This window comes from Primulina eburnea, chromosome 18 (assembly GCF_022965805.1).
Source record: "Primulina eburnea isolate SZY01 chromosome 18, ASM2296580v1, whole genome shotgun sequence".
NCBI classification, from domain to species: Eukaryota; Viridiplantae; Streptophyta; class Magnoliopsida; order Lamiales; family Gesneriaceae; genus Primulina; species Primulina eburnea.
The window spans coordinates 28532040-28676218 of record NC_133118.1 but is presented as its reverse complement, the minus strand read 5'-3'; the positions used below and the strand labels follow the sequence as shown (position 1 = coordinate 28676218).

General features: G+C 34.7%; 14 protein-coding genes and 2 pseudogenes across 19 annotated transcripts; 8 read left to right on the top strand and 8 right to left on the bottom strand.

Moving 5' to 3' along the window:
* Positions 1-6423: 6423 nt before the first annotated feature.
* LOC140819562 (transcription factor MYB53-like) lies at positions 6424-8103 on the top strand. The gene is made up of 3 exons (XM_073179701.1): positions 6424-6884; positions 7005-7134; positions 7262-8103. Exons 1-3 carry the CDS (start codon positions 6752-6754, stop codon positions 7968-7970), a joined length of 972 nt encoding a protein of 323 aa, XP_073035802.1. The 5' UTR covers positions 6424-6751; the 3' UTR covers positions 7971-8103.
* A 4909-nt stretch (positions 8104-13012) lies between these two features.
* LOC140819245 (uncharacterized) lies at positions 13013-14878 on the bottom strand. Its single transcript, XM_073179256.1, has one exon. The coding sequence runs from the start codon at positions 14876-14878 to the stop codon at positions 13013-13015; it is 1866 nt and encodes a 621-aa protein (XP_073035357.1).
* Positions 14879-18796: 3918 nt separating this feature from the next.
* On the bottom strand, positions 18797-30641 carry LOC140819026 (diamine oxidase [copper-containing] 1, peroxisomal-like). Its single transcript, XM_073179026.1, has 12 exons — positions 30182-30641; positions 28292-28401; positions 27867-28172; positions 26846-26958; positions 26425-26755; positions 26125-26340; positions 25804-26040; positions 25234-25419; positions 20771-20911; positions 20211-20479; positions 19798-19879; positions 18797-19072 (listed from the first exon to the last, which is right to left on the bottom strand). The coding sequence occupies exons 1-12, from the start codon at positions 30411-30413 to the stop codon at positions 18938-18940; spliced, it is 2358 nt and encodes a 785-aa protein (XP_073035127.1). The 5' UTR covers positions 30414-30641; the 3' UTR covers positions 18797-18937.
* Positions 30642-46838: 16197 nt separating this feature from the next.
* On the bottom strand, positions 46839-47493 carry LOC140819966 (large ribosomal subunit protein uL15x-like). The gene has a single exon (XM_073180250.1). It carries the CDS (start codon positions 47445-47447, stop codon positions 47007-47009), a length of 441 nt encoding a protein of 146 aa, XP_073036351.1. The 5' UTR covers positions 47448-47493; the 3' UTR covers positions 46839-47006.
* A 1870-nt stretch (positions 47494-49363) lies between these two features.
* Positions 49364-54010, bottom strand: LOC140819505 (DEAD-box ATP-dependent RNA helicase 20-like). Of its 2 annotated transcripts, none has more exons than XM_073179628.1 (10): positions 53866-54010; positions 52677-53344; positions 52306-52485; positions 52058-52219; positions 51808-51962; positions 51355-51447; positions 51118-51203; positions 50819-51045; positions 49750-49983; positions 49364-49639 (listed from the first exon to the last, which is right to left on the bottom strand). In XM_073179628.1, exons 1-10 carry the CDS (start codon positions 53922-53924, stop codon positions 49518-49520), a joined length of 1986 nt encoding a protein of 661 aa, XP_073035729.1. In that variant the 5' UTR covers positions 53925-54010; the 3' UTR covers positions 49364-49517. The 2 variants fall into 2 exon arrangements, 1 of the variants encoding a protein (XP_073035729.1); XR_012115230.1 differs by lacking the exon at positions 49364-49639 and adding an exon at positions 50109-50275 and having other exon boundaries at positions 49769-49983.
* A 1040-nt stretch (positions 54011-55050) lies between these two features.
* Positions 55051-59720, bottom strand: LOC140819699 (U-box domain-containing protein 52-like). The gene is made up of 4 exons (XM_073179876.1): positions 59360-59720; positions 58752-58870; positions 58448-58566; positions 55051-55406 (listed from the first exon to the last, which is right to left on the bottom strand). Exons 1-4 carry the CDS (start codon positions 59682-59684, stop codon positions 55211-55213), a joined length of 759 nt encoding a protein of 252 aa, XP_073035977.1. The 5' UTR covers positions 59685-59720; the 3' UTR covers positions 55051-55210.
* A 1758-nt stretch (positions 59721-61478) lies between these two features.
* On the top strand, positions 61479-65808 carry LOC140819244 (uncharacterized). Its single transcript, XM_073179254.1, has 2 exons — positions 61479-65618; positions 65788-65808. The coding sequence occupies exons 1-2, from the start codon at positions 61479-61481 to the stop codon at positions 65806-65808; spliced, it is 4161 nt and encodes a 1386-aa protein (XP_073035355.1).
* Positions 65809-81328: 15520 nt separating this feature from the next.
* LOC140819663 (protein PAL OF QUIRKY-like) lies at positions 81329-82374 on the top strand. The gene is made up of 2 exons (XM_073179838.1): positions 81329-81571; positions 81664-82374. The coding sequence occupies exons 1-2, from the start codon at positions 81412-81414 to the stop codon at positions 82098-82100; spliced, it is 597 nt and encodes a 198-aa protein (XP_073035939.1). The 5' UTR covers positions 81329-81411; the 3' UTR covers positions 82101-82374.
* Positions 82375-84720: 2346 nt separating this feature from the next.
* LOC140819243 (uncharacterized) lies at positions 84721-88389 on the top strand. The gene is made up of 2 exons (XM_073179253.1): positions 84721-86593; positions 88370-88389. Exons 1-2 carry the CDS (start codon positions 84721-84723, stop codon positions 88387-88389), a joined length of 1893 nt encoding a protein of 630 aa, XP_073035354.1.
* A 902-nt stretch (positions 88390-89291) lies between these two features.
* On the bottom strand, positions 89292-93703 carry LOC140820270 (2-isopropylmalate synthase A-like). The gene is given in 13 exon segments (XM_073180608.1): positions 89292-89485; positions 89487-89559; positions 89661-89806; positions 89940-90074; positions 90158-90241; positions 90729-90803; positions 90892-90925; positions 91102-91202; positions 91320-91406; positions 91507-91599; positions 91842-91922; positions 92004-92217; positions 93028-93703. Coding segments are annotated over 13 exon segments (1797 nt in total). The 5' UTR covers positions 93663-93703; the 3' UTR covers positions 89292-89446.
* A 9895-nt stretch (positions 93704-103598) lies between these two features.
* LOC140819350 (protein JOKA2-like) lies at positions 103599-108549 on the top strand. Of its 2 annotated transcripts, none has more exons than XM_073179395.1 (7): positions 103599-103993; positions 105198-106579; positions 106704-106815; positions 106916-107167; positions 107497-107646; positions 107771-108178; positions 108299-108549. In XM_073179395.1, the coding sequence occupies exons 1-7, from the start codon at positions 103967-103969 to the stop codon at positions 108395-108397; spliced, it is 2430 nt and encodes an 809-aa protein (XP_073035496.1). In that variant the 5' UTR covers positions 103599-103966; the 3' UTR covers positions 108398-108549. The 2 variants fall into 2 exon arrangements, with proteins under 2 accessions (XP_073035496.1, XP_073035495.1); XM_073179394.1 differs by having other exon boundaries at positions 103600-103993; positions 107747-108178.
* A 183-nt stretch (positions 108550-108732) lies between these two features.
* Positions 108733-109146, bottom strand: LOC140819241 (uncharacterized). The gene has a single exon (XM_073179252.1). The coding sequence runs from the start codon at positions 109144-109146 to the stop codon at positions 108733-108735; it is 414 nt and encodes a 137-aa protein (XP_073035353.1).
* A 2813-nt stretch (positions 109147-111959) lies between these two features.
* LOC140818994 (protein DEHYDRATION-INDUCED 19 homolog 5-like) lies at positions 111960-115407 on the top strand. Of its 4 annotated transcripts, none has more exons than XM_073178974.1 (5): positions 111960-112325; positions 112780-112916; positions 113004-113081; positions 113164-113399; positions 113689-113904. In XM_073178974.1, the coding sequence occupies exons 1-5, from the start codon at positions 112241-112243 to the stop codon at positions 113828-113830; spliced, it is 678 nt and encodes a 225-aa protein (XP_073035075.1). In that variant the 5' UTR covers positions 111960-112240; the 3' UTR covers positions 113831-113904. The 4 variants fall into 4 exon arrangements, with proteins under 4 accessions (XP_073035075.1, XP_073035074.1, XP_073035076.1 ...); XM_073178973.1 differs by having other exon boundaries at positions 111964-112325; positions 112780-112919; positions 113692-113904; XM_073178975.1 differs by lacking the exon at positions 113689-113904 and adding an exon at positions 114574-115407 and having other exon boundaries at positions 111965-112325; positions 112780-112919.
* A 264-nt stretch (positions 115408-115671) lies between these two features.
* On the bottom strand, positions 115672-118536 carry LOC140818993 (putative late blight resistance protein homolog R1A-10; annotated as a pseudogene).
* Positions 118537-123032: 4496 nt separating this feature from the next.
* LOC140819472 (high-affinity nitrate transporter 3.1-like) lies at positions 123033-124153 on the top strand. Its single transcript, XM_073179580.1, has 2 exons — positions 123033-123280; positions 123415-124153. Exons 1-2 carry the CDS (start codon positions 123154-123156, stop codon positions 123903-123905), a joined length of 618 nt encoding a protein of 205 aa, XP_073035681.1. The 5' UTR covers positions 123033-123153; the 3' UTR covers positions 123906-124153.
* A 7467-nt stretch (positions 124154-131620) lies between these two features.
* On the top strand, positions 131621-133684 carry LOC140819679 (cytochrome P450 71A8-like; annotated as a pseudogene).
* Positions 133685-144179: the final 10495 nt, after the last annotated feature.

Below are 144179 nucleotides of genomic sequence, written 5' to 3'. Positions count from 1 at the left end.
TTTCAGAATAATAAGTTTCAATGTAAAGCATGTTCTCTTGGAAAACTTATTATAAGACCATCACCAGTCAAAATCCAAAATGAATCACCAATGTTTCTTGAACGTATTCAGGGTGATATTTGTGGACCAATTCATCCACCATGTGGAACATTTAGATACTTTATGGTATTGATTGATGCCTCCAGCAGATGGTCACATGTATGTTTATTGTCAACTCGAAATGTTGCATTTGCAAGATTACTTGCTCAAATAATAAAATTGAGGAATCAGTTTCCCGATTATACAATCAAGAAAATTAGACTTGATAATGCTGGTGAATTTACTTCCCAGATTTTCAATGATTATTGTATGTCTATGGGAATCATTGTTGAGCATCCTGTTGCTCATGTACATACACAGAATGGATTGGCTGAATCATTGATTAAAAGTCTGCAAATGATTGTTAGACCAATGATTATGAAAACAAAGCTCCCTATTTCTATATGGGGACATACAATTTTACATGCTGCTTCATTAATTCGCATCAGACCAAGTGCATATCATAAATACTCCCCATTGCAGCTTGCATTTGGTAAAGAACCAGACATTTCTCATCTGAGAATTTTTGGATGTATGGTGTATGTGCCTATTGCACCACCACAACGAAAGAAAATGGGACCTCAAAGAAAGGTTGGAATTTATATCGGTTATGATAGTCCATCAATCATTCGATATCTTGAACCTCAGACAGGCGACGTGTTCACAACACGTTTTGCTGATTGTCATTTTAATGAGGAAATCTTCCCAATGTTAGGGGAAGAACAGAAACATACCGAAAAGGAAATTACATGGTATGTATCATCATTGTTACATCTGGATCCAAGAACAAAACAATGTGAAAAAGATGTACAACAAATTGTACACTTGCAAAGAATAGCAAATCAAATACCAGATGCATTTGCAGACACAAAAGGGGTAACTAAATCATATATACATGCTGCAAATGCCCCTGCTCGAATTGAAATTCCAAAAAAACAAATGGAAGATACTCATGATGTCATTAAACGCCTGAAGCGTGGAAGGCCAGTCGGTTCCAAGGATAAAAATCCTCGAAAAAGAAAATTCATAGAGAAACACGATGATCACAAAATAAAGAATGATGTTTCTAAAGAAACACATGATGATCACAAAATAGAGAATGGTGTTCCTGAAGAAACACATGATGATGAAAATGTTCTGTCAGAACCACAAACTGACGAGAATCATGAAATCTCTATCAATTACATTAATACTGGAAAAATATGGAACCGAAAAGATATAGAAGAAATTGATGATATATTTTCTTATAATGTGGCAATCGACATCATAAATGATAATGAAGATCATGAACCAAAATCTTTTGGTGAATGTAAAAATCGGCAGGATTGGATAAAATGGAAAGAAGCCATCCAGGTTGAATTGGATTCGCTAAATAAACGTAATGTTTTTGGACCTATAGTCCTTACACCTGAAGGTGTAAAACCTGTTGGATACAAATGGGTTTTTATTCGAAAGCGAAATGAGAAAAATGAAATAGTAAGATATAAAGCTCGACTTGTTGCACAAGGTTTTTCTCAAAGGCCTGGAATTGATTATGAAGAAACGTATTCTCCTGTGGTGGATGCAATTACGTTTCGGTATTTGATTAGCTTGGCGGTATCTGAAAATTTAGAAATGCGTCTTATGGATGTTGTTACAGCTTACTTATATGGATCACTTGATAGTAATATATATATGAAAATCCCTGAAGGATTTAAGATGCCTGAAGCACAAAGTTTAAAACCCAGGGAATGTTATTCTGTGAAATTACAAAGATCATTATATGGGTTAAAGCAATCAGGTCGAATGTGGTATAATCGACTAAGTGATCACTTGATGAAAAAGAGATATGTAAATAATTCAATATGCCCTTGTGTTTTCATTAAGAAAACAACATCCGGATGCGTAATTATTGCTGTATATGTTGATGATTTAAACATCATTGGAACGAATAAGGAAATTCAAGAAATTGTGTCATACTTGAAGGAAGAATTTGAAATGAATGATCTTGGAAAAACCAAGTATTGTCTGGGTTACAAATTGAACAAAAAGAATGTGGAATGTTTGTTCACCAGACAAATTATACAGAAAAAATCCTTAAACGTTTTAATATGGATAAATCAAATCCTTTAAGTACTCCAATGGTTGTTAGATAATTAAACATAGAAAAGGATCAATTCCGTCCATGTGAAGATGATGAAGATATTCTTGGTCCAGAAGTACCATATCTAAGTGCTATTGGTGCCCTTATGTACCTTACTAATTGTACAAGGCCTGATATATCTTTTGCCGTGAATCTGTTGGCAAGATTTAGCACATATCCAACAAAGAGACACTGGAACGGAATTAAACATATATTCCGTTATCTACGAGGAACGACAGACTTGATACTTTTGTATTCAAAAGATGCTAATCCAAGTATAATTGGTTATGCTGATGCTGGATACTTATCTGATTCACACAAGGCACGTTCCCAAACTGGATATGTATTTACTCGTGGAGGCTACTGCAATATCTTGGCGTTCACAGAAACAAACGCTCGTAACAACTTCATCAAATCATGCCGAGATTATTGCACTACATGAAGCAAGTCGTGAATGCGTGTGGTTAAAATCAATGACCCAACATATCCAAATTTCATGCGGATTATCATTCGATGATAAGCCTGTGATACTATATGAAGATAATGCTGCATGTGTTGCTCAAATGAAAGAAGGATACATAAAAAGCGACAGAACTAAACATATTCCTCCTAAGTTCTTCGCATTCACCAAAGAGCTTGAGAAGAATAAATGTATTGATGTTCGTCACATTCAATCAAGTGAAAACTCATCAGATCTCTTCACAAAGGCACTTCCTACGACAATATTCACAAAGCACATATATAATATTGGGATGCGCAATCTACGAAATTTGTGAAGAATTGTTCATATCAACATGAGGGGGAGTTTACGTGACTGCACTCTTTTTCCCTTACTATGGTTTTTATCCCAATGGGTTTTTCCAAGTAAGGTTTTTAACGAGGCAGTACAAAACACGTAATGAAGACATCATCGTACCATGATCATCATCACAAGGGGGAGTGTTGAAAATAATATATTTAAATATTGAAAAAATAATAGTTGAATATTTGAATGTTGAAAATAAAAGTTGTAAAGTTAGAAATTTGTGTGTGATGATGTAGGTAATGATGTATTTTATTTTTGGATTATGTGTAATGAAACTCTATAAATAGATCTCTCATTTGTGAAGAAAATCACAATTGAGTAGAGAGAAAAATATTATAAAGTGTGTAGTTTGGTAAATTTTGAGAGTTTGAGATTTTTACTTTTTACCATAAATTTTTATTTTTTCACAACAATTTTAACATATGTATGTTAATTTAAAACTTCAAGTTGTGAAAGAAATATTTAATTTTATGTGGGAAGGAAAAACGTAGAAGGAATATTAATGGGAAGGAAATTAAATTTTCAATAGTTGATTGATTTGAAGAAAATTAATTCCTATTTTTTTAGCTTGTTTTGGATTGGAGAGAGTTTATTATTGAATAAATGTATTTAATATTTATATATATATATATATATATATATATATATATATATATATATATATATATATATATATATTTATATATATATATTGTTAATAAATCAATTATTAATTTTTACAATTATCTCATTCTTTTAAAATGTATGCCATTATATACACACACACACTAAATGATAATAGTTTATTTTTATTTTTTAAAAAAGAAAATTTATAGTCTTTAGTTAGATGCTAAATAAAAATTAGTAAAATAAAAAAGAAAAAATACTTACAAAAAGTATTTAGATTTATGTCAATTATTCAAAAAAAATTAAATTTCTTGTCAACTATATGTTGTCTTTTGTGATGTATGTAATCAGTAATGTTAAATTTTATTTTTGTTCACTCTCTTTTTGTGTGTGGCAATTTTAACAATTTTTTCGACGTAACATCGTCAATGTCGAATTAATACAATGCTGATGTGTGTAACGACACATCAACATTATCGATTAAAAAAAACTAAAATTTTCAAAAATCAAAAGTTATATGACTAAAACTGAAATTGAAAACATATGTAATGATCCGACACCACTCTCTCTCAATTAGTACCAGAATCACTTTGCCAAGACCTATACAACAAGGAAGTCTTGGGTTCGAATCCTAAGAAAGTAAAATCTCAAGTGCCTGAGCTGGAGAAGTCGTATAAATGATGACCGCGAGAGAATTATGTCGGGTCATTACAACATAAAAGACTAAAATCATAAAAGATACAAAATCACAATAGCAAAAATACAGTTTTCTTTTCACAAAATTTCTTTTGAGGTCTCTAATAATAGAAATATTACCCAAATACGTGTTATCTAATCAAATTAAATACATTTAATTTTTTTAAAAAAAATTATAAAATAAAATAAATAGCAATTTAATTAATATATAATTGTCTCACCTATCTAATAATCTAGACTTGATTTGGATACTTCTCGAATTGCATGTACGTACGTCAATCAAATTACTTAATTAATTCCTAATAAACATTTCTAACTAAATTTTAATCGGACGTAGCTTTCGGTTTCACTTTTCCCTACCAAGAAAAATTGTCCACACACTCAACATCGTCTTAAAGCAAAAATTTGTGTGAGACGGTCTCACGAGTCATATTTGTGAGACGAATCTTTTATTCGGGTCATCCATGAAAAATTATTAATTTTTATTGTGAGTATCGGTAGAATTGACCCGTCTCACAGATTAAAATCTGCGAGACGGTCTCACATGAGACCCACTCCGCCTTAAAAGGCCTAATTACACAAAAATTAATTAATCAATTTTTTAATTATTACTAATTATAGTTTCCTTCAAAATCAATTTCTTTATGGTCCCTACACTTCTTTTTCCGCACACACTTGTGTCGGTAGAATTTGGCATTCAACATAAATATATAAAATAATATTTTTTTAAAAAGATTATGACATTTTTGTTTTTTTCTAATTTTTTTTGCTAACAACTAATTAATTATATGGTCCAATTACAATTTTTATATTGATTTAAAGATCCTTTTAAGCATGATTTAATAAGGGAAATATTAATTGTCAATTACATGAATATTATTGATTGGTATTTATATATTAATTTAAAAAATGGGAGGGTACAATTATTATTGTTATTATTATATTATGGATTAAACTTTTTAATATTTAATAGAAAATAACACGTAAACAAGTGGAAACTGTCCAATAATGTATATTAAACTTCCAACGTGTTTAATTTAAGGTTAATTTTCATGGTATTTAATCAAGGCATGTGAGGAGCGTTAAATGGTATTTAATTACCCCAACATAATTTGATGCCATATGATTAGACACCCTTGCATGGAATTAGTCAATAGGGGCACTTGTATTATATAAAATTTATTAAAATATCAAGTTTTTAAAAATATATATAACGCGCACAATAATTGTCTTGCTAAAAAACGATCGAATCGTGGTATTTGTAGTTATATCAAAAGTTATAACTGACAGTAACAATACAACACAAATCTTTTAAATAATACAACAGTCAAACATCCTCTCTCTTAGTAGGCAAAAACTTGTGTGAGACGATCTCACGGGTCGTATTTTGTGAGACATGTCTCTTATTTGGGTCATCCATGAAAAAATATTACTTTTTATGCTAAAAGTATTACTTTTGATTGTGAATATCGATAGGGTTGACATGTCTCACAGATAAAGATCCATGAGACCGTCTCACAAAAGACCTACTCTTTCTGCTAGAGGCAATTATTTATTTCGAACCATCATCCTCCTAATAATTGAACTCCTTACAACAAATGAGAATCAAACGCGTGACATTGATTATGATATGATACCAACTATATAATCAAGTTTTTTGAAGTTTAAATCGATATAGTTACATCGTTACTGTCAGTTATATATAGTTAACTTAACAATCAATCATACTCAGTTATTTCGGATTCATTATTTCAAAAAAAGCACTCAAAGCATCATATCATTATAATAATTTTCTAAAAAAAATATGAACAATTCCAAATGCAAGAATCATTGATCAAATTGCATTTTGATACCTCAAATCTTGATTTCGGAATCCAATCATAAACCTAGCTAACCATCTCCAACACGAATAAACCAGATCAAATTAATACAATAAGATTTCCAACAACATTGATTTAATTCACATTAAATATACAAATTGTCAATTTTCATGCATAATTACACTTAAATATGTATAGTTGCTCCTGTCACACAATTATTGTCATCTACAAATATTATTTACTTAAAAAGACATATCTTAAAATCCAATCAAATCCAATGCAAAAGGCAGCACCAAAATTTACTTAGAAACTACTTGATTGCTACCCCACCATCCCCCATCCTCACTCTCTTGTTTTTTCCCTTAAATTCTAAGTATGATTAATTCTTTCTCTGTTAAAAAACCATTAAATTTTCAGAGATTTATCTTTCAAGATTTTCACTCAAAAGGGTTGATCCACAGGTCTTTTTAATCACAGTTTTTCGGGGTTCCAAAGCACTAATCACACTGTGTTAACTAACACATTTAGGCCATAAAAACTTGCTGTCGTTTTTAAGGTTGTCATCGGAACAAAACCTCGTTTTCCACTACTATACATAACAGAAAAGTATAGAAAAACATAGAAATGGGACGTCATTCTTGCAGTGTGAAGCAGAAGTTGAGGAAGGGGCTGTGGTCACCCGAAGAAGATGAGAAATTGCACACTTTTATTACAAGATTCGGTGTCGGTTGCTGGAGTTCTGTACCTAAATTAGCTGGTTTATATTTGAATCCATTTACCTTTTTCTTGAAATCCCACTTCCATTTTGCTGTTTTTTTGTGTGTTGGATTGTTTATATATATATATTTTTTTGAGTGGATTTGTGGGATTAATGCAGGCTTACAGAGATGCGGGAAGAGTTGCAGATTGAGGTGGATTAATTACTTGAGGCCTGACCTTAAGAGGGGAATGTTCTCTCAAGAAGAGGAGGATTTGATCATTACTTTGCATAAAGCTCTTGGAAATAGGTATGAAAGTATGATTCAAGTTGGTTTTTCTTTTTTCCCGAAGATAAGATTGACAAAATCTTGATTGGTTTGCAAAGTTTGCAATCTCTTTGGACTTGTTTTCATAATTTGGAAACCAAAATTGCAGGTGGGCACAGATTGCTACACAGTTACCAGGAAGAACAGATAACGAGATCAAGAACTTTTGGAATTCTTGCCTCAAGAAAAAGCTCATCAAACAAGGCATTGATCCTAACACACACATGCCGGTACCCGAAATCGAAGTGAAAAAGGAGAAAGATTATGCAGATTCTGTTTCCCCACAGATTCTACAGACTAAAGGGCTTCCATATTTGTCGAATCCTGTCCAAATGGATCATCAAGACTATCATCTAATGCAAATCCCAATGCATTCTTTGAATGGCAATCTTGTGACTAAACAAATGTATGATCCTCTGTTCTTGACTGAATTCCAAACGAGCATCGATTCTAATGGATACAGTACTAGTTTTCTTTCTCAGAATTTGATTCAGGAAAATCCCATCATGAATCCTAACGGTTACGGATTCAACTCGATGCCGAATTTGACGAATTTCGATCGGCAAAACAATACAGATTTCTCTGAGTGTTCAGCTTCAAGAAACAACAGCATGGTTGAAAATGGAAGCACATTTTGTTGGGAAGCTGAAAATAAACTGGAATCGATGTTTCAGTTCCAGTTCAGTGGGATTCAGATTGAAGATGCAAAACCTGGTTTGATTCAGGATCAGAGCTCCGGTGATTTTGTTGGGTATCAAATGGGATCCTTTTCTCAAGAATTGATTGGGGGAAATCTTGATGTGTTCCATGAAATCTGAAAGTGTAAAACTTGCTTCTTCCTTTTTTTTTTTACAGTTTGAAATAAATAAATAAATATATATCTATATATATACACGGATGTCGATAATTGTAGGAAAAGATTTGAGGTGGAAATATTTTGTTAGTGTTTTACTTTGTTTTTCTTCTTCTTTTTCTTTTTTAATCAAATATTATTGTAAATTTATTCAATTCATTGTATTGGTTTGAGGGTTTGGTATATAATGTTTGTGAATTGATTTTTGTGTGGAACAAATCTATGCTGGTCTATTTTTCGATGAGTTATAGTTTTTCTGATATTAAAATTTCAAGTTTGACATCCTTTTAAATGTGTGATAGATTGACGTCGTGGTAAGACGTAAGTCATCCTTTCAAATCCGAGTATTGATTTTTCGTTAAAATACTAAACACATAGTTGTAATTCTATGACAATGTTAGATAACTGGTAGAGTAGGTCTCTTGTGAAACGGTCTTACAAATCTTTATCTGTTAGACGGGTCAATTCTATACAAGGACGGAGCCACCCCAAAGACTGGGGTGGGCTCCAGCCCAGTCTACATTTTTGGGCCTAGTGAGGAATATGGATTGAGTTTTCTATTTTTTAAAAAAAAATTAAGCCTTGCATTTTAAATTTTTAGCCCAGAGGTTTTCTTTCACAACCGTCTCCCCAAAATGGAAACAAGAGGATGAGAGCTGTTAGTCTTCTACTGGTTGGAAATTTCACGTGAAGCCTGTTGTTCCCCCCACAACCTTCGTTGGCTCAGATATTTGGTTTGTTCCCATCTCAATACTCTTCCAAAAAATATTCCCCCCACAGCCCAGGATCAAAATATTTTCTGGCTACGTCTTATCAATATTCACAATAAAAAGTAATACTCTTAGCATAAAAAGTAATACTTTTTCATAGATGACCCAAATAAGATATCTGTTTCACGAAATACGACACGTGAGACCGTCTCACACAAATTTTTGCTTAACTGGTAAGCCTATAAATCAAGTTCTTAATCTCCTTCAAAAAAATAAATTTCTAAATCAACAAAAAAAAAATTAAAAAAAAATATCTAAAAATTTGTATGCACTCATTATTGCTCGAGACAGAATCTTCATAATTTCGACGAGCCACTCATCTACCTCTTAGTCTTGTAGACCACCTGAAAAGATGTATATATAGACGATAAATTCATATACTTGTAATAATTCGTAAACTTGAGTCAAATGTTTCATGAAACAAAAAAAATGAATAAATTATTATCTTGTTATTCGCACTAAATGACGATATATAGTTTAATATAATATATCAAAATAATTGGTTAGTTAGATAACTTTAGTTTGGGTCATATTCCGTCGCTAAATAGACGACGGTTTAGTTTCTAAAAACCGTCGCTAATTAGCTAAGAGTTTTGAGAAACCGTCGCAATATTTAGCTACGATGATTTTAGCGACGGTTTTTAATTAGCGACGGTTTATTCCGTCGTAAAAACCGTCGCTAAACATAATTTTTTTTTGTCGTAAAGCTTGATCTAATAGCATCGATGCTCCTAAATATGAAACAACTCTCAAGCATGAAATCGTGAACTCTAAAATCTTCCTCGCGAAATTCAATCGAATGTCCCCCGTATTCTTGAATTAAGCCTACCCAAAAACCAAATTTCTTGCTTACAAATTGGTGTCCGATAATAGCATATATTAACTCCTCAAAACTTGAGTCAAGTTCCCACACTTCCTTTCTCTCAAAAAAATTCCAAAAGTGAGTCAATGATACACAGGGAGAGTTCTATTCCCGACGTGTTTGTATAAGACGAGCATCTAATTTTAAAACAAAAAATATGGGATGATCTTATACAAAAAAAAATCGAGAATAGATCTTGCGGTGTAGCATAGACTCGGCCTAACTCAAAACTATTTGTGTAATGTTATGCAACATTTTTAGCTGAAAAAAGGGGACAAGTGTCATTGCCCCTTCTAATTTTGTATGCCACCATCTTTGAATAGATAGAATTAGTAGTCCATTTTAGGAAATTCCCAAAGCCTACCTTCTTGTCCATTTTTGCTTGTATAAATCAACCTCATAAGAGAACCAACTCAAAAGCCATTCACTAGAAAAAGAATTTGGATTGAAAACTTTGTGCATCAATAGAAAAGAGAACTTGGAATTAAAATTTCTTTGTGATTGAGTGAATCATATGCTACAAGAGACTTGAAAGATTCTCTTTAGATTTTGTGTTACTATTTTGTGGTTTTTCTGATTTTAACATATGCTATCTGATTTGAGATTAATCGTATCGATTATACTATTTCAACTAGTCTTTTTATTGATTCATATTATAACTCGAAACTTCTAATTAGAATGTGAAGACAAAGCTTATTTCATTAAATTGTTGATGATGAAACTTACGAATGAGGTTCTTTTTCAACAAACTATTTTGTCTTGCCCACAAATACATATAGTTTTTCCCTAGGTTTATGTATGTATATGAATTACTCTATTGAATTATTGTGCAAGTGATTGAATCGATTTCAGTCTATTTTGATTAAAAAAATCATTGATATGTAGGAATACGGGCGGATAATAATATTCGTCTCTTAATTTTTTTTTGTAAACTTACATATTTTTTTATGCATAAGAAAATCTAATTTCACACATTGTACTTACAATCGAGAAGAAAAATTAATACATAGTGACCAATTATTTTAAAACCAAGACTTGAGTAGTAATGATAATGAGGAAGCAACAATGTAACCATTGGGCAACCTACCAATATTTGTAGTCTCCACAAGTTATGAAAGTGCCACTTCTATAAGATATATCATATATAGAAAAATTTATAAGTTTGCAATACAAAAATATATGATTCGCCCTCATGGTTCTATAAGATTAGTCGAACTGACTACATTCGAGTTCGATTGAGTTCAGTATTGTTTGAGCTCGAACTCGATCAAAAGCTAATGATATGAGCTTGCATGCTCAATAGTAATCAATACATTTAATATTACATAAAATATTAGCAAAATATATATATATATATATATATATATATATATATATATATATATATATATATATGTATATAATTTGTGGCCCAAGTTCATAATTATGATCTATTGTCACTCTCAAGTCTTTCCAGCAGTTATGGAGGCACTAATTAGCCTTATGGTGACTAGCCATAGGTCATCAACAAGTCAATTGCAACATGAAAGGGACATCATTCAGCACCAAACGAACCCAAATTGCATCAAGAATCAAACAAGGACTTCAAGAATATCATGTATGGAGAAAATGCTGAAAATCTCGGGATAAGGGCAAAATCATTCGCGAGATTTTCGGGGTGAGCGCTTGTGAGATGTTCGTCCGAAAATCTAGCAAGAATTTAAATCTGAAGTGAAGTTCCACGAGATGTTCCCATTATAGTTTCACAAACATATGAAAGGTATCTGCATCATTTCGCAATGGACAAATTTGGCACATATTGTATATGAGGGGAAAATTAGCAAACTCTTCCTATAGGCATTGCCCTATTTTGATTTTTAACCTCGTAAATTGTCGAAGTTAATTTGGTATTAGTACAAGAAAGTAGTTATTTTTTAAAAATAAAAATATGTCATTTTTCGACGGAATATTGACGTGGTGTTATATATTGTTAATGTGATGTCCATTCGTAGCCGAGATTACTTATGTGTCCAACGAACTTTCATGGCTATGTCGTAAAAAATTACTAACTTACCGCACTAAAATTATATTTTGACGACTTACATAATTAAAAGCCAAAACATTATAATATACTAGATGATTTTGCAATTTTCCATGCTATATGTCAAATATGTAAAGCATTCATGGTCGTACGGTTCTTATTTTGTCACTAATGTCCATTCGCACGCGATGCATGTTTACGTTTTAAAAAAAAATTATTGTTCAAAATATCGACAAAGATTTTTATTAAAATATGATATATAGATAAGACGTCAATTTACTAAAATCAATTTAATGACATTTTTATTAAACAAAAATAGAATGTTTTGTAATTTGGAAAAGTGGTATATTTTGTTTATCAAAAAATAGACCATGACACAAAATTAGTTACTGTTAATGTCTCAAACTATAGTATATATTCACTAATAATGGTTAATTAAAGCGATTGTTTTATCAACTCAAAAATAAAATAAAATCAAATCAAATTCAAAATTTTAAAAAATACCAACATAATTACATTTCGTATAAAAAAATTATTATTTTTACTTATATATTTATATATATACATATATAATAGGTCTTCTGTAAGACGATCTCACGAATCTTTATCTGTGAGACGGGTCAATCCTACCGATATTCACAATAAAAAGTAATACTCTTAGCATAAAAAACAATATTTTTTCATGGATGACCCAAATAAGATATACGTCTCACAAATACGATCCGTGAGACCGTCTCACACAAGTTTTTATCTTTATATATATATATATATACGCATGAATGTGGAAAAGGGTTGAAAGAAACAAAATATTTGAAGGGTGACATTATTTCACTATGAAAAAACTTTATCCATAGATTTTTCGGAGCATAGCGAATGGAGTCGGAAAATTCGACAAGAACAGTCGAACGATTTTTTTAGAGGTTGCAAACACTTGTTTAGTATAATAGGACTGATAATTAGAAACCAGTTCGTTTGTCAGTTGAGACAAGCTCCCTTGCAAGCATTGGCCGGAGAGCTCTCATATTCTGGATCCTTTGTTGCATTCAATCACTTGCAGAAATATATGAATACCACCACTATAGCAAACATATCTTGTTTGTGTATGTTTTGCACACAAAAATCCAGGAGAAACAACAGATAATAGCAACCAAAATTATCAGGCACAGGCATATGTTATATGTATACTCGACTACGACGAATATATCAAGTAATCCATTCACAAACTAAATCATTCAGATCATGAACTCCATTTTCATTGTCATCTGACTCAATTTATTTCACAGGTGAAAAATCTAGACAACTGAAGTATAATTCCAAGAATGTGTGTTCGTGAGAGGCGTAGAATTCTCAATTACCTAGGGATGTCTATGTATATGGTGAGCTGCAGGCTGATAGAGCATGAGCTGGTGTATGGCCTTGGCAAAGAGGTCCCTTAAATCGGGATTATGAGCAGCAGCTTGTCGAGCCATTCCCTCGAGGACGCTTAGAGCTCGAGCTTGTTCGAGAATTTTATTGTTACCAACGTTTATCGCGAGGTTACAAAGTAGAACAAGCTCAGGCAAATGTAAATTACCCCTATCATTTTTTCTAAGCAAATTCATCAGCATTGGCACGCCATTGGACTCTATGATCACCTTAGAATTCTCAACGCGGTTGAAATTGTCCTCGCATATGAACTTGCTCAAGGCTGTAGCTGCTTCGGCAGAGACATCAGGATTCCTATGACTAAGCTGAGTGACCAAAGGGGTAATTATTCGTGTCTCCTTCGCAGGAAACATTTTTGCCAAACACCCAATAGCCTTAATAGCCGGTATCAACAAGGGCACACCAGTTCCTTCGTTTATCACCATTAAAAGTTGGTCTAAAACGGCCTTTGCTGCCGGTGAAGTTGGCTTAAAAGCAGCACGCTTAAGATCGGAGTTATTTTCAGCCACGGATGCCAACTCCATCACAACTAACAAACTATTAATCTGCAAGTCCCCTCGCTCTTTCTCGATAATCTTGGCCAAAACAAGTAAAGCCTTGGTCTCGGTAATCCTGGTACTATTCGACAAACTCCCTCTAGCCAATTTCCACAATGCAGTTGCACAACTCACTTTAAGGCTCGATCTAACCTCCGGCAACTCCACATACCGTTCCTTCTCCTTCTTATTTTGATCAAGATGCCTGCTCCCATCAAAACTGCTACCACTGCCCTTTCCACCAACCCATTTTTTCTCCATCTCTTTATTGATCAGCACAAGAGAATGGATGCTATCAGCAGTCTTCTGCGAATTTGTATCCTTGAACTCTTCTATACTCACATCCATACCTAAAAGGGCAACCAGGGGCCTCGTCACATTCTCCTTCCCAAACTCCTCCTGTGCTTCACCATCCGTTTCCGACATCCTCGACACCAATTCCACCAATTCGACTTGGACACTCATTGGCGCCTCTGAGAGTGCTTTGGCAACGACCTGAACCCCAAGGGCACTCGAAATCAATCTTACACGATCCACATCATCGGCCAGATTACACAAAGCACGTGCCGCTGCTTTTTGTGCATCGAGATTCTTACTTTCTTTCAGCAACTTCAAAAGAGGAGGTATCCCCTTTTCGTCTACTACAATCTTTTTATTCCTATCATTATCCCGTGTCAAACTAGCTAGCTCCTTCGCACCCTCGGTTCGACCCATATGGACAGCAGCGATATAGGGCCATACCATAGCTAAAATGGGATCATTGGTAGCAATAGGAGGCAAAGTTAAATCAATAGTTCCGCTATCCGAATCTTGACTAAAAATAGAGAGAGCCCATTTAATATCAGCAAGAGAAGAATCAAGTAAACCTGAAACCTTTCTAAAATCCGCGGCGGTGGTGATGGAGAAAACTTGGCGAAGGACGTTGGTTTTCTTGTGGCGGCATTTGCGGGTCAGGGTCAAGGCGCGTTCGAGGGTTTTGTTCAGATCATCCATCACACGGCGGATGGGACGATCGTATGCACCGGCGGGGTTGGAGGTGAGGCGCGCGGCGGAGCGGAGAAGATGAGAGAGCTCGATCACTTGGCTGGCAAGTTCCGAGCTTTCGAGCTTGAATGACTCGGCCTCCTGAGCTGATTTTATGACTCTTTCTGCCAGAAAGATTCGAAGCGAGAGCTCGTCTTGGATTGGTTTTTCAGTTTCAGCCGCCATTGCCATTGGATTTTCAAGATTTTCTCGAAATCCCACAACTGCAACTCTCATTAAAGAGAAGCAAAGAACATGTAGTTTGGAGAAGAAATGGCTCAGAGCAGATAATTATTCATCCAAAAAAATCTGAACTTGGATAGAATTAAAAAATTGTGTGAATTTGATCCTTGTTTATGAGTTCGAACTGCATCCGCAAAAAAAGCAATCAAGGATCAAATGTGTGATAATTCAAAGAACCCAACGTTTGACTTTGTGTAGGAAGACTTCTTTTAATTCCTCCACAGAATATTTCAGTTACTGTAATATCAAAACTTTATAGTTCTGCATTCTCTCGGTCAAATTTTTTTTTATGAAATTAGGTACAAATCATTAAAATTCTATAACATTTATATAATATTGTAAAATTAATAATAGATATTTTTTTAAGATGATTTTACGGATTTATATTTGTGAGACGTGGCAAATTTACTCATATTTATAATAGTGAGTAATAATTTTGACATAAGAAGTAAAACTTTTCATAGATGATCCAAATAGGAGATCCGTCTCACAAATTGACTAATGAGATCGTCTCATAAAAGTCTTTGTGCAGAACAAATTGTTCTAAATTTGGTACAAAAACAATAAAATTTTGAGTATAAAATTGGAACGACTACATTAATATCAGTACTTTCTACACTTTTTTATGATTAAATATTATATATTAGTATCAGATATGAAAGAATTTATATTGAAATATCATATATTAGTACCACATTTTTTATGTTTTGTATCAATTTTCATCCAGGTAAAACACGTCATTAGTACCAAAATTTATTATACATGATTAAGTACTCAAAAATCATATGTTAATGTAAGATCCGAAACATTTAATACTCAAATATCATATATCAATATCATATTTTCAAAGTTTAGTACCGAATTTTCATCTGAAAAAGACGTGTCATTATACCAAAATTTGTTATACATATCTGAGTACTCAAATTCATATTTAGTATCAGATATGAAACATTTAGCACTCAAATATCATATATTAACAACAATTTTTCAAATATTTGTATCGAGTTTTCATCCGAAAAAAACGTGTCATTAATATCAAACTTCGTTATACATGTTTTTATACTCAAAAATCATATATAAATGTGAGATCTAAAACATTTAGCTCTGAAATACCATATATTTTTTTTCCACATTTTCAATATTTTGTACCAAGTTTTATTCGAAAAAACACACCGGCCCAAAGAATGCAGAAACATTTTTTGTGTTAGTTTCTATAGAAAAAAAAATCGATCCGATAAGACTGAACACACATTTAATATTTATTATTACACACACAAATTTGGTCAAATATCTTGTTTCACGAATAAACATATATGCATAATATAAATTAAAAAAGGTGACATGGGAAATTTGGAAATGTTTCAACTTTTTTCACATTTAATGCAATTTTAAATTTATAAATATAAGTAACCATGGAATTTTTTTTGCATATATATTATAGATGGAGAAAATAGATCGTTAGTAAATGGTTAGTAACAAAAGAAGGGAAATTTGTTTTTTGGTCTAGCCATTTTTTTTTTTTTTGCAATTTATCATCTATTTTGTCGAGTTTCAGATTTACTCCGATATCTTCGTTTTTTTTTTTGAAAATTTTAGTAATTTACAACATAACACTGTAACATATGTCATGTCACGTCAATATTATAGATGAAAAATACAATTTTCCCAAAAAAATAGCTTTAATATAATAAGACCTCAACTAGTCTTCCATGTAGCATTTAAAATTATTTTAGGAATGACAAAAACTTGTGTGAGACGGTCTCACGGGTCGTATTTGTGAGACGGATCTCTTATTTGGGTCATCCATGAAAAAATATTACTTTTTATGCTAAGAGTATTACTTTTTATTGTGAATATTGGTAGGATTGACACGTCTCACAAATTAAAATCCGTGAGACGGTCTCACATGAGACTCACTCCTTAGGAATATGTTTCCTTAGTACTGTCTTTTTTTTTTTTTTTGGAATATGTTAAGTTGGAAGTTGGGTGGAAAGTGAGAGGAAAAGGCAAGATTATCTCCGAGTCCTACTTTCTATGATAAGACTTTGAATGAAGATCAGTATTCGAATAATTCACGAGTGGGAAAATCGTGTGGAAGACTAGTTGAGGTCTTATTATATTACAACTGATTTTATTTATATGTAATCAATTTTTTTAAAAAATGATTTTTAATAAATATTTTTCAAAAATTATTCAAATTTAAAAACATTAAAATAAAGTAAATGTATAAAAAAAATAATTTTGGATTTAGAAAAATAAAAATCACAAAATTTTAGACAAGTGGAAATTAAATGTTGAATTTAGGAAATTACACTAGTTTCTTAATAAGAAACGGATATTTGAGGTATTCCAATACTTTATTCCCCTGATTTGATTCAATATTTATATTTTTTTAAAAAAATGGAAAAATAAAAGTATTTTATTCATTGATGAATAACGAATTTTTAATATAAAAATTTTTAAGGAAAAAAATTTAAAATCATGTTGTTAAAATCAAAATGATTAATATAATGACCCCTGACTACTCAATCATCCCTTTTTAATTAAGATTGAAATAATCTTTATAAAAAAAATGGAAAAAAATTAATCTTAAGTTACATTTGGATCGATTAATTTCAAATATATTCAAATTAATTTTTTTAGAGAAGTATGACAACAAACTTCAAATCAATCACATGCATATTATATAGTGTTTCATGAAGATAAATTTTAAATTCACCCAATAATAGAAATTTTTGAAAATAATTATATTTTGTGTAAGTAATATGTAAATAGATATGAATTTAAGATATGATATGTTATTTCATCATTAACAATAAAATTATAATCAAAATCAATGGATTTCAAATCCATCCATCCAAATACAACACAAATTTTTCTATATTCGTTCATCCAAAATCGATATTAAAATTCCATTTCATTTGACATTTCGGAGTGGTATGTGTAAATTTCCTGGACCTGATATTTATATATTTCATTACTTGAGTCATTAATATTAATATAATTATATATATTTATATTATAAATATAAATTTTTAATTTGTATGTATTTTATTTTAATTGGATCTCGAACTCAAAACTTCGTCTCAATTGTGAGAACTTATGATAAATAAAATACAAATATTCTGCAAATATACATATATTATAATCTGATAATTATTTAACAGCCACAGTAAGGCATAAAACCTTGAAAAGATTGGGAAAGTGCCCAATAGAATGAAATTGCGAGGGGAAATAATATTTTTAATTTTTCATTTTGATTTTTTTACACAGAACGTGGAGTTTTTGCAAATATGCAAACGACACATTTACTTTATAAGTTCGTATATTTCATCCTATCTAAGATTTTTTACGTTTTTAAGTGCGAAAATACATAAATTTTGCGCAAATATATAGTTCTTTATTAAATCCAATTAATATTAATAAATAAATAAAAAGAGAAATACCTTCTTCTTTTTTACATTAGAAATACCTAATTAATATCACACAAAAATTCTAGTGAGATTATTTTTTATATTAAAAAGTACTTTCCAATATGTATGGACCGAACCAACACGTCTCGAGTATATAACATGAGCCATAAAAGACCTATTATATCTCCTATTTTTAATAGAGTAGATCTTTTGTGAGAGACCCTACTAATATTCAAAATAAAAAGTAATATTCTTCCCATAAAAAATAATATATTTTCATGGATGACCCAAATAAGAGATATGTCTCACAAAAAACGACCCGTGAGACCGTCTCACAGAAATTTTTGTCTTCTTAATATTGTGATTAAATTAACTAATTGCATCATGTTTGAAATTTGAACTAGATCAACCTGAAATATTTATATATTATTAATTTCTATGTATAAGTGTATATAATTTGATAAAATATATTAAAAATTTAGTTTCAAACTAAAAAAACGGCCACAAAGTAGTATTTACGATTTAGTCAAACAAACTACTCCGAGTTTACACAACACATACTTCAACTAAAGAAGTTCAATCCACAAAGATTCATTATTAAACCACAAAGGGAAAAAAAGAACAGTATTTTTATACAAGTTCAGAGCTTTGCCATCAGGCTGGACGGAATTGACTTGGCTACACTGTTGTCTTTTGCGTCGCTCTCTTTCCCATCCATCTCGTAAGCACTAGGCGGGACGTCAACTGCAGGCGAGCAGTTGAAGAATCCATGTGGCTGTGCATCAACAAGCGACAATATTATTAGCTCGATATTAAAGAAATTGCCGGAATTGATGAATGATAGACAAATCAGCAACGGTTTAATTGCAGAACTCGGAGTATCGACCACTGAACAAGACTAGGGGAGAACAAATGCATCCATCACCACAAATGGAAAGATGCTCAAATTCATGAGTAATTTGGTTTTCGCTCCTAAATGTCTAAGCCGCCTACGTGTTTACTCAACATTTTCTGGATTTGTTCTTATCAAGATGTCTCAATAATATGAAAGCCACCTACAATTTAGGAGACGACACTCTTTGCATTATGTAGCTGAGGATAAGGGCAAATTTACAATTTGGGACCTTCTCTTCTCTGTTTGGTATTGATTAGGTAAGCCAAAAGAGCGCGCATTTTCATCCAGCACGAATTTGGTGCACGCACACACACGTATATATGGAATGTAACTGTGTGCTCTATCAAACTCACAATTTTTACTTATGTACAAAGCTTCAATGGAAAACTTAAAATGAAGCTCATTCAGGAAAAGTTGGTGAGGAATGAATAAGGAGAACGATCTTTTTGAACAAATTATTAGAAAATAGGTCGGTAAAACATTGTGGATTCCTCTGAAGATTGGATTGATTAATTTCTCTTGTGCTACAAGGTAGGGTCTGAGTAGTAAAACTATAAAAAGTCCATGCATGGCGACCAAGTCAAACATTCAATTGGACAACACACCTGAAGCACGAAACCAATGTGTTCCACTGGCATAACAGGCCAGTCTTCTAATCGAGGAACATGCGTGATTCCAAAAATATACCTGCATCAACAAAATAAAATGAAAAGGAGGAAATATCTAGTGTTTTGGATTTAATAGATTTTAGCATTAGGTTAAAAATCAATAACTATTACCTAAAATCAATAACTATTACCTATAAAGCCAAAATATATTGTGTCTACGACGGTTTAATGATAAATTAAAACAGGTTAGGCCTAAGCGAAGTCTAGCTTTAATACACACACACATGCTTAGCTTGCACTATGAGAAGGGAAGAATCGAAAAATGAAAGCGAACATATTGCATTTTGTTAGGGGACATTCTTACAAAGAAGCAAAAAGGTTATGCTTTATAACGTAAAATGAAAACTAACCACAGAACAATATCAGCTTCTTCCAGAGGCCGATTTTGCTTCACCCAAGAAGCCAGACCCTCCCCAACACGTGGATTTTGGTTAGGAAACTCCCCGCCAGGAAAATCCTCCCCACGTGCATATGGTGTAACCCACAAGTTATGCTTCAGAAATGCAGCTCTTCTCAAAAACTTCGCCTCAGGGCCAGCCAAAGGCAAACAATTTGAACCAGGTACCAATTTGTAGCCTGTCAGTTGTCCATTCCGATTGACAACTCTTGTGTTCCTCACCTGGCAGGTTAAACAGTTTGCAGGTCATTTCAATTTGTAATCATAAAAAGGAAAAATTTAATACGATAAGCAAAAGCATCCACCTAGCAATCAAGAAACATAAGGAAGAAAAAGAAGATCCTTCCAATCTGGCAGATAAGAACAAGTAAAAGATTTGAACAGAAAGCTCCGGCCAATGCATTTTAGATTGAGAGAACAGTAAAAAATCAGGCGATTTACTTTCCCTAAAACATGTCCCACTATAAAACTTTTAGATGAATTTGGTAAAAAGAGCATGATGAGAATGCTTACAATCCAATGACGGGCACACAGTGGATCACAGTCACGCATAGCTTCTAATTCAGATCTAAGTAAAGTTTCCTCAGCATAGAATGCATTATTGTGAACATTATCCTTTCCAGGTTCTTCAACTCTAACATTCACTTCAACAACCTAAAAGAAATGAGAAAGATTGCAGAAGAAAGAAATATAAAGATCAATCATATAATTTTGTCAAGAGAAAGTGTCGATCAAAATATTTATCATGGTACCGTCAAAAAAAAAATTCAGTAGGAATTATATACCAAGAATGTGTCAAGATTCAACTTAGCACCAAGACAACTGTAGATAAATATGGGATAATATTTGTTGTGTTTAAATTTTGTGGATTAAGTAGGATGATGTTTTTTTTCTGATTTTTTGGAGGTAGTTAAATTGTTGTAATCTATATAACATGGGATTAGTATGATGAAATAATATTCGAGATTTTCCTCTCAAATTTACATGGTATCAAAGCCACAAGGGTTCCTTTCCACTGTAAATTTTTTCCTTGCTCTCTCTGCGGCAGCAGCACCGCATCCTTCTACAGCCATGTCCACCGATTCTTCTCTGTCTGGTGACCCGCCACCAAAACTCCAGCTGTCACCTCTCTGTCTGGTGGTGACATCTCTTCACTACAGATCACTACTCATTGTCTCAATGGTCACAATTACCTCCACTGGGCACAATCCTTTAAGGTTGTGATTTGCACCCGGGGTAAACTAGGGCTCATCACTGGTGAACTATCTGCCCAGCCAAGATTGGCCCGTCTTACAATTCTTGGCTGACCGGAAACTCCATTGTTCTAGAGTGGCTGGTGAACTCGATGGACCTGCCATCAGTCATCGTTACTTGAAATGGACAACGGCAAAAGAAGTCTGGGATGCTGCTCGAAAGATGGATTCTAATCTTGGGAATGCACTTAGATGTTCGATATTAGATCTAAGCTTGAAAGGTATGAAACAAGGCTCTCGCTCTGTCACACAATACTTCACCAACCTCCAAGATTTATGGCAAGATCTGGACTTATTCTTCGAAGACACTGCCCCTTGTACTGCTTCTAGTGTCTAACTCCAACAGCACTTCGCAAAGGAAAGGGTGTACGATTTCCTTGCTGGACTCAACCGCGAACTTGATGATGTTCGTGGGAGAATTGTTGCCCGGAATCCTTCCCATCCCCGGATGATGCGCTTGCAGAGGTCCATCCCGAAGAAATGAAGCGCAAGATGATGCTACAGCATGATCTTCCTTTGGCTGTCTCGGTTCCTAAAGCATCTGTCTTGGCTTCGGGAAATCATTCCAGTCAGGGACAACGGCAAGGTAAAAGGCCTGGGTGTGATCTTTGACATCGTCCAGGCCATAAGAAAGACAAATGTTGGGAAATTGTTGTTTAACCAGCTAATTGGCAGCCGAGGAAGAAGCAAGATGGTTGAAGTTTCCGGGTTCAATCTGTTCAAGAGCAGCCCACCACCTCTAACACTTTGGCGCCCTTCACTAAGGACCAGATAGAGCAGACTGAGCATTACCGCAAGCTTCTGAGTGAAACATCTCTCAATATCTCACCCAGCCCTTCCATCGGTTCATGTTCCTTGACACAGTCTGGTATATTCCACTCAGTCTTTAAATCTTGCATTACACCATTTTGGATTATTGATTCTGGCGCTTCTGATCATATGACTGGCGATTCTAGACTTTTCTACTCCTACACTCCATGTACTAAACAGGTTACTGCCAACATTGCTGATGGCCCCCTCACTCGTGTTGCTAGATATGGCAATATTAAAGTTTCAGAGGGAATTATCTTAAAAACGTTTTCCATGTTCCTTCCCTGCATTGTAACCTAATCTCTGTTAGAAAACTCACTCATGACAATAAGTGTGTTGATAAATTTTTGTATGTTTTCTGTCAACTCCAGGACCCACCATCGGGGAAGATGATTGGATGAGCTAAGCTTCATGATGGCCTTTATCTCCTTGAGTATTCTTCGTCTACACATCGACAGTCTCTGGTTTCAAGTTCTAAGTCTTGTCATGTTTCAAACTTTCGATAAATAATGTTACGTCGCTTTAGATTAAGTCACCCCATTTTTCTTATTTTCCTCGGTTGTTATTTCAGAATAATAAAGATTTAAGTTTGTTTCAATGTGAATTTTGTGAACTTGCCAAGCATGCTCGTGTTTCCTTTTCCCCAAAGCCATACACAACATCTGGCCCCATTTTCACTCAATCATAGTGAATATGAGGGGATGCGGTTCTTACAGCTGCCTATTTAATCAATCGCCTGCCTAGTGGTCCATTAAATTTCTGCATAGCCATTTCCATGTTAACTTCCCTCTTTCCTCACATTTGTGCTTCCACAAATCTTCTGCTTACGACCTTTTCCGCTTTCATACATATTCGTGACCATCTCCGAAGTAAACTAGATCCTAGGGAGGTTCAGACAGTTTTTTGGGGTACTCTCCAACTCAGAAGAGGTATTATTGCTATTGTCCTCGTACAAAATATTCATTTGTCTCTCGTGATGTTACCTTCTTTTAGAATAATATCTATCTTTGCTCCGTCTAAGCTTCAGGGGGAGAACTTGGAAAGAGAAGCTTATTGGAATACAACACCAATTCTCGTCCTCAGCCCAAACACCACATCCTCTGTCTGTCCCACTCCTATCATTCCTCAAACAAATGAACCTACCTCTCCAGTATCAGAATCCACTTCTCCAGTATCTTGCACACATCTCATTTGCAATGTCTCATATTCAAATCTTTCTCATTCAATGCATACTTTTACTTCAAAAATGTGAAATTATTCCCAAGTCAGATCGTGAAGCTCTAGAAATTCTTGAGTGGAATGTTGCAGTGCTAGAGGAAATGCGTGCTTTGAAACAGAACAACACCTGTTATTCACTGTAAAATATAGGGCAGATGGCTCAATCGAACAACATAAAGCATGTTTGGTTGCCAGAGGCTTCACTCAGCCTCATGGTACTGACTATACTGAAACTTTTGCACTGGTTGCTAAGCTCAATGTTGTGATAATTCTTTTGTCACTAGCTGCTAAACTTGATTGACCTTTACAACAACCGGACATGAAAAATGCATTTCTTAATGGTGATATCAAGGAAGAAGTTAACATGAGCCAACCACCTGGTTTAGAAGACAAATTTGGAAAGCAGACGGCATGCAAACTCAACAAATCACTTTATGGACTGAAACTGCCTCCACGTGCATGGTTTGATAGATTTTCTAAAGTCATCAAGAAGTTTGGATATAGTAAGGGACAAGATGACCATACATTGTTTGTCAAACATTCTAAGAAAAGAAATATCACTGTTATAATTGTATATGTCGATCACATCATTTTAACTGGAGATGATAGTCAAGAGATGATAGAAATTAAGAGTACGATGGCAAGAGAGTTTGAAGTTAAAGACCTTGGAAGTTTGAGATATTTCTTGGGAATAGCGATTGCTACAGATTGCTAGGAGTAGAAAGAGCGTTTAAGTTTCCCAAAGAAAATACACATTGGACCTATTAGAAGAGACAAGCATGTTAAGGTGTAAGCCAAGTAAGACACCAAGCGAGTTGTGAAACAAACAAAAAATGTTTGAAGGTAAATCGGTGGATGTAGGGAAATATCAGCGCCTCGTTGGGAAACTTATCTAGCTCTCACATACTCGACCCAACATTGCACTTGCAGTAAGTCTAGTAAACGAATAATGCACTCATTGTGTCAAGGTCATTAGGATGCGCTATCTATAGAATTTTCAGATACTTGAAACAAACTCCAGGCAGAGGTTTGTTCTTCGCAAAGGATGATGATCGAAGAGTGATTACGTTTACAGATGCTTATTGGGCTAGTTCTATTTCTGATAGGAAGTCAACATCAAGATATTGTACAGTGGTATGGGGAAATCTAGTGCCATGGCGGAGCAAAAAACAGTCAGTTGTTGCTAGGATCAGTGCAGAAGCCGAATATAGAGCCATGACACATGGAGTCTGTGAGCTTGTCTAGATTAAGAAATTACTAAAGGAACCTAAATGCAAGGATCATATGCAGCTTTATTGCGACAACAATTCAACTATTAGTATAGCTCATAATCCAGTTCATCATGACAGACAAACACGTGGAAGTAGATCCGAGAACAAGTTAGATGAAGAGATTGAATACGTATCCACATCCAATCAACTTATTGATCTACTTTAAAAGGGATTGTCCGGACACAACCGTGAGTTTCTCGTCAAAAAGCTCGGCCTCATTAACATATACTATCAAGCTTGACGGAGAGTGTAGCTAAATATTTGTTGTGTTTAAACTTTGTAAATTAGGTAGGATGATATTTTTTCTGATTTTTTGGAGATAGTTAAATTATTGTATTCTATATAACATGAGATTAGCCTGATGAAATAATATTCGAGATTTTCCTCTCAAATGTATAACAACAATAAAGCAATTGCAACGTACCTGATTCTGCATTTCTCCAGGCTTACAATCGACTGCCATATCCATACGAGCAACAAAAAAGTGTTGATGAACTGGGGCATACAATCCTGGCGCAATTGATGTGCCATATTTTCTAGACTCTCCAGGTTGCAATGCTCCTAAACTGAGAATTCCAGTAAGTTTAACCTCTGCTTCAATTTTCCCATCCTGCACTCAAATAATACAACACATATCTTGAACGGGAAGGTAATAAAATAAAAGCCTATTTCTCGTGTCAAAGTATTTTAAATGGCCTCCTCATTTACTATATTGAAATAATGGATATTATGGTCTCTAACACACCATCCAATATTTATGAAGTATGACACATGAAAATCATTTCATAAATGTGCTGACACTTGAGACTTAAACAACGGCCCATTCCCTTGGTGTGTGTGATACCACATTAAGACAACCTTTCAACGCTCTTGGCATTTTTAGCAACCTTGACAACTATGCTCATGCAACATCATCTCATAAATTTAAAATCAACACATTGCACTTCCCTCTTTTGTGATACAAGCAACATCACGGAGAAATGTGACCACTTGCCTGATAAAAATGCCAGTAGAAACCATATTCATAATTAGCCACAGTGCAGATAAAAGAAACTGTAAGACGCCTTGATCTTCGAACCTCAGCAAGCCCAGTTCTCCAATCCTGATGCTTCCATAGGATTCCATGATCTTCTTCATGTAAACATACACAGTTTTCAATTGTTTCAACTCCTCCAGTAAAATTTGTGAAATGGGCATCAAAATATTTTATATATCCCAAACAATCACACCCCTGAAATGGTAGCATTTCATATGGAGAGTTAAATGACCAGTAAACTTAAAAAAGAGTAAACAATATTGGACAAAAAAGGGATACCTTCTTGAGGGAATGGGCATTCTTTCCAAGTCCATCTTCCCCAGCATCAAATGCATTCTTTCTGTAATGAGGATCATTGGGATCCCCATAAGGCACAACCATCTCCACAAAACTAAGCCGCTGGGCTATAAGTCTCCGGCCCCGACTACCATCAACATAGGCCAAAGAATGAATAACTAAGCCCTCCCTTGGTGTGAAACCAATCCGAAAGTTCCACTGCAACAAGCATTTAAACGATGAATACATCAAAACTATGAGAATGAAAAGAGTGAACTAGTAAAAAAAGAAGTACGTGAAAACCTTCTGCCACTCTACGTAATGTCCATTGATTCGAAAGCTTGGACCTTCAGGCTGAACAATTTGAAGGGGTTTGACATCACTTCTGTCCACTCCCCCTCTTGTTTCGCCAGCAGTGTAGTTCCTAAGTGGATCAGCGGGAGGTAAGGGAACAAGTTTACGATCTTCAAATTCTATCACAACCATATTTTGCATGTCAACGAGAACGTGAATTCCTTCAACTGGTCGAGCATAACCATTTTCCAGCGGGCAGTCACTCTCTGTACGACAAAATATAAGTGGTTTTGCAAGTCTACGACTAGGAGCATCAGCATCACTGTGGTAACCAACACACCTGTAGCCATATTTGGACATAAAGATTGTAATCATAGATGCTCTTGAGGTAGATAACTCCATAGTATATTTTTGTTTACAGTTCACTAACCACGGATCAACCATGACTAAATCCATATCATCGATACCCCTTTTCTTCATTGCCTCTATAAATGGAGGGTAATCTTTGACGACGGCTTCACATTCAGCATACTCTGTGGCATCCTACAATTGGGAGGGGGGAGAGGGAGTAGGTGTTGTATGCGTTAGTCTGTAGATCATGTACCAGAAGTTACTAAAAACAAGAAATGTTGTAAAAAAAATCATGCTAGATTCATGTATCAACCCAATTTTCATAAAATGAAAGGAAGGACACGTCAATACAATAAATGAGCCAATGCATCGGTTTATAACTTCAAATAAAAAGCATATTTGGAGAGCGTGTAAGTCAGCAACTGTAAGCACAGTTTTCCATCATATTTACAATTCACTGAGATAACTTCATGATCCAGAAAATTAGCACACTGAAGAATAACTGGCATAAAGCACTTATTTTCATATGAGCAATGCAACTCTTAACGATTACTATCTTTTGAGTAGATAAACTTTCAAATGCCAATTAATATAACGTATGAACCGGCCTGTTACTAAAATTAACAAGTCAATAGCTATATGCAAGATAGACCGATAACAAAAAAGTTTCCCAAACCCAAACAAAGGAAATTTGTGCACACATGCATGTGCTCTGACCCGAGTTGAATTTTTAAATGCCATTGGCATGGAATAGAGGAATTGAAGATGACTTGAGAAGTCGATATTGTGATAAGTGAGAGAAACATAAAAAATTAAGGATGTCTGTTATGCAAAAAGATAGGAATGATTTTGGGCAATAAACAGTTATGCATCAAAGAAAATGGCAAATGTAGTTGATCACTCATACTGCATTTCATATGACACTTCATCAAACAATTGAACAATATGTTTCTGTCAATTTGAACCAAGATGATTGTGATAGATTAATCAAATTCACCAATCATTCTAGTATGTATTCATAAATATGGGATGCACTCAAGGCCAACTCCAACAAAACAAAACAAAACAAACTAGCAAAATTTTCAATCTGGGTAACATACCATAGGAGGCTGAACATCAGGGACAACTGTAGACGAAACAACTTTTCCCCTATGATGTCCACCTCGAGTTGTTGCATGTACTTCAGTCATCTCAACAATCCATACACTAGTCTCATTAGACTTTTTGTTGTACACAATTAATCTGGCTCGTCTTGGAGGGAGCTTAACATGAATTGCTGGTCCTCCTTTGGATCTAGGCAACAATGAAGGTTGGAAAGGGGGGAAAAAGTAAGCATCTGCAAGTGCCACTACATATTTATCAGGTTCCACCAGAACCACTTCAACAAATCTCATGCCATCTCTGACCTGAAGAGATAGATAAACCCAATAATAAGGGAAATCAACTCCAACCATTATATCTACTTGTTGCACTAATAGCATCGCATTATAACATTGATCGTAGAAATAAAATGACGAATTTAAACCTCGGGGGTTGCTCCAGCTGCTCGGACAGTTGCCACTGCCACAGATATTTCAGCAGCGGATAAAGGATCCAATGGATGTTTGGTTTGAGCCTTTGTCATGATCTGAATCCCTGAATGGCCATTCACCAATCACAAAAAGGAATCAATCAACAACTTAATCTTCTTTGCAAATTTAACTTTGATAAGTATGAGAGAGAGAGAGAGAGAGAGAGAGAGAGAGAGAGAGAGAGAACATCTATCGATTGTTTAAGTCAGTCAATACAACAAAAGGTGTCACTTGAAACTTACTGAAGCATTCTCCGTGGATATATTAACCTCATACGATGTTAACACTGATTGGTTGAAAAATTATGACAAAACTATTGATTTAATATAACATGAGTTTCGTTTTGGTACTTGAGAAAATAAAAATTTAACATACTGAACATTACATAAAAATCCAATTAGTGAATGAATAACTAATGACCGTTTCAATTTGCTATTGAAAATCTTGGATGTGGATGTCCATTGGAAGACCATTACCGCAATGAGAAGTTATCGGTCTATGGACCTCCACAAGAGATAATCTTTGACTTCAGCTTCATAAACAATCAGTCCCTAACAAGGAATAAGGTACCTTGTGTAGCTCCTCCAACCCACACAGAAAAAATATATACAAAATAATGGTGATGAATGAATGATTCCACCAAGCGTATATTTGAAGCTAAAAAACAATTTCCCCCCTCCACTAAATCATAGAATGTACGAGCTTACAAAAATTTCTGAAACATTTACCCATACATGCACCCTTATGACTCAAATATGGTAGCTAACGTATGGAACACCAGTTGTTCTACCACCAGGTAAATTAATCGGCTACTATGAACTAAATTTCACATGAATTGCAACACAGACAGAACTATTTTGCCTGATTGTTATGGATGACAATAATTTAAATTAAATGATAAGCAGAAGAATGGAAGAAATGACACAATTTTAAACTCCTTTGACAACATAATAATAGAAAACTACAAGTCTGTCTTACGATATGCATGTTGTGTACAGAATTTTCAGTTCACCGATGATCAAAACTTAAACGCTTAGAAAAGCAAGCATCCGCATAATATGATGAAGTTAGACAATTAAAATGACACCAATAAGATGTTAGTACTTTGTGATGTACTGTCTACAAACACAAATAACTGTGTATCGACAGAGAAGAAAGACTAGAAAATTTGCACAAGAGTGGCCACACATACTTCAATTAACCATAATAACATAGGGATCTAATGCCAATCAAATGATTACCTCCCAATACATCATATTCCATTAAAAAGCTAAACATCGCTGCTACTATAAATCTATATTGCGTAATTTAAAAATTTTTAAAAAACTACTGAGAGCTCTCTCTATACTTCGTCTTTTTCCCCGATTCCACAAAACATATGAAAGAACGATCAGATTCAAAACGAAGACAAAAATTGAAAGAAAAACTAATTATCATTAAGATAAATCCAACAGAATTATTTATTATGCCTGCCAGATAACTGCAAAGAAAAGAATTGATCATATGTAACATCGAGAAGAGGGAAAAAAACAGGCGTAGTAAAATAGCAATGTTTGCTAAGGACAGCCCAGAAACACTCGCAAAGTATTTAAATTGAAGGACGATATAGACTTGAACTCCAAGATATGGGATTTTTACATGACCAAGATATGGGTTTAAGGTCTTAAACTAATGCATAACTCGTGCAGCCATTTCTGCCTGCCCATACCATAACAAATAAAATGCACGTATCCTCCATAATAAATGTCCTACACATATTCACGTTTTAAAACGAAAAAATCACGGAGTCCAAACACCGTCCTATCGATTCCATTTGGAAGAATGAAGAAAATAAAGAAAAGAACCTTTATTACTGGCCTTAGTAGACGGCTCAGCTCTGATCAAGGACGCTATTTTCTTCCTCTCCTCATCTCCCGCGGCATTAGAAACGCCCCAATCAGCGGCTGCCGGGACAGATGCCGCCTCACGTCGGACGAGAATACCGGCTGATCCCTCTGCGGCCGCCACCGCGGGTGGAGAACAACAAGAAGGCTCCTTCGAAGGAGCAAGCGTCGCCTTTTTCTGAGTTGTGGCCATTGTAACTGGTTCGCGAGCTCGGATCCACCGTAATGCGAGTCGCAATCTACTGACATACAGCAAATCACTCGAGCTCTTCTCCGCGCCACCAGAACCGCCGCCGACGAGATTAGATACAGATTCCTGTACGTATAGGCCTCGGGAATGGAATACGGAGAGCTAGGGCTCCTGCGGGATCAATCTATGCCCCGGTGTACAGTGTAACCTCCTACACAAGGGAGAAAGGGAAACAGTAGGAGAGATCGCAATGGGCAGCGGGAATTTATAGTGACACGTTGAGGGGTATTATCGTAATTTCGTATGACAATTATTTAGTTATTATTTATCGGATTAGTTTTTGTGGATTTATTATTTTTTATTTATTTATCTGTTTGATTGATAAGTGCTGGAAGCTGTGATAGGACCTTTTGCTTCTTTTCATCAAGAAAGACTTTATATATTAAAAAAAAATTGTTGTCTGAAGGGAAATGAAATTGTTAGTTTTATGTACAGTATTTGAAATATAAATATGAAAATAACGAATAAAATTGAATAACGATCTTTAGGTAGAAAATTTCTAAAAATTATTGTGATAAAAATCACGGACAAGATGAAAAGATTTTCACTATAATATTTTATGTTGTACCACCAGTCGTTGTGTTTTCAAAGAGAACACATGCTCTCTTAATGCAGGAGAACAAACATCTTATAAATATCATAGAACTAAGCACTCAAATGATATGAGATAAGAGAAACGAACTGATAATGAAATGAAATGAAATGAGAGGAGGAATAGAGCTCTCTTAACGCGTATTATGACAGCCACAACCTACCATATGCTAACTCACTTCCCCAATGCACTAATTGTTAAGTGCATTTTTCGGTTTTGCTCATTAATTTAGGAAATAAATATTATTTTTTAAGGATAAAAATGTAAAATTAAGTTGGTGTAATAAGGTTGAATGAAAAAGGTTTGTATACAGTGCTCAATTTTTATATAATAATAATAATAATATATATATATATAATTTATATGAAATATAATTATATTTATTCGAATTGAATGAAAATATTTGGGGAAGAATACGAAGAATCAATTTAGGAAATAAATCAAAGGCAAAAATGTGTGTGATATGGTCTCACGGGTCATATTTTGTGAGACGCATATCTTATTTGAGTCCTCCATGAAAAAATATTACTTTTTTATGATAAGATTATTACTTTTTATTGTGAATATCGATATATTTGACATATCTCGCATATAAACATTCGTGAGAGCGTCTCAAAACAAACTACTCTAAATCAAATCATTCCATCTGAGAATGCACGATCTAACTAAATATATTATGTTTAATATAAATCACAAAAATACTGTATTTCAGATTCATAGTAATTACCATTAAATATATATAAAAATTATTGAATTTGAAATTTATCCAACATAATTTCAATCAAACAATCAAATAGACTTGACATGCACGGATTCAAATCCTTTAATCTTAGCGCGCACTTATAGACACACTAGTAGGGATGGTAATTTTCTCCGAAATTGTTAGAGGATCCGATATCCGACCCGAATAGAAGAGGATATGGAGAGATTTTTAGACCCGATTAAATAATTGGGTAATCGGGTATGAGGATTTTCGGGTTCGGATATGGATGCGGGTTTGATATAATCCGACCCACGCCCGACCCGAATACTCGTTTAAATTAATATATAAATATATATATATATATATGTATATATATATAATAATTATATTAGTTTATATTAAAGATTTATTTTCTCAAATCTAAGTAAATCGATACTTTTTCTTTTTTTTTCTCTTCCCTTTCACTTTCACTTTTACGTTTCAAAGTTTTACCGTTCTTTTATTTTTCATTCAATTTCTCATCTTCTCCATTGGTAAGTTTATTCCATGTTTTACTTTAAAAGTCGAAAAATAATTTATTTTTGTTAAATTGTGTACTTTTATTCAACTAATATAAACTATTTTTAATATTTTGTTATTTTTTCTATAAAGTTTACTTTGCAAATTTTTATCAATAATAATTTTTGTTATTTTTCATTTAAATAATTTTTAAAATATTCATACCTTCATTGAAACAATTTAAATTTTAAAAAATTCAATTATATATGATAATATGGTATTTGAGTAGGGTATAGGTATCCTATAATCCGATGGGTATGGGGATGATAATGAAATTCAATACCCGATGGGTATGAGGATGAATTTAATAAATAGATATGATGATGAATGTATCAAATCCGACTCATACCCTACACATTGCCATCCCTACACACTAGGTTTTTTGACATGAGAATCTAGGTATTTTTGGTATCTATTAAACGGGAAATGAGACGATATCCTTAGGATATTGTCTGAACAATGTATTTAAAGTGGATATTTATCAATATATGTGATGTCTATAATTTTTTTAATGGATTCCACATGCGATAAACAACGAACCACATATGATTTTTCATGTAGAAGAACACGAAAATTTAGATATGATTGTATACCATTGGATCCTACCCTTAGGGGTCATATAAATCGCACTAATTGAATACGTAGTCCAATTCTTCTGAATTGAAAATTGTATTTATATTATTTTAAATATTATCGTACTTTATTTTAATGTATATTAAAATTAGAATATTTGTATGTGTTTCATGTTTGTATACTTAATTTTAAAAAATTATTTTCTTTTTAATTGTTTTGTCAACTCTCGTAATTAGTTTTGTGGAACATGGGTTACTTTCAAAAAACTGGATTGGACTGTCTGCTTTGACCATGAACCGATCACTTATTTGATCCGAACCACACTCAAAAACCGTTTTGCAAATCAAATTGATCAAGAACCGATCAGACAGGACGTGATGAGCGAATCAGTTATAAATCGATCAGACTGGTTCACTCTTTTTAAAAAATATATAATTTAATTATTTCTCGTATTTGCGATTTTTATTTTATTTTTTTGTCAGGCATATATATGATTATTTTGATTTTGAACTTTGTTAAAAATATTATTTTAGTAGCATTGGATTTTTTTTAATTTATTTTTAAACATATATATAATATTATATTTTGATTATATTTGTGTTGTTGTTGTTTAGATTTTAAATTTTGATATATATTTTTTATTTATTTATATGCATTTAGAATTTAAAAAATATTATTATATTGTTATTTTATATATTATTTCAGTGTTATGGTCCAACCAATTGAATCATTATTTTAAAATAGATCGGTTCAATCACGATGTGGTTATAAAAACTGAAAGAAATATATTTGTTTCTTATTTGAACTTTGTTTTTGACAATATTTTGTTTATTAAATTATAAAATTTTGTCATTTTAGATATTGGATAAATATGATAAGAAGAGTTTATTTCCTAAAAAAACTTTTCCATATTTTGTAATATTTTTTTTGGAATAAACTCTAAGACAAAATAAGTCTATAAAAAAAAAGAAAACAATTGCTGCAAAAGGACTTTTGATGACGAGAGAAAAAGAAAAAGAGACATAGAAACATAGAGAGAGTAATCAATTCACAGAGTTTCATTGTTTGAAGATCGTCGATGTTTTAACATGTTGTTGTTGAGTGTCGAAGATATCTAAAGACAACATTTGTGAAAGTGTTGATTAAATATTTTATTTAGTTACTCCAGTTTTCGGTATATCGTTTTGAAATCCTTTGTTTCGCTTTAATTCTGGTTATTTGTTTTAGGGTGCAATTAGTTTTCTCAACGTGTCGAGAAAATTAATTTTCATAGAATCACTACTATTAGTTTTGTAAACTCAAGTTGTTTTTCTAGTGATGTTTTGCCCTAAGACATTGCGGGAGTATTTTACTTTTGCATATTTATCTCTGAGTTATTTTATTAATTTAGTTATTATTCTGCTGCATGTTGTTATTGAGAGTTACGACGTCTGAGACAATATTTATATACGAGAGCTAGAGGGTTAAACGAAGGAGCAAATCTAGACAATGACAAAGATTTATGGTATATGGCATCGGTACTCGTTCAAATTTTTATTCCGAACATTTTCAATAACTTGGTTTATTGTTATATCATTTTTTTTCTCTCTTTTTTTTATTTGTAAATATCTGCAAATGCAAAATTAATTAACTTTCATCACAATTAACAAAATCAATAAAATGAAACAAAAAAATAATACGAGCCAAAATTAATTAAAGACTATCACTTAAAACTAAAAATATACGAAGTTGATAGTGAAATGCTAATTATATCCAAAAAGATAAGTTCGTTTACAAACTATAATTTCACTTTCTTTTATATATTGATATAATAGTTTTTTTTTCTTTTCAAAATCGTTAGTTTATTCTAATAAGCATTATCTTAATTTTTTGTATGTTATAATATTTTTTTATCCTAACTTGATAAATAAACCGTATCAGGCTGTTTCAAGATTCAATCTATTCTCTTATGTATTTTATAGGTTTTTCAACCGCTGGATCATGTCAGACCACTCAACTTTATATCAGAAGTATATATAGCTGCAAGAGATCATCTAACCAGACCTGGTCTTAAAGTGCATGAGTACAACCGTTAAACTCCGACCGCACTGCAATCGGTCAAACATGAGAAAATTTAAATGGATACATCGAACTCAAACTGATTCAGATAGAGTAATAACGCACAATATCCTAAAAAACTCCGATTGACATTATGTTTTCCAAAGTTTCTAAAGTAAAATAATCTTTTTAAGAAGCTGAAGGCTAGAAGTCGCAAAAGCTTATAAACACTAAATGAGAATTTAATGTCGGATTGAAAAATTCATTAAAAAAAGTGCATATTAAATTTGAGGTGGAGAAGATAGCATATTTATTCACGTTAAACTTCTAATTAACTTGTCTCAATATAAAATCACAAAGACAGATTTTCTATCCTATTCGACCCGTGAAAAATTATTACTTTTGAACCCAAAAATATTACTTTTCATTCAAAATATGGACCAGATCAACTTTTTTCATATATATAAATCCGTAAAACTCTCTGTTCAAAAACATGGCTAATAAATCAATACATAATTTAATTTAACACATGGCTAATAAATCAAGACATAATTTAAAGGTGAGCAAAACGAAAATGGTTTTGAGTTTCTGGATAATGATATATTAATTTCTATTCTAATCTAATCTATCTAATTAAATGTGCCACTTGCCCTAGAATGTTGGTAAAGTAAGATTAATAAATAATCAAAATAAAAATTACGAAACTATTAGGATAAATAAATAAATTGTCACATACCTAAACCTGCCACATTTTTATTTTATTACAAAATTATGAACCTGATGTCAAGTATTTGCTCGGCTGTCGTGCAAACTTTATATATTTATATTATTGTCAAAATGGGGATATATAAAAGTAAAAAATAAAATCAAAATCAAAAATATATATTTATTTATATTATTATCAAATGGGGATATATAAAAAAGTAGAAATAAAATCAAAATCAAAATCAGAATTATATATATATATATATTTATTTATTATATATATTATTTTGATTTTGATTTTATTTTTAATATATATAATATATATATTTTTTTGATTTTGATTTTGATTTTATTTTTTACTTTTTATATATCCCCATTTGACAATAATATAAATATATATGTGTTCCATATATATATATATATATATATATATATATATATATATATATATAAGGAACACATATATATTTATATTATTGTCAAATGGGGATGTATAAAAAAGTATTAAAAAAAATCAAAATCAAAATAATATATATGGGCAATTTTTTTGATTTATTGATATCTTTACTCAAATATGAAATGGGATTTTCATGATGATCCGTGCATGGTAACAAATGGCATCTACGTCGACTAAAGAAGCCATAACAACGTGGCCCAACATGAAAATAATATAATTAATTTTATAATAAAATAATCGAAAATAATTTTTTAATTTATTTTTTGAATTTAAAAAAAGAATTTTATATTATTTTATAGTACTGAGCTAGGCTGGCTGTCTCCTAGTCACTAAGGTTTACCAACGAAAAAAGTTGGATAAGACTTTAGGATAAGCTAATTGTGATTATCGTTTTAATCCCTATCTAAATTATGGTTAATGAGATCCTACCCATGTGGACATTGCTTCCATGAGAGGATGGATGGCCAAGATCTTGCCAAACATACAATTTCAAAAAAAAAAGTGGGTCCTACATATGCATGGACAAATCTTGGCATCCATCCTATCATGGGGGCAGTGCCCGCATAGGTAAGATGAAATAAACCCTAAATTATATATGTCTAATGGACCAATATTTATTCTTACATAAATACTGCTTTAATTATGTCAAGTGCTTGCTATATAGTCTTGCACACTTGTCACTCGTGACGATAACAAAGTATTCATATTTTTCGCGTTTTTTGTTGAGCAAAATTGTCAACTAAATCATTTAATCAAGCTTAGCTACTTTTTTTTTTTTCAACAGACAGTATGTCAAACCATTCAATTTATCATGTGATATAATTGATCGAAGATAATTTTTATCGATTTCAATTTTGATAAACTTCTTTCAGCATAAACTACCATAACCAATATGAGTAATAATATAAACTACCATAACCGGTATGAATAATAATCTATACTTCTATACTATTTTATTAAGTTTGAGACACTTAAAGTAACTAATTTTGATGTCATAGTCTGTTTTAATAATTATATATATTAATAAAATGTTAAAAATTTAATTCAAATTATATGTATTTCAGCGGATAGAGGTATTGTTTCTCGAGATTTAAGTTATATGTTCAATTCTCACTGAGATCAATTTTTTATTCTTTTATTTATTTAATTTATATATCAAAATTACAGTGTAGTCTCTCACTATTTCTTATAATTATATTTTGATTCTCATTTAAATATAAATCAAATGAATTATAAAAAATATTGTTACGTGCATCGGTAAACTAGTATTCTATAAGCTATCCAAGCATTTGGAAACCCATGGTGCATATTTTTGACATACTCCAAGACTTCAAGTAATTTGGCAATCTAATCTGTTAATGTCTTTCTTTCTTTCTTTTTCCTCTTTTAACTTCTAGATTCAAATTTTCTTTTACCCATCATAATTCACAATTCAAATCTAACAAAAAATATAAAATATAATTTAAAATACTAAAAAATATATTAATAATTTTGGATTAATCTACACATTTTTTAATAACCGACAATCACTAAACACACCAAAAATTAGTGAGATTTGGTAACCGTCATAAAAGTAGTCTATTAAAAAATATCACAGAAGAGGTTGGTTAGTGTACGAGACTAGCTTTTTTTCATCTGGAAGCTACACGTTTTTGTATATTAGTGAAATGGTGTTGTTGATCATAAACGAACGGGAAGTAAATCAAGATGTGTGTATCAGAAGTTAGTATTGTATTCGGGTGTTGTCAACACCAGCACATAACATACAGCGAAAATTAATAACTTTTACACACATAAACTTTAATAACCAGAATAAGACAGATTAAATCATGGACAAGTATGAATACTTGCACAATGTCTTATTTAAATCGTTTACACAAAAAAATACTAGTGTCATTAAGAGTGAGTTTCATGTCAGACCGTCTCACAGATCATAATCTGTGAGACGGGTTAACCCTACCTATATTCACAATAAAAAAATAATACTCTTAGCATAAAAAGTAATACATTTTCATGGGTGACCCAAATAAGAGATCTGTCTCACAAATACGACCCGTGAGACCGTCTCACACAAGTTTTTGCCTATATATAAACACACACATGTAGGATAAATACCAAAAATAAATTATGTAGGATAAATATCAAGATTAGATTAGGTCAAGTAAGTCTAAAAATACAAAACACTTATTTTTCATAATATATAAAAGATAAAATTAATTATGAATAAAATATTCTTTTTCATTAAGATTTAAAAAGACGGCTGTTTCAAGGAAAATCCTAAAAAAATAATTACTTTTCAAAATACATTTGCATTCCACGTGGAAAACACGATACAACCTTTAGAAAATTACGGAAAATTTCATAAGCAATCTACATGTAATGCTTCTTTTTTTTTCTTTTTTTTTTGGCAGAGTCTCACAATTTTAAAATCCTCCAATCTAATTTTTTTTGGACAAAAAAAAAATGGGTAGCTGAACTTATACAGCCATCAAACTTCTACAAGAAATTCCACTAACTTTGATTTCTTTATCAAAGTTTTAATCTTAACTCATCTCATCTTTCCAATCACGCATAACATAATCAATTAAATCGAGCAATTTTTCTTGTTTAGGTCTCTTATGAGACAGTCTCACGAATTTTTATCTTTGAGACGGGTCAACCTTACCGATATTCACAATAAAAAGTAATATTTTTAGCATAAAAAGTAATATTTTTTCATCGATGACCCAAATAAGAGATCTATATCACAAAATACGACCCGTGAGATCGTCTCATACAAGTTTTTGTCATTTTTCTTATGTATTTTGTATTCATTTTCGTAAATAAACTTATAAAGATCAGGGAAAAAAACGAGATCAAAATAGGAAAAAAAAAAAGATTTACTTCTCACAAGCATCGATTCTCGTCTAAAAGTATAGATTTTCCGTTTTCTTCGATTTAAAAGTTAGGGTTATGGAAATAGTGAAGAAAACAATCGAGATGATTTGATAAGCAAACGAAACATGATACTTATTTTGAATTATATTTTAAAACATTTCGAGTTAAATTAATGTGACTTTGTATAATATATAGTTGAACTATATATTAAAACAATTCCGGAGCGGTTGACTCAGACCCAATCTTGAAAAGGAGCCCAAAAAAATATTTTCAAACCAGTAATTGCTATAAAAATAAAATTAAAAAAAAAACTTACAAATAAAATAGAAAATAAAATCTTCTAAATTTAGTTTAACCATCTCAGTTAATCGAGAAATTTTATTTAAAAAAAATCTAGAAAATCCTTTTAAGCTTGAATAAAATTCTAAAAACCTGAGATTCACCCGAGTTTTCTTCTTTATTTCTAATTATCTACGAAATTTTAAATAAGAGTTACAGTAATTATCTACATTTCACACTTTATGTCGCATACACTATGTTTTATGTGTAAAACTTGTTAAAATAGTACAATGTAAACAACAATGAATGAAATGCAACTTATTGTTTCAAGGTCCGGTTTGTTCATTCGACCAGGGCCGAAAATTCTCAGGTCCGACCTTCCTCACACACGCATCTTTTCGTCAAGAAAATGTACACAAGTTATTGTTCGATAGTCCGGTTTTGTTATTCGACTCGGACCCAAAAATTATCAGATATCACGTTATGTGATGACACAAAGTGGTTCTGTTGGGTGCAATAATTGTCCCTGCTTGGTAGAGCGATCGAACCGTGGTGCTTGAGTTGTTGTACAGTTTAAAAGATTTGAGTTGCACCATTACCACTAGTTATAGCTATTGGTAAAGCGGTAAGCACTCGGTCCTACAGGTTCCATTGATTACACACACTTGAGAATACATGTCACATTGAATGAAGTCCTTATCCAATGTCCTTTGGGACTCAACTACATGTCATATTCAAGCTTTTACAGCTAGCGACCACTTAAAATGGTATGAATCTTTATCATCCACATGTGGCCTTCTTGATTATCAATCTTATTTTATTTCATCTATTGTCTTTTTTCAATATTTCCACCAAAATATTTTTTTTTTCCTTTGCCCTCAATATATATCTAGACATACGGATGTACTTGTAGTTTGCCATGCTCCACCATTTAGATATTTGTTTGGAATTTGGATCCATATTTTATGAATGAATTGGTGAAGTAAAGACAATTCTTTTTAGATGTCATTGATTAAAGCAATCATAAATAATGCAATACTATATCACAAGACATGCATATCATGTTAAGCTATAAGGTTGAGTTCTTGCTACTTTACCGGAATATATAGTTGCGATAATATTGTAATTCAGATATTTTAACATCTTTAGATTATTCTCCGACCTGGAGCAAGTTTTGCTCCCTATAATCCCCAACCAAGTTAACTTCATCATCACCTTGCAATTGATGAAAATCAAAAATTAATGTCAGTTCGATATCAATTTGAGGAGAAAACGTCTGTCGTTTCACCAAAAGTTATATCCAATAATAACGATGCGTCATTAATCCAACAAATGGCACCACATTCAAAATACTTTTTTCAGGCAAAGACGATTAATTATCATTTTGTGACGTGTGATTGAGATAACTCAAAAAGTAAATATTAATGTAGATTTTTCTTTTTCTTTTTCTTGAAAAATTTCACTACAATAAAGATGCAAGATACATCCACAAGTTATTTCAAATGATTCTACTTGAAATTATAGTTAAAACTATTCCATCAAATAATATATACCCTTTAAATAATGATCATAACTTCAACCAAATTCTTATAAGATATCTCATTTTAAACAAAGTATCAATATGTCAATATTCTTATCATAAGTTGGCAATCCACTTATGATAACACCACCAAAGCTCAACAATGAAAGGAATCATCATTTTCTAATAATAATAAAATAATAATAATAATAATAATAATAATAATAATATATTATAGAAAGCTTGAAAAGAAACCATATCAGAGTGGACAAATATTGGAATCTACCAAAATGTAGACTAGTTACACTCCATTATTAGCTATAATTAATTGGCTCACATTAGTATTTTATTTGCAACTTTATTAATGGCTTTTTTTTATTATTAATATTGTGAAAGCCCTAGCACAAAGACAAAAGGATGTCTCTGCATGAGATGTCTATATCGACAACCAACCTCCAGCAGGTACTAAATAGATTTATATACTTCAGTAGGTATCTTGTGAGACGGTTTCACGGACACAGATTTTTATCGTGAGACATGTCAAAACTGCTCATATTTACAATAATAAGTCATAATACTTTTGGCATAAAAAGTAATATTTTTTCATTTGTGACACAAGTAGAATACTCGCCTTCACAAAATTAACTCGTGAGACCGTCTCACAGAAGTCTGTGACCGACGTTCACCTACCCTCCCAATATGTGTATGATATAGCATTTGGTTAACACTGAACTGTTATTACATCCGACAGAACATCTTGTGAAAAGAACTATAAATTAAAAGATAAACAAAACTACATGGTTAACATAACATAATTTGATTGTTGAAAAAGTTTTCTTAGGATTAAAATTAATAATCATACCGAAAATGACAAATCGTCCACGCAACAAACGACGCTTTTCCTATGTTGTTTATAAATTACTTTCCATAAAGATCTCCCATTTCATGGTGATACATAGAAAAATAAAATATTAAATATAATTTTCTGTTTCTTATATTATATATTCTCGCCATTTAAGATGATACCCATTTTTTAAAATTAAGTCTAATTTGAGACGGTCTAACAGATTTATATCTGTGAGATGGATTGATACGAATGTGAATGAAATATTGACCACATTTACAATTCATCACAATTTACTAAAATATATTTGGAAAACTTTGGATCTTTCTCGGAATTTGAGCTTGCAAAATCGTCTAGAGATCAGTCGGTACTATTCTTTATTTTTTTTCCTGGCGCAAACTAAACTTGTAGACATATTAGTATGTAAAGCATTTTCGACTTTAAATAAGTTTTTGTTAGTTAATAATTCGGCCGTATATTGAAAATGCTGATTCGGAAGCCACGTTTGAACATTGAACTACTAGGACATCTCTTACAATTGTCCCTAAGATTGGATAAAGTTGCGAATTTATTTTCAACATTCTAGAACATCGAAATTTTCCAGTGTCTGAAAATACTGGCTTAAATAGATATGTATATCATTGAACTTTATTGTTGTAACCAATTTTCCTTTAAATTTTGTTGTTTCCAACTTTGAAAAAAGTTGATTGCTCCCATTTTGCTTTTTCTTTCAGTTCTTCCTTCGGCTCCGACTGGTTACTTGCTCCACCCTTGTTAGTTAGCGAACAAATTGAACAATTTTGAAGAGAATGCATGATTGATTTCATTTGATCGTAATCATTCTTTTTAAGAAAGTTAGCGTAATATTCAAAAAATCTAATCAACCTTGACCTTGACTAGAGTCAAATAAGGTTGCTTAACCATAGACAATTGGGGTAATCTCTCAATATTTTAAAAATTTGTCTTCTATACTTGAAACAAAATCACTTGTAACAACATTGGATACGATATTTAATAAATTTAAAAAATATATCGAAAAGTAGAGGTAAAAATATGGTTGCAGTATGGTAGGTAACACCAAAAAATTTGTGGTTGCCTCTTCAAAAATTTCCAACAAAAAAACATAGTTACTCAAAATATCCAAATCATAGTCTGTCAAAATTAAAGCTTTTGTCGTTATATTGTTGTAATATGGTGTAAGTAAATATTTAAAATATAACAAAATAATAACCAAGTGATACAAAAAGTCCAATCAAGTTTCAACATGAATACGGAATTTCTTATATCTAATTTTGTTAACAATGAATAGTGCTTCCAATCATGACCATATCTCATCTCACGTAATAATTTTTCACATACTTTGAATTTTTCTATCGTAGTATCCATGCATTAATCAAAGACACATTTAATACATAAGTTGATAATATGACATGCACATCTAACATGAAAATTACCTTCTAAAATTGGTCTTAATGAATCTTTAAAATATTTAATCACAACATTATTGACACTCGCATTCTCTGAAATGATGTATATTGTTTTCTTTTGTATGTCATAAACCTTAACAATATTTAAAGCATATCGAGCTATAGTACATTCAGTGTGTGACGATTCTAATTTATCTAAAGATAATTTCTTTTTGCGTGGGTAGTCTAAGTTTCATTAATCCAACAGTACGTAACAACAAGATAATATTCTAATTTTATATTAGTCTGAATATCAGTTATTAAACTAACTCTACAATTAATATTCGAAAGATGCAAAATTAATGATTCTTTATATTCCTTGTATATATCAAAAAAATCTTTCTTAAGTGTGCGCTTAGAAATATTATGAAAATCGGATTGAATAGTACAAGTTAATTCAACATAATCTTCTTTGTTCAGCTACTAGAAAATGTTGTCAACATTTTGTAACAAAATAATAATGATTTTTCGATAATTTTTTTTGTAATTGTAAAACATATAGCAGTTAAATGATTAATTTGTTGTTCGATTAATTCTCTATCTAGTGACGGTAAGTTATCGAGGTCAAGTTTACGCACCTTTATCAAATGTTTTTCCAAAGTTCCAGTAACATCAATATTACCACATGTTTTGTAAGAATATATGGTTTTTCAAATCTTACACACGGCGAAAGAGTCTGTCGCACTTTTTTTAAAAAAATTTCGAAGTTATCCCAAATTTTGTTTCGCTTTGCACGGCTCGTCATCATCCTCATTATGAAGTTGCTTGCTCCGACAGACGACGATGTCTGAAATGCCCATCAACTTCGTTTGGCATTTTCACATCCTCTTCCTCATCATGGCCGGGTTCGACTTCGTTGAATTCAACAATGCATCCAAATATTTCACCAAATTCCAGATTCATTGTAGGCACTAGGCACACCCCGCTCCGCACCTCCACCATGGCCACCAACATTACTATTTGAAGACGACACCGTTGAAATAAATTTATTAAATGTAACGTAAAATGTAGATTAAATATTAAATAATAGCAAATAAGAGATTGAGTATAGAGAAATTTTGAGTTAGAAAGATGAAATTGTTGTGTGAAAAATGAACTTATATTTATAACTAAATTTAAGATGGTCAGAAAAAATTGCATAAAATGCAATTATAAAAAGGTGTAGCCCAACAGCCATAAAAGCATTTTTTATTTTATTTATTTATTTTACAGTTCCTAGTTTATTTTAAAAAAAAATAAATAAAACCACCCCAAATAATTTATGAATGGATATGGGGCGACTCCGAAACCGGTATGACAGAACCGATTTCAGTTCTGGTTTCGAGTTTAACGAATTATTTCTGATTCAATTCCGGACCGAACCGAACCGATCCGGTAAGTTACCTATCATTGTCTCCAATATATTTCACCATAACCTTCCACAATGTTCTGTGTCCCCACCAATATATTTATGTACATATAAATTATGTAACTTTTTTTGTCACTAAGTAGATATTTATAATAATTTTTTAATAATTATTTTGGCCTCAACTGGTTCATACATTTTCGGGTGCGATTCGAGACTTTTTGGGCTTTGTTTGGGCTTCTCATATTGGGAGTTTTAGGCAAAAATATTGAAGATAGAGAGCATTTTTCAATTTGTTTCGAGAAATAAATCTATTATTTTTGCAAATCAAAGCTCGAGAAACATTTCACTAAGAAATTAAGAGAGAAATATTATTGATGCAAAAAATATTATTATTATTATTATTATTATTATTATTATTATTATTATTCCATTTAACAAGATTTTATTAGGATTAATGACTTTACTTTTGAGGAAGGACCTCGATTAGAGAAAATATTTTAAGAATAAATTTGAAATGATATCGAAGAATCGCTCACTCGATGAAAGATTAAATCAAGAATTCGATTGAATTAAGTTGGCTTGTTTACAAGTCGAGAGATTTTAATCATCAATTCAAGAACCTAATTGACAAGATTATCCCACGTAAATTCAACGACTTTTCCAAACCCTACTATAAAACATCTTCCACAATAATTTATATAAAATTTTAGGTAAAAATTTGTGTGAAACGATTTCACGAATCGTATTTTATGAGACAGAGCTTTTATTTAGGTCATTCATGAAAAAATATTATTTTTTATATTAAAAATGTTATTTTTTATTGTGAATATCGGTACAGTTGAGCCGTCTCACAGATAAAGATTCGTGAGATTGTCTCACAAAAAACCTACTCATAATTTTATTATAAATTCATTCATAATTTTTCTTTATAAATATATATTCAAATAAATCTCACATTTTTAGGAGGAATAGATTCAGCTAAGTTCATAGAAATCGATCGAGCCAAATCCAATGCCCCATTGTAAGCAATTTCATTTGCTCCTGGATAAATCGACTACTAATTTTTAAAAATTTCGACCAATTTCTCACCATTATTCCATTTTTTCCCTTTAAAACTGAACATTCTAAATAAATCAAAATTTTGAGAAAATAATTTTATTTTACATATTTATTTCGTTAGTTTAGTTATTATAATTTATTTTTTTGTATAAAAACAAACAACCAAATTTACAAGTTTAATTAATAATTTGATTGTGTACAACACCACCTTATTACAATACATTACTACAAAGAAAAGTAAACACTGTTTCTATTTGAAAATAAGATTAATTAAGATATACAATATTTGATGTAATAAACTATTTTTTAAATCAAATCTTTTGAAAAGTATTAGCAAATATCTTTGCATATGAAACTCGAAGTCCTTCAAGAACTACCAATGAGACCTACCAATTGGCATTACACACAGAAGATGCGAAACCCAAGCGCTAAACAAGTCAAGATCAACTCCAATACTTTCGTGCTACTAAAAGGGCACAATCATAGTAGAGAGAGTAACCGTGAATTTCATCGTCGAACTCGAAACTCGGAACTTGATGTAGTTTACACCTTAGTTAATAAAAAACCATAACATACAGGCCTGTGCTCAATGAATAATACGACTCAGCCTTACACTTTGAAGGCAAGTCCAGGTGAAGCCCTTTTATAAAGGGCACGCCTTGTCGACGAAGCAGTGCAGTGCGCATTGATACAAGGAGGATGAATCCGGTAAGAAATGCAAGAAAACAGTCACTCATCTTCATTTACTAACAAATTATCATTTCTTTTATTTTTGATCGATAGGTTTTCCAATCCACGTTAGATGCGACATAAAACTAGTTCAAACAGAGTAAAGTGCTCTTATGCCAATCGCCACCCGACTTCGAATGAGTTGCATTCGCACACCTATACTAACCATGACCGAGGTTTTCACAATTTCATTCAAATATGATTTTCGTAGACTAGAATACCGGTGCGTTTACTCGACTTGTCCTGTGATGAGTGCAAAGGATAAAAGCAGGCCAAGCATCAAAGATGGCGGCCTCTATACCAAGAATTGCAGCTATTGTTTTGAATAAACCATGGAATGGAAGTTCAATGCTACGGATCGAGGTAGCAAAAAACTCGAAAATCATCTATTTAGTATGTCCCAAGTAATCTGCTATGTGGCCTATTCTAAGGAGCTACAGAGATGTATGAGCACAAACATTCATGCAAAGCAAGTAATTTACAATAACCTTCAACTATGGAAGCAAATTTCAAATTCCACGAGAAATATTTTTCCAAAAAGCATAATTTTCCCCCAAAATAGCACTGTTGATATCCCATTAATCAATTCACACATCAAAGAGATCTAATCTAAAACAAGAAATGACTGTAAATCAAAACATTCATGTTAATATAACAGTTCAATTTCAAATTCTTCAAAACATTCATACTAATATAGCAGTTCAATTCAAAATCTTCAAGAAACAAAACCCCAAAAGTAATCTTTCGAATTAATCAAAATGCATAAAAACAGTAATTCACCAAACCCTAATCAAGCAGTGAGCACGACGGCGCCACCAGCCTCCTTAATCTTCTTCTCCGCATGCTTCGACACGAGCTTCGCCTTCACCACTACGGGCTTATCAGCGGGCAACAAACCCTTCCCCAAAACCTTGAAGTAACCGAACTGTGTCACATCAATCAATGGCACCTTGTCCTTCGACGCCTTGTCCTTCACTTCCTGGGGGACCATCGACCAGAGCCGGTCGACGTTCACCGTGGGACAGAAGAATTTGTTGCGGAGCTTGTGGAAGTAACGCATACCCACCTTCCCGAAGTACCCAGGGTGATACTTGTCGAAGAGGATCCGGTGGTGGTGCATGCCTCCGGCGTTTCCCCGACCTCCGGGATGTTTCCGGTGCTTCCCGATACGACCGTGACCGGCGCTCACGTGGCCGCGCTTCTTGCGGTTCTTCTTGAATCTGGTGGTCATTTTGCGGCGACGCTGGAGGAAGAGGATTTCGGCGGAAAGGAAATGGTCGAGGAGATTATATAGACCGGACTCAGCTGCGTTAGGGCTTCACAAAAGGTTTGATATTACGATGTTACCCTTGTCAACCGTAAAAAATTAACTGTAAACCCACAATTTTTTTAAAAAAATAAAAATAAAAAATTGTGATTTTTCAAGTTATTTTGGTTCAATTACTTTATTTATTATCACTACTTTACATTTAACCTTTTTCCATATCAAGCAAAATTTAAGTTTCACCATAAATATGAAGGCATCAAGCTAAATATCTTTAAATTAAAACTTTTTTCCGAATAAAACTCAAACCTAAATTATTTTGTTCGATAAATCGATGTTTTAATTATTTTACAAATAAGAGTAGGTCTCTTGTGAGACGGTCTCATGAATCTTTATCTGTGAGACGAGTCAAACTTACTGATATTTACAATAAAAAGTAATACTTTTAGTATAAAAAAATAATATTTTTTCATGGATTACCCAAATAAGAGATCTGTCTCACAAACTACGACCCGTGAAACTGTCTCACACAAGTTTTTTCCTACAAATAAATTATAATTATATATTAAATAAATAAAATTCGAGCATTTCATATATTTATTTTCGAATAATAGCTCATGAATATGCCCGAATTTTTTTTATCCAAACTCGAGATCAAATTCAAATTGAATTTGAGAAATATAAATAAACTTTCATCATATTCGAATAGAATACGTACACATCAAAATTCCAACTATATTTATTTCTTTTTTAAAAAAATTAATAATCAGAAAAATGTCTCGAGAAATTATTCTCTACCTCGATTGTTTTAAAATTTGTTTGGGAGAGCTGCTATTGTATCTTTATTGTTATTTTTTTTTATAACCATGTGAAGCAGAAAGCTACATAATTTTTCAATATACAAAAAATTTAGATCTCTCCACTGCTCAATGAGCATAATATCTTCGAATTTTTCATGTTGTCCCAAAGGATGTCAGAGCAGCATTTAAAAAATTACAAATTGCATATAAAGCTTATCATATTTGACACAATAAGAGTACGTCTCTCGTGAGACGATCTCACAAATCTTTATCTATGAGACGAATCAATCTTACCGATATTCATAATAAAAAAAAATAATACTTCTAACATAAAAAATAATATTTTTTCATGAATGCCTCAAATAAAAGATCTGTTTCACAAAATACGACTCGTGAGACCATCTCACACAAATTTATGCCACACAATAAAGTCAAGGGTTTTTATCAGGTTGGATACTCATATAATTAATACACAAAAATCAACAAAATTGATTCGTGAGATGACAAAATTTATCAATCAGATTGATCCGTCTCACAAATATAAACTCGTAAAACACCCCTCGATTTCTTAAAATTTTTATAATATACAAGCCCGTCAAAATATTTAATATTTAAAATCATATCAAGTATTCAAAACTCGTTTAAAATTTTTATCCTAATAAATCAAGTGACTACGAATAATTACGTATAAACTACAACTGAAACATATTTGAGTAGTTTATTACTTATGCGTATGGGAAAAACATATGGTTATTGAATTGTTGGGAGTTTTAACACACACCACACAAACAAGACTTGAAATACTTATATTTATGTCCTTTCTAACCTAAATTCATAAATTGGAAACAAGGTATTCGGCACTCGTGCTAATACATGGAGTCCATACAATACAATCCAGGAACTTTCATAACGTTGGCGTGATTCGGTTTGAGCAACGGATCCTGACGTGAGACATTTTCGTAATGAAAATAGAGTAAAAACATGAGTTGGCTTTGAAAGAGATTCGCGGAGTAGCATAAACTAACCGTGTAATAGGCGACAGGAGCGAGATGACTACACCAATCATCTCGACAAACACGCGGATTATTGCACAAACTATAATAATCTTAAAGTGTATTCTTCCAATCTTCATAGCAACACAAACACATTTTTAACCCGGCACACTTTCAGCACTCCGCAAATTAAAACAAGTCTTTTTTTCCCCGGTTAATGCAAGCAAATAATAATTTAGTAAAATCTACCATGGCCTCTTGCCACCAAGAGGAATAGTGTTGGTTCCAGAAACCGCACCACGGTTGCCAAAAGCTCCTCCTCCTCGACCACGTCCCCATCCGCGTCCTCGGATGTTGCTTCCAGAAGCTGCCAAGAAAGTTAATGAGTGTGTGTAACCAAACCCTTGAAGGATATTGAAAATTTCCAAGTGAAGTGAAGAAAGGCTATTTTGACAAATGAAACTCTAGAATGCTTACCCCCCATGTTAGAGCCACCGGTTCGTGCCATAGCAGAGAGTTGAGGAGGAACAACTTGCCCTGCTTGCTGCAGGATTTTTATAAGTTCTCTTGCATGCTTGGCATTTCCATGAGTGAAAAATGTAAAAGCCATGCCCCTAGCTCCTGCACGACCGGTTCGACCGATCCTGTGGACATAATCCTCTAGAGATGTTGGGAAATCATAATTTATGACACATTTTATGTCCTTCACATCTACAAGCAGCACAGAGAAAAATTGCATCAGATGTAGACATTATTGGACAATCCCCTTATCCCTGCACTCCTAAGATCCAAGCTGTTCGAACAAAAGATTGAACACATTCTTTAAAGGTGCCTACCTAGCTTTACAGGGATAAGGAGCGGTTCCTCCACTACAATTCAAAATCGAATTCCAATGATGTACAATCTCGCAAGAGTCAACCGGCTTTCAAGACTACCAGCTTCCCGAGTGTGGATTGATGGGTGCATGAAATTCAACTATTTTACTCAGACACGCAGGAGCACACTGCATGCAGAAAATGTCCAATAAATAAAAATTAGGTTTCTTAAGTTAAGAGTCGAAATGATCACTGCATACCAAAGACAGCACAAATCAAAAAATTCACTAAGCTATGATTTCCTAGCCTAAAACAGAGGAATAGTACATTGGTAAACCTCGTCCCTCGCGTCTGTCTAAAGAAGCTGATATCTTAAGGCATGTATACCATGAAGAGGAATCGTTTCGAACAGTCAAATCGCTATTCTCCTTGCTATTCAACCAAATTCTAAAATAATCCTAAACTAATTCTGGGCAATTGGACCTATTCAAGGGATACAATAAACTCAAATCCTGAATCCAACCAGTGATTCCTCCTCTGACATTAAAGGCACCACTCAAGAACAACAGCGAAGTTCTATAGGTAGCAGCCAGTACGCACGATAGCACCATCTTATGCACCCAAACCACATTATTCTCAGGAACATGGAGGACAGCCGGGAGACGTGCCCATATATTTGGAAAACCAAAACGTGAGACTAAAAATTTCCTAAGCTATGAGATTAATCCTACCAAGACCACGAGCTGCCACATCAGTGGCAACCATTATCGGATTTCTGCCACTTTTAAACTCAGCCAGGACCCAATCCCTTTCATCCTGGGTCTTGTCACCATGGATAGATAAAGCTGGCCATCCATCCATTCTCATCTGTTTTGTGACTTGATCACAACCTTTCTTTGTCTCTACAAAAATTAATATCTTACTTCCATCCATCAAGTCTTTTAGCAATTTGATCAGCCTGCAGAAAGATTATGAAGTAAGCAACAAAAGAAGTACCGAGAGAAGAGCAGAGTGTAGCAACAAAAATCACCTGTTATACTTTTCCAAATCACTCATAACTTCAACAACTTGGTGTATAGATTGGTTCGCTTTCAGATGCAGAGACCCGATGATAACCTGTTACACATCAACGTTATAAGATAAGATGTCATGTATTGAACTAGAAGTACATACAATCTAGCAATCTTTCTAAGGAGAAGCAGTCAAGCTGATCACTCTGACCTTGTACAACAGATAAAATGATTACTATGAAAAATTCAAGACAAACCTTGTATGCATTGCGCAGGAACTGTCTTGCCAAAGTCTCTACCTCCCTTGGCCATGTGGCACTCCAGTACAATGTTTGCCTGTCAGGACGTATCTGCATTGAGTGAAAATGATTAAACCTCTGAACTTTCAGTAAGGTGATAAAAGTAGTTCAATAACATATCATGTTTTTATCATCTTTCTTTTGACTGCTACTATTTCTATATTACAGTTTTCCAACATATTATAAAGTATAGTATGCAAAAATTGGAGGATCGAATTCATACAATAAGATCATAAAGGAGAACCAATACATGAGCTACATCTAGATTTTTAAAATGAAGACATAGAACTGCCATGCATTATTTCTCATGTCATTGAGGCCCTTTTCAAAAATCCAGCCACAAGGTCATAAATGTCAAACTAGACACAAATTTATTACACTTGTAAATGAAACAGAAACCTGTCTCCATACCTGAGAAACAATTTTTCTGATTTGAGGTTCAAATCCCATATCTAGCATACGATCAGCCTCGTCCAGTACGAGGTATGTCACTCTTTTCAAGTTAGTATGTTGCGCTTCTAGCATATCTATCAATCTGCCCGGCGTAGCAACGACAATTTCAACTCCTGATATTTTCAAGCAATTTCCAAAAATTAAAAAATAGAAATCATCATTCCGACGTCTTAACTAATATTGAAAACAAATGAAAAAGGTGAGATACCTCTTTTAAGGTCACGAACTTGTGGACCTTTTGGGGCACCACCATAGATGCAAGTACTCCTTATGTTTGCATATGAAGTAAATTTTACAGCTTCTTCTTGAATCTGAACAGCCAATTCTCTAGTCGGTGCTAGTACTAGTACAACTGGACCCTCACCTTGTCCTGTTATTCTAGTTAGCTTTATCACAAGATTGATATGCACACAGATAAAAGGAATGCAACAGAATAAAAGTCGCACAAGGACTTACTCAGCCTGGGTTGAGCACTAACATGAACAAAAGCAGGAAGCAAATATGCCAAAGTCTTTCCAGAACCAGTCTCAGCGATACCTATTAGATCTCGACCCCTTAAAGCCATCGGCCATCCTTGGGATTGAATAGGAGTTGGCTCAACAAAGCCCAATCTAGCGATGACCTCCAGGTAATAATCTGAAAAATAAATAAATTCATAAGCTTAATTAAAGCAACTAAAAAGTTAATAATCAAAAAGTAAAATAAAATAAAGGAACATGCAAAATGGTTAAACTAACACAGACACAATAATTTATGTGCGACTTAAACTGGTCATCATGAAATATTTAGTGCAGAAAAGTTGGCTTGATATAATAAATAATATATACCAGGAAAATTTGCTTCTTGAAAAATTCTAATTGGCCTGGGAACATCATGACCTTCAACAGTAATCTCCCGCCTTGCACGATACATCGAAACTTCTAGCTCGGTCATTGCCCTGACAGATGGGTTTTCCATATAAAAATCCTTTTTAAACCCAACTAAACCTCTAAAGTCTTGCTCTGGAAGATTAACATAATCTAAGTCATCACCCCTGGGCCTACCCCCTCTTGCACCACGGCCTCCATCAAAACCACCCCTGATAGCACCACGCCCACTGCCAAATTCATCAACATTCCTACCCCTACTATGACTTGGATTAAAACCCCTTCCAGAGACACTGGCTCCCCTCCCACTGTCATGGCTTCTTCCGCCACCTCTCCTATCTCCAAATCCACTGTTGTTGAATCCTCGACCTCCAACTCCGCCCCTGCCCCTGTCAGAAAAATCACCACCATAGCTCACATTATACCCTCTCCCAACACCGTGATCAACAGAAGGATACCCACTAAAACCAACACTACCTCCTCCAGCTCTTACACCAACCGCTGTATGTGGTGGTACCATGGGAATGGCTCCATAAGAAGCGTGACCTCTGCCACGATCATAGCTGGGTGGGGGCCCAACACTTGGCACTGGAGGCGGAATCTCTATCGGCGGCTGTCCCATGAAACCGCTGCAGTACAAAATGAAATAATAGCACCATCAGGAAGGCCATCAATCACTGAACCCGCTCACTTTAATGTAAATAAAAACATCAATTTGATCGATTGCTCAAATATCACAAATTTAAAGGAAAAGAAAAGGAAAACCCTAGGAAAATGGAGTACCTTCTCCCAAATAAACTTATGTCATCAGTAAAATATATGGATATCAATTTGCCCAATTGCCCAAACGTTCCAAATTGAAAGGAAATAAAACGAAATCACAATAAAAGGGATGACCCGAATACAATAAACGCACAAGCAAAATATACAAAAAAAGGCACAAAATTTGCAAAACTATTAACAACACATAACCAATTAAAGGTACACAAACATAATATACTTAAAGTCACAAAATCACAAAGCAATTAACAATAAATACGACAAAATTGTGCTAAATCGATACAATATACCTGGAACTAACGACAAAATTCACAGAGAAATACATATACGCCGTAGAACAAATATATAGACACAAAATACAAGCAAATACCTTCGGCGCTGGCGATAGGATGCTGCATCCTGGAGCCTGGGATCGTAGTTGTTGTACATTAGGGTTATGGAAGGCAGATTGAGAGGGAATCAGGAATAAAATTAGAAAACAAAGAATTTGAACGTGTCATTCATTTTCGATTTCTCGATTTCTCAAATTACATAATACTCCCCGTAGTATTGCCAAATTACGAAACATCGTATCCGAAACTCGTAATTACAATTGCATCCTTGAGCTAAAGTATTCATACTTTGCTCCCCTAATTTTTTGAAAATTCGACTTCCCCTCATTATTTTATTAAAACATACTATTGAAGTTATTTAATTTAATTTACTTACTTAATTTAAATTTCCTTTCTACTTTGAAAAAATCATATTAATATTAAATTATTTTGTTAGAAATAATTATATTTCTTCTAGGTACCACTTAAATTTTTCTCCAACTATATCATGTATGGTAGTAATTTTTAGTCATTTAAAAATTTTAACTAAAAAAAATTATAAGCTTAAATCACAAACTCTTAAAAAAACAAATTAAAAATTAGGAGCAGGTCTCTTGTGAGACGGTCTCACGAATCTTTATCTGTGAGACGGGTCAACCCTACCGATATTCACAATAAAAATAATATTTTTAATGGATGACCTAAATAAGATATATGTCTCACAAAATACGACCCATGAGACCGTCTCACACAAGTTTTTATCAAAAACTAGAATATTTCATTGTCATAATAATAATAATAATAATAATAATAATAATAAACTAAGAGAGTGTTTATATCCCTCAGAAAAAAATAATTCTTGACTTTTTCGTCAAAAATCAGTCTTGAGCATTTCTTGAACCTAAATTTTAGGTTAGTTTCTGTTTAATTTAATTGAAATCCAGAAGCTGATAGGATGATAATTTTGTTTGTATAAAAATGATTCTGGTAAAAGCTAGTATTAAAATAACTTGTTAGACACTACTCAATTCTGGTTTTCAGTTTTCAATCTTGTTTTCAAACACTACTCACTTTTGATTTTTGCTCACTTTTTCATTATCTATAAATTTAATCGCTTCTTTACGAGCATAAATTGTTGCAAACATCTGGTTATAAATACCTCACAATTTCAAGTGTTTAATTTACCGTCAGGAATAAATTAAGTATTAATTTACGAAAAACCTAAACCAATCTAATTACAATTTTTTTATATATTATACAACCAAAATAAACTAGGATTTTTACCCATAATTTATAGCTAAAGTTCGAAAAGATAATCTCGTGTTCGAGATCTAATTATAATAAATCTTTACACCAACTCGAAACTTATATAAACTAATTAACCACAAGAGTAGACAAAAATAGTCATTCAAATTTGCCCGAAAAACACACACACTCGAAGAAGTTCCTTTCAGAATGTCGAGTGATCTGTGGCCGTCGAGCCTCGTGCACCTTGCGATGACCGTCCATCTTCTTCCCATCGTATACCACTGTGACTTCACAGAATTCTGGTGCTTTCTTCTGTATGTATTCTCCTTTTCCTAGCCCCTTTCTTGCTAGCCTGACATCAATTCACTAAATAATTTGTATACTATGTTTTTATAATGTCAAAATGTAACGTATACGATCACCGAGCTACTCGATGACACATATCTTTCGGGTCGAGCAATATTGGCTTGTTTCGACATATGTCAATTTAGATCTTTAGTCGTGAGACGTGTCAATTATGCTCATATTTACAATAATAAGTAGTACTTTTGGCATAAAAATGATATTTTTTTCGTGGATTGCTTAAATAGGAGACTCGTTTCACAAAATTAACTCGTGAGATCGAGTTACAAAAGTTTTTGTGATAAACGTGATATGTCTACATTCGCGTAACTAAATAATAATTATTTCAAAGAAGAAAAATAATCGTTTAATGATTAATAGAGATTTTAATATTTTTAGATAGAGTAGGTCTCTTGTGAGATTGTCTCACGAATATTTATCTGTGAGACGTGTCAACCCTATCGATATTCATAATAAAAAAATAATACTTTTAACATAAAAAATAAATTTTTTTCATGGATGACTCACATAAGAAATCCGTCTCACAAAATACGATATGTGAGACCGTCTTACACAAGTTTTTACCTTTTAGATAAATGGCAGTGTAATGCCCGAGAAATTATCACGGTTAATCAAGGATTATTGATTTATAATTTAACGTGATTACGAAAGGGCCAACTGAGACACGATTTAAGATAATGTGTGGCCATTTATTTTGAATTTCAGAGTGTGTTGCCGAAGCAACACCGCACCTGCGGCCTTGCATGTACCGCACCCGCGGTGCATGGACAGAAACTTGGACAGTTTTAGCGAAGGGTGACCGCACCCGCGGTGCAAGCGTTACCGCACCCGCGGTGACATGACCGCACCCGCGGTCTTGACATGTACCGCACCCGCGGTCGTGCAATTTCAGAATAGATAAGATTGTCGAAGCATGAGCGCACCCGCGGTGTTACACCTACCGCACCCGCGGTGATACGTGTTTTGCGGAAATTGTGACACCTCTTCGAATTCATGCATGGTATATATATGTGTGATAGCCATTCGTTCCTTCAGAATTTAACGCAAGAAATCGAGAAAAGGTCCGAGGAGGAAGAAAGAAAATCCTTATGCTTTTTGCGAGAAATCCGTCCGTTTGATTTTGAATCCGACTTCGGTATCGAGTTCCTATCGACGTAGGCTACAACTGGACGTAAGTTTTACTACGTTTTGACATGTTTTAGAATTATGGTATTGTCAGAATTGAATGGAACTTATATATGTTGTTCTTGACATAGTAAACAGCATAGAATCGAAGTCAGATTAAGAAACGGACTGAATATGAACTTGTTATGATTTTCAGAATGAGATTGAATAAGAATTGATATCCAGATTGAGTGATTATCGATTATGAGATATTAGAATTGATATCTGAGTGATATGATAGGGCTGGATATATTGAGATTACGCCGTTATGTTGTTGAAACAGAATTTGATTGAATTCTGTTTATATCCAGTATTAATTGAGTGGTGTATTGATACGGTACTCTCGATATCATTATTGTCAGACTGAGTATTGACAGGCTTGGAGTTCAAGACTGCGACCGAGTCAGAGTAACAGAAAGAAAGGTATAAATTAATGTTGAGTTGGGATTGCACAACTCGAGGAAGGTTTGACTCGAGTTTCCCTAAATCACATACTTAGTTTATTATATTAATTCTTGTAATTGATGAGATTGATGATTATAGTATATTGATTTATAGCCACTGCATGTAATGACTGCTGATTCGCTAGTCATTGATTGAGTTGCTTAGATACTGACTGTATGTATTGATTACTGAGTCGTTGAGTCATAGGCTGATTCGCCTAGTCACCGGCTGATTCGTCAGGTTATTGACTGATTCGTCTTATTATAGGCCGATTCGCCTAGTCACCGGCTGATTCGTCTGGTGATTGACTGATTCGTCTAAACTTAAGCTGATTCGCTTAAATACAGGCTGAGTTGTCTGATTATTGGCTGATTCGCCTAATTACCGGCTGATTCGTCGGGTTATTGACTGAGTCGTCAATTCTGCGGCTGATTCGCCCAGACACTGGAAATATTAATTATATCAATGCCGTTTAGGAATTGATTCATTCCTATCGACTGAGATTCGATATAATTACCTATATCCAGATATCGGTATCCCTAGGATAGAGTTGAGTCGTGTCTGAGACGACGCGTCGGTTGAGTTGAGTCTGATATGACATGTTGATTTACATTGTTTATGTCATTCATAATTATTGAATGTTTGATATGAATTTATGTTTCTGATTTGAGACATGTTATGAATAATTCTTATATGCTTTCGTATATGCTTTTATATGACTGCATGTTTACATTGTTTATACTGGGATATTTATATCTCACCGGAGTTATCCGGCTGTTGTCTTGTTTTGTATGTGTGCATGACAACAGGTGGGGCTGGATCAGGGTCAAGAAGAGGATGAGAGAAGATTAGATAGCGTGGAGATCCGGGCTTCGAAGCAACATAGGATTCAGTACTGATATGTAGTTGAACCTAGTTGAATTCTTGTAGATAACGCAAGATTTGTATTCAGTTTAATGGCCTCTTTGTATTTTAAAAAATTTAACCCTTTTATATTGATTAATTAGTCCCAAACATCGTAACACTGATTAGCGTCGGGTCCCCACAGGGCTATCCTATCTGCTCAACCCAAAACTCGAACAGTTAGTTTGGCTCACTTTCAAATAAGTGGTTAAACCGTAACTCATCTTTTTTTTAAGGTAGGTTGGATCTGTCCGATGGACTGAACCCAAATGGGCATAACTCGTATTTGTAATATTTTTCACTCTTTGAATTATACAGTTTATTTCTACTTATAAAAAGAACACAAAAGTCTCATAGGTTAATTTTATGACACGGATTTTCGATCTGACTCAACTCGTGAAAAATATTACTTTTTTATGTGAAAATATTATTTTTCTTTATATATATAAATCAGATTGTCCGTCTTATAGTACAAATAAGAGATCTACTCAAAAAAAAAAAAAGGAAAATAAGGGTTACCTTGTAAAGGGTGATTGCTTGGTACCTACAACAAGATGGGTGATATTAGCAACTGAAATGAGATCTAATATTGCTTTGGCCGATGCACTGCTTTCCACAAGCATTGTGTCCACCGGAATCTGCATCATAAACACAATATATAAACAACGATTTTCCGAGAAAAACGACGAATAAATCTCAAGAACGATCCAACAAGATGATTCCGGGACGGTCCTAATTTTTCAAACTGTAAGTTTTGGCTAACTGGAGAAAAATATTCTGTGTCTCCCATTTAATCGAAATACCCGAGTCAGCCAGCACATACTTTGGATTCATTGCATATGTTGATGTATTTTTGCAAGAGATGCTTTCTCCTGTTGCTTTCTTCCTTGATGTAAACCTGCACCTGATCTTTGCTCAACTGGCTTCTTGATAGCCTCCCCACTGCCACACAAAATTGCAGGCGACGTTTAGATCATCTTTTAGGGACGATTTTCGGGTTCGAATGTAAGTAGTTCCTAGCTAAAATGGGATGCCAAAACATTTAGGCAACTCTTGATTCAGCAAATGTTGTGTGGTTCATGATCCTATATTTAGTTTAGCCAACTTGTTAATCCACTCGAGAGACCCCCATTGCACCTTAAGTACTCCGTCGCGACATATGGCGAATCGGGGTGGTTCTTTTCGAAACACAGACACAATCTTGGGGTATGAATCTAGCTAGAACTCCAAATTTATAACTCGTGACTCATGATCCAAATATCCATATGATCATGTTAGAGATTTGTATCTCAAATTGGTATACAATCCTTACATCAGAATTCGAAACAAACTAGCTACAACACCAAAAATAGTCATCAGAAAGAGTGCAAAAATGGAAACCTAGCTACGACACCATCGAGCAAAGATAGAAAGGAACTGTAAGAACCGCACCTGGAGTGGGGATGTAGGTGAGGGGTGCGAAAACGTGCACGAGAACGACGCGACTTCCGGGAGATATAGCATGATCAAGTGCCCATTTGACTAAATGCAAGTCATTTTTGCCAACGGCAACATATACATCATTGGCACCTACATCTCGGCTCGTGACTATGCTCTTGCTTTCTTCTCCGATCTCTACGATTTCCGGCGACGGTGCCGGCCAATTACGATGCTGCCCCTCATCTGTTGACATAGATTTCTCTCCTTCCATATATGTTAAGGGTCTTCCTGTTCTCCCCTTTACTCTTTTTTTTTTAAAAAAAAAAGAGAGATTCATGCAACAAGAAGAAAAGTACAAATTGGATGAAAAGATGAAAAAGGGTCGTTGCTTTCTAAGCTACTAGAGGTTAAAAAAGACTTTAAAAAGTTTTGGTTATGTGTATAGAATATATTGAAGACTCTAGACATAAGGTGAGGAAAAAATCTTGACTTGAGAACATATTTCGTGTATTTTAAAGATTTAAACTATACAAATTATATTTTAGCGACTTGTAATATAACATAGTTTACGATCAGACAATTTCCGTTTTACCAAAAGTTATAGTTGATGGTAATAATGCAACTCAAATCTTTTAAAATGTATAGCAACTCAAGAGTCACGTTTGGATCGATGTGAACCTCAATATATTATAATCATTAATTTTAAAAAATTAATGAAATATTTGTTGGATAAATGGTGAGTAATGAATGAAAGGAAGTGAGAGTTATCCCACATTGGAAAAGGAGTCAAGTATAGTATGTCTTATTATCTCCAAATTTGAGCTAAGAGTTTGGGCCCAAGGGACACCAGAAGTTTTTGGAAGGGGGAAGATGGTGATAGGCTCGGTCACAGTGAAACACACGCACATGGCAGGTCGGCCCGGTGAGATGATGTCTCTTAACCGTAGTATAAGTTTTTTTGGACAAAATTTGTTTGGAAAATAATTTTTAAATTTTCAAATAAAGATTGCACTCATTCGGAAATTTTGTCTCCCTTAGTCTATCACATGCACTTGAACCAAACAGTGCGTCCTTAGCCTTCACAGCAGCCAGGCTGCATTCGGATCAAACAGTGCGTCCCTTGGCCTTTTACAGAAAGTTCCGTTTGAATCCAGAAGGTTGTGCTCCTTCTACGCAACTGATGAGTAGGCTACAAATAATCCTTCTATCTGCATTGCTCATACTTTTTCGCATTTTTGATGCATTCTCATCTCGTTCACTCTGTGCTTGAAAGTTCTGCATATTGCGTTTACTGTTATCAAGAGTTGTAGTACAATATTCTCTTGATTAGAAGTCGTTATATCTTAGAGCCGATTATCGTCAACCTAGAACACTGTTATACGGGCAATTACGTTTTGCGGATAAAAGATTTATCATTGCCTCAACTTGCTGCTTTTATTTGCTTCACATTATTCCAGTGTCAAAGATTCAGACTAATCGCAATATTTACCATAAATTAAGGTTTATGTGGAAAGAAATAACACGATAAAAATATATTTTATGAATAAACATGTAATATATGTGACGAACCAAATCCTAAAATACTGGTAATTTAATATTTGCGGCAAAATTTAAAACTTCCTTATTAAATAATTTTTTATAAATATAACTCGTAAAATAAATCATGGTTACTGATGGGTATTAGTCTAAGAGGTGATTTAATTTTGTGAGTTAGGTAATTAGTGTGGTAAAGATTAGATTGGGCCATTAATTAAAGATTGGGCCCAATAGAGAGCCCAAGATGATTGAGGGCCCATGACCCATCTAGAAAGCTTATATATAGGAGCTATCACACCATTTGGAGGAGGATTTTTTTATCTCATTATATGCTCCAAAAAGTCTCTAGCTTTTGAGAGTACATATCTTGGGGTGTTTGCTAACTCGAGTACCGGAGGACCTTTTACTGAGAATCTCGCAATACCTCTAATCTCGTTTCGTGACACAGGTGGCGACCCTGATATTAACTGCTGTGGACACTGAAGTACGGGTTATTCTCTCATAACAACGTGTCCACCCGGATAGATTGATCACCTAAATTTTGTACAGCATCAGCTTGGCGCCGTCTGTGGGAACTGCCACCTGATCACTGAGAATGCAAACACGATCGCGTACGACCCATGATGCTCAGGAAGAGCATGGACGCCCTCCTCCAGCTCGACCGCAGCAGGAGGAGTTCCTGATCACGTCCGAGGTTCTGAAGGCATTGATGGAGGAAGCAGCTTCTAAGGCTGCCGCCGAAGCCGTGGAGCGGTACCTCGCAGCTCGGCAGCAGCACAGCGAGAACAGGGGAGCACACGGCGAAGGAGCCCGTTCACATCATTCAGAAAGAGTCTTACCAGAGAGAGAGGTAGTCGGGACCAACAACGTGCCACCGACAAACCTGAAGAAGGGGACTGCACTACAAGATGACGAGGCTCATAGCCAGGCACCTCCATCCTGTCAGAAACTCCACGCCAAGAGAGGAGAAGAGGGTGCAATGGCATTTTCACTTGCGCGATGCAGCCCTTTCACCACAACTGTACTAGCGGAAATGCTGCCGCTTGGACTAAAGATAGCAAACCTACCTGAGTATAAAGGAGAAGGGGATCCACAAGATCACCTCGACAAATTTTATGCAAAGGCAGACCTTTATGACATCAGCGACGCTGCTTACTGTAAAATCTTTCGAACTACCCTATCAGGACAGGCCCTTACTTGGTTCAACAAGCTACCCCCGGGGACAATAGGCAGCCTGGATGAACTCATCAGACGTTTTCTTCAACAATTCTCCATTAATAGGAAGTATCCCAAGACAGCGTCTTATTTGTTCACCATAGTCCAAAGGGAGGGAGAAAGCCTGAGAGAGTTCGTACAGCGATTCACTCAGGCTGTTCATGAGGTCCCGTACGTCAATCACGATTTACTGGCAGGAATCATGCAGCAAAACCTTCGTCACCGGAGATTCAAAGAATCAATAGCGGGAAAACCCCCTAGCACTTTGGAAGAATTACTTGAAAGAGCAGAAAAGTACATACGCATCGAAGAAGCAGTAGAACCTCGTTATCTTGTAAAAAGAAAGAGAGAAGATGAGAAATTCGGGGTCAAGAAGGAAGAAAGGCAGGTAACTCAGAGCCCTCATCTCCAGCACATCCCGCTGAACTCACGCTTGACAGACATACTAGTTGTAGCCGAAAAGCAAGGTCTTTTGCAGCCCCCTCGCCCTATGAAAGAGAACTCGAAAAGACAACAATCTGACAAGTATTGTCGTTTTCACAAAGACAAAGGTCATACCACAGAAGATTGTTTTGTCCTGCGAGCAGAAATAGAGAAACTCATCAAGCGAGGATACTTGGGCGGTTTCGTGGATAAGTCACGAAATCAGCAGGACAGTAAGCGCCCGGAATTCCAGCGCAAGCCCAGCCCTCTGAGAGGGAACAATGACCAAGGGAAACGGCCCGAAAGGATAGAGGAGAACCTCCCTACTGGAGGAATCATCGCAGTAATTTCTGGAGGCCCAGCATGTGGGGATTCGAATAGGACGAGAAAAACTTTGATTCGCGCAGCATTGCAAGAACTTCCATCTACAACTAGTAACAAATCACACACCGTACTCGAGATAGTCCAGTCGAAGGGAGGTATGGTTTTCGGTGACAGTGACCTGGAGTTCCCTCGTGGGGAACACAATGACACCCTAGTCATCTCCGCCACCATTTCCAATTTCTGGGTGAAAAAGATACTAGTGGATTCAGGAAGTTCTGCAGATATCATTTTTTATAGCGCTTTTGTGAAACTAGGAATCGACAATGCCCTAATAGCCCCAGTAAACACGCCTCTGGTTGGATTTGCGGGGGAGGTGGTTGAGGCATTAGGGGAGGTTGTGCTTCCCATTTCCTTGGGATCTTACCCGCTAAGGACCACTAAGATGGTGAAATTTCTCGTAGTGAAGTCTCCGTCAGCATACAACATTATTTTGGGGCGTCCTAGCTTAAATTTGTTTCAGGCGATAGGCTCTACGTACCACATGAAACTTAAGTTCCCCACACCCGAAGGAATAGGGGAGGCCACCGGTGATAGTCGATTGGCAAGAGAATGTCATGCCATCACCTTGCAGGGGACAGCAAGTCATCGAAAGAGGCAAGCTGCCCCAAAGGACTCATCACCCAGAAGTAAGCAGAAGTTGGAGCATCATCCAGGGAACAACGAGATTCATATTGTAGAAAACGAATCAGGAAGAGACGAGAGACTTAAAGCCGCAGAAGTACTGAAAAGTATAGAAGTAATACCAGGAAAGTCCGAGAGCAAAGTCAAGGTTGGCACAGGTTTACCAACTAATTTGGAAGAAGCCCTGACAGCCTTTCTGAGAAATAATGCAGACGTATTTGCCTGGAAGGATGAAGCATTGCCAGGAATACCCCAGGAGTATGCGCTCCACAATCTCAGAGCAGATCCAAAGATAAAACCAATCAAGCAAAAGAAAAGGACGTTCGGTCTCGAGAAGAGCAGACGTATCAGTGAAGAAGTAGAGAAGCTATTAACAGCCAAGTACATCCACCCCGTCATGTACCCAGAGTGGTTGTCGAATGTCGTACTCGTACCGAAGCCGGGCAACAAGTGGCGGTTGTGCATAGATTTCACTGATCTGAATAAAGCCTGCCCTAAGGATCCTTTCCCGCTGCCAAGGATTGATTCATTGGTAGACTCCACCGCCGGGTGCGAAATGCTTAGCTTCTTGGATGCATATCAAGGCTACAATCAAATTCGGCTAGCACCTGAAGATCAGGAAAAGACAAGCTTTGTAACTGATCGAGGAATTTACTGTTTCGAGGTGATGCCGTTTGGATTAAAGAACGCCGGGGCAACTTACCAGCGGTTGGTAAACAAGATGTTTGAAAAAACAATCGGGCGCAACATGGAAGTGTATATAGACGACATGCTTGTCAAGAGCATGCTGGCTTCAACCCACACTGAAGATCTCAGAGAATGCTTTGACATTCTGAGAAAGTATAAAATGAAGTTAAACCCTGAAAAGTGCACATTCGGGGTCGGAGGAGGGAAATTCCTAGGTTATATGGTCTCAGTGAGAGGGATAGAAGCTAATCCTGAGAAGATCAGTGCTGTTTTGAACATGTCTCCTCCGAAGACATTAAAGGGAATACAAGAGTTGACAGGACGAATCGCCGCCCTTAACAGATTCATCTCTCGGTCGGCAGATAAAGGCCTGCCATTCTTTAAAGTGCTTAGACAAGGAAGTAGATTCAAATGGACGGACGAGTGTCAACAAGCCTTCAGCAGCTTGAAGAAATACTTGACCACATCACCCTTACTTGTGAAACCGTGCGAAGGAGATACGTTGTTCCTTTATCTAGCAGTCTCGGCCGAAGCAATCAGCGCAGTGCTAACCTTAGAGGAGGGGCGCGAGCATAAGCCAGTATATTACGTGAGCAAAACATTGCAGGGTGCAGAATTTCGATACACCAATATCGAAAAACTAGCCCTGGCGCTGGTCACTGCTGGAAGGAAACTACGTCCTTACCTCCAGTCACATCAGGTGGTAGTATTGACCAACCATCCCTTGAAAAAGGTACTCTCCAGCCCCGAGGCATCTGGTCGGATGGTCAAATGGGCGGTGGAGTTGAGCGAGTACGGCTTGGAGTATCAACCGCGCCCAGCGGTCAAAGCCCAGGTTCTGGCAGATTTCATAGTAGAGATGGAGATAGTGGAGGCAGAATGTTCCAGCCCCACTTGGACACTGTTTGTTGATGGATCTTCCACTGCATCAGGAAGTGGAGCCGGGATATTGTTAGAAAATCCTCAAGGAGACAAGTTTCAGTATTCCATAAGGCTTCAGTTTTCGGCATCAAATAACGAAGCAGAGTACGAGGCTATTATATTAGGATTAAAGCTAGCCTTAGCCGCAGGATCAAAGAGGTTGGTGGCGCACAGTGACTCCCAGCTTGTGGTTAACCAACTTCAAGGGACTTATGAGGCTAAGGAGGAGAAGATGGCCAGGTATGTGCTCCGGGTTAATGAGCTGCTCTCGCGTCTAGAGAACTATGAGATAAAGCGTATACCCAGGGCCCAGAATGAACTAGCAGATAGGTTAGCCAAGATGGCAAGTTCAATGACAAATATTGACAGTAGAAGGGTCACTTTTCTAGCCGTTACTAAGGAAGAAGCGGAGGGATCAACTCTTGACATTCTGTGCGCGGGAGAGGGTGAACCAAGCTGGAAAGATGAAATCATCAATTTCCTGGTACAAGAAAACCTACCACAAGATCCGTCCACAGCCCGAAAGCTTCGGATCAGAGCCGCCCGATTTACAATGATAGATAATGAGTTGTACAAAAGGGGCTACTCCTTACCGTACTTAAAGTGTCTTGCTCCCAGTAATGCTAACTACGTACTTCGAGAGATTCACGAAGGAATTTGTGGGAATCATTTAGGAGGAAGGGCATTGGCCTGTAAAGTTCTGCGGGTCGTCGGTATCCCAGAATGACCCCACTCTCTCCTTAGCATTAACTCCTTCCAAGAATAGAGAGTTCTTCCGAGGGCCTCGAGAAGACGATATCGGATCTCCGCGACCTTTCTTAAAATTTGGCGGGGTCGCCACTTCGCTTTTCCTCTTGCCATCATCATGTCCTCTAGTACACTGGTCCTTTCTTTTATCCACAACAGCTCCAGAAGCATGGCTGTCAGTAGATGTAGGATGAGGCCCCTGACGACCTTGAGAACTAGACCCTCCTCCACGGCCAGCCGGGGGATGCGACCCCGAAGTAGGGATAGAAGATCGAGGAGCGGAAGGGTAACGCCGATCATCAGCTCTTTTCTTCTCTCCGGTAGGAAGATCTTCGCGAGCCTGAAGGGTGGCCAAGTTCACGCGCAACCCTAGAAGGACAATAGAGGGCAATGAAGCATCAAAAAATCATAATTCAAGCGTAAAAGTTAAAAATAACAAATATCAACGATGTGCAAAAAGATAATTAGAGCAACAAAAGAGGTACCGCAGGCCAACAAACTCTTAGGATCGAATAAATCATCAAAAAACCCCAGGGTTTGACACTGAACTTGCAAATGTCGATGAATCATTCTCATTTTCACAACACTACAACTAGAGCTCCAAGTTGAGGGTACGCCCCATCCACTATCCTTTACAAAAAGAAAATGGGACCGCCAATCCCCTCGAGTCGAGCGTAATCTGACCATAAACTTACAACCGGCACGAGGTTGAAAGTAGACGGAGTAGTCAGGCTTAAGGCATCGTACTGAGAAAAGAGAATGGAACAGAGAAGTAGTAGCCGGAATTTGAAACTCGTTGGCTCGATGACAGAATCCCAGGAAATAAGTAAGTGAATTTGGGGACAGTTGACTGAAGCTTACACCTAAGGTACGAATCACCTCAACTAGTAAGGAATGAGGAGGAATGGAAAACCCGCTATTAAAATGGGCCAGGGTCACGGTAAAATATCCTGCGGGTGGGTTGTGATAAGAATCCCCCAGGCCAGGAGCCTTAAACTCATAGTCAGAGGAGATTTCCAGTTTACCACTCAAGCACTTCACATCCTGAGGAGTCAGAAGGCTCCGATCTAGATCCCCGGGAATAACTTCTTGATCAAGATTCTCACCAAACGAGGAACCACGAAGGCAAGGTAATGGCACTTGAGGGATGGGAGGGAAAGAACTCTCGAGATCATCCATTAAAACATCATCTCCCAAAGAGCCCAGGTCACCAAGGAGGGTCAAATCACCCAGAGAACCCAAATCGCTCAAGAGGGACGGAGTGTCAGAGTGATGCGAGTAAGTATCTGAAGCCTCACCCCTACTAAAATCACTCGAAAGGGGAGATTTGTTCGTACGACTAGCCATTAGTAAAGAGTACTCCTTACCACGAGGCGCGCACCCTGCAAAACGTTTTAAAATTTATCAGATAACCCGAAAGAAGTAGCGTTAGGCGCACAACCTGTATCGTGTTGTAGAGATTAACCCAAATCCAATCAACCCAACCCAACCCAACCCAATCCATAACCCATATCCACCCAACCCAAACCCAATCCCAAGCCCAATTAACCCCAACCCAAATCAAACCCACAAGACAACCCAACCCAATTAACCCCAACCCAAATCTAATCCACAAATCAACCCAACCCAAATCCATTAAACAAATTATTCCAACCCAAATCCAATCAACCCAACCCAACCCAATCCATAACCCATATCCACCCAACCCAATCCCAAAGCCAAGCCCAAATTACCCCAACCCAAATCCAATCCACAAATCAACCCAACCCAACCCAATCCCAAAGCCTAGCCCAAATTACCCCAACCCAAATACAATTCACAAATTAAACCAACACAAGACCTGGCCCTTTCATCTATACGTAAAGTGTCCAGAATTGCATTTGAATGTCTCGCTTAGCATTGCATGAGGCCTTCCACGATGAAGGTGGCAGATAAGCTAGAGCAGATTCAAAGAATAGTGAGGCGCTGTGGGATGAAGAATACACGCATGGGATCATCAGTCGCCTCGTCATATCTCCTAGATCGACGACGTGCCTGAACATACATAACCCGTATTCAACGCCATTTCCGAGCTACGGGCTGCAGTCAATCTCCGACGCGACCCCTTTCAACGGCACCACCCGCTCCGCCGGTTCCAGGATAGGCATCGTGAGTTCCTTGCAAACGATCGGTGGGAAGGGAACAGAGCATATTCGAAACCGATTGTTTCATGGAGTACAAGGTTGCCACGGTAAAGCAAATAAAAGCAAGAACAGAACCGATTGTTTCATGGAGTACGCCACGGTAAAGCAAATAAAGGCAAGAATAAAACCGATTGTTTCATGGAGTACAGAGTAAAGGAATAACATTTGATATATTATATAATAATATAGTACAAAAACAACAATAATGATCGTAAGCAAAAAAGGTAAAACAAAGAGAATACCTGACATGGTGGCGGCGGAGTGGGTGAAGGATAAAGCATGGGGGCCCCTTTTTATAGAGAGGTGGGGTTTTGACCTACTTGCAGAATTAAATTGGAGAATAGAGTAGGTTTTGCGTTCCGTTGTAGTATTTTATTTTGTTAAGGGCGTAGGAGAAAACTTTTTCTTCTGCTAAATTATTACTCTCGATCACCTTCAATACAGTGTAGGTGTTCGAGAGTGGGGGGCTTATGATGGGTATTAGTCTAAGAGGTGATTTAATTTTGTGAGTTAGGTAATTAGTGTGGTAAAGATTAGATTGGGCCATTAATTAAAGATTGGGCCCAATAGAGAGCCCAAGATGATTGAGGGCCCATGGCCCATCTAGAAAGCTTATATATAGGAGCTATCACACCATTTGGAGGAGGATTTTTTTATCTCATTATATGCTCCAAAAAGTCTCTAGCTTTTGAGAGTACATATCTTGGGGTGTTTGCTAACTCGAGTACCGGAGGACCTTTTACTGAGAATCTCGCAATACCTCTGATCTCGTTTCGTGACACAGGTGGCGACCCTGATATTAACTGCTGTGGACACTGAAGTACGGGTTATTCTCTCATAACAACGTGTCCACCCGGATAGATTGATCACCTAAATTTTGTACAGCATCAGTTACTACTCGTACTAAAAATAATTTAGTATTAAACTTCAGCGTTTGTAAACCATAACCATAAAAATCCAAGTTTAAAAACAATCACCATAAATAGTATAAAAATTTCCACATACTAGTCACCAAAATTTGCTAATTAAAATGCTTAGCGTTTCTATTTCACCCGATAAAATAATTTTAGCCCTTAAAATGTTAAAATTTAAAAATCTTTTAAAATACTTAATTTCTAGACTTAAAATAAAAATATAACTTTAAATTTTTAACATATTAATCGTCTCTGGTCTCCTTTCCCCGTTCGACATCGAACATTCTTTTGAAAAACTAAACTCGAGAAAACATTATAAATAGCATAATAAATAAATAAATAAATAAATAAATATATATATATATATATATATATATATATATATATATATATATATATATATATGTGTGTGTGCGCTTTTAAAGTAATTTAAGACATAGCATGCTTTACTTAATCATTATTTCAATAATGCATGAGGTTTACGTGTATTAGTTTTGGTAAAGATCTGTGTGAGATGGTCTCACAGGTTGTATTTTGTGAGACAGAACTCTTATTTGGGTCATCCATGAAAAATATTACTTTTTAGACTAAGAGTATTACTTTTTATTGTGAATATCGGTAGAGTTGATCCGTCTCACATATAAAGATTCGTGAGACCGTCTCACAAGAGACCTACTCATTAGTTTTTGTGCACTACGATATAACCTTTTATTTTTATTCTGGCTAAACGAAGAAGAAATATAAAAAAGGCAAAAACTTGTGTGAGACGGTCTCACGGGTCGTATTTGTGAGACGGATCTCTTATTTGAGTTATCCATGAAAAAGTATTACTTTTTATGCTAAGAGTATTACTTTTTATTGTAAATATTGGTAGGGTTGACTCGTCTCACAGATTAAGATCCGTGAGACGGTCTCACATTGTGGCGCCCAATTTAGGAATTCATAATTATTCCCTTACTAAGTGCCACATTATTTTTCAATCTTTCTTTATTGAACTTCTATTTTTATTTTTAGCATTGTTATTATTAGAAAGATATTGTAGATAAAAATTTCAATATTTTCTACAATAATTTAAAGATTATCTATAAATATTTACATTCTTATTTCAAACATGTACAATTATTTTGCAGCGGAAGTCTAACATTCATATGTACAATTATATTACAACGGAAGTTTAACATTCATTTATAAACAGATCATCCCAACTTTCAAATGCTCTTATTTCAGCTTCAGTTATTTTCCTCTTGTTCCAATTCGGGGGTTCATGTGTTTGGAAATTACAATAGACGAAAAGAAACAGATGATTAAGTCTTTGAGGACTTAGTGAGTTTAAATTAGTATATGGCTTTTAAATAACACTTCATCATAATTATGCATGAAATAAAAGGCATAACAATTTAGATATTATGAATGATATGTATTGAAATAATAGATAAATGAAAATTCCATAAATTAATATTGGTGGCTCTAATTGAGCACTTTTTACGAGCCGAGTGAACTATTCTCCGGACCGAAATATTCGGTGCGCATTGTTCAGATGAACCATATACCCGGGACTTTTGACCCGTTGTTCATTGGACTCGTTTTCCGGGCCGAAGCCACGTTGTCCAGTGGACTCAATTTCCGGACCAAAATCCGTTGTTCATGATTCCATTCATTAATGATATATCAATCCATTCATAAATATGCAAGAAAATATATCAGTAATTGAAATGAACTGTGGATGATATTTGAACATTAAATAAATGCTATTGAAATTTCCAAGCCAAATGTCAAAGGCTTTAATAGAAGAATGAATAGTAATTTCATCACCTGTTAACTTACAGTTTAGGCTTGATTAATACTCCGAGTTCCTGGAGCAAGTCCTAAAAATATATTATGAATGATATTTATATGTTAGAGTTTTTAAGTAACTAGCTGATCATTTCCAAATTAATTTTTTGTTCAAAATTTAATCCGGTTGATTTTAATTAAGTTTCAAAAATTCATATTAATTAGAAAGTATATCCAAACATTACGAAAGTTGGCCAAAAAGTCGGAAATAACCTCAGGAACGTTCGGCCGACGGAAAATCGCCGTTCCGGCGGCGCGTGAGTTACACGCGCCGACTGCTCCGGCGCGTGGCTGGCCGTCCGGTGGCCAGGCGCGGCCCGTTTTTTTTCCTGCATGTGTAACTTTTTGTGATCTTGGATTCTTTTATTGAAAGTTTTGTCAAATTCCTAACCGAACGATACCAGATTTAAATATCGTCCTATGGTGAACTAGGGTACTCCGGCATTCCGAAAATGTTAGTTCCGGCAATATTTTGGGATGACAGGCGGTATGTGCCTCATCTATGCAACAAGAGGTACAACTTTGTTATTCAAGCCGACCTCTAGTTTGGTGTGTAGCTATAAGAGAAATTAGCGAAAAGTACCTAACTTGAATACGGGATACCGTTGTCGATTTGCGGAATATCTTTGTTGGATTTCTTTGTTTTCGGTCGATCCTCTTACGTCACCTCCAGCGCTATATTGTTTTATGATATGAGGTGAATAGTTGGTGATTTATTGGAATTTTTCGAAAAAAGTATAGCTTTTCCTTCTATTTTTTCTTCCTTTTTCCCTTTTCTTTTTCTTCTTCCCTTTCCGTTTCTTCTCTCCGTTGGTTTCAACATTTGAGTGAAGAGTTCAGATATATATATATACGAAATTTCATGCTTATCCTTATTTCATTATTATTTTTATTTATTATTATTATTTTATTATTATAATTATTAATTATTTATTAAATAGAAAAAATTTCATGTTTATTCAAATTTAATATTATTATATTCGTGTATAAATTATTGAACCTAATTATCTTATATTGAACTTAATAATTATTGTAATTAATTACTTAACATATATGTTGAGTTTAATTATAATATTTTATTATATTTTGGGTATTTGATTTTGAAATGAGAACCTTATAGTGCTTGATTAATTTTTAAGTGTATTGTGATGTATTTTAATGTATTTCTAGATACTTTGGACAAATAAAATTTGTACCGAAAAATAATGTGATAAAATTTTAAAAGTGAAAATTATAAATTTATACTAATAAAAATGCATTTATGCACCTTTGTTTTTAGGGTGTCACACATATGAGATCCAGTCTATAAAAAAATATCTCAATGGGCAGAAACAATCCTTATCATTCAAATATTAGGCACCATTTCATGTGATTATATGATAAAGAACTTCATAGTTGTTTCCACATTCTTATTTTATCCACCGTTTTAACTTGAATTTTACAAAATTTGGAGCTATGTATCTTTTGTTATCCACATACTTCAGATTGTCATTCTCGTATTATACATATTTTAATATTACATGCATTACATCTCACGAACCAATATGTGCTAGGGCCTAGGGGTGTTATATCGTTTTGTACTGTAAATTTCGGTACATATAACTAGCATATTGATTATACTGAAATTGTACGATATGTCGAAAATTTCGGTACGGTATCGGTATATATCGTTTTAAATCGAAAAGACCTTATATTTTTAAAATTTTATAAATTTATTGTTTTAAAATATTATATATTTTAAAATTTTATATAGTTTTTCGGTATTTCGATATTCCGGTATATACCGAATTTTTCGGTAACGAAAATTCGATATTTTTTTGATACGGTAATCTCGGTATACCGAAAAGTCGATATTTTTTCACACTCCTAATATGTGCCGTAATATATACATGGATTGAGACATCTTACAACCCACAAATTTCACATAAAGAGCTAACAGCTTAGTCTCGTTGGTGATATATATATATATATATTTTATATAGAAATGTGTAAGCAATGAGATCTTGTTTGGGTTTCAATAGTAGTGAAGCTCAATTCGCAGGAAAATGACAACCCAAGATTTATGCATACAATGACAGAGCCCAATTGCAAATTTTTGCGATCACTTTAATTGGGCCGAATAAAATGTATAAAAATATTACCTAAAAAAAACCTAGCAATTAGTTTTCATACCAAAAAAAATCCAAGTACTTTAATTTTCTATCAGAACTAGAGATGTCAAAATGAGCTAACCTCGCCAATTCGGCCCATCTCACCATATAAAATAGTTGAGTTCGTGCCGACTTCATTAGCTACCGCGAGGGAGCAGCGGAGGTAAATCTTGTTGGAAATTTGAATAAAAATTATATGTCATGAATGTGGGAGTGCTTTTTGGTTCTCCACATTCTTGAGTTGGTTGTGGCTCATTATTGTGGAGTGTCTTTTGACTTTCCACATTCTTGAGTTACTTGAAAACTTGTGGCTCTTCATATTCTTGAGTTAATGGGAAGATTAATTGAGTTAATTAATCTTGCATGACTCTTGGTATGCTTTTTGGGGGCTTATAAATAGTGTGCTCATTTCCCCATTTCAAAGTGCATGAAAATCTTTTCTCTCAAGTATTCTCTTGCATTTCATCTTGTTAGCTTTTCATTTGCCTCCGTTAAATCTCGGTGATAAAGTAAAGGTACGCTTTCAGTTCGTCGTAGTAGTGTCTCGTGCTAAGTCACTGCTGGTTGTTCCGTTGTATCCTGGGAAACAGACGTCCAAGTTCATCCTCGAAGCACATCCCGGAGGGGACGAATCTGTTTTAAGGACACTGTATTTTCATACAGGCCTCAGTTTGCTTTATTTTAAGCATTGTGCTACTGTTTTGTTCATACTACTAGTTCGTTGGTTTTAGTATACCTTTCTGTTTATTCCATACATTTTGTATAACAATCTTAAAACAGATTACTTATAACGAGTTTTGTTTCAGATATGGCTACTGAAACTAACGTGCAAAGGGAAACTGTTCATGTTGTCCCTCCTCAAGTTGTCCCTCATGGTACCCCACGTGCTGCTGCGGTTGCTGTTCCAGCAAGTCACGGTGAAAAACTTGAGAAGTTTACTGGTGTGGACTTCAAAAGGTGGCAGCAGAAGATGCTGTTTTACTTGACGATGCTGAACCTGGCTAGATTCCTCACGGAGGATGCTCCTAAACTCAACGAGGGTGAGGGAGATGTTGAATCTGTTAGTGCGGTTGAGGCATGGAATCATTCTGATTTCTTGTGCCGAAACTATGTACTAAACGGATTGGCAGATTCTCTCTACAACGTGTTTTGCGAAAAGAAAACGGCTAAAGAGCTGTGGGAATCCCTTGACAGAAAGTACAAAACCGAGGATGCCGGGGCCAAGAAGTTTCTTGTTGGTCGCTTTCTGGACTTTAAAATTGTGGATTCAAAGCCGGTTATAAGCCAAGTTCAAGAACTCCAAGTGATTCTTCACGAGATTCACGGTGAGGGGATGACTTTGAGCGAATCATTCCAAGTGGCTGCTATTGTTGAGAAGCTACCACCAGCTTGGAAGGATTTCAAGAACTACTTGAAGCACAAGCGAAAGGAGATGAATGTTGAAGAGCTCATTGTTCGACTTCGCATCGAGGAAGACAATAAGAGTTCGGAAAGACGATTATTTTCTCCTGTTGCCGCTAAGGCAAATGTTGTCGAGCATGGCCAAAGCTCGAAAAAGAGAACATTTTCCTCCTCCAGCAAAAGGTTGAACATGGGACCCAAAGGAGGCGTGTCAAAGAAAAGGTTCTCTGGAAAATGCTACAACTGTGATGGTATGGGTCACAAGGCATCTGAATGTAAGAAGCCGAAGAGAAACCGAGAGGCGAATGTGGTAGAGAACATTGCTCATGAGGTTTCGAACATGAATCTCTGTGCTGTAATATCAGAGGTTAATCTGGTGGGTTCGAACACCAGGGAGTGGTGGATCGACACTGGTGCCACTCGCCATGTTTGCTCCGACAAGGAGATGTTTGCTACTCTTGAGGAATCTGAGAATGGTGAAAAACTATTCATGGGAAATTCCGCCACTTCTGAAATCAAGGGTCAAGGGAAAGTTGTTCTGAAGATGACATCTGGAAAAGAACTGACTCTAAACAATGTGTTGTATGTACCGGACATTCGCAAGAACTTGGTGCTAGGGTCGCTTCTTAACAAGCACGGTTTCCGCATTGTCTTCGAGTCAGATAAGGTGGTTTTGTCAAAGAGTGGAATGTTTGTTGGCAAATGTTATGTTTGTAATGGTTTATTCAAACTAAATGTAATGGCTATTAAGCCCGTGATGAATAAAGTTAACACTTTTGCTTACTTGCTTGAGTCTTCTTGTTTATGGCATGGTAGACTTGGACACGTTAATTATGATACAATTCGTAGATTAATTAACATGAAAAGCATTCCTGCATTCCAAATTGACAAACAACACAAATGTGAAACTTGTGTTGAGGCAAAACTAACGAGATCATCTTTTCGAACTATTGAAAGAAATAGTGAACCACTTGATCTAATTCACAGTGATGTATGTGATTTAAAAAGTGTACAAACTCGTGGTGGAAATAAATACTTCATTACTTTTGTTGACGATAGCACAAAATTTTGTTATGTGTATCTCCTTAAAAGTAAGGATGAAGCTATTGACAAATTTGTCCAATATAAGAGTGAAATTGAAAACCAACTTAGCAAGAAAATTAAGGTGCTAAGAAGTGATCGTGAAGGTGAATATGAATCACCATTTGCTGAGTTTTGTGCTCAACATGGTATTAAACACCAAAGAACTGCACCTTATTCTCCTCAGCAAAATGGCATTGTAGAGAGAAAGAATCGCACATTGAAAGAAATGATGAATGCGTTGCTATTAAGTTCTGGTTTACCACAGAACATGTGGGGGGAAGCTGTTCTAACAGCAAATTACCTTTTAAATAAGGTGCCCCGGAAGAAGCTAGATAAAAGCCCATACGAGTTATGGAAAGGTAGAAGTCCTTCTTACCAATACGTGTGGGGGTGTCTTGCCAAGGTAGCAGTACCCACTCCAAAGAAAGTAAAGATAGGACCAAAAACTGTGGATTGCATTTTCATTGGATATGCTCAAAACAGTAGCGCTTATCGTTTTCTTGTACACGAATCTCAAATACCTGATATTCACAAGAATACGATAATGGAATCAAGAAATGCTTCGTTCTTTGAACACATGTTTCCATGCAAATCTAAGGAAGAACCAAGTTCATCCAAAAGATTATATGAAACAATTGATAAAGAACAAGAGCTTCATCAAGACATTGAACCTAGACGTAGCAAGAGAGCTAGGACTGAGAAATCCTTTGGTCCGGATTTCATCACTTTCATGATGGAAAGTGAACCTCAAAGCTTCAAGGAAGCAATTAGTTCATCTGAGGGACCTCTATGAAAAGAGGCTATCAATTCCGAAATGGAATCTATTTTACAAAACCATACGTGGGAATTAGTAAATCTTCCTCCGGGAAGCAAACCACTAGGCTGTAAATGGGTTTTCAAAAGGAAAAAGAAATCAGATGGAACAATAGACAAGTATAAAGTCAGATTGGTAATTAAAGGTTACCATCAACGTGAGGGGTTTGATTACTTTGACACATATTCTCCTGTATCGAGAATAACCTCTATCCGTGTGATACTTGCGATTGCCGCCTTGCGGAATCTTGAAGTACACCAAATGGACGTAAAGACTGCTTTTCTAAATGGAGATTTAGAAGAGGAAATTTACATGGAACAACCTGAGGGATTTTCTGCGACCGGGCAAGAAAATAAGGTATGTAAACTGGTGAAGTCTCTGTATGGCTTAAAACAAGCACCAAAGCAATGGCACGAAAAATTTGATAAAGCCATGATGGAAAGTGGATTTAAATTCAGTGAATGTGACAAATGTGTATACATAAAAAACACTGAAAATGGATATGTCATTTTATGTCTTTACGTAGATGACATACTTATTATGGTAGTAATGATAAGATGATTAAATCCACAAAGAAATTATTGAACTCAAGATTTGACATGAAAGATTTGGGCTTAGCCGATGTAATCCTTGGAATTAAAATCCATAGAACATCAGAAGGGCTAGTTCTAAGTCAGTCACATTATGTTGACAAAATACTTGAGAAGTTCAATAATGATGACTCTGCATTGGCTAGAACACCGATAGATACCAGTCAACATCTATCAAAGAATAGAGGTGAAAGTATGTCTCAATTAGAATACTCTCGAGTCATTGGAAGTCTGATGTACTTGATGAGTTGTACAAGACCAGACATAGCCTATGCAGTGAGCAAATTGAGTAGATTCACGAGTAATCCAGGAGTTGAACACTAGAAAGCAATTATCAGATTGCTAAGATACTTAAGGTACACTCGTGATCATGGGCTGCACTATACCAGATATCCTGCTGTTATCGAAGGATACAGTGATGCAAATTGGATATCTGATATGAAAGACTCAAAATCTACAAGTGGATTTGTATTCACTTTAGAAGGTGCAGCAATTGCGTGGAAATCTTCTAAACAAACTGTAATAGCCAGATCCACAATGGAATCTGAGTTTATAGCTCTTGACAAGTGTGGTGAAGAGGCTGAATGGCTGCGTCACTTCTTAGAAGATGTTCCAGGATGGGAAAACCTGTGCCGGCTATATGCATATATTGTGATAGCCAATCTGCGATTGGAAGGGCACAAAATAATATGTATAATGGTAAGTCTAGGCATATACGTCGTAGACATAATACCATTAGACAACTACTATCAACTGGAGTTATCTCTGTGGACTATGTAAAGTCAAAGGATAATATAGCGGATCCGCTAACCAAAGGGTTAAACAGAGAGTTAGTTGCGAAAATGTCAAGGGGAATGGGGCTCAAGCCTATAGAATAAATTGGTGCGAAGGAAAACCCAACCTACGCTGACTGGAGATCCCAAGAACTAGGTTCAATAGGACAACCTAATCGCATTAATTTGGAGAATCACTGTGGGGGTTATCCCTAGTCCATTCCTATTATGAAACAGTGAATGTTGAGGATAAGCTTACGGCTTTTAATGATTCTGATGAGAAGAATATAGAATCACCTATGTGAGAGAGAAGTGGGGCCGCTTCGAAGGAATTGCAAGGCTCAATTCTAGACCCTCTCGCAGAACCAGGCGTGTGTTCATGGCCAAAACGAACACAATCATGAGAACTGAATAGTATCAGGGAGAGTCTTGTGTGAAATATATCTTAATTTACATAAATGGCATAACAGTTCAAGGACATCATGTCTACTGGTCAGCTAGTAAAGCAAATATATTTCATGAGAGAAGGTTCAAAGGATAACACCTACCTATCCTATGCAGGATTCAACTGTAGAACTTTGTCACCGAGATTTATATCAATTTTCATTCATGTGGGGGATTGTTGGAAATTTGAATAAAAATTATATGTCATGAATGTGGGAGTGCCTTTTGGTTCTCCACATTCTTGAGTTGGTTGTGGCTCATTATTGTGGAGTGTCTTTTGACTTTCCACATTCTTGAGTTACTTGAAAACTTGTGGCTCTTCATATTCTTGAGTTAATGGGAAGATTAATTGAGTTAATTAATCTTGCATGACTCTTGGTATGCTTTTTGGGGGCTTATAAATAGTGTGCTCATTTCCCCATTTCAAAGTGCATGAAAATCTTTTCTCTCAAGTATTCTCTTGCATTTCATCTTGTTAGCTTTTCATTTGCCTCCGTTAAATCTCGGTGATAAAGTAAAGGTACGCTTTCAGTTCGTCGTAGTAGTGTCTCGTGCTAAGTCACTGCTGGTTGTTCCGTTGTATCCTGGGAAACAGACGTCCAAGTTCATCCTCGAAGCACATTCCGGAGGAGACGAATCTGTTTTAAGGACACTGTATTTCATACAGGCCTCGGTTTGCTTTATTTTAAGCATTGTGCTACTGTTTTGTTCATACTACTAGTTCGTTGGTTTTAGTATACCTTTCTGTTTATTCCATACATTTTGTATAACAAATCTCTAAATATTTATTGAAGATTTATAGTCCTAGTCAATGCAAAGTTACTTTGTGTTGGAATTATTTTGTGGGCTCACTTAATTTAATTAATTGTACATGGACAAGCTATATAATAAAGGACTCAATAAAGTGATCTAATTATTTATGAGTTTCCAAATTATTAAATAAATTTGTATGGTCCACCATATGTGTAGAAACCCAGCCCAATTAGGTCTTCAACCATCATTGAAGACCGCTAAGGTTATATAAGGTTATGGTCCCCATGTCATATAGAACACAACACAGAATCTCATCAAAGACAAGAATAAGGCGGTCGATTCTCTGTTGTCGTGGAAGATCCAAAACTCTGACGCTAGATCAATCAATGGATTCTGGTACGTGTTTACTGTTATTCATATTTTCTGATAATTCGATATGAATTCCTGGTATATTGTGATAGATAGATTTAATCACATGATTTATAGATTTATTTTATTAAATCTCCAACACTTTGGACAAGAATATTAGGTCAAAAATTAGTTTGGTCAAAAACTTGTGTGAGACGGTCTGTCTTACGGTCGTATTTTGTGAGACAGATATCTTATTTGAGTCATCCATAAAAAAATATTAATTTTTATGCTTGTGAATATCGGTATGATTGACTCGTCTCACAAATAAAGATTCGTAAAATCGTCTCATAAAATACCCGCTCTTTAAGATTTTGATGTACGTAAATATCTGAGAAAATAATTGAAATCTTTTTTGTATCCTTGTCTCATTAAATTTGGACACAATTTCTCTTTATTAATTAAGTAATATGACAACCTTCATGATTTATTTATTTGTTTATTTTCCTAAAATGGACTCCAAAGTCGACAAAATTGAAATGGTCGTTGAAATGTCGAAACGAAAGAGAGAGGTTCGTTGTGTCAGGAAATGGCGGGTTTTCGGTGGGCTGCGGGCCCAGTTTTTGAACTCGGCCCGATATCAGCATCAGCTGCTTCCACGTGCCACTTTAGTCAAGGTGGCCACACTAACGGCTAACACCTCACGACTGCCACGAATCTCAATTCCATTGGACCGGGTCATATTTTCAAGGCTCCGTTTGGGGAATTGTTAAATGAGCATCCTTGGCCGAATTTGGAATTAGGATGTAAATGATGTAAATCAAGTCAAACAATATTAGATTTGAGTTTAATTCGTTTAAAATTTATAGAATCTTGAGCTGACTCGAGCTCGATTCGAGCTTTTATAATCAGTTTCGAATTTGACTTATCTTGTAATTTTTAAACTCGCGAAAAGCTCTAGTTCGTTTATCTGGATCGAGCTTAGTTCAATAATAATTCGTTTATGTTAAACATGAGTCAAGCTCGTAAATCATATAATTGAACTCGAGTTTGTGCTGTTTGATTCGAACTTGTTAAAAATTAAATATATATGCGAATTAATTTTAAATCAGACATAAAAGTGTAAATTCATTCGTAAATAACAAAAACTACAAACATAACAGCTAAAAAAACATAAAAGAGTCGAGTTCGAGCTTACGAGCCACCTAAACAAGCCGAGCTCGAACTCGCGAGCCTACTAATGAACATGTCTGCGAGCTCACGAGCCGAAGATCCTTAGGCTTGAGCTTGATTTGATTACATTTTGAGCTCTAAATCGAGCTCGAACTTGGCTCGATATGATTAATAGATGAACTCAAACAAGCTTTTTATCATACAAAGCTCCAAATAATTCATGAACGATTTAGTTCATGTACATCCTTATTTATAATGTTTGATAGAGGATGGGTGATGAAGAAAATCATGAACCCATTCATTTCATGTTTCAACCACAACTTAAAATGTTTGATTATATAATAATTCTCTTGTTAATGTATACAAAGTAAAAAATAGCTCTCAACAATATCCAAGTTATTTGAGTAGATGAGCATTTAATCTAGTGTTATGTGTTCGATTTTTCCTATCAACATTTTTTCAAAAGATCATGTCGTACATGGTTTTTCCAATGTGATTTTTACCCGACTAACATAATTTGCAGATTATCGTTTTAGTTCAATGATTTATCCAAAGATGGCTACTGTGATTCCTTGTTCATAAAAAAAGATTTAAATAACTAAGTTACGCATTACAATGTAGTTTTAAAAAACAAATTCATTGAATTAATAGTATATATTACAACTGAATCTAAAATTAAAGATGCAAAAAATAAAAATAAAAATTAAAAAAAATAACTCTTTTTCGTAATATATTTGATATTAAAGTTTCAAGTTTGAGACGAATCTCGATTATTACAATCAATTCAAAAAAAAGGAAAAAAACCTGAAAGAAGATATGTTTCGTGGAGGCCAAACACTCCCCAAGCCTGATTTGCGAAGCGCTGAGAAACTCCCAAAAACCAACGAATATCCTTTTTAAGGAAATATTATTTTATTAATTTACGCCAAAATTTGATTTTCGAGATCTCAAAGCCAAACAGACTATAAATACTCCTCCGAGACTCCACTTTCCAACACAAAGCAAATCTCAAAGTCTTCGGCATCTTCTGGTTTTTTCCTCATTCTTCTTCAACAAAAATTGCTCTGCAAAATGACTCGAACATCGAATTCGATCTCCGGTGGGGAGGAGTCGGTGAAGTTCCTCTACAGTTACGGCGGTAGAATCATCCCCCGGCCAATGGACGGCGAGCTCCGTTACATCGGCGGCCACACTCGAATCCTCTCCGTTGCTCGATCCCTTACCTTTTCAGGTATTTGATGTTTCCGTGTTTTTCCTTGATTTTTTTTCCTGTTTGGCGCAATTTTTGGGGAGTTTTTGAGTTTTTTTCTGGATTTGTTTCAGAGTTGATGGTGAAATTCGTGGAATCGTGCGGAATTTCCGTTGATTTGAGGTGTAAGCTACCGAGTGAAGATATGGACGTGTTGATCTCAATCAAGTCAGACGAAGACCTCGAAAATGTGATCGCCGAGTACGATAGAGTCTCGCCGGGGGCGAAAATCAGGGCGGTGCTTTTCCCAGTCAAATCAGCGAAGAAAATCTCTCCTCCGTCCTCTCCTGTCTCGTGTTTCGATTTCCCTTCGCCGAAGCCACAGCAGCGCCTAACAGAAGTCCCGGCGGTCACTCCTCATCACGGAGCTCCACCGAGCGCGGCGGTGCATCGGTGCCGATCTCCTGCGGTGAAATATCAAAACGGCGTCGGGAGATACCGTTACGGCGGCGGAAATAGTCCGATGAATTTGCAGAGCGTACGGTACCGGAATTGTTCTCATTCTCACTAGTATGGGAGTAAACCAAAAGGGAAGCAATTTTAGAACGCTTCTTTTGTTGGGAAACGAACTCAGTTACTATTTATAAATTTGTGGAATTAAAAATTGCATTATTTTTTACGAGATTTGGGATTTGTGTTCATCCAAATCCAAAAAATTGGAAGAATCGGTTAAATTTCGAATTGTGAAGCTCCTTCTTTTTGAATATGTAAAGATCGAATAAATATTTCAAAAAAAAAAGATGATAAATCACAATTCCCGTGCAATAAATATTAGGTTTAAAATCTTTCCAATCTCGGGAAAGAGCGCATCGAAATTGCATAAATCTCGGGTGAAATAATTAATCGAGTTGTTTGTATGGTTTGTTTGGGTGATTGTGAATTCTTATATTGAAAAGGTATTTTGTGAGATATTTTCTTGAATTTTTATTTATAAAACGAGTCAATTCAAAATAAATAATAATATTCTGTATAAAAAATAATATTTTTTTTGTAGATGACGTAAATAAGAACTACATCTTATATTCTCACACACGTGTTTGTTTCAATATATTATATAATTCATTGTATTATAAAATATAAATATAATTGCTCAAAAAAAAATATAAATATAATTGCATTATTTTAAAAAATTAACAATAATATATCTTGTAGGTCATAAAATATAATATATAATCTTCAATTTAAATATCAAAGATTATACATTTCTAGAATTATTGTTAATAAAATTATTAATTCTTGTTATTTAGTTGTTATTAAGCACCATTGTATATTGCTAACATTATTAAAATTGCTAACTTTTGTTCTCTCTTCTTCTTGTTCATCAATTGTGTGTGTGTGTGTTTTTCTTATGTCGGATTTAAACATATTTATTTAATGACGCTTAGTATGATCAATACATTTTAAGAACATATGCTTTAAGAATAAATTACGTGTTTTGACAACTATTTTATAAAAAAAGATTTTAGAGTTGAAAAGATTTTTGGAAAAATATTTTAAAATTATATTTGATAGCTAAAAATAATTAAGAAAATATTTGGACAGTTATTCTATAAAACCTTTTAATTATTTTTTAAACGGTGTTTTTTATTCTTAAAACATAAAAAATCATATCTCAATTGTTTCTAAAAAAACTATAAATAAATAACGTTTTTTTTTTAAAAAAAATTAAAACATTTAAAAAAATCTTTATCCAAATACATTTTTTTAAAGTTTTTTTACTTATAAAAAAATATTTTAAAATATTTGATCATACAAACTCTATATGACAGAATGTTTTCCGATTTACTAAAAGTTATAGTGAGTGGTAATGATACAACTTAAATATTTTAAATTGTACAGCAATTCAAACTTCTCAATTCATCGGTCTTTCAGTAGAGACAATTATTACACCCCAACAATCTCTTTTTCAATAATTACACTCTTTGTATTAAACGAGAATCAAACATTTGATATTGATTCAGATACCAACTGTAAAACCGAATGTTTACCATTTTATCAAAAATTATAGCTGATGGTAATCATGTCACGCAACTCTTTTAGACTACACAACAACCCCGTCAATACAATTCGATCGCTCTTTCAGCACGAACAACTATTTCATAGCAACATAACCATGTCTTCCAATTGTTTGAAACTAATCTTTCACGTCGGTATTAATAATCAATTAACTACAATAACGTAAAAATAATTTCGAAAACTATTTATAAATAATATTAAAATAGTATGTCCTAGCAACAAAAGAACAGATGAGATTTCCCCAAAAAAAAAGTGAAATTTTGGTGAACCATATGTTGAAAAAGAATAGGTGTATTGTGAGACGGTCTCACAAATCTTTTATATGTGAGACGATCAATCTTACCTATATTCACAATAAAAAGTAATATTCTGAGCATAAAAAAATATTTTTTATAGATGATCTAAATAAGAAATCTGTCTCGTAAAATACGATTTGTGATACCGTCTCACACAAATTTTTATTATCGAAAACAAAAAAAGATCCTGGTTGTCATTTCCAATTTTTTAGGTTGGAAATCCGAATCAAAATCCTTTAATTGGGACCACCGTATTTGGGGAATCAAAATCTCAATTCTCAATTACCCTATACGTCCACTTGCCTATTCCTAGCATCGACCATGTGGACACTTATCTATAATCTAAAATAAAATTTTATATTTTACAAAAAAAATATATTATTTTTTCCTATGTACATTGTCTTGTCACCCAGCCGAACAACCTCGAAAACTTGTAAAATAAACATAACGTTAATATGTCACACGTGCATTAGATAACCATAAGTCTTAGCAGAGACGGATTGATATAAGGGCTGTACTGGGCTGCAGCCCACCCCATTTTCAAAAATGAAAAACCGTCGCTAATATTTGCGACGGTTTATACAACCGTCGCCGATGGGGATCGGCGACTGTTTTAATTATACCGTCGCTACTAGCGACGGTATATTCAAATGTGAATAAAAACAGTCGCTATTAGCGACGGTTTAAAAAACAGTCGCTAATGGCGACGGTTGTTCCAAAAACCGTCGTACATCCGTCCAATCAAGTCCGGACCATTTATAAGGATGAGACCAAATACATTTTATTCTTGTTTAAGATTATAACTTGAACTATTTGAAAATGGAACATCAATCTGCTGCAAAGAAAGGAAAAACATTGATATCTTCTTTCTTTAAGAAGAGAGATCGTCAAGCTAGTGAAGATACTTCAATTCCTACGGTCCTTACAATGCAACATCAATCCAGTAAAAGTCTTCTATTTCCCAATATCCAAATTCCTTCATGTTCCTCTCCTAGAGACGATCATCAGTCTTCGTCTACTTTTATTGAACGAGATCCGGGAAAAAGAAAACAGATATGTGAATATCATGTTAATGTACGAGATGAGATAAGACGTTCATATCTAAATATGGGGCCTTATCAACCAGATATGTTGGAGTATTCAGGTACGAAATTTGGAAGCCAGAATCGTCGTTTTCAGAAAAAATGGTTTCAGAAATTTTATTGGTTGGAGTATTCGCCTTCAACAAATAAGGCATATTGTTTCTATTGCTTTCTTTTCCTGAATGATGTTAATTCATCTAATATCTCGGCATTGGTCAATGAAGGATTTGACAATTGGAAAAGGGTAAACCAAGGAAAAACATGTGCTTTTCTTTCCCATATTGGTTCTGCAGCTTCTTCACCTCATACTATGTGTGAGAGAAGGGCTGAAAATTTGATGAGGCCCTCACAACATATTGATAAAGTGATGCATGCACAATCTAAAAAGGAAAAAGAGAAAAATCGTCTGCGTTTGAGCACCTCAATTGTAGCTGTTCGTTGGCTAGAACTTCAAGGTTGTGCTTTTAGAGGTAACGATGAATCTCTATCTTCATCTAATCGTGGAAATTTTCTTGAATTGGTGAAGGCTTTTGCAAAAATGAATATAGAAATTGATGTAGTTGTGCTTGAGAATGCTCCAAAAAATGCCCAATATATCGCTCCAGAAATTCAGAAAGAGATTTTACATATTATGGCCAATAGAGTACGAAAGATGGTTCGTGAAGAAGTTGGAGATAAATACTTTTGTATTCTTGTTGATGAAGCCCGAGATATATCTAAACGAGAGCAAATGGCCATTATATTGAGGTTTGTGAACAATCATGGGATTTTGACAGAAAGATTTTTTGCCATCAAAAGTGTTAGTGACACTACCTCAATGAATTTGAAAAATGAGATATCAAATGTTCTTGTTCATCATGATCTCCATGTTAAGAAAATCAGAGGCCAAGGATATGATGGTGCTAGCAATATGCGTGGAGCCTGGAATGGACTTCAAGCATTATTTCTCAAAGATTGTCCCTATGCATACTATGTCCACTGTTTTGCACATCGTTTACAACTGACATTGGTTTCTGCAGCTAAGGATGTTCGTGTTATTTGGGAATTCTTTTCTCATTTGGACAATATTGTTAATATTGTCACTTCTTCTACTAAGCGCATTGCTGAATTACATACTGCACAAAGAAATGAAATTGAGTATATGTTGTCAATTGGAGAACGTGATTCTGGAAGTGGTGCAAACCAGATTGGTAATTTGCAACGAGCAGGAGCTACTCGTTGGAGTTCTCACTATGATTCGGTAAAAAGCTTGATAGGTATGTACACTGCAACTTGCAAAGTTTTTGAAGTTCTCAGTGATCATTCTCCAAATGGAAGAGCTAAGGCTGAAGTTCGGGGGATTTACAGAAACATGGCAAGCTTTGAATTTGTGTTTATTTTGCACTTAATGCATAAAATTATGAGAACAACAGATACTCTTTGTCAAATTCTTCAAAAAAAATCTCAAGACATTTTGACTGCTATCACATTTGTCACTACTACCAAAACTTGCCTTCAAGAATTTAGAGAATGTGGGTGGAATGAATTTCTTCAGGAAGTTAAAGTTTTTTGCTCAAGAAATGAAATTGATGTGCCTGATCTTGATTGTCTATATAAGATTGGACGTTCCTGTCGGCAAACTACAATAGAACATCATTACCACTTTGATGTTTTTAATGCAGCAATAGATTTCATTTTGATGAAGTTAAATACTCGGTTCAATGAGTCATCGGTGGAAATTCTTTCTCTTAGTACAGCTTTAGATCCTAAAAATTCATTTGACTCATTTAACAGTGATGATATTTGCAAGCTTGCGAAGAAGTTTTATCCTGGAGATTTCACAGATCAAGAAATTGTTACTTTGGAGTATGAATTGATACATTATAAACTTGATGTGATGCAGAATTTAAAGGTTTCTACACTTGTTGAGTTGTGTCAGCAATTGACCGAGAGTGGACGGTCAAGTGTTTATGTTATGTTGACTAGATTGATTCATCTTGTTTTGACATTACCTGTGTCTACTGCCACTACTGAGCGAGCTTTTTCAGCAATGAAGCATGTGAAGACGGCACTTCGCAATAAAATGGAGGATGACTTTCTTGCCGATTGTTTGATACTCTATATTGAACGAGATTTAGCTAAACATATTGATGTAAATTCTATTATTGATGAATTTTATGTTTTAAAATCTCGTAGGGCACAACTTTGTTGAACGATATAATGTATTTTTTTTAATAATATATAACTTATCATATTGAGTTCAAGCCCCCCTCAACTTTTATTCCTGGATCCGTCCCTGAGTCTTAGGATGAATTATTTTTTTACAAGTTTTTATGTGTCAAAAGATGTTGATTTTATTATTTGCATAATATTTTGATTTGTGGACGTGTCAGGTGTAAATATACACCATTTTGTGTAAAAATGATAGAAATCTTACTTCTAAAGACACAACGATTGTAGATACTAAATTTGACCGTTCATTATAACGCAAAAACTTGTATGAGACGGTCTCATGGGTCGAATTTGTGAGACGGATCTCTTATTTGGATTATCCATGAAAAAGTATAATTTTTATACTAAGAGTATTACTTTTTATTGTGAATATGGGTAGGGTTGACCCGTCTCACAGATTAGTATCCGTGAGACGGTCTCACATAAGACCTACTCTCATTATAATATGACGCCGTAAACAAAAAAAACTAGAGAGACATTAATGGAAATTGAGAGATAAATTCCTAACATTATCTATATGTTCCAAGAGAGAATTTGTACACCTCCACCCATTTTTTTTTTAATATAAAAACATAAATAAATTTGACGGATGAGTTGTCGGTTCCCCAACTTGGCCAACTAAGGTGTCCGAATATAAGCCAAGATTATACGAAGGCAAGTGTTTCCTCGATTCCATGGAAGAAGAATATATGTCTTTAAAAATATTTTTTGTACAATATTTTATATTTAGACAAGATATATTGTATTTTCATAAAATGAAAATCTAAATCGTCTTAGGCCGATCGGGAGATGTATGTAACATGAATTCTGCCGGCTCGATTCGAGTTCAATCGATCGAGTTAAAGAACTTTCGATAGCTTGAGCTCGAGTTCGATGGTCTCATAACTTTGTCGTGGGACGAGTTGGTTTGAAAAATCAAGCATATAGGAAACTCACATTTTATCGGATAATAAAATACAAATTTGAAATTATCATAAATTTTGTTATCAAATAATAATGAACCCATAAATTATATCTCAATTGTGTATATATAAGCATATGATCACTTAATCCACTCAAAGTACTAGTAAGTTAGAAAGCGCTTGGATTACAAAGTTTCATACCGTATCACATATCTATATTCGTGAAATGGATTAACCTGGTCTATATCTAGGTTGATTTCATCCTATATGTAGGGGCACTGGCTCCATTATAGAATCAAGATCCCAAATTTAGCCACACATACATGAGGTACACTAATTTTTTTAAAATCACATATGTGTGTGAATCTTGTCCATCCAAACTGCCCCCACATGTAGCATCGAAGCAACCTATATCTAGAAGAAAAAAAATAATATTTTGCATCAGTCGGGTCAAGTAAGAGATCCGTCTAACAAGATTGAGCCGTGAGACGATATTACAGGAGTTTTTATGTACAGAATTTGCCCTTTTAAGTTCTCCAATTCTCTTCAAATCTCAAAATGTACAAAACTTTTCTTCTATTTGACAAAAGATACGAGCCAACGTAAAACCGTGGATCGTGCAAAATGGCCTTGCAAGTTGACACCAAGGCATGTTAAAAGGAGAGACGGCAAAACCATTGAGAGCCAATAACATGATTTTGCAAAAATCTACAAAGAACATGGAAAGGAGATTGGGATGATCAAATTGACATGATTTCAAATTTTTATATGCCATATCTTTTTGGTAAATAAGATTTATCGGACCTTATCCCGAGACACTGCTCACAATAATCATTCAATAATTGTAAATGAGTCGTGTATATTTTCTCACGATTCTCGATATATTGCATCACATGAAAAAATGACGTGACTCTCTTGTAGTTATTGGATTATTCAAAGGATAGAGTGAAACTAACCTGTAAGTAATTATCATTTCAGGATCACATGACTCAGATGTTTCATGTGAGGCATAATTAACATATTATTCGATTCGAACTGGTCACAAAATATTCGACATATATACAAAAGAAAGGAGTTTCTCCATTTTAAAGTTAATCAAGACTTTTATCCGAATAAACTATGGTAGAAATTTTATATCTTTTATTCCGTCTCAGCAAATTGTTTTTTCCACAGAGGCTCGTGATATCTTTCCTAGGGATCGTTGGTTTCTTTTATCAAGTCATAAGAAATATCGAATGGAATAAATATGTTATCAATTGAGAAATAATAGTCTGACATCTAGATTTGAGGATGTTCTTGAAGAACAATTGTGATCACCTCATCATTTCATGTGGCATGAAACACTTTTCTTTAGTTAGGTTTGTCGGTTTCGAAGCGATTCTTGAACCCCCAGCATCTTGTTCAGCGCGCCAACGTAGGCTCGAACACTGGAGATGACAACGTCGATTGCTGCTCCGGTTCCACTGGATTAGATTAGATATTGTGTTTTCAGACTCTGCGTTAGCATGGAAGTAACAGGCATGTTTTACTGCATTCTCAACTGAAATTTTTAATTCGCGAAAACCTGAACGCGCGGTTAATAGTTTGTCCTGTCATAGCATGGGTGGCTGTGACACTATCCTCTGCGCGAATCAGTACCCTTGTCGTGGCTATAGCATCTATTCCTTCGGTAACAGCATTCATGGAATACTCAACGAGCGTAACGGGAACCTAATGGACGTGTAAACTTTAGTAAATCTAACTCCAGGCATGTGTGCAAGTTTCCCTGTTTCCCAGCTGTTAATGTTCAAAATAGCATGGCTAAACGATGTATAGGAAATCTTAAATTCTTGAAGTTTCAGACCTTCACAATAGTATCAACTGCCTTGTAAGCTGCATCAACTGGTCCTGTTCCAACCGAACAAGCAATATGCTCGTCGCCATTCGCATCAGTGAGTTTAACTGTTGCGGTCGAAAGGCCAAGTGTTCCACAAGTTACCTATTCACGAATTGGCCAGAGCGATCAAATGATAACCAACTAGAATCGACAATCGAGCTGAAAAATGTAGTTTGAAAAATTGCCTGTAGTTCCTCAAATTTCCAAACAACTTGTGGCTGGAACACTTCATCACAGAGTAGTGCAATAAGGTCATCATCAGAGATAATCTAGAAAATCAACACATTATAACTAGGTTTGAAAAATGTATCTCCATATTATTGGGATATTCATTGCTCCTGTAGCTACCAAACCAAATTCTAAACTAGTGTAAAAGCAAAGTAGGACATGCGTAGCACCGAAAAATGATTTAAATGCGAAAATAAAATTTCAACAGTTCAACAACTGATTATCATGATGCACATGGTGGATTTGAAGCAATCTCCAAATCCATCAAAGAAAGAATGTTTTTAGATCGACTAATGACCATATACAGCAATCTGGCAGGTTAAATCAATATAATAAGATCTGTTTCCATTGATTGTTGATGCCCATCTTCAAAAATTTTTTAGTGCGGTAATCGGATTGTTGACAACTTGACATTTGTCTCGAACAATTTTTCATATTGTATCTGAGCAAACTATGATAGGAACTTTCTCTTCAATTTCATTCCAGGAAGAATTGAGTTGAAAGGTAAGTACTAGCATATTCAATTACCTTTTTATTTGCAGCGACATCTTTGAAACGTGCAAAAAGATCATCGAGTTCCTTGCCATTAATATTGAATCCAAGCTGCAACAACAAACACAAAGTTAATTCTTAGAAGAGACAATTGTATAAACTATTAATCGCTCATAATGGGATTGAATCCACGATTTACCTCCAACATTTTGGCTTTCAAAGCATGGCGTCCACTGAATCAAGATCATCAAGAGAACTATATTAACTTATGATATTGATAAATGGTCCTTGAATCACAGAAACAAGGTCTGAGAATCACAAAAGGCGGTTGCTTCCGAGAAAAAACAGAAGAAGAAGAAGTTTGTATGGCCCTTCACAGAGATGATAACAAGTCACTTCCATATTATACCTGAGTTTTCCGAGCACTATACCGGATTCATTAGATCGAAAAAGTCCAACATCTTCAGGTGAAATAATTTCATATGTATTTTTATGTTTAAGCATTCCATCCTACAAAGGAGTTGAAAGAAGAGGCATAAAAAAGGATTGTAGACACCATAGTACTCAATCTGTACAAGATTCAACAAACATTAAAGGCTCAAAATATTGATTGCTTTCAACACCGACCTGATGGATGCCACTTTCATGAGCAAAAGCATTAGCTCCTACAATTGCTTTATGCGGCTGCACTCGAAGTCCACTGTATTCGTCTACCTGAAAATAAAAGTATAATCACATAAAACAAAATAACCAAAGAAATAACTCAAAATCTGAAGAAGTAGTTCCACTGATTAAGAAGCTGAGAATATAATACCATCTTGCTTGCCATGGTAATGTGTTGCGTATTGATCCCTGTATAGAGGCCGCCTAATGCTTCCACTCCACGGCATTTCAGGGCCATTACAACCTGCAGGGAACCATTAGAAACCTTCAAGGGCATGACAATGGCTTCAAGAAAACTGATGAGCCTTTAGAATCAAAATATGTTGTGGACCGGATTACCAATAACAATATTTATTACAGTGCTGACAAGTTAAGATATATTACATAGAAAATCACTTATTATATTCGTCCAGTTTTCTTTTTTTCACCTTTCTAAAAGACTAATGTAATTAAATGATATTGGCTTATAGAGTGAAGAGAACACACCTCCTCTAAGGAGGCATTACCGGCCCTTTCACCTATTCCATTAATGCTCACCTCCACTTGCCTAGCGCCAGCATGTGCACCCTGAACCCAAATAAGCTCCAACTTGAATACAGTCTCACTTGGTTATATAATCATATAATACTCAGGAAAGAAAATACATACTTCTAAAGAATTTGCAGTAGAGAGTCCAAGGTCATTGTGACAATGAGTCGAAATAATCACATTTTCAATTCCAGGGGTGTTTGCTTTTATGTCAGCTATCAATTTCCTAAATTCAGAGGGTAAAGTGAAGCCAACTGTATCAGGGATGTTAACAGTTGTTGCCCCCGACTTTATAACTTCTCCCAGAATTCGGTAAAGAAACTCCCTGTCTGATCTGCAAGAAACAAAAAGAAAGAGATGAAAAGTGTTTGCAGAACTGTGAAACAATAATACGAGTTCATTTCTCCCTATGTCAAGCAAAATGACCAAGAAGAAGAAAACTAGTTGACTGCAAGGAAAAATGTGTTGCTGAAAGTTTGAGAAACACTTCAACACATCTGTACTTCCTAGTTCACTGGATTAGATTATTCCGATGCCTAATGTTCTTGAGCGACGCAAAATTGCAACATAACACTTTTTTAAGGATTCCTTGAGCTTCTTTTGTATCAAATTCAAACTTCTATCTGAATCCAAACCAGAGTAGTTTACACTTGAGTGGCATTGACACATTCGACTCTTTTGCTTCTTCACGTGTACCTTTTCATTGAAATTAGCTTCAAGTATTTAACTTTTCACAGTTGAAGCTATCTGAAACAGCAAAATAGAAGCCACCACAAAACAATAACAATTTCTTTCGGTACTACTGATATACCAAGATGATCTACAAACAACATGATTATACAGATTAAAGACATGGTTATCGAATATATAAACATTTTAAATGTAAACCCTCTAATTTTCAGTTTATCCTAATGTCTAGCAGGATATTGCAGGGCCAATTTTAAGATTATCACCTTGATCCACCACATGCTCTAAGTGTAGCAGTAACACACCTTAAATCAATACATTGTAAAACTAAATCATAGCAGACAAACTAAGAAGAGTACTAATTAGAGGCTACCCACCAACAATGGAAGATGAAATCTTGGGAAGAAAACCTGAGCAAGCTTAAAGCATTTTCGAAAGAAAGTATAGAAAAGAAAACCTTCCAGCATCTTCGGGGCTGAATTCAACATCCTCACACCCCAAACTCCTTGCGTAAGCCACCATGCTCGTGGCCTTCTGAATCACCTGCTCCCGCGTCATCTTCAGCTTTTTCTTCAAGTGAATCTCACTCGTCGCAATGAAAGTGTGAATCCTCGGCTTCTTCGCGTGCTTCACAGCTTCCCACGCCTTCAAAATATCCCTCTCATCACACCTCGCCAAGCCGCAGATAACCGGCAAGTGGACCGAATCATTAGCATTCCCGATTTCAAGCGCGATCGACTTCACGGCCTCAAAATCAGCCTCTGAAGACGCCGGGAACCCAGCCTCGATCACATCGACTCTGAGCCTGGCCAGCTGGCGCGCGATGTCCAGCTTCTCTTTAATGGTCATCGTGGCTCCGGGGGACTGTTCACCGTCACGGAGGGTGGTGTCGAATATGCGCACGTACTTGCTGTCCGGGATGTGGTTTGGGGTGTACTCCGGGAGGCGGAGGGAGCAAGAGACGGCGGAGACAGGTGCATCCCGGTCTTTACACAAATGGGATAATCCCAAAGGCACTATCTTGGAAGGAAATGCATTGGAAGGCGGAGTCATGGGTGCGAGCCACTGCATGGAAATTGAAGAAGACGCCATTGTTATCAAATTAAGGATTTTTTAGAAGGTTAATTAAGGTTTAACGAGGCTCTTAATTGTGATTATTCGATTAAAAACAGATTACAAGAGTTGTACTTTCGAGAAAAAAATCCGTTAAATTGTAATTTGATCGACTTTTAATTAAATATTTAAAGATAATTAATTGTATTTATTTATTTTTAAATTTTATTATTTTGAATGTAGTTCTTTTATTTTAAAATAATAAATCAAATTTATAATTTAGATGTTTATTTTTTAATTATAATTAAGCAAGTTCGATAATAATTTGATAAAAATATTTAGTATGTTTTTATTGTTATCTAGATGCAAAAATAAATAAAGATTGTAATTTTGACATTTTTCTTCTTTTATAAATATGAGAATTGATGTATCAGACTTAAATTTATCATATTTATGTATATTTTATATATTTATTAGTTTGAGATAATTACAATTATATTAAAGATAAAAAAAATTTCACTCTTAAGCATGTGCTAATCTCTAGAGATGTCAATAGGGCGGGTATGGGGCGAGTTTGACTAAACTCAAGACCCTCTCCATGAAAAAAACTTTGACCCATTACCCGCCCCACCCCGATCAAATATTCTTCGGATCCACCCCACCTCGAATACGAAACTGGAGCCGGGTAGACCCGTGAGACCCTTGATATCCGAATTTTTTTTAAATAAAAAAGTAATATTTCTTCTCACATGACTAAATTATGAAATAGACAAGCCTCTAATACAACATTGTAGAAAATTAATTCATGTTTTCGACCACACTTAATAATAACAAACAAACTATTTTCACGACATAAAAAATTACATAAAAAAAGAGTTAATAGCTCTCCAAAAAAATCTTGACATCTCCAAAAATAAGTCAGTAACATAATTTAAACAGATCAATATAAAATCAGCGAGTATGCAATATTTAAGTCTACTAAAATGAGAACCAACTATTCTTCCACTATTGCTAAAAGCAGATTCAAATGCAACCGTTGACATATGAATAGCTAATATCGTTATTGTTGAGATGATCTTCTAAAAAAATGAAAATTAATAAAACTAAAACTCTAGAATATTTATATCTACATATATGAGGCGGGTATTATAGAACTCATGACCTGCCCCATATCCGGACGGGTCTGAAAAATTGGACCTGAGACCCACCACATGACCCATTTAGTATGCCCAAATCCACTCTATACACGTGGTTCCATTGCGGGTCTAGGTAAAACCCGGAGCCATTAACATCTCTATTAATCTCGCTTAAATTTAAAAGTTTGGAGCTCGACATCCACGTTTCGAAATGCTTCACGCTTTTTAGAGCGTTGATATTTGTCGCAAAGATTTATTGATTTTTTTTTTAAAATAACATACTAATGCAGATGAAATACGGTTTGTTCCAAATTTATTGCTAGTTAATGGGCCGATACGCCTTCTGTGACTGGATAAATTGAATGGGCCAGTCGGATTAACTCGAGTCATACTCCAATTGGTGTATAGATAATTTTATTTTCAAAATTGAAAAGATTTTTGAAAATGAATAAGACATGTTAGTTATAGCTAAGCTATACATTTATTAAAATAGGTTTTATAATAATATTTTATTTAATAAAGATTGAGTATTTTTGTAATTTGATATGATTTTTTTTAGAGGATATGAGTATTTTTGGTACCTAAAAAATGCGACATCAAGTTTCGTTTGAACAAATACTTTAAAAATGTTTTTAGTGTTTCTAAGCAAGAAAAATTTAAAAGTGTGTTTGGATAGTTTTTGTAAAACATTATCGAAAAATATTTTTTTAAAAATAATTGAGATATTTTTTTAATGTTTTTTGAAATGAAATAATGATGAAAATCAGAACATTTTATTTTAACTATAAAAATATTTTTACAGAATAATTATAAAAAAACTGGATATTTGTTAGTAAAACAACTCTTAAATAATTTATAAATAATTGTAAAAAATACTTTATAAAAACTTTTTATAAGTATTTGTCCAAACGAATACCGATATATCAAAAATATTTGAGTAGGTCTCTTGTGAGACGGTCTCACGAATCTTTATCTATGAGACGAGTCAACCCTACCAATATTCACATAAAAAAGTAATACTCTTTGCATAAAAAGAAATATTTTTTCATGAATTACCCAAATAAGAGATTCGTCTTGCAAAATATGATCCGTGAGACCGTACAAATGTTTGCCAAAATATTTACTCTAAAAACTCAAACTTGATAATATAGTAAGTACAAATACATGAGTAGCGTAAAATGACCCATCACGATATGATTACAAAATAATAGATTATTAGTCTTAAAAATGCAAAAGTATTTTATTTTTTTATAAAATCTTTCAATTTCAGTTCGACCCACATTTTTTTAATATAAAAACATTAAAAAAAAACATTTCAATGTTCTTTAAAAAATATTTTTGTAGAACAAACTTTTTTAAAAAAATGTCGTCCAAAGTCCAAACAAATATTTAAAATTTTTTAACTTATAAAATATTAAAAATGTTTTTAAAATACTTGTTCGAACGGACAATATTAATCCAATAAAATAACATCATACACAACCTTTACAATATATACAAGGTTACAATCAGTATTACAATCGAACGTGTATATTTATCACTTACCAAAATATATTAGACAAAAACGTGTGAGACGGTTTCACGGGTCGTATTTTGTGAGACTGATCTCTTATTTGGGTTATCAATGAAAAATATTACTTTTTATGCTAAGAGAATTACTTTTTATTGTGAATATCAGTAGAGTTAACCCATCTCACAGATAAAGATTCGTGAGACCGTCTCACAAAAGACCTACTCAATATATTAACATCTATAGTTGACAGATTGTTGTTTTTTTCTTTTTATTTTTTTGTGTGACGATGAGTTTGCTACAATCGAGTCGAGTATCAAATCTATCACTTCGTCTCAAATTTGGGATATTGATGTCAGATGTCGTGCATAAATGATTAGTAAAAATTAAAAAAAATATAATTTTATTTTATTAAAATTGCCCTCGACGTATTAAAAAATTCCAAGAACATGAATCATGGCGACTTATTGCTACTGTCTTCCTTGATTCTAACATTGCAAGACCAGGAATCAATTCAATGTACGTAATGCTGTTCTCCTTTAATGTTCTTTAAATTCAACAACCTTTTACTTATTTTATTATACAATATTCATAAGCCAACATAAATACGTGTATATACGTTGTCTGAATTTTTAAAAAAACCCACAAACTTATTATTATTATTTTTTAAAAAAAATTCTATTTTAAAAATTATATATGAAATTCTCTTATTAATGCAAAACCAGGTTTTTCGTGAGACAGTGTCACAGATCTAGTTCACACAGGGTCGACAAAATCCATATTTAAAATAAAAAATAATATCTTTGACATAAGAAATAACACTTTTGTATGTTTCGGATCGGATAAGAGATCTGTTCTACGAAATTGACTTATAATGATACTCTTGGCAAAAACTTGTGTGAGACGGTCTCACAGGTCGTATTTTGTGAGACAAATCTTATTGGGTCATCCATAAAAAAATATTACTTTTTACGCTAAGAGTAATAATTTTTTTTGTGAATATCGATAAAGTTGACCCGTCTCACATATAAATATTCATGAGATCGTCTCACACGATTTTCTCTTTTCCGAAGAAATACACTCGCAGTGACGCCAAAGTCTATATATATATATATATATATATATATATATATATATATATACACACACATATATAAAGTTGAGTAATGAATAAAATTAGTGCAACTTTATGTATTCAATGTATCACCAAGAAGAATACATCTAATATTAAATAATTATTCAACCATAATTTTCAAAAGTAGGTGATTAAATAATTAAGTTTGGCAACCCTTTCTGCCAACCTTGCCATGTGCACAACATACTTTCCAATCTCACCTTTAAACTTTACAACCAATAATTCCCATATCAAAACAACTACATATACCAATCATCCCCTCCTCCATTTCTTTCATTCCATTTATCATCATATTTTTAAATGAAACAAATCACCAAGAACACCAAGACTACATCATGCTTCCTCTTCTTCCTAATATCTTTCTCCATTTTCCTCTCATCGCTCGACAAGACGATCCATTCTTCGAGCTATTACGCTTCTGTCCTACCCATTCTCGTACTCTTTTTGTTCATCGTTCTGATAGTTTTCGCCGTACGGACTACCGTCGTCACTTGCATAACCGTGGTGGTGCTCTTGGCTTTCGCGGGAAAACGTCGCCGGGTTTTGGTTAAGGAGGGGAGGAAGATCACCTCAGATGTTGCTATGTACTTAGTCAAGGTTTTGGTTAAGGAAAGGAGCCTTGTTGCTTTTGCTTGTGCCACTCTTCTTAGCATGGTGACAATGACTTGTTTGATATAGTTGACTTTTTTTGTAGTGTACAATTATAAATTGTAGAATTTGTGGTGAATATTTATGAGCAATGGGACTTTTATTTTGGTCCAATTTTGAATATATTTCTCTTTGTTTTTTTTTTATATTTATGCTTCAAGTAGATTTGACTATATTGGATAATTAAGTTAACATGTTTTTTTTATTATTTAATGTAATATATATGTCAACTTAAGTCCTCATCCATTCATCATTTGCCACCATCTGAAATTTATATCATAAGATTAATATAAAATGAATAATTTTGGAACAGTTTCCAAATCGAATGAATAGTATCCGCAAAGTTGATTGATGGTAACGTTGTTTTTCAAATATTTTAAATCGTACAATCGTCCAAACGCTACATAATCATCGTTTTTCAATAATGACAATTGGTACTTATGTATTAGTGTTCTAATCTTGCTAATTTGCATTTGGGAGGAAAAGCTTAAATGGATTTGCGATTAAACTCTTACCGTAAATTTACTCAAATAGTTTGGATGATCTCCATATCCATTGATTTCAAACCTCTTTTTCAATCTTAACTCGTGATTTATATAAATGCAACACGAAAACTATTATGCGACCGTTTCATGAATCAATTTTGTGAGACAGATATCTTATTCGACCTATGAAAAGTTTGATTTTTTTATGTCAAAAGTATTATTTTTCACTCTAGATATGGATCGGATCGATTAATCTCATTGATATAGATATGTGAAATCGTCTTACATAAGATGTAATCTTAACGCAATTGTTGAGGAACAATGTTAAATTACTTCGAATTCGTCAATCATTAAAATTTAAAATCCACTAGAATAATTGGCTAACAAATCCCCTCACATTGTATATAGTCCAGTTTCATTTAAGATTTGAGACCACATGAATATCCGGATCAATTTGGCTTAGCAACACAATTAAAATTGAAGTCAAGATCGAAATGTTTTATAATTCGATTCCAAGTTTGAAACGTGAACTAATTTAGGCTCGATTTTGGCTCAAGTTAGGAATTTGAAGTCGGGCTCGATTCATTTTCTTGGACTTAACTATCAAACTCTATTAAACAAATGTTCAAGCTAAAAAATAAATAATAAATATTTGGGAAAATGTTTTTTTCGGTCCAGCAATTTTATCATTTTTTTATTTTGGTCTACTAAATTTTTTATTTTTGATCTCGATACACTATCTTTTTTCTTTCGCTATTTTGGTCCATTTTCTATTTACGTGGCCAATTTCTGCTGAAAAAAAGCTGATTAGGCGGTGGCTGGAGCTTATGTTGCTTGAAAATTGGGGATCTCTTGATTATTTTGCCACTTAATACCCAAGTCATTTTCCCATAATTTTTATTGTAATTACATGTCCAATTAATTATAAAAAATGAGGGAAAAAGGACAAGTCATTTCCTTCTAAATCTCTCCGTACCCAATAATTCATGTAATTGCATGCCCCATATAACCCAAATTAAATACGAGAGAAACCAGACAACATAGAAAAGAAGAAAGTTCAATTGCAGGTCGGAGAAAAATGTACTTTGATTTCTGGTACTAGTTCAATTCATTGTAATTGTGGGAAACGAGCTCATTTGGGTACCTCGTGGACAAATGACAATCCCAGAAGAAGGTTTCATGGATGACAAAATTGGAAGTTAAATTTTTCTTCATTCAAGCATTTCTTCATGGATGCATGCGCAGTTCGTGGTGAACGAGCTCATTTTTCTGCACGGTTTCTTTTGACTCAAACTCCTTTCTAAGTAACTCAGTTTTTCCATATTCTGTTCGAAAAATTTATCATCTTTTTCTGAATCATCACCATAAATACTCTTACTAAAATCCCTGTCTTCATCACTGTATTCATAATATGTCATCACTGTCATCTTCTTTTGTACCTTCCGTCACACCCTCATTAACTACCCCATCACTTTCACCATCTACTGTCCAATCATGCTAAGTTTCATCCTTATTTTTCTCCGCTAAATAATCAAAAGGTACATATGGACAAAATCTGCTCACTTCCTCAATGTATATGTGAATTCTCTAGTAAATTTTATCTTTTCCTCGTAAGTTTTAACCAAATCAGCGTCATTCTTGATCCATCTAAAACCATCATGTTCAACATTCGTGAAATCCCTCATAGGTTTTGTTGTTTGTGGTATTCAAATATGAAAGGAAAAGCAAGAAGAAATCAAAAGAATGACTTTGTAGAGGCAAGTGTTGAACACTTTCTCCTTAAGAAAAATTTGCCCCTCACAATGTGCTAGAAGTTTGTGACAATCTTCTCCCAAAATAGAACTACAACTCTTGAATAATGAGCACTCAAATATTCAAGTTCTATCACAAGGAAATGAAAAAACTCTCTTGTTAAAGAAGGAAGAAGAAGTAGATACAAAAAGATGTTATGTTGTGTATGTAATGTTTGATTTTCAAAATATCAAGCATTTAATGTTTTTCATGCAAAAGACATGATCTTTCATTCATAGGGAGTGTCCATTGGTCATTGTAACTGATCACAATCATCAAACAATGCCAAGGAAATGAAAAAACATCAGAAAATTCGAAGGGACACGAAAACCTGCAGGCACCCGCTCGCGCCTGCATGCGCGCGCGCTCCCGAGAGCGCTCGGCAGCGCCGAGAGCTCTCGGCAGGCGCACGCACATGCGCGCTGCTCCGTGCGCATGTGCGCGAGCCTGCACGCATGCCACTGCCATGCGCGCGCTGCGCAGACCCGCGCCGGCTACTGTACAGACAATTTTTTTTTCGTCCCTTACGTGTTCCGACTACTCGTTTAAGTTTCTTTCAACATTTGATAAACTCTTTTCGAGTTTTATTCAGAACCACCGAACTTAATATTCGTTCAGTTAAGTTTCGTTCTTCGTTTCGAATTTTTTCAATCAAACACATTGATTTATTTGCTTAATTTTCATTCATTAAGCATCAAATTTCAACAAGTTTTTTTAACACCTTCATGTTCAGCTACCTTCTTAAACTGATCTAAAGCAAGCATAACAAATTCAACAAAATCAAATTTAAGTACAACACCACCTACATAGGCGTGTGTTCGTCACCGGGTGTGAAACTTTCCTCCATAGTGAAGACTCAATGTAAATTCCTTGCTATTAACATCTGGATTACAAAAAAAGTACACATGCTTAGAAAAACCCATTAAATAAAAAAAGTCTAGCAAAAGTGGAGCATCTTATATAATTTTAGCAGAAGTCCAGCAACATGTTTTGAAAATTACACTTCACGGGACCATCCAATATTTTTTAAATGAAAAAACCCATTAAATCTCATTCATTATGGACCACAATGACGGAAATAAAACAAATTGAGGCTCGAATTTTTGTAAAAGCGTATTACAAAGAAAACCCGAAAAACATTGTTTCAAACACATAATAACAAAAAAATTACTGCGTTATTGTGAGGCAAGAATCCGTGCAAAAACATACCGTAATATGGTGGAGGAAACTTAAAATCTTGTGAGTCTCGAATCTTTATTTCAGCCGTAGGATGACATACTAGTGTTGTGGCTTACATTTCTAGGGTTGAAAAGAATTACGAGAAAGAAAGTAGGGATCGTGGGTGGAGAAATGTAAACAAAATAAAAATATTTGAAAATTGAGTAGGATGTTAAGTGGTAAAAAATTATACAGATAATCAATTTTCAAGCCATATCAGCTCCGACCACCGCCTAGTCAGCTTTTTGGTTTAAAATTGGTCACCCAAATAGAATATCGACCAAAATAGCGAAAAAAAAAGATAGTATATCAAGATCAAAAATTAAAAAGTTAGTGGACCGAAACCCAAAAATAATCAAGTTGCTGGACTGAAAAAAATATTTTCCCTAAATATTTTCGATCGCATGATGCGTTACTTGAACATGTTTCAGCTCGACCCGAGTTTGATAACTCTGAGTCTAAAGAGAATAATATTTATTCACTATAACATGATTTGTTTAGACTCTCAATTGTTTATGCCCTTAAAAATTACACAAAAATTAATGTGAGATAGTTTTATGAATTAATTTTGTGAAACAAATATTTTATTCGAGTCACTCATACTTTTTCTACCAAAATCATTATTTTTTAAATTGTAAATATGAATAATTTTGACATGTCTCACGAATAAAAATACATGAGATAATATTAAAATATCAAAGTTCAGAATATCAAATTACAACCATTTTATTTTATATAAAAGTATTATGATGATAACAATTATGTTAATTATCTTTGAAAACCCTTATCAACAATTTTTTTTTTTTGAAATCAAAACACATATAAACTTTGACCTTATCAACTCTAAAATTAATTTTGTGAAACAAATATTTTATTTGAGTCACTCATATTTTTTCTACCAAAATCATTATTTTTTAAATTGTAAATATGAATAATTTTGACATGTCTTACGAATAAAAATACATGAGATAATATTAAAATATCAAAGTTCTGAATATCAAATTACAACCATTTTATTTTATATAGAAGTATCATGATAATAACAATCATGTTATCTTTGAAAACCCTTATCAACAAATTTTTTTTTTTTGAAATCAAAACACATATAAACTTTGACCTTATCAACTCCAAAATTAAATCCATGCTCCAATTTAAAAAGGAAAATTTAACATTAGATGGAAAGAAAAAGTGCAAAATTAAATAATCACAATAATATTTAATTTATTGAATTTTCCTTTTTCAATATTTTACTAGTTTACGTAATTTATACAGTTTATTATGGCTTTTAAATCGCAGTAACCTACTTTATATCATCAAAGAAATCCCAAATAATATTTCGTTTTTTAAATAAAAGGAAGAAAACAATTAAAACATAAAATAATATAAATATGGCTTTTAAACAAGACAAAAACTTATGTGAGACGATTTCACAAGTCGTATTTTATGAGACGTGTCTCTTATTTGGGTCATCCATGAAAAATTATTACTTTTTATGCTAATAGCATTACTTTTTATCGTGAATATCGACATGGTTGACCCGTCTCACTAGATAAAGATTTGTGAAGCCGTCTCACAAGAGACATACTCTTTAAACCATAGTAACCTACTTTATTATATCATTATATTTCCGTTCCTACATTTGAATTTTAAAAAAATCGATAAAAACAAATTTCTAACATGTTTTTTCACGAAACAAACTCTATACGTGTTTCACGACCCGTTATAAAATATAAGTATGACGTTTTACGAAACACACGCGGTACGCATGCCACGACACGTTATAAAAGTATAAAATACATCGTGATATGAAGCACATTGTGTAACGCATGTGTCTCGACGCGTCACGGGACACACACAATACACATATCATGTTACATTATAAAAATATAAAATATGACCGTAATACTGAATACGACGTGTCACGAGATACACGTAATATTCATACCACGACACGTTATAAAAATATAATCGTAATACAGAACACACGTAACGCATGCGCCTCGACGTCAGAAAAGGGCTATAAAAATATAAAATATTTGCTTCAGACTCAACAACACTCATTTTCTTCATTGAAGGACGCACGACTTCTCGCCAATAAGTATGTATGTATAAATAACGAGGCTCTTTATACATATCCTCTAATTACTCAGAGATAGCACTTCGGAGTGAAACGCGGCTCGCAGATACGCATGGATTGCATAAAATCTTTTTAAGATTTCCGATTATTTATTTAGTCGAAGTTGTTTCTCTATCGTTTGTTGTTCACATGGGTTTTTAGATTTTTTTAAAATATTTTTTTGCCATTTAATGGAAAATTCTGCTTTGAATAGGAATTGGGTTTTCCTCTAATTTTATGGCGAAGATGAATTAGAGGTGAATAAGGGTTTCTGACTTGTGGGTTTTTTGGTAGAGCAGGGGCTATGGAAGTTCCAACTATGGTGATCAAGGTGGATTTCCCTCCTTTATCCTATGATTACTTGTTATTTTTTGCATGATTGTTGTTTAACTGTTAATTGTTGCTTTTGATGACGAGTTATTGAAGTTTTTGTGTGCTTTTTTTTTTTTTTTTTTCCTTTTTCTCTTTTTCGAGTATTTTTTTTGAAATATTAGTTTATTGGTGACATGGTTCGCGGCCGCAGAACGTTGAGACCGGTCGTTTTCAGAATGACGCTATTTTTTTTTTAATGGAATATCGCCGGTTTCTCGGCCGTAGCAGAACGGAACGACCTTGCTGACGGTTTTTGAATTTTTTTTCCTCAAAATTTTACAATTTTTTTTTGAATTTTTACCCGTGAAATATTCTTATGATCCTGTTCAGAAACTGAAAATTTCCTTTAATTTTCCAAAAATTTTAGTTTTTAAAATTCTTATCGGACAATTCATGGTTATACTCCACTGAATTTTACAGTTTTAAAGGTTTTAGTAATTTTTTACATAAGTTAGTGGAGTGAGACCATGAATTGGAATTGCTTGATAATAAGATCAAAAATGAAAAACTTGAAAGTTTATTTTCTTTAGGATTATTAATTATATACACCACCATTCTTAAATAACAAAATTACTAAAAGCCACTTGTGAAAAAAATGATTTATTAATTCCTCGTGTTTTCAAATCTTGAACACACTCATCTTTATGTTTTATAATCTAAGAGAGCACGCACCCTTGTTGGAAAGTGTGTGTAATTAATCTTTTTCCCTTTTTATTATGTCAATCTGTGTGCTACGTTTTTTTCCTCCTGAATTCCAGGTAGCTTGGGTTGTCACGTGTTACTTTTTTTCAATATTTTTTTGTGGTTTTGTGACACTAGTTGTGGTGAAATTTCGTAAACTTTTATAAGTGCTAGATGATAGTTTTATCTTTTGCATAATTTTGTGCCTTTGGATTTTTGTTACAATAGAGGTATGATCTTAAAAAAGGTTTTAAGACGGATTCAATTTATGCAAAGACCTGAGTTTTTGGTCTTCGAGATTTATGGTGTGTGTAGCAATGGATCAGTGTATCACCTTCAGGATGGAGATTGCTAGGGCTAATTTTGTGTAAAAGTATGTTTTATTGTATATCCTAGATGAATACATTTGATTATACTTCTCAGACGTATGCTTAGGCTTAGCATGTATTTTTGTTGATCTAGTTTTTGCAACGTTTTTACAGGTCAAATATCAAGAAACACATAGGCGTATCAATGTTCGGGTTACTGATTATGAAATTGATCTCAACATGGATCGTTTAAGGGAGAAGCTTCTTACCCTCTTCAACTTAACTTCAAATACTGAACTAATGCTCACTTATATTGACGAAGATGGTGATGAGGTGGCTCTTGTTGATGATGATGATCTTTGTGATGCGAAGAAGCAGGCGCTGGACCCCTTGAGAATCACGGTCAAGCTGAAGTCTGAAAAAAATGGCATACGACACGGTCCAAGTGGAAATTCTACTTCCTTGAAATCTCAATCCGTGCAACAACCATTGCAAAATTGCCCTAAAATTCTGAAAACTGTTCCAGAGCCACTCTATGAAACCGTCGTGAAGTTATCCAGTGATTTGGCATCCAAAGCTTCGTCCTCTGCTTCAGGTGTTTCTGACCTTGTTGAGTACTTCTCAAAAGTGGGCCTGTCCTACTTGGCCCATCATTCAGATTCCCAACATGCAGCAAGAACCAGGACCCAGAGTGATGTTACTGAAAGCAGTGCAGCTGCCACAACAACCAAAAACTTGGAACCATCCAAGGTTGATGGAGCCACACCGAAGGTTCCATCAAATGGTGGATCTGATAAGCGATCTCTTAGACACAATGAGAGCTTAGAAAATCAAAAGGAACAATGGTTTAACTCGTTAAATGATGAGAAACTTGGAATTGCTTCTGGAGTAATCATGAAGGCTACATCTTTAACAGTGCCTGGCTTTCATGAAGTGGCACTTGAGTCGCAGAATATCAGTGTTGGCCAGCCTGTGATTGCTGAATCTAAGGTTGTGCCCGATAGAGTCGATAAAAAAGAAACTGCCATGAAAGAAAGGATCGAAAAAATTGGGGAATTTCATGCAAAGGACAAGCCTTTTGTGACAACATCTCATCCCCCCCCTCTTCTAAACACAGATTGGTTTATCGGGAAGATTGGCAGCGGATGTAATTTTCCTACTGAAAAGCCTACCAATATACGAGGTCCTAGCCTTCAACCATATCCTTTCAATTCCAGTGCTTCCAATCCTATTAAGGTAGACCATGTTGGTGGCAGGACTAAATCTTTATTCCTCGGAAGTTTTGGGAACTCTACAAGCTCAATTTGGGCTCCTTATCGCGGTATTTTAAATAGTCCGGACCTGTTTTCAAGTCCTAGTCCCACAGATGACTGCCCGATTTCCAGAATACCTGTAGAAAATGCCAAAGCTTTTCAATCTCATCCTGCTTCAAGGCTGGTTACGTCTAGCGGGTGCGGTAGTCAAATTGTTGACACTTTCCATGTCTTTCACTGCGGCATCTTCTGTGATGGTTGTGGGGTCCATCCTATTACTGGCCCTAGGTTCAAGTCAAAAGTGTAAGAATTAGTCGAGTGAACTTAAAATCTTAGGATAAGCTTATCCTAAAAAACTAAATCTTCTGATGAGTATAGCTATGCCTCGGTGTTAACACTAAACTGACCGTTTAAGTTTCTCGTGCAGAAAGGAGAACTACGATCTGTGCATGATCTGTTTTGCGGAAATGGGAAATGCATGTGACTATATCAGAATTGATCGCCCTGTGGTTTATCCACACCATGTGTTGTATGATTCTGTATGTATATATCATCATCACTATTTTTGTTATTTCATTGACTCTCTTTTAGCTTTTATTTCTTCTTATGCTAATATTTGCTTTTCATGCTAACTTTCAGCATGCCAAGGATCGGGATCCGGTTTCATCACAGGATTGCAGGGGTTTTAAGGTTAAATCATGTCTGTCCAAGATGGATAGTTGCTTCATTACAGATGTGAATATACCCGATAATACTGTTATGGCACCTTTAACTCCATTTACCAAGGTTTGGCGACTGAAGAACAATGGTATAATTGTGTGGCCCAAGAAAACAATCATTTTCTGGATGGGAGGAGATAAATTGAGCAATGAACTTTCTGTTGAGTTAAAGGTGAGTTGTCCTGTTTTTATGTAATTTTTATGCCCCTTATATACACAATCGCTGTTTCTGTTTGCCTGGAATTTTTCGCCCTCTTGGCTTTTTCCAAAATCACTGTATCTCGACTAATCATCAATAAACTCTTGTATGTACATTGTGAAGTTAACCAATGTCTTTTTTGAAATTCTAATCACATTGATTCTTTCCCTTCTTGTTTTTCTTTATTGATTGAGTAATCATGGTGTCCTTGTCTTGTTGTGCACGCCTTAGTTAAGTAAAATGTTTGAATATCCTTTTCAATTAAAGGAATATTTAAATAAATGGTTTTCTCGTTTGGCCAGATTCCTGCAACTGGTTTGGCCATTAACCAGGAGCTTGATGTTGCTGTTGATTGCATTGCTCCTGAGCTTCCAAGAAAGTATGAATCTTGCTGGGGATTGGCTTCCCCCTCCGGACAAAGGTTTGGGCAACTCATTTGGATTCGGATCAAGGTTGTTACTGTTATGTAGTCGTTGCTGTTTATTTTTTCTGAATTTATTTTATGATTTCTAACGGCATGCTTGGATTGGCTATTTTACGGTTCTGCTGTAGGTTGTTACTTCTGTTGCAGTGAAGCCACTGGAAAATATTAGGAGCTTTAACCTGAACTTACCTTCTCTGAGCAGTTGTTTAAATGATCCTGAAACTATTAATGTGGTTCCAGAATCAATTGTTGAAAATTGTCAAATTGATCCTGAGAATAACTATAATAGTTTTGTTCCTTCTTATACTGCACCTGTTTCACATCCTATTTTTGATCTCTCAAATATGGCACCGGATTTCCCTTCCATAAGATCTGATGTGCTTCATCCTTTTCTACCATTGCCTGATATAAACTTACCTGCATCTGAAGACGAGGGAATGAGCTTCAAATCTGTTAATTTAAACAATGATGTATCGACAATGAGCGAGGATGATCTGGACCTGGACGATGTTTCAGAGATTTCTGAGTGGGATAGTATCCTAGATGAGCTTTTGGATATGGTGAGTTTCTCCAAGTCATAACACCTCAATCATGCCTTGTTATTCGGTTAATCTCTTTGCTGTGGTTTCACAATCTGCACATAATTCTTAAAATGTTGTCTAATTGTATGACCAATGCAGGGCTTCTATGATACAGAAATGAACAAGAAGCTACTTGAGAAGAACAATGGAAGCATCAAGCATGTCGTCATGGAGCTTATTGCTGCAGAAAGTAAATGATCCTCTTTTTATATTGAAAGACTAGAAATAAATGCGGCTACATAAACTAGCTGCTTTTTTCGGTAGATTATCTGTCGGAGTTTTATTTTTAAGATGTTAAATTTGTTCAGATTGATCTTGGTAAGTTTTCAACTTTTTAAACTGATTCTGAATATCCTTTCTTCTTGTGTCTATGTTGAATGCATATTCTAACCAATGAAAGTTGTGGTGGTATCAATCAAGCACTCAAAATATACTGTTGATCCCATTATTCATATTGAAAAATTGAGTTATAAAAACAGAAGATCAGCTACAGCTACTAAAAACCTTTACAAAAAGGACTACTTTCTTGAAATTTATCCATCATCCTGCAATCTCTTGGATGACATCTTATTGAACAAATTCCTCAAACTATTCTTACTCTCCTGCCGCCTCTTGATACATCCATCTTGGCTATGTGTTCCTATAAACGAGTCGTCGTTCACTACTAGCCCCATCTCCAACTTCTTCGAGACCGTCACAATCTCATACGAATCCCAAAGGGACTGCCTGAAATCCCAACTAGCGTTGCATCGGTCTCTTTTGATAGTCATTCTTATCGCTTCGATTTTGAATCTGCTCGGCTTGCTCTTGAAATATTGCCTGCAAGCATCAGATTCTAAGGTGGTGGTGGTTGTCTTCGAGTTGCTCGAATGGCCATGCCATGCTTGCGCCACGGCCTTGAGGATTTCGACATCTGGTCCTTGTTCTTCTTGCTTTGAGTCCTTCATGGTTTTGAGCCTGAGTTTTTGGTGACACAATGAGGTTTAAGATTTGTGATTCATTGGATAGAACGGAATATAGAGATATGGATGGCTCTATATTTGTCTCTTTTTGGATTGTATGGACAGAAAAAAAGAATAAATTCAACATCAGGGGAAAAGAGATTTGAGGATCTATATGAATATAAATTGAGTGGGTCTCATGTGAGACCCACTCACGGATTTTAATCTGTGAGACGGGTCAACCCTACCCATATTTACAATAAAAAGTAATATTCTTAGCATAAAAAGTAATACTTTTTAATGGATGACCCAAATAAGAGATCCGTCTCACAAATACAAACCGTGAGACAGTCTCACATAAGTTTTTGGTGATAATATATAATTTATTAAATCAAGTTTAAGCCTTTAAATCTAATTCCTAGACCCTTCCTTAATGCTTATATATATATGTGCATTGCCTCCTACGAAAAATATTTAAATTTGTCAAGAATTGGTAAGTTTATTATTCTTTCGTTACATATGCGCACAACCTCGCAAAAAATTGTCATAATTTTCACAACTAATTTTGAGGACGTGAACAGATTTTTTTCAACAAATAATTTCGGTTGAGTTAGCAACATTGAAATTTGATTCTTGTCAGTTTGGTTCTCAGTAAGTCAATCAATATGAACTATACGGAAGTAGAGTGACTGAGACCATTCGAATAAATGACTTATCAAGAAAATCAGTTGGGTTTTACTGAATAATATTTAACGTAGGTAAATTGAGAAGTAAATAGGTACAAAATTTGTTTCTAGATGTTCGAAAACTTCAATATTCCTACGTCATCATTTATTCTTTACGGAAGGATTGCACTAAAAGAATTTGAAAATTACAAACAATTTGAAATCACCAACTTCAGTAAAACTTAACATTCCCTAACTGAAACTCTTATTAAACTCCAATATAACATTATTAGAGCAGTAAGACTTCTTACTCTCAAATACACATAATCACAAGGAAATTTTAATCACAAATTAGATTTTCAAAATGATCAAATAATAACTTATCAACATGTGCTGACTTTTCAGTTTGGCTCTCGGAAATCTTTTCAGAGAAGATCAGTGAATTTTTAAAAGTTAAAAGATAGATCGTGTAATCGTGTAACTTTTAGAGCTTGTTCAACTAATCTATTTTTAGATTAATTTGCATTGGTAATATTTTTAAAATAATATATCCGTTTCCAAATACAGATGTCGTTGTTGTCATGTCATCGTCCTTTCTGACATGTCTTGGTAGTGAGCAAAAACATGACATTTGGTTAAGATTCAGTGAATATTGGTACGAAAAGCTTTATCCTCTGTTTGAGCTGGATTCTGATCCTTTATCACCGATTATACTAATTTTCAAGGAATGTTTGGATTTGGACTGATTGATCGATTTAGATAGACTATCAGTTGTGTTTCATATGTTAATCTTGAATCGATTTGGCTACCTCTATCATTCTTATATTTTATTAGTATGCTCTATAATCGGTTAGACTTCTTAGAAAACTTCTTCTTATGAATTTTTTCTTGAATTTAGTTAGGTGAGAATATGTAATATCTATTTGATCAGCAAATTTGTTAAATCACCAAAACTTGAAATATTCCAACGTATACTTTTAATTTTATTTTTTTATGTATATATTTTTATAAGAAATAAAAATATTCTAAAATATCACACCGAATTCTTCTATATTTTGTTTTTGGCCCTTTTCGAAATGCCACGTTCAAAGAATTTTTATTATATTATTAATTTATTATATAGTCGCCATCCTTGACAATAAACTAAACAATTATTGGGTAGACGTGTCAACTTCTAGCTTTTTTTATAAATAAGTATCTTCTGAGATCTACAAATATATATATATATATATATATATATATATATATATATATATATATATATATATATATATTTGTGAGATACGTCAACTCTGTACATATTTACAATAAAAGTAATATTTTTGACATAAAAAATAATAATTTTCATGAATTATCAAAATAAAATATTCGTCTAATAAAATTGACCGTGAGACCGTCTCACATAAGTTTTTATATAAAATATATGTATAAAATGTTTAATTAATTTAATTTTTAATAACTCTATTTTTTGGTTGTGTCCACATCGATTGTAGCTTTATATCTATGTCATGAAATTAAATTATCATTCTTAACATCTCAATTTAAATTCTTTTGTTTATTAAAAGAAGTTATATAGAATTGCGTGCGTCAAGTGGCTCAAAATTTTATGTATGTTTACAAGATATAATGAAATTTGAGAGTCGCTTAGAAATATATTTGAATAATAAATGAAAAATATTCAGAAAAAAACTGCATTTTTTTCAAAAAATATTTGATTATAACTCAAATATCTAGTCAACACATATACATATGTATATTTTTTATAACGACGGAACTCATACAATTTTATATTTGAGTAGGTCTTTCATAAGATGGTTTCATGGATCTTTATTCGTGAGACAGATCAATCCTATCTATATTTACAATAAAAAGCAATATATTTGACATAAAAAATAATACTTTTTCGTGGACGACCCTCTTATAAAATATCTGTTTCACAAAATTGACCCGTGAGACTGTCTTACAGTAGTTTTTGTGTTTATATTTTTCATGAAAACATGATTTATATTTTCAGTAATGCAATAACCTGTAAACCACGATAATCACGTTAATATTTATGTGAAATAAAAAGAACGTAAAAAAAATAATTTTTTTTGTATAATGAAATTGTAACCCCATACAAATTGCCACGTGTCATATTCCGATTCAGAACTTTTGTATGGGATTCCCACTATTTTCATAGAACGAACCTCAAAGCACTAAAATCTTTATCCGATGCAAAAGAATTTCCCATAATCAGCAAAGAACGGTCATCAGCTCAATCACTACAGTAGAATCACAAACTAACTTTGGAAATAAATCTTTCTTAAACACGATTTCCAGAGTTCAGTGGAATCAGTTTCTTCCCGTCACATTCCTCTGTTTTTTTTTCGTAGTGGGGGGTGACTGGTGAGAATTGGGAAAAACAGTCGAAATTTCAAGAACTTGACAAGAAAATGGATTTGGATTTCTGGGATGTTAAGGGTCAGTCTGCTACGCAAACTTCAGCTGCTACCCGATCTTCGAGAGCTAAAAGTTCTGGTAATTTGGTGAATTATGTGTTCTTTTAAGTTCGATTTCTTGAATTGTTTGGACAGGTTTGAGCTTGTGTTTGTGCTAGTTTTAAGTTATTATTAGCTGGATTCCTCAACTGGTTGATGGTTTGATCTGTTTTCGATTCTTGATTTTGCTGAATCGAAAAATGGTTTCTTTTTCTTTATATTACTGGCTTGTTTCTTGTTCAGAGTTCTTGTGATGTAACGTAGGGATTATACTAATTCTGTTCGATATTTTTAGTTCTATTCTGGTGTCATGTTATCACTAAGTAAGATTGTGTCTCGGGGATCAAAGGGAAACTCCCATCTTTTTCACATTTTGTGGTTTGATGGATTGATTCAATGTAGTTTATGAACTTTATGATTTGATCAATCTTTTCTTTCAAGTTTAACTTGGTTCAAGTTCCCACTGATCTTTATCTTATTCGATTGATGATTAGAAACTCGAGGAATCGTGGAGGATGAAGGGGAGAATGGAGTGAGAGCTTGGTTTCCTTGCCCTTTCTGTTATATGGAAATTGAAGTACCCTTACTCTGTGTCCATCTTCAAGAAGAGCACTGCTTTGACTTGAAAAACGCAGTATATCCTTAAAAACATAACAATGTATTTTGCTTTGTCCCTCTTTGTATGGAAGTAAACAATGTGTGGTTTTACCCTTGCTAGGTTTGTCCCATCTGTGCTGCTAATTTAGGGAAAGATCCGACGGGTCATTTCACCGTGCAGCATGCTTACTCAATCAAGGTATACATATCTATATTCATGTTAAAGTTCAAGATATGAAAACAAAATGATCAAGACATTTATTTTCTTTTCGTTCCGGCAGAGGAGGAAAACGACCGAGAAATCGGGATTCTGGAGTGATATATCCACAAATATAGTCAAGGACTTGAGAGAACTAAGCTCACATTTTGGCACAAGTTCATTATCTGGTTCAAGTGAGCCTCCACACGATCCACTTCTTTCACCATTTCTATGTACCATTCCGCTGCATGTTGACACTAAGGACGCTCACAAAGACATGATATCCCCCTGTGTTGCTGCAGCAGGTGATTCACTAAGGTAAAATTTCCAAATCTCAAAATCTTTGCACACCAGATGATTATTCTCCATTAATTCCGATTTTAAGGAAAAAATGTCATATGCAAATAGAATTCCTCCAACACCCTCAAAGGGAGAGTCAATGCAAAGAAAATAGACATTTGTAGCTGAAAATGGGTATTTTTCTCCCTTTTACAAAAGGGTTGAATGGGAGCCCAATCGGTGCTTGATGAATAGACATTATTAGCACAAAATGGATAATAAATTCAGATTTATGATATATATACTTCGTATGTCTCTCTTTTTGCAGCAGCATCCAATCAGTGCTTGATGAAGTCTACGAACGTAATTACAAAGAAAGAAGGCAGCGTGCTGTGTTCATTCAGGACCTCCTTGTATCCACCATTTTGCAGGGTTCCTTGATTTCTTCCTTGCCCCAGAAGAGTGACTAATGGAATACTGTGAAACTCTATTCCCTATGAATGTTATATAAGATACTATAAAATTCAAGGTGTTGTGGCTACTATCTGTCACATATTTCTCATTACCATAGTGTTGAAAGATCATGAATTCGAGTCTAACTTCACTTCAAAAGCTAAATCAGGAAGATTGTCAAAATCCATATATACAACTCTTAAGAAGTTAACTAAGCCGATGGGGGACATCTAACTCACATCCCTCGTGCTCAAGAATGAACAACTGAAGCGTGGAGTTCAACACATAACTATGGGCTTAAGTTCTGATACCATTTTAAGATCATGGACTTGAGCCTAACTCCATTCCAAAAACTAGTCTAGGTGAGAGGATTGTTAAAGTTCATATATACAACTTCCAAGAATTTAATCCCACCGATGTGAGCATATGATAAATTCTACAATCTTCTGAAGCCACAAATGCCAAGGATCTGCAGAAATCTTCTATAGGAAAACAGACATGTATCCCCCGAGATTTCGTCGAACACAAAACAAAACCATCACGGTTGTTACATGTTGCACAATATACTTCGCATAACAAAAGTAAAATGTTTGTTGCTTCTTTCTCAGACTCAATTTCATGGATTAAACTGCTTGAGCATAAGACAGCCAACATAGTGTGTCACAGCACTGATATTACATGAAATTGCAACTTATCAAACTTTTATGACTAAAAGTTGTAAACTCACATACAACATGAACATTAAATTGAATATCTACAGGTCATCAAACCACATTCATCACATGGACTTCGATTAGGCGAGAAGATCTTTCAGCTTTCACAATTCCTTTGTATAAACTTGAAGGACGGTCGATACCGAAGCTCCAATGTTCATCCAATATCAGTTGAGCAGAAGCCACAGCTGAGGGGCTTCTGTCATCTGATTCGATCATTTCTAGTGTCTGTATGTTTCCAATTTCCAATCAGGATCTCCTCCAAGTGGTAGCACCACGAAATCCAGAGGCACTTAAGCTTTGGAAAACGGGAATCATGGGCTCTACATTGCACCAAATCTAAGTAACAAAATCACAGCACGTAGTTTTAGCTCACAGAATTCTCCTTCATTTGGTTCCCATACTTCACCTAACCTCCCAAGCACGAACACTAAAGTGTTTAGTCTGTAAGAACATTACATTTCTTGCTAGATTAGTCTTTCCAAGATCTCTCATGTATTACTTCGAGTTCAGGTGATCAACTCGTTAACTAAACATGTTTACTGCTGATCTATCAACCTGCTGTTTATTATGCAAGACACACACTATTTGTTCAGTATCAGAGTGAACAGCAGCATACAAGAAAAGAATTTGCAACAGTCAAAACTCAAAACTTGGAAGTAGCTTGATTGACCAGCAGTCTCCCAATATTAATTGCGAGGATCAACCCAATATTTTTACTACTTATTAAAATTCTTGAATACATTCATGTCTGAAATTCCATTCGAATAGTTAAACAACCTCCTCCTTCAACTAAAAAATACAAATAGAAGAAAAAAAGTCAATTTTAAAATCAGTTCAAGTTACAATGATTGTGATATTGGGATATGCTATTCCCTATATGAATGTGATACTGGCAACTTATAATTCCAGGGATTTCTCATATGCCATAATATTAACTCTACATTATTTTGATGCCAGAAATTTCCAAGATTAAATCTTTTGAAGCAAAGGTCGTAAGTTCCTTGGATCGTGTCTGAAATAAAACGAAATGATCCGGAAAATGAGTATTTTTAAAATATCAATAATTGTTTCTCTAGTTTCATAGATGAACAACAATCTACATCTGATTAAAGTACATGAAAGCTGAAAACTGATGCATAACGTAAGAATTAAATTGAACGGCCAGAGGTTATCAACCAAATTTACTATATCTCAGGAAGATCTTCACCCCATTTATTTTTCATACGAACTTGAAGGACATCGTTCCCCATGCTCCTTTGTTCATCCAGTATCAGTTTTGCAGAAGCCATAGCTGGGAGGCTTGCGTCATCCAATTCGATCAACTCAAGTGTTGATATGTTTCCAATTTCAATTGGTATCTCCTTCAACTTGAAGCACCAACCTATCATAAGGCACTTGAGCTTGGGGAAGTGGGAATCATCGGCTCTCCAATGCTGCAAGTCTAACCTATAAAGCTTTAGGAAGTTCAGCTCACGGAATTCTCCTTCATTTGGTTCCCACACTTGACCTTTGTAAGCGCCCTTATGTAGTTTGAGAACTTCAAGATTGGGTAGCGAACCAACCATCGCCAAATCTTCCGAACAAATGTAACAACCTTTCAAAGTTAACTTTTTGAGTGCTGCTGGGAACTTGAAGTTTGGAGGAAAAGCTATCTTGGAGTAAGACTTGATGTGTAATGACTCCAGTTCATTCAAGCACATGATATTACCAAGATGGAATTGGGACAAATCCTCGGATCTCACTTTATAAACGACTATCAGTTTCTTTAGTTTTGGAATTCTTTTGATGATCTCATCTGTAAATCTGAAGTTTTTTATCCCCGAGAGAGTTTGAAGGTTGGCCAGAGTAACAAATTTTTACCTTCAACTCCAGAATTTGGAGGATTTGGTAAACGACAATCGAAATTTCTGATCTGTACATGCCTTAAATGTGGCATCATCCATACTTGTGGGGGTAAATGACAGAAACGATCATCGACAGGCCAGATATCAATGACTAAGGTTTGAAGGCCCCAGATTAAGGATATGCTTGCAGGAACAATCGCTCTAAAACAACAAAGAGAAAAGTACCGTAAATGCACTAGTCTGACTAACTCCTTTGGAAACCCATTTAACGATACTCCGGATTCCATATCTAATACTCTTAGCAGTCCAAAACTACGCTCACTTATGATTATATCAGCATCTTGATGATACATTAATAGAAGTGATCGGGTTGGAAAGGGTGGTCCATTTGAGTTACGAATATACGCTCTGAGTTTTAAAGGAGTCGATGATTGGATACAAACACGACGTTCAATTCTTATGCCTTCAGGATGACTGGGGGTGTGGCTATTGATGACATGAAGGAACTTCTCTTTTTTAACTTGTGTTATGCAAAAATCTCTCAAAAGATCATGAATTCTGTATGTCTTAACTTTGCTACGATGCCCTTGCTTAAGAACCATAATCAGACTTCTATTCGAAAGATCTTCCAAACACTCCTCTGCAATATGTTCCAAGCTCATTCGACTTACTTGGCTTTATAAATCCTTCAGCAATCCATAACTTGATAAGTTTGGATCTTCGGATGACGCAATCTTCTGGGAAGATTGCAAAATATAGAAAACAAGGTTTTAAGTGAGCTGGCAAGTGATTGTAACTCAAGGAGAAGATCGTTGAACATTGACCTCCATCTGCAGCGAGAATTGAGTTTAGAGCAGTGGCAATAGTCTCCCAGTAACCAACGGTCTTGTCCATGGATAGGAGACCACCGATGACAACTATTGAGAGCGGAAGTCCTCTGCAATTTCTTATAATCTCCTGACCGATTCCCTCCAAACGCGGAGAGCAAAATTCTCCTCTGAACGCCTTTTCGCGAAACAGATTCCAACTCTCACTAGAACTAAGAAAACTCATTTCATGAAGACAGCCAGTAGAGGCTGCAAGATCTCCCACATTCTTTAGCCGAGTTGTCAAAACAATTCGACTTCCATTATTATCATCCGGAAGAAACCTCTTGATATCATCCCACACCTTGCTATCCCACACAGTCGTCCATCACAATGAGATACACCCTACCTTTCAAATTTTTGTATAAACGTTCTGCTAATTCTCCACTGCTTACCATTCTCATATCTGGATTGAGCTTGTCCATTGAATCTAGAAGTCCCTAACAAGATCTCATGCATTTGATATTCCTGAGATACTGTTACCCAAGCACGAACATGAAAGTGATAGGACAATAAGTGAGTCATCAAATAGATTTCGCGCAAAAGTAGTTTTTCCAATGCCTCCCATCCCAACTATCGAAATGATTTCACGTCTAGACGATGAACTTGTTAGCCAATCCTTTATTTTCATTGTGTCTTCAACCAATCCAACCACGTGGAGTTTTTTGTCACTAAATGTTAGTCTAGGTCCATTGACAGGCAAATATTTCCTTTGTTGAACATATTTTAGGTCTAACATACGCTTAACCTTCACCATCTCTTGCTGAATGGATTGCATTTCTTTTATGACTCTATCCAAGTCTTTGCAAAAGTTGAGGTACCTAAATCTCCTATTGGTTCGATAATATAAAATGCAAGTGGATCCATAGGATTCAATGATGTCCTCAGCTCTATAAGCTGTATCTCTAATTTCTTTTTCCAAATCATTAACCTCTTTGCTAGTGGACATGGAATGATTCTCCAAAAAATCATGCAGGAAACTAACCTTTTCTTGGAAGGATTCAAGCTGTTGTTTTTCATAACGAATGAAGCGAACAGGACCTCTTGAGTTGTTGAAGAACCTGCATAAGAGATAGAACTGCAGCATAAGCCATCTCTGGTCCTCTCCTCCAAAGTTCACAATCTTGCAACAGATTGCTGTTGAAAGAATAAAAAAAATTCACAATTAGTTAGGATTAAACGCTCAAAACTCAAAAGTAGTGGGAATGGTGGAAAGGATAATCAGTAAAGAAAACAAGAGAAAAGTGGGAATAATGATAATTGAATCCTTTTCTTTTTAAAAGCAGTGTTGTTTTTAGCTGTATGCAGTTGTTCAAGGTAATTTAATAATCATATAAAACTGTTTAAACTTTAGTTATCATAGATTCCCTAAAAATAAAACCCAAAAAATTAAAAAATAATAAAATGAAACTTATTAGAACAATATTGTAAGGCCCATGGTGACTACATTCTTTGGATATGCAATCACATCTCTCGTGATAGACAATAAATACTTATTCACATAACTCTCAATCCCTGACATTGGAGTTCGTGTCTTCCCAAGTCCCGAACCCAAGACCTCAAGGCCAAGTCTCTTTCATCCAATTACTTAGCCTGGAGGTTTTGAGTTCGAGACTTGGGGAGACACGAACTCCAATGTCAGGGATTGAGAGTTCTGTGAATAAGTATTTATTGTTTAGATGATGAGCTCATAAGTCGATTCTTTAGTTTATATTTTGTTTAGATGTAATAATCCAACCTCGTAAATCATACAATTTACATAAGTTTATAATGACTTCAAATGCCTCATTATTGGAAATGCCTTTCATCGAAATGAATTCACGTTTAGATGATGAGCTCATTAGTCTGTATAAATAAACAGACAACTCCTCGATTAATGGGTGTTCCCAATAATGAGACATTTGAAATTCATTATTGTTGGGTGCAATAATTGTCCTTACTTGGTAGAACGATCGAACCGTGGTGCTTGAGCTGCTGTGCAGTTTAAAAGATTCGAGTTGCACCATTATCACTAACTATAGGTTTTAGTAAAACGGCAAGCGCTCAGTCCTACAATTGGTATCAGAGCCAAGGTCACGGGTTCGATTCTCATTGATTGCAATGAATGCAATTATTGGGAGGGAGATTGTTGGGTGCAATAATTGTCCTTGCTTGGTAGAGCGATCGAACCGTGATGCTTGAGCTGCTGTGCGGTTTAAAAGATTTGAGTTGCACTATTACCACTAGCTATAGCTCTTGATAAAACGGCAAGCGTTCGGTCTTACAATTATATTTTGTTTAACTAATGTTTAAATAAATAATGTGTGGATTTAAGATTTCATATGTTATTTTTATTGTTAACAATAAAAATATAATCGAAATACATATATTTCAAACTCATCTCTCCAAATACAACCTTAGTTTCGTTTACGCGCTTCTTCTAATAGTTTGTGGGCAAAAATAACTTAAGATAATGTTAGGCCATTCGAAGTGAGTCAGGTGATTGCATAAAGTGGGCTGAAATCCGTATATGCATAATCCAACATTAAAATGGGCCTAAAATGGATCCATAAAACTCACTATTCATGGGCTTCATTCTAATTCTTTTTCAATGTCTTTGACAACATGGATTAACTAATGGTCCTAATTATATACTTAAAGCCCAATCCACAGAAAGCCTATATAGTATTGGGCCTCATTCTATGTAAAACTAAACAATCAACAGAATCAGCCTAGAACATTCTGATTTTGACTCATATTTAACTAGAACAAAAACTTGTGTGAGACGGTCTCACGGATCGTATTTTGTGAGACGGATCTTTATTTGGATAATCCATGAAAAATTATTACTTTTTATGCTAAGGGTATTAATTTTTATTGTAAATATAGGTAGGATTGACCCGTCTCACAGATTGAGGTCCGTGAGACGGTCTCACATAAGACCTACTCTTTAACTAAACTCATTCTATTTTATTATATTATATTATTATTTTGTAAAAACGATTTAACTGGTCGAACAGTTAGATTAGACGTTTGAATCGAAAAATGTTATATTATACAAAATAATAATATAATATAATAAAAAATATTTTAATTCTAAAAAATTTAAATATGTATATAAATAATAAAAATATATATTTATCGACGTTTAAATATACACAACATACATTATAATTATATCCATATTTTAAAAAATCAAAATAAACTATAATACTACTAATTATTATATATAACACTAAAATAAAATTTGAATATAAGATTTTTTTTAAAAAAAAATAATTAAAAAATTCTATTTTTTTTTTAAAAAAAAGTGGTGAAACGGTTGAACCGATTTTTGACTGATTCATCGGTTCTTGACAGGTCCGATAAGTTCTGACTAGTTTGATCGTAAAACAATTTTTAAACTAGTTTCGGACTGGACTTATTGCAAGTTCTCAGTTGAATTAATCAGTCCAATCCGTTTTTAATAACAATGATAGAAACAACTAAATAAGTTTGGGTACAACTAAAATAAATATTACGTAAAAACTTCTTCTACGTCGAATTTTGTGAACGTTTTAAAATTTTATATCATATACAAGAGCTATTTAACAAAATAATTTCAACTCAGACTTCATTTGAGGTTTATTTCAACATTTCCAAACTTGGATGTGTTTGAAAACAAACTACGAAAACTCGAGAAGTCGATTCGATTAATTTTTGCTTATATTTTCATTAGGATGATTTAGATAATCTTTGTCCTACACAGCAGTGTAGCTACCTAGCTCTATGCATCACTAGTAATTGACATTTTTACGATTTAAAGTTAGCAGTATAGTAGGTTACCACAAAAAAGTCTTGAGAGCAATATAGGGTAATTAACAAAAGTATTAATGAGAACCAAGACTTCATCTACAAAATCCAATTTATTTTTCTTGATGATTGTAATAATATTGCCCAAATTTTGACTAATATTTTACTTATAATCAATATTTGCATGATGAACTTCAATAGGAATAAATAAATATTATATTCTTGTTTTTCTTAAAAAAAAATGTTGAAGGTCTTTGTTTGAGAAGATAGGCAAGATTGTATTTTTGGCTCTGTATGTTATGTCTTCTTGGAATGATGGTGCTTGTTAGAGTATTATTTTTGTCTTCTTTGAAGCTTTACTATATATTCTGACGTGACATCTATGTGGCTCGACAACAATAATCTGACGCGGTGTTGATGTGTGTATTGTTATATGAGTTTTTATTTGTGAGACGAGTCAACCCTATTGATATTTACGATAAAAAATAATACTCTTAGCATAAAAAGTATATTTTTTTATGGATGACCCAAATAAGATATCCGTCTCATAAAATACGACCCATGAGACCGTCTCACATAAGTTTTATCTTGTTATATTTGTTCTTTTCTTTGAAGAATGACTACAATTACAAAAAATTGAAAGATTCACAATTACAATTGAAATTTGATGATATAAAATATCAAAATTGTAATTTTCTTCGAGAAAATAAGAATTTTTTTTTATGATGGATTTATATATACGAGTGAAAAAATAATTATTGGTAACGAAACAGACGCGTCCAAATGAATGACAGATATACTACACAATTTGGCGAACTTCAATTAAAATCATCGACCCGCGATTTCTCATGTAACTTTTGGCTTTATATGACGGCTAACAACAATTCATGTGTCCATTTTTCTTTACACAAAAACTTCAACGAGACCGTCTCACAGATCAATTTTATGAAAAAAAATTTCAATCTCATCTGATATATTAAAAAATATTAATTTTCATTATAAACATAGACCGAGTCATCTTACTTCAGGAATATATAAGAATCCGATTCACATTCGATGTATAATTGTGAAAGAAAACAACATTTCAATCGCTTGTAACCTTTAATGTTACTTATGAGTCGACCCCTTTGAATATTCGAGGGACCAAGTCGTATTTGGACGTACGTATTTGTTTCGTCTATTTATATAAAATGATGACAATATCAATTTTGAAAAAAATAAAAATTAAAAGAGTGAGTCTCGTGTGAGACCGTTTCACGGATCTTAATCTGTGAAACGGATCAATCGTACCGATATTCACAATAAAAAGTAATACTCTTAGTATAAAAAGTTATATTTTTCATGGATGATCCAAATAAAAGATCTGTCTCACAAATATGAATCGTGAGACCGTCTCAAACAAGTTTTTACCAAATAAAAATTTCCTGCTCTTCTTTAACTCATCCTGAAAAATACACCACAATGATTCATTCATGCATATAAAAACTAAAGTCAACTACAAAACCAGAGGCAACCACATCCCTTGAATATACTTTGGGGACATTTCCCCGTAATAAAGAATAAGAACACAATAATTTTCAACCATCTTCTTCTATAAATATATGTAATGTCACCATCAACAAATGAGAAAAATTTGCCAAGTTGGTCATGTTTGACTTTTCGAGGTTTAAAATATACAAGATTTGAATAAAATCGATATTTGTAGCGATATAAAATATTAAATTTTTGACGAAATAGATAGAGTTTTATATTAGAGTACGTCTTTTGTGATATAGTCTCACGAACCTTTATCTGTGATACGAGTCAATCCTACCGATATTCACAATAAAAATATTACTCTTAGCATAAAAAATAATACTTTTTTATGTATGACCAAATAAGAGATTCTTCTCACAAAATATGACCCGTGAGATCATCTTACACAAGTTTTTCTCTGTATTATTAAACACAACAATAATAAAAGCTTATAATAAATGGAAAAGTGGAAAGTGTGGCCTCTATATAAGTCAGTCAAGATTCTAGCAATTGTCTCATCTCCAAAAATCAGATTTTCTTCAGCGGGATCGCATATTCGCATATCTTTTCAACTTCCCATAAATCCTTCTCCCCAATTTTTTGGGATTTCTTCAGTTCCTAATAATCGATGGCGAATCAAGGTTTTCTTTTGGCCTCAGTTCTGTTTTCTTGCTTGGTAGCTGCTTGCTATGGTGTCACCTTCTCTTCTCTCCAGAAGACTCTCCTCGTCACCGCCTCACCGACACAAGGACAAGGTAAATCTCCTCCAAGAATTTCGGCCTGCTGATTCGGTCAACCTGTTCTTATCTGATGATCAATCAATATTATGCACAAAAATTTGTTATATGATCCAAGAGTGTTTATGTATTGTGTGATATTGAACTTGCAGTTCTAAAAGCTGGAAAAGACTCGATCACCGTGACATGGTCACTAAACACCACCGTCCCAGCCGGAGCAGACTCGACCTACAAGACGGTGTCCGTCAAGCTATGCTACGCTCCGGTGAGCCAAAAGGATCGCGGGTGGAGGAAGACTGTCGACGATTTGAAGAAAGATAAGACCTGCCAACATGATATCGTGACCAGGCAATATAGTGCTTCCGGTTCCGACAATACAGTCACATGGATAGTGGAGAGGGATGTGCCGACTGCGACGTATTTCGTCCGCGCATACGCCGAAAACTCCGAGAAGGCGAAGGTTGCATTCGGGCAGACCACGGATTCTAATAAGACCACGAACTTGTTCCAGATTCAGTCGGTAAGCGGGCGCCATGTGTCGCTGGATATATCCGCGGTTTGCTTCTCGGCTTTCTCCATCATCTCGTTGTTCGGGTTCTTCTTCGTGGAGAAGAGAAAGATGAAGGCATCCCAGCAAAAGTGATGCAATCTACGAGAGGATCGTTTCTATGTTCTTCGTGATAATATATATATCTATATATATATATATATATATACACACACACACACACACATCCAGTTCTGTGTTTCTTACGTGTTTGTATTCTGGTTATGCAAAATTCTGTTTATATGTGAGGGATCAAAGGAGGTGTAGAATTCCTTGTATGATTTACGAGGTTGGATTGTTACATGTTCGAGTTAAATAAAAATTTGAATGAAGTATTATTCGTATTCAGGTTATTAATTAATTTTCATGTTCTGTCTGATCTTTATGTTCATTTCTTGAATTTTTTGGAGTGAGGAGGGATGCAATGAATTATTTTTTCAGTTATAGTTATGTATATTTTCATATTTTTGATTTCGACGGTCGAGTTTAGTTTGTTATCTTGGCAGTTTTTGTAATGTTGGCTTTTGTAATTGATATGACGTGGACATGACATTGACGTGATATCGACAGTGAGTAAAATGTAACTTTTTATTTCATTAAGTTCAAGTTCATCCCATCTTTAATTTCTGGATTATCTGGATATTAATAGCACGCCAGTGGAACAAACTCTAGGCATATCTATAGTCATTATATTATATGAATGAAGTTATACTTAGAGAACTTGGTGTAATACATTGAATATGAGATATTAATATAGAGATAGTAAAATAACTTTGATAAATTTTTTTTTTAAAAAAAAACTGTTTGTTCCTCGTGTATTTGAAATAATAGGGTTAGCTTTCAAAAACCCGTTTTAGTGGAGGGACGTGCTATTTGTTTACATCCATTAGTTTGTAAGGGATTTAATGCAGATTTTGATGGGGATCAAATGGCTGTTCATGTACCTTTATCTTTGGAGGCTCAAGCGGAGGCCCGTTTACTTATGTTTTCTCATATGAATCTTTTGTCTCCAGCTATAGGAGATCCCATTTCCGTACCAACTCAAGATATGCTTATCGGACTTTATGTATTAACGAGCGGGAATCGTCGAGGGATTTGTGTAAATACAATCTACTACAAGTTTCACTTGATTTCAAAATTTACATTTTAAAACTATTTTTTTAGTATATTTTAAATGTATATTTAAAATTACATTTTATTAAATAAAAGAATTGATAAAATAGATTGATAGTATTTTTATGAGTTATTTGTACCAAATCTCCATGTGAAATATTGCGTTGCTCGAACACCTGTGTTGTTGGGGCACCATTTTCTCGCGCCGCGGAGGTTTAAAATTTTGTTTAACATTCGAAACTGTCTTTGGGCTTCTTATGTTAATAGAAACATTAATAGGGAATTTAATATTATACCTGCGTGTATGTTACGTTTGGCTCCAAACTATTTCGATTTTTAAGTGGAGATAGCTCTTCTTGTAATTCTCTACGAATGGATATTCGGCTTTGATCGTCTAATTAGATTCACGATTGGAAACCATGTTCCTCGCTTATATTGCACTAGAAATTGCAAGTTATTTGTGGTTGAGATTATGACTCTAGATTTCTAAAATCCAGAGTCGGTGCAGTGGCAGGGGCACAACGATGGAAGCAAACAAATGGCCGAAAATATTCTCCAAAAGTTGGATGATGGCTGAAAGCTTCAAGAAGGGAGGAAAGGATTTTGTGCTTGTATTGTGTGCGAAAAATTCCGTTGTGTATTATGACCCCTTATGATATATTTATAGAGTGCAACTCCTGATCCCACCACGAGTCTCAATCCCACCAGGATTCCTAATTCTTGTCCCACAGGGCTCTATAATTTCATTATATTAAAATTCTTATATTATTAATATATAATGTATTTATCAACTTTGATAATGCATGATATATTAATACCATATATACAAAAATTTTATATCACCATACAAAATTTATATATATATATATATATTATTTATTTATTTATTTATTTACACATGCACTTTTAATACATGCATAGATATATTAATTAAATTAAATAAGCATTATTTAATTTATGAAATTAACTCAATAGTTAATTTAATTCTATACTACTCTAAAACATTTTATGAAAATTTGTACACATTAATAGTCACAACTACTAATACTATAATTTAATCAGTAAATTCTCAATTTACTAAATAAATGATTTCGAACTCATTATAATCTCGATTGATGATCCGATGGCGCCAATGTATCAAATACACAAGTCTTGTTTATATAATAAAAAAAGAAAAATTCGAAGATCAAAATTTTCACTTACCACATTGGGCAGCTGTCAGTTTAGTGAACTCCTTCATCAAAATAGGCAGTTCCACTTTCCTTCCTTAATTAGCAATTAAGCTAACTTCCATTTCTTTCATTTTATGAAATTTAACTTATAAACTCATTTATAAGTATCATGTTTGATCTCCATCAAACAATATTCGCTAAATTTAACTCCTTGAACTTTGATTTCTCAATGGGAACATATAGTCTAGTACTTGTGTGACCTTTAATGGTTTAGAGATACAGCTAGCTGTGGGTTCACATCTCCATGTGATTCACAATAACATTTATTTTTCTTCGATCTTACCCTAATTAATCCTATTTTTTTCATTAACTCTTTGATCAAGAATGTAAGAGTTCATTTCTGATTGCACCCATCAGATCATGGTATATGTCTAGTAGCATCGCCCTATGATCTCATAGGTATCACTGATAGTGTCTGCAAGAACCTTAAGTCATGGTTAGCATACAGTACGGTCCCTTCGACTCATATATCCTGATCGAATCTGTAACCATTGATATATTAAGATTTGCATATGAATTCGATAATGGTGTGATTTATCTTTCAGTAATAATTTCATGATATGTGCAACTGAGGAAACAACTTTCCAAACTGCACGTCTCACTCTGGACAAAGATTCTTTGAACTATTAACTTATCAGACCACATAGGACATATTTATCCGTGGGCAAAAGGTGAATCCCCAGACTAAAATGAATTTTTTCCTACGTATTTCGAAATTAATTACACCCAACCTTGCCACCTGATGACCCTCAATGGAGTTGATAAACGGTTGCATGCTAGTACGTATAGCCCCTACATTGTCTCGGGTGAAAAGACTAATGGTGTACAACCATAACTATGGACTATTCCACTCGATAAGTGAGAACCACTTGGACAGTCTGAGGCAGAGTTGTTAAGTGCATCATCATATGATCACCCATCTATTTGAATGGACATCTCCATGCCCTTGCGAATGAAACATAGCGTTTACATCACATATGCTAGTCTATAACTCAAGCGACCTTTATCCTTATTTTAGGCGGCTGATTCGACTAGGAATTTGTTTAAAATATACGGTATACTTCCTAAAGAGTTTCATGATCTCACGTTGCAAGATAGACCTCATCGTACCTATTGTATCTGAAGGACTTTATTTATGCAGCTTGCATGGGTATACAGATAAAGTTTAATGTCATAATTGGATAAAGCAGTAACATATAAAATAAAACCGATTTACATTAGAGTCAATAAAAGTCCAAGCCACAAGTTGGCTCGCTGGACACCTACTCTAACATGTGCACCAGTTGAAATTCTGACGAGCTGAATTATTTTGATAATATCTCATTGTAATATTGATCAAAATGACCAGCAATCAAATGGTTAAAAAGAAACTCAATTTGTTACAAGTCATATTTCTGACTGACTAAACTAGTTCGAATATTATCTATGCTAATCGGGCGCTACTGATTGCTATATTCGTGTCATTTTGCAGCGTCTGATTAGCATATGTAACGTCAGAACTGGTATAGTCTGCCAGAAATACGACTTATCTAGAATGCTTATTTAATTTTCACAAAAGAGAAGTGCGAATTTTCAATATTTCACATGGGTTTTGACGCAAATAACTCGTACTTTCTCGTTCATTTATCAACTTGCTAGAAGTCAATTCATATTCCATTTATGAAATCTATACATATTAATATATGTTCAAGACACTTCACACACTAATAAAAAAAAGTAAAAATTTATTTTAGTGATTACTCGATATTATAAAATAAAATTTTCTAGATTAAAGACGCAAAGGGTGACAAATTTGGCTTTTCCGTCCTTGTTAGTATCCATCTAGAATTGACTTAATATTTTTTGAACGTGCAGCTAATTAAAAAAAATCATGACGTATATATATGAAAATTTGAATGAACGTAAATCTATGTCGCTGGTAGATTGGAGTTGTAGTTTGATTTCTGAAAAAATTAATTTCGGGTGAATGACAAATTAATGGTAATAATCAAGGACGAAGAAAATCGTGGATGTCGAGTAACAACTCGTCAGATATAAGTTATCATACAAATTGATGAGTAGGTCTCTTGTGAGACGGTCTCACGAATTTTTATTTGTGAGACGGATCAACCCTACCGATATTCACAATAAAAAGTAATACTTCTTAGCATATAAAGTAATACTTTTTCATGGATGACTCAACTAAGAGATCCGTCTCACAAAATACGTCTCAGGACCGTCTCACACAAGTTTTTTCCTAAATTGATATATGTATTTTCAAATTTGAGATTTGGTATCAGATAAGCTATAATTAATCGACAAATATATATTTGTATTTCTAAGAAATAAATTATGGATTCAAAATTCAAAGAGAGATATAAAATTATAAACGATTTCGATATTGATCCATGCAATCTTCAAATTTTGGTTTTACTAAACAAAATTTTAATTTTGACTATTTTGATCTAATTGTTGATGTAACATCTAATAATTCAGCAATGACAAAAACTTGCGTAAGACGGTCTCACGGATCCTATTTGTGAGACGGATCTCTTATTTGGGTCATCCATGAAAAGGTATTACTTTTTATGCTAAGAGTATTACTTCTTATTATGAATATCGACAGGGTTGACCTGTCTCACAGATTAGGATCCGTGAGACGGTCTCACATGAGACCCACTCTTCAGCAATTTCTGATGTTACGTTAACACTCCAATAAAATAAAACTTAAAAACAAACAAAATTCAAACTTATTACATCGAAATTAAACTTTGAAAACTCAGTCGACTAGAATTTAAAATCGAATCTCCAAATATAAACACTTGTACAAAACATGATATTATCTTTACTAAAAAAAAAAAATATTATAAGTCTTTTACTATTTCTCATGCCATCAAACATGATCACGTTATAATTTATTATTTAAAATATAAATTTCCGTACCTCGTGAAATGCGACGATTTATGTAATGACAATGCCAACAATATTTTAATAAATAGAATTATTTATTAACCATTAGTTTTTGAAATTTGAGTCCGATGCATTGTAGTTTGAAGTTATTCCACGCCTTTAATTTCGTTAAATATTATTAAATAATATATGAGTAAACTTCAAGGAAGACGCTGGAAGAAAACATTGTTCAGTAATAAAATAAATGGTAATAATATATCAGGATAATAATGTTTTTTTTAATGCAAAATGTAATTTTAAATGTTTGTTTATTTGTTATTTTCTCGATTTTGTCAAATTTTAATTTTAGTTATATATCTTCAAATTTTTGTCTATTTAGTCTTTTTTTTTTGTTATTCGCAGTGCTGATGTGTGTGATGTCATGTAGGGGTATCAATGAATCGAATCGAGCCGAATACCACCATAATTTTAAGACTTGAAGAAGTATATCCAAGCCCGATTTCGATTCGAAACTTAAAGGTGTAAACAAACTGAATTGATCCAAATACCACCAGAATTTAAGGCTTGAATAAGTATATTTAAGCTCAATTTTGATTGGAAGTTTGGAAATTTTAATATTTTGAGCTCAAGTTTGATTACGAATCAAATATTTTTCGAGTCAGCTTGATTCGTTTACATTCGTAATACCATGTCGATATCACATGAGCGCCACGTTGAAAAAAACTAAGCTGGGAAAAAAGAAAAGAAAAGAAATTATAATGGATCGTGGATCACGTATTTATTATGTGACAAATAGGATAACATGTTTTGAATTTGGGAAAATGAATTATTTATAAGTAAAATTCGTATAAATCAAGTATATACAAGGCTAAGGTAATGTTTGTAGCGGTTAAAAAAAAGTAATTATGAATTTTTTCTTTATAAATTTGTAAAATTTTATAAAAAAAATAATCACTTTTTTTAACATTTATAACCATAGTATACTCCAAAGTCCAAAGCACGATGATTTAAATATGTCAACAAGTTTGGTTTATAGAAATAATACAATATTATTAAGATAAGATGGACACATGTATAACTTTAAGATATTACCATAGATGTATATCAATTGTTTTTAGAGTTGGTCTCATATGAGACCGTTTCATGGATATTAACTGTGAGACGGGTCAACCCTACCCATATTCACAATAAAAAGTAATACTCTTAGCATAAAAAGTAATACTTTTTCATGGATGACACAAATAAGAGATCCGTCTCACAAATATGACCCGTGAGACCGTCTCACACAAGTTTTTGTATTGTCTTTATCCATTCTCATATGTGGGGTCCTCACATGTAAAAATAAATGTCGATGAGTAGGTCTCTTGTGAGACGATCTCACGACTATTTAACTGTGACACGGGTCAATCATACCGATATTCACAATAAAAAGTAATATACTTAATATAAAAAGTAATATTTTTTCATAGATGACCCAAATAAGATATTCGTCTCACAAAATACGACCCGTGAGACCGTCTCACAAAATACGACCCGTGAGACCGTCTCACACAAGTTTTTGCCAATGTCGATTGGTAGATACACATTTGGCGCAATAATACACTGAAACATCGACAATAACTCCTGTTAATTTTAATTACTATAAAACTTGAGGCAAATACAAAATAATGTCAAGTATGAATATTAATAGAAGAATTGGTCCTATAAAATTGGTCAAATAATAATTTTAAAATGATCTTTGTTAAAGTAGTGTGTATCATCCAACATTTGGTACCACGTGTTTTTAATTAAAATTATATATTATTTTTTAACCTTATTTTTTGACTAAGGATAGAGACCTAAATAAATGCCCACATTGGGATTATTATTTTAAAAATATAATCTTCAAAATTTTAAATCATGATGCCTTTTTGCTTATAAATAAATGAATAAAGAAATAATACAACAGTGAAATATATACATTTCCTAATCAGCTTAAACTTGTGCCTTTCTGAAATGCATGCCAAAGGCAACTTCTAGCTTGCATGCTTTAATTTCCAAATTATATCAATGTCTGAAAGTGTTTCTTTAGTGTATTAACCGTGGTTCGCCGTTGCTGGCACGACAAAGTTCCAGGCTAAAACGGTTGTATAACTATAACGTCGTTTTTTTAGAATTTCGGCGATTTCGTGGTTGTCGCGAAACGAAACGACGATTTTGTGGCTATCGGCCGTTATTTTTTTCAAATTTTTTATAATTTTCAATTCAATTTTTTCCAAATTATATAATTATTTCTATTTTTGTTATTAAAATACTCCACAACGATAACCACGACTTTACGCAAAATATCAATGTAACTGGAACAACATCAGCTTCCGAGCTTGTTGTATAAATCTAATGTTTTTTTTTTTGGAATTTCAGCGATTTCATGGTTGTCGCGAAACGACACGGCGATTTCATGGCTGTCGCGACAAAATATCAATGTAACTGGAACAGTAGCCTCCGAGCCGTTCTCCGCGATCGGGACGGAGAATCATGGTATTAACATATAATAAGTACATGGCTAATTAGTTGGCAACACCCTGTCAAAAAAGGGTTGACTTTGTGTAACTATCATGTGAGAATCATATTTCTCCATCCAAATCATCGTTTGAGGACCTATAATTATATTCGAATCACCTTGTTTTCCCTTCTTTTAGGCATTGGTGAACAAAAACGTCGATTTCTCGGCAGATTCAAATTGATGAAATGCTATTGAATCCGTTTCTGCTTCTTATAATCAGTTTGTTCTTAGTGTATTTACTTACAAAATGGATATACAAGCCATGTAGTAAGAAAATACTACCACCATCACCACCAAAGCTACCAATCTTTGGGAATCTTCATCAGTTGAGAGCATTGACTCACCGTTCCTTCCAATCGTTGGGGCGAAAATATGGGCCGGTATTGCTTCTTCACTTCGGTAGCAAGCCGGTATTCATCGTTCAGTCAGCTGATGTGGCAATGGAGATAATGAAAACAAATGATTTGATATTTGCTGATAAGCCCACTTCAAGATCCACAGACAAGCTATTCTTTGGCTCCAAGGATATATCTGTTGCAGCCTTACGGCGAATATTGGAGGAAAATGAAAAGTATGTGTATCCTCCAGCTACTGAATACCAAAAGGGTTCAGTCATTCTGTTCCATAAGGGAGGAGGAAACATCACTTTTGATGGAAAGAATCAAGTCGACTACTTCATCCCATTTGCCGGTAAACTTAAGCGAATTGTTTCTATCGCTCACCAATGATGTGATATGCAGATCGGCTTTCGGAAGGAAGTACACTGATGGGAAATTTGGCAAGAGGTTTCCAATGCTTCTGAAGGAACTTTTACAGTTGTTGGGAGGTGTAAATATTGGAGAATTCATTCCTTATCTTGCTTGGACTGATCGTTTTAGCGGTTTTGATGCTAAAGTCGATAAGGTTGCTAAGGAATTTGATGAATTCTTGGAGATAGTAATACAAGAGCACATGAATACAGGCCAAGATGAAGGCCATGCAGTGTCGAAGGAGGAAAAAAGCAGAGAGAGTTTTGTTGACATTTTGCTCAAGATTTACAAGGATAATGTGACTGGTGTCTACATTGACAGAGACAATATCAAAGGAATTATTTTGGTGAGGACTTCTTTCTTGTAAAAGTCACAACATATACACTCATTTTCATTCAAAATTCAATGGTGTTTCCATATTTTCCCCCTAAACAATGATCAAGGTCTTGGAAACATGGCCATTATCTAATATCCAAACATCAAGATTCATGAAACTCGTTGGCCCGAGTAGAAAAGGAAAATACCGCCCCGGTGATTTGGTGTATCCAGTCACAGTGAAATGCAATCAGTTGTTATGTTACTATAAGTTTTACCTTCCAAAAAAAAGCAGTCTACTTTCTCATATAACCTTATAATACAGGACATATTGGCCGGGGGGACGGATACTGCATCTGCAGCACTAGAATGGGCGATGACCGAACTCCTACGCCACCCTACAGTTCTGAAGAAACTGCAAAAAGAAGTCAGGGAAATCCTCCAAGGCAGAAGGGATATCACAGACAATGACTTGGAGAAAATGCATTATCTGAAAGCCGTGATCAAAGAAACTCTCCGTTACCACGTGCCGGTGCCATTCCTGGCAAGAGTAGCACGAGACAACACTAAAATCAGGGGATATGATATTGCATCAGGGACATTGGTGATAATCAATGCTTGGGCTATAGGTAGAGATCCTGCATCATGGATTGAACCCGAAAAATTCAAGCCGGAGAGATTCTTGAATACTTCAGTAGATTTCAGGGGACAAGATTTTGGATTGATCCCGTTTGGTTCCGGGAGAAGGGGTTGCCCGGGGATTACATTTGCAATGGCAAGTGTTGAATTTGTGTTAGCTAATCTTATGCAAAAGTTCAATTGGGATTTACCTGATGGGAAAAAAGGGGAGGAATTGGATGTCATAGAGCATCCTGGTGTTACTATTCATAGGAAAAATCCTCTTTTTGCCGTAGCAACCGAGTGTTGTTTGACTTGTTTCTAGTGCACAAGTATATGAGCCAAGGTACAAGTGAAACGACTCCAGGTGTAGCATGACATGTTTTATAAAAAAGACTTCAATCGAAATAGACTGATTTTTGTTATTTGATTACTAGACTTGTTTTTTTACGATATACAATTGACGTCGGCGTCATGTGCTCTGGCCATGTGGCGTGACAGTTTGCAATTTTTTTGCCATAGAGGTGTTTATCATATAAGACTCATCCCATAACCCTCATACCTCATCCCCTTCCCGATAAGAATTGAGAATATTTTTTCTTCCGATCTCAAACCTGACTAGTGTTGAGATCGGGATCCCGTCGGATAAAGAAATGATATCCAGATAATCTTTTTTAATCTATTGAATTTGGATAAGATACGTCAATTTTTAAGTTAAGATGAACCGACTATGACAAATAATGTAAATAATCATAAAAAATTAAATCATATTCCTAGTACATTACAAAAAACTGAAACATCTTGATTAATCCACGTAAATCCAACACAAAAATTAGCATATCGAATCATTGTCTCATTAAACCACCATACAACTTTCTCAAGCTCCATTTGACATCAATCAATATTTTCTTAATTGAATAATATTTAGTGATTATATTTATTCATGGATAAATTTTTTTGATAAATATAAAAGTCATGTTGAGGTGCAATAATTGTCTCTGTTGGGTAAAGCGATCGAACTATGGCTCTTACGTTGCCGTGCAGTTTAAAAGATTTCAGTTGCACAATTATCACCAACTATAACTTTTGGTAAAACGACAAATGCTCAGTTCTAAAATTGTTATTAGAGCCAATGTTTTGAGTTCGATTCTTAGCAAGTAGAACAAATATCGGTAGGTAGATTGTTGAAGTGCAATTATTTTTCCTGCTGGGTAGACTGATAGAACCATGACACTTAGACTGCTGTGCGGTTCAAAAGATTTGAGTTGTGTCATTAACACTAACTATATCTTTTGGTAAAGTGGAAAGCGATCGATTCTGCAAACCATAAAAAAATATTTTATAAATAAAAATCGATTGACATCAATAAGTATTCATCAGACGAGATTTCATTCAAAGGTTAGGCCATGTCTATCTCGGCCACAACAATGAGTTCCCTTCACTTTTCTAAGTTTAAGTTGAATGAGAGCAAATGATGAAAAACTCTTTTTTATTTTGTATAATTTTATTCGAATTATAATTATAATATATGCATATATGAATTTTTTATTTGGACGAATTAGTTAATCATTTAATTGAAACTCTAAAATCGTCATCTATAGGCTAGCCCCTTTTAAATGTATTGTCCAATTTTTGTATGTGCGTTGGTCCACTAATATTCTATTTAAAATTATAATTCCTCAAAAAAATATATTAATAATATTATAATATTTATTTTAAAAAATTATTATTAATATAATCGGGTTGGGACGGAAATACCATCGAGAATATATTATAAATCTAATCCCTCTCCCGATATTGATCAGGATAGAAAAAATCCAGAGAATTTGGGTCGAAAAAATGGCAGGTCAGGAATGGGATGGAATTTGAGATGAGTGGGATTTTGGAGATTTTGTTAGCCCTACTTTGCCACATGGTTCGGTTTTCCGCAATTGTAGCAATTACACATGAATTTCTTTAGATTTCTTTGAAGTTATCATTGTTGAGAAAGTCATCTTCAAAATTTTTCACAAAATCTTCTCAGGCTTATTGGTATAAGTTTTTGAATCATGAATATTTGAAGAAGACAGATGAACAATAATGAAAACTTTGAGGCCGGTGTTGAACATTGTTTTAATAAAAAGATTTTGCATCATTCTTAGTGTTTTCGGAATTTGACAATCTTATCTCAAGATACAACTACTTCAACTTGTGATAATAACATAATATATTACAAGTTCCACAACCATAAATTATATATACTTTCTTTCTTTTGGTTGAAGGAATAAGAATTTCAATAACAATATGAGCATTATAAATAGTATTTTGAAATGATGTTCGATTATCTTATTCCATTAATGAATAGGGCCTCCGGCTCCTAGGTGCCCAGAAAAGCTCCTGGGTGCTACTTTCTGGGCACCTCCAATGTGCCTGGGCATATGACCAGGCCATAGCTAAAGAGGCGCCCCTAGTGCCAGACTAGCTGCCTGGAATTATGGGGGAGCCCCATTTTGGGTGCCTCGGTTGTGATATCTCTTTTCCCACATCTTAAAAATTAAATATTTAAAATGAGTTAATAATGAGCTACAATGGACTTCTATAGCAACTTGGGTTAATCATTTTTGTAAAGTGATGAAGAATACGAAGTAGTCAATATAAGGGCCCATTGTGCAGTCACGCAAGCGCGGACGCGGTGTCACGCCCCGAAACTCGGGATTGACACCGGCGTCGTTTAACAATCACACAATTGAAAACAACAAGCTCTTGTAGCACAGTTTAAACCGAAACCAGTTTATATATCATAATTCCACGAAATAAACATTGTCTTTACAATAACGAAATCCAACGAAATAGTAAATAATGCGGAAGCGTCTTACATTCTTTAGATTAGAAAATTCAAAATAAAACCTATTACTAATCTGGCGATTAACCAACCCCAAAATTGTTCCGACTCTTCGTCCTCGACCTGTTCTTCAGACTTATCTGGGAGAGGAGAGTAAGGGGGATGGGTATTTTGGGAATACTCAGTAAATGAGGGACATTGAACACCACATAAAAGTCACTACAAGAAAAACGCCCAACAACAACGCCCCTACGACAACGGTTTTTTTGAAAAACCGTTGTCGTATATTTTTTAACAACGGTTTTAGTGAAAACCGTTGTCGTAAGGTTGTTTTGACAACGGTGTTTAAAAACTGTTGTCTTTTATGGTGTCAACGACAACGGTTTTTTAAAAACTGTTGTCTTTCAGCGTTTTTTTTGGACAATCGACAACGATTTCTTAAAAACCGTTGTCTTAGATATGTCTACGACAACGGTTTTAAAACCGTTGTCTATGAGCGTGTTTTTTTGGGATATGACAACGGTTTTTAAAAACCGTTGTCTAAGAGCGTGTTTTTTTTGAGATACGACAACGGTTTTAAAAACCGTTGTGTATGAGCGTGTTTTTTTTCGACATACCACAACGGTTTTATAAAAACCGTTGTGGATTGGTGTTTTATTTTTTGACAAACGACAACGGTTTAATAAAACCGTTGTTGATTGACGTTTTTTTTATAGAAACGACAACGCTTTTAGTGAACCGTTGTTACATTAAAAGGTCAACGGTTTATATATAATAATGCAGTTTTTTTATATAATAATGCAGTTCGGCGACGGTTTTAGAAAATCCGTCGCCGATTTAAAATAGCGACATGTTTTTGGTCATTATTCTAGCTACGACAACGGTTTTTAAAAACCGTTGTCGTAGAATTTTTTTAAAATAATTTGTAGTATTGTAATACACTACAACGATTTTTAAAAACGGTTGTCGTAGAACGTTTACGAGAACGGTTTCATGAACTGTTGTCTATTAGCGTGTATTTTTGGACAATCGACAACGGTTTTAGAAAACACAACACGCCAAATTCTTATTAGCGACGGTTCTATTTGCGACCGTAGCTTTTACAGCCGTCGCTATATTGAATATAGCGATCGTATACAATATACCGTCGCTAATATTAGCGATGGTTTAGCCACAACCCGTCGCAAATTCAAAAATGATCCCGCCTGATTCTCCCTCCATTTTTAGCGACTCTTTAATATATACTGTCGCTACATTCATATTGGCGACGGTTTAAGCAAAAACCGTTGCTACTTTTCGACGGTTTAGAAAACACCAGTCGCTTTTTTAAAAATTCGATCCCGCCTGTTTCTCCCTCCATTTTCTTCCACCACCCTCTATAAATATATACAAATTCACTCCATTTTCTTTCACTTCACTTCACCAAACTTAAAATTTTTCTCATTTACACGATTTTACAACTTCATAACACTTAAATTTTTTATCTCTTTTACGATTTTTTTACCATTTCAAAACAATTAAAATTTTATCTTTTACACGATTTTATCACTTCACGGCACTTAAAGTTTTTATCTCTTACACGATTTTTTTACCATTTCAAAACAATTAAAATTTTATCTTTTACACGATTTTATCACTTCACGACACTTAAAGTTTTTATCTCTTACAAGATTGTACCAATTCACAACACAGATTTATAAAATTCTTAAATTTTTTTTTATTTTACCTAAAATATTAGCGACGGATCTGTAAACCGTCGCAACATAGCGACGGTATTTCCACATGAATACTGTCGCTACATTTAGCGACGGGTTTCAGAAAAATTCCGTCGCAACTATAATATGCGACGATTTTGCAACACCGTCGCAAAAAAATATAGCGACGGTTTTTAAAAACTGTCGCAAAATGCAGCTACGACAACGGTTTTCATTGGCGACGGTTTTCAATTCCGTCGCAAATTTTAATAGCATTTTTATACTACAGATGTAGTTGGTATAAAAGACATCGGTTTTAAACCCTTGCAAAATCGTTGTCGTTGGTAGAAAATACAATGGTTTAACACCGTCGCAAAACCGTTGTCGTTGGTAGAAAAGACAACGGTTTAAAACCGTTGTCGTTGAAGACACTTTCAACAACACCCTCAGTTACAACAGTCGAAAATGGCCTACGACAACGGATAAAATCCGTTGTCGTATGGCGTTTTTGTTGTAGTGAGTTTTATAACATTTTCGAAACATATCATATACATACAGCATGCTTTTCATAATCGTAACGTAAATTCCATAACGTAATAAAACTGCGATTTTTCACCTTTAACGGTTTAGTGACGTCAGTCCCTAAGTTTTAATCCTCTAAGGGGGCGAGGCCATAAAACAGTTCTATCCCACTGTTAAGGGCCATATGTTGGAATTCCACCCATTTTCAGAGAATTCTCACAGTGTCAACACATACACGTATCAATTTCGTAAAAAAAACGTATAGACAGAACGACGGTGTTTGACCGTATTTTTAAAACAACAAAACCGAGGTTTTCACATATGCATAAACCGAAATTTAAAACAACCCACTTACAGTGTATGGATGTAATAAAAAACATGGAGAGTACGGCTTGGATTGGATCACTTCGCGTTCTAGCTCGGACGGTGCTTCGGATTCGATTTTTCGGCTAACTTCGGAACGATTTTCGGACAGAGTTTCGGCTATGGAGAGGTTTCTGAATTTCTAAAATATGCAGCAAAATTTCGAAATAGGAGAATGAAAGGGATGGTGTGGTATTTATAGGGGAGGTTGGGGGGTCTAAACATGGTACTTAAATCATACCAAAGTTTGCTCCAAATCTCTCAATATTTGACTTCAAATCCTTGCCCAAAATTCGAAAATTCTGCTACCTATATTGTGAGATTTCTTGATCTCATGGCCCTTGATTTGGCTTGAACATATGGTAGCTTGATCCAACGGTTTCGGTGCAAAGTTGAGATGATTTCCTTCCAAATAATCAAGCAACTAATCTTTACAAAATATTGGCATTTAATCGAAGGAGATTTTGGAAACTCCCATGTAATATTATGTCTCAAATTCTTTACTTTGTGTGATACTCAAATCTTGCAAGAAAATTCCCTTCCTTATTTTCGAAAATTTACTTGTACTAGTGCATGAATAATTCTTTTGACAATAAGGATTTTCTCATAAAATGTTTCCAATACAAGGATTAACAATATAATTGTCATTTATTCCAAGAATCCATTATCCCAATAATTCCCTTGAAATAATGATTTAAATTTGCTTAAAAGACCCGGTTCTTACATTCTTCCCTCCTTATGAGAAGTTTCGTCCTCGAAACTGGAGTTGGCCTGGTCTCCAAATAGGTAGGGATATTCCTTTACCTTACAATCTACTACCGCATTGTTTCTTGCTAACCAATCCATTCCTAAGATGATATCGAAATCGACCATGATCAACTGTATCAGGTCGGCTCTAAAAATCTAATTACCAATAATGATTTTTCAATCTCTGTAAATTTCGTCAGTTTTAATGGCTCTACTAGTAGGCGTGTGTGGGGACCCGGACGCTAATCAAGTTCTTAATCATCATTGGGACTAGTTAATCAATAATAAACAGGGTCTAATTTTTTTTATTTTTTTTTAAATGCGGAACGTAGTGACATACAACATAGATACATATCAGTATATAAAATACAAATCCTGTATTTCAACATTTATTCAAACTAGGGTTTAAAACTAAAGTCAAGTGTTTAACCCTACATCTAGTCCAAGTCCGGCGCCACCACTCTAATCACGATCTAGCTCTTCATCTCCTCGACCCTGGACCTGTCCCACCTGTTGTCAAGTACACATACAGACAAGACAACAGCCGGATATACCGGTGAGAATATAATCCCCAGTATAAATCAATGAAACATGCAATCATATAAACAATATAAAGCATGTAATCAGGTAACATGAATATGTATCAAAATCTGAAACATAAACAATATCAAATCAAATTGTCGACATCAATCATAATTCAGACTAGACTCAATCCTAGTCTAGGGATCCCGGTTTCCAGATGTGGTATTCCTATATCGAATTCCGTAAAGGATGGAACCATAATCTCTATTACTCGATATAACCAGTGCCCTGGTATTCCTATATCGAATTCCGTAATAGAAGAATTCCAATACCCTTTACTCGATATAACCAAATATGGTGTTCCTATAACGAATTCCGTAATAGATTCCATTACTCGATATAACCAAACATCCAGTGTCCTGACCTAACCGTCAAGGACTGTAGCTCTATCGCTAATATCCTATCTTGAGACATCGTGCAATGTGCCGTGGCGATACCACCACTATCCGGCACTTCTGTCACAAGATAACTCGTCTAATACCTGTCATCTAAATTCAAGAGAACAAGTACATTAATCAATGTAATGCAATTATCCATGCAATAAAATAAAGTATGTGATTTAGGGAAACCCGAGTCTAAACCGACTCAAGTCCATCTCCCAATACCACATTGACTTATACCTTTCTTTCGTCGGTTTCTGGCTCAGTCGAAGTCCTGAACTCACAGCCTGTCTGGCAATGACAATATCAATAATCTCATGTCAAGATACCGTTCAAATCAATAACAATCTGGATTTAATTCAAAATCAACGGTATAATGGTACAATTTCAGTATCCCCGTCCATACCAAATCAACAGACATCAATTACCAATCATAACTCATATCCATTACAATCTGTAATTCATTCGTAATCCAAATCTGTCCGGTATAACTCAATATACCCTTAAAATTCATAACAATTCCATAATCAGTCCGTTTCTTAATCTGACTTCGATTCTATGATGTCTACTATGTCAAGAACGACATATATGAGTTCCATTCAATTCTGACAATAGCATAATTTCAAAGCATGTCAAAACGTAGCAAAACTTACGTCAAGTTGTAGCCTACGTTGCTAGGAACTCGATACTGAAGTCGGATTCAAATTCTGACGGATGGATTTCTCAGAAAAGGCGTAAGGATTTTCACCACATATATTCTGACCCTTTTCTCGATTTTTCTGAAGAAACCAACGTAAAGATGTATATATATATCCTAAGCTGCATGTTGGAGAAACGTGTCACCTTTTCTTGAATCTCGGCTGGCGCTCGAGCGGTAATAAACTACCGCTCGAGCGCGGCAGTTTCTGTCCGATTCCTTTCGGATTTATACATTGGCGCTCGGGCGGTCATAAATTACCGCTCGGGCGCCATCTCTTCTGCCCGAATCCTTCTCCTACAGAATATTGGCGCTCGGGCGGTCGTAATCTACCGCTCGGGCGCCACTACTTCTGTCCAGAACTTACACAAGTTATATGAACTCTTATTTCGTGTCCCGATTAATCCTTTAATAATCATATCAAATTATATTTCAATAATTAGAGATTATTAGGATCAAATTTCTCGGGCATTACATTCCTCCCCCCCTAAGATACGATTTCGTCCTCGAAATCAAAAGCACTCAATCATATCAAACAGGAGTATATACAAACTGTAAGAGAAATTTACATCAGTGAAACAATGCTGGGAATTCCTGTCTCATATCAGATTCAGTCTCCCAAGTGGCTTCTTCCAGGCCATGACGAGTCCATTGAACTTTCACTAGAGGAATCGTCTTTGTTCTGAGCTGTTTATCTTTACGATCGATAATCCGAATCGGTTTCTCGACATAACTCAATGTCTCATCCAGCTCGGTCTCGTCTGGCTGTATCACATGAGAGTCATCAGGGAGATATTTCCGCAGCATCGATACATGAAAGACATCATGTATTCCAGATAATGAAGGCGGCAATGCTAGTCGATAGGCACGATCTCCTATCTTCTCGAGAATCTCATAAGGACCCACATATCTTGGAGACAATTTCCCTTTCTTGCCAAATCTGACAACACCTCGGAAAGGAGAAATCTTCAAAAATACTCTGTCTCCTGCCTCAAATACCAACGGTCGTCGTCTGAGGTTGGCATATTTGGCTTGTCGATCTTGTGCTGCCTTCATTTTCCTCTGAATCAATTTCACTTTCTCCGTCATATCTCTGATCATATCAGGTCCAGTCTCAGGAACTTCAGAGATATCATCCCAATAAAGAGGGGATCTGCATTTCTTTCCGTACAACACTTCAAATGGTGCCATCTCAATACTCGTTTGATAGCTGTTGTTGTACGAAAACTCACAAAGAGTCAATGCATCTTGCCAATTAGTGCTGAAATCAAGCACTACAGCTCTCAGCATATCTTCCAATGTCTGAATCATACGCTCTGACTGTCCGTCAGTCTGTGGATGATATGCGGTACTAAGATGTAACTTCGTACCAAGAGCTTGTTGTAAACTTTGCCAGAAGTGCGAAGTAAATCGAGGATCACGGTCTGAAACAATCGACTTCGGCACTCCGTGCAATCTTACCACTTCCTTGACATAGATATCGGCCATCTGATCATATCTATATGTCATCTTGTATGGAATAAAACATGCTGATTTGGTCAATCGATCAATCACGACCCAAATCGCATCACAACCTCTGGAGGATCTCGGTAGCTGTGTCACGAAATCCATGGAAATGTGATCCCATTTCCATTCAGGAATGGATAAACTCTGTAACAATCCTCCTGGTTTCTTCCTCTCAGCTTTCATCTGTTGGCAATTCAGACAATTGGCTACAAATTTAGTCACATCAGATTTCATTTGTTTCCACCAATACCGTGTCTTTAAATCATCATACATTTTCCTACCACCAGGATGAATGCTAAAACGACTGTTGTGAGCTTCTGACAGTATTCGCTGTCTCAATTCTGCAACATTCGGTACAACCAGACGATTATTCACATACAAGACATTGTCACGAACCTGATATTCCGATTGATGTCCAGTTCTGACCATCGCAATCGAATTCTGTACATTCTGATCAACTTTCTGAGCTTCTTTAATTTTCAAAAGTAGCTCTGGTTCAGCTCGAACAGCACACAATCTCAGAGGCTGACGATCTGTCTCAAATACTAATCCAGACAAACAGCAGTCTTCAATCAAATTCGATACACCAATCGTCGATAAGGATAGTGCACATACCTTTCGACTCAGTGCATCAGCTGCTGCATTGGACTTCCCTGGATAATACTTGATTTCACAATCGAAATCTTTCAATAAATCCAGCCATCTTCTCTGTCTCATATTCAATTCAGATTGTGAACACAAATATTTCAAGCTTTTATGATCAGAATATATTTCGAATTTCTCACCGTACAGGTAATGTCGCCATATCTTCAATGCAAAGACTATGGCTGCCAATTCAAGATCATGAATTGGGTAACGAGTTTCATGGGGTTTCAGCTGTCTCGAGGCATAAGCAATCACATGCCCTCGCTGCATTAAAACACAACCCAATCCTCGGTGAGATGCATCACAATAAACGACAAATCCACCAGTGCCTGAAGGAATTGTCAACACAGGCGCACTGGTCAGTCTCTTTTTCAACTCAAGAAAACTGGATTCACAGTCTTCTGACCAAACAAACGGAGCATTCTTCTGGGTTAACTGCGTAATCGGTTTGGCAGTACTCGAAAAATCCTGAATAAATCGGCGATAATATCCTGCCAAACCCATAAAACTGCGAATCTCTGGTACAGATGTCGGTCTTGGCCAAGAAATCACTGCCTCAACCTTACTGGGATCAACTGATATACCATCTCCGGATATAATATGACCCAGAAATATCACCTGTTTCAACCAGAACTCGCATTTCGACAATTTAGCATACAACTTCTCAGTCCTCAAAATCCTCAACACAGTCCTCAGATGATTAGCATGCTCAATCATATTCTTTGAATAAATCAATATATCATCAATGAATATGATAACAAAATTATCCAAATATTTCTGAAAGACGCGGTTCATCAATCCCATAAATACCGTCGGTGCATTCGTCAAACCAAAAAGCATGACAATAAACTCATAATGTCCATACCTCGTTCTGAATGCTGTCTTGGAGATATCAGAATCCCTGACTCTCAGTTGATGGTATCCAGATCTCAGATCGATCTTGGAATACACCGAA

Excerpts from the sequence above, each read along its gene's own strand:
- LOC140819243 (XM_073179253.1), top strand. The coding sequence starts at position 84,721 with ATGGAACATCAATCTGCTGCAAAGAAAGGAAAAACATTGATATCTTCT. Across the intron at positions 86,594-88,369 it reads ATATAAGATTGGACGTTCCT|GGGCACTGGCTCCATTATAG; the intron begins GTCGGCAAACTA and ends TCCTATATGTAG.
- LOC140819966 (XM_073180250.1), bottom strand. The coding sequence starts at position 47,447 with ATGACCACCAGATTCAAGAAGAACCGCAAGAAGCGCGGCCACGTGAGC.
- LOC140819663 (XM_073179838.1), top strand. The coding sequence starts at position 81,412 with ATGACTCGAACATCGAATTCGATCTCCGGTGGGGAGGAGTCGGTGAAG. Across the intron at positions 81,572-81,663 it reads TCGATCCCTTACCTTTTCAG|AGTTGATGGTGAAATTCGTG; the intron begins GTATTTGATGTT and ends GATTTGTTTCAG.
- LOC140819245 (XM_073179256.1), bottom strand. The coding sequence starts at position 14,878 with ATGAGAGTTGCAGTTGTGGGATTTCGAGAAAATCTTGAAAATCCAATG.
- LOC140819562 (XM_073179701.1), top strand. The coding sequence starts at position 6,752 with ATGGGACGTCATTCTTGCAGTGTGAAGCAGAAGTTGAGGAAGGGGCTG. Across the intron at positions 6,885-7,004 it reads TTCTGTACCTAAATTAGCTG|GCTTACAGAGATGCGGGAAG; the intron begins GTTTATATTTGA and ends GGATTAATGCAG. Across the intron at positions 7,135-7,261 it reads CATAAAGCTCTTGGAAATAG|GTGGGCACAGATTGCTACAC; the intron begins GTATGAAAGTAT and ends CCAAAATTGCAG.
- LOC140819472 (XM_073179580.1), top strand. The coding sequence starts at position 123,154 with ATGGCGAATCAAGGTTTTCTTTTGGCCTCAGTTCTGTTTTCTTGCTTG. Across the intron at positions 123,281-123,414 it reads CTCACCGACACAAGGACAAG|TTCTAAAAGCTGGAAAAGAC; the intron begins GTAAATCTCCTC and ends TTGAACTTGCAG.
- LOC140819350 (XM_073179394.1), top strand. The coding sequence starts at position 103,967 with ATGGAAGTTCCAACTATGGTGATCAAG. Across the intron at positions 103,994-105,197 it reads TTCCAACTATGGTGATCAAG|GTCAAATATCAAGAAACACA; the intron begins GTGGATTTCCCT and ends ACGTTTTTACAG. Across the intron at positions 107,647-107,746 it reads TCATTTGGATTCGGATCAAG|GTTGTTACTTCTGTTGCAGT; the intron begins GTTGTTACTGTT and ends GTTCTGCTGTAG.
- LOC140819241 (XM_073179252.1), bottom strand. The coding sequence starts at position 109,146 with ATGAAGGACTCAAAGCAAGAAGAACAAGGACCAGATGTCGAAATCCTC.
- LOC140819699 (XM_073179876.1), bottom strand. The coding sequence starts at position 59,684 with ATGAATCTCTCTTTTTTTTTTAAAAAAAAAAGAGTAAAGGGGAGAACA. Across the intron at positions 58,871-59,359 it reads CACCTACATCCCCACTCCAG|TGGGGAGGCTATCAAGAAGC; the intron begins GTGCGGTTCTTA and ends TTTGTGTGGCAG. Across the intron at positions 58,567-58,751 it reads ACATATGCAATGAATCCAAA|ATTCCGGTGGACACAATGCT; the intron begins GTATGTGCTGGC and ends TTTATGATGCAG.
- LOC140819026 (XM_073179026.1), bottom strand. The coding sequence starts at position 30,413 with ATGGCCACAACTCAGAAAAAGGCGACGCTTGCTCCTTCGAAGGAGCCT. Across the intron at positions 26,041-26,124 it reads ATGCCCATTCCCTCAAGAAG|GGGTGTGATTGTTTGGGATA; the intron begins GTATCCCTTTTT and ends CTACCATTTCAG. Across the intron at positions 20,912-25,233 it reads CTGGAGAAATGCAGAATCAG|GTTGTTGAAGTGAATGTTAG; the intron begins GTACGTTGCAAT and ends CATTTCTTTTAG.
- LOC140819505 (XM_073179628.1), bottom strand. The coding sequence starts at position 53,924 with ATGTACAACAACTACGATCCCAGGCTCCAGGATGCAGCATCCTATCGC. Across the intron at positions 53,345-53,865 it reads TCCTATCGCCAGCGCCGAAG|CGGTTTCATGGGACAGCCGC; the intron begins GTATTTGCTTGT and ends TTTGTACTGCAG. Across the intron at positions 51,963-52,057 it reads AGTTCGTGACCTTAAAAGAG|GAGTTGAAATTGTCGTTGCT; the intron begins GTATCTCACCTT and ends TGAAAATATCAG.
- LOC140818994 (XM_073178972.1), top strand. The coding sequence starts at position 112,241 with ATGGATTTGGATTTCTGGGATGTTAAGGGTCAGTCTGCTACGCAAACT. Across the intron at positions 112,326-112,779 it reads TTCGAGAGCTAAAAGTTCTG|AAACTCGAGGAATCGTGGAG; the intron begins GTAATTTGGTGA and ends ATTGATGATTAG. Across the intron at positions 112,920-113,003 it reads GCTTTGACTTGAAAAACGCA|GTTTGTCCCATCTGTGCTGC; the intron begins GTATATCCTTAA and ends TACCCTTGCTAG.
- LOC140819244 (XM_073179254.1), top strand. The coding sequence starts at position 61,479 with ATGCAAACACGATCGCGTACGACCCATGATGCTCAGGAAGAGCATGGA. Across the intron at positions 65,619-65,787 it reads ATGAAATCATCAATTTCCTG|GAATTTGTGGGAATCATTTA; the intron begins GTACAAGAAAAC and ends AGATTCACGAAG.